Source organism: Microplitis demolitor, chromosome 8 (assembly GCF_026212275.2).
Source record: "Microplitis demolitor isolate Queensland-Clemson2020A chromosome 8, iyMicDemo2.1a, whole genome shotgun sequence".
NCBI lineage: Eukaryota > Metazoa > Arthropoda > Insecta > Hymenoptera > Braconidae > Microplitis > Microplitis demolitor.
The window spans coordinates 3,321,769-3,465,947 of record NC_068552.1 but is presented as its reverse complement, the minus strand read 5'-3'; the positions used below and the strand labels follow the sequence as shown (position 1 = coordinate 3,465,947).

The 144,179-nt window shown below is 28.4% G+C and overlaps 14 protein-coding genes across 16 annotated transcripts; 6 read left to right on the top strand and 8 right to left on the bottom strand.

The window, feature by feature from the left end:
• Positions 1-12,442: 12,442 nt before the first annotated feature.
• Positions 12,443-20,897, bottom strand: LOC103575408 (transcription factor E2F3). Of its 3 annotated transcripts, XM_008555178.3 has the most exons (10): positions 20,793-20,876; positions 19,931-20,718; positions 19,668-19,803; positions 17,947-18,041; positions 17,719-17,876; positions 17,512-17,653; positions 17,231-17,444; positions 13,295-13,568; positions 12,844-13,222; positions 12,443-12,630 (listed from the first exon to the last, which is right to left on the bottom strand). In XM_008555178.3, exons 4-10 carry the CDS (start codon positions 18,023-18,025, stop codon positions 12,506-12,508), a joined length of 1,371 nt encoding a protein of 456 aa, XP_008553400.1. In that variant the 5' UTR covers positions 18,026-18,041; positions 19,668-19,803; positions 19,931-20,718; positions 20,793-20,876; the 3' UTR covers positions 12,443-12,505. The 3 variants fall into 3 exon arrangements, with proteins under 3 accessions (XP_008553400.1, XP_053597226.1, XP_008553402.1); XM_053741251.1 differs by having other exon boundaries at positions 19,931-20,897; XM_008555180.3 differs by lacking the exons at positions 19,668-19,803; positions 19,931-20,718; positions 20,793-20,876 and adding an exon at positions 19,074-19,372.
• Positions 20,898-23,057: 2,160 nt separating this feature from the next.
• Positions 23,058-24,042, bottom strand: LOC103575407 (protein archease-like). Its single transcript, XM_008555176.1, has 4 exons — positions 23,929-24,042; positions 23,712-23,736; positions 23,360-23,564; positions 23,058-23,301 (listed from the first exon to the last, which is right to left on the bottom strand). Exons 1-4 carry the CDS (start codon positions 23,978-23,980, stop codon positions 23,116-23,118), a joined length of 468 nt encoding a protein of 155 aa, XP_008553398.1. The 5' UTR covers positions 23,981-24,042; the 3' UTR covers positions 23,058-23,115.
• A 4,484-nt stretch (positions 24,043-28,526) lies between these two features.
• LOC103573743 (uncharacterized) lies at positions 28,527-30,976 on the top strand. The gene is made up of 5 exons (XM_008552940.3): positions 28,527-28,688; positions 28,780-28,869; positions 28,947-29,213; positions 30,225-30,383; positions 30,477-30,976. The coding sequence occupies exons 1-5, from the start codon at positions 28,616-28,618 to the stop codon at positions 30,623-30,625; spliced, it is 738 nt and encodes a 245-aa protein (XP_008551162.1). The 5' UTR covers positions 28,527-28,615; the 3' UTR covers positions 30,626-30,976.
• A 158-nt stretch (positions 30,977-31,134) lies between these two features.
• Positions 31,135-41,779, bottom strand: LOC103573744 (uncharacterized). Its single transcript, XM_008552941.2, has 5 exons — positions 41,643-41,779; positions 39,247-39,380; positions 38,983-39,155; positions 31,468-31,676; positions 31,135-31,355 (listed from the first exon to the last, which is right to left on the bottom strand). Exons 1-5 carry the CDS (start codon positions 41,650-41,652, stop codon positions 31,204-31,206), a joined length of 678 nt encoding a protein of 225 aa, XP_008551163.1. The 5' UTR covers positions 41,653-41,779; the 3' UTR covers positions 31,135-31,203.
• Positions 41,780-42,082: 303 nt separating this feature from the next.
• On the top strand, positions 42,083-48,334 carry LOC103573745 (uncharacterized; the record flags this gene model as incomplete). The annotated part of the gene is made up of 4 exons (XM_014442356.2): positions 42,083-42,325; positions 44,374-44,636; positions 44,714-44,825; positions 48,066-48,334. Coding segments are annotated over exons 1-4 (708 nt in total), but the record flags the coding sequence as incomplete, so codon positions are not given.
• Positions 48,335-51,428: 3,094 nt separating this feature from the next.
• LOC103573746 (protein takeout) lies at positions 51,429-61,034 on the top strand. The gene is made up of 4 exons (XM_014442355.2): positions 51,429-51,728; positions 56,075-56,362; positions 59,524-59,673; positions 60,669-61,034. The coding sequence occupies exons 1-4, from the start codon at positions 51,551-51,553 to the stop codon at positions 60,818-60,820; spliced, it is 768 nt and encodes a 255-aa protein (XP_014297841.1). The 5' UTR covers positions 51,429-51,550; the 3' UTR covers positions 60,821-61,034.
• A 14,405-nt stretch (positions 61,035-75,439) lies between these two features.
• On the top strand, positions 75,440-79,622 carry LOC103573747 (circadian clock-controlled protein daywake). The gene is made up of 3 exons (XM_008552944.2): positions 75,440-75,665; positions 75,733-75,964; positions 78,048-79,622. The coding sequence occupies exons 1-3, from the start codon at positions 75,602-75,604 to the stop codon at positions 78,484-78,486; spliced, it is 735 nt and encodes a 244-aa protein (XP_008551166.1). The 5' UTR covers positions 75,440-75,601; the 3' UTR covers positions 78,487-79,622.
• A 517-nt stretch (positions 79,623-80,139) lies between these two features.
• LOC103573749 (putative beta-carotene-binding protein) lies at positions 80,140-87,738 on the bottom strand. Its single transcript, XM_008552945.3, has 3 exons — positions 87,630-87,738; positions 82,527-82,892; positions 80,140-82,428 (listed from the first exon to the last, which is right to left on the bottom strand). Exons 1-3 carry the CDS (start codon positions 87,694-87,696, stop codon positions 82,121-82,123), a joined length of 741 nt encoding a protein of 246 aa, XP_008551167.1. The 5' UTR covers positions 87,697-87,738; the 3' UTR covers positions 80,140-82,120.
• Positions 87,739-88,452: 714 nt separating this feature from the next.
• Positions 88,453-93,508, bottom strand: LOC103573750 (uncharacterized). The gene is made up of 3 exons (XM_008552950.3): positions 93,332-93,508; positions 92,872-93,237; positions 88,453-89,485 (listed from the first exon to the last, which is right to left on the bottom strand). The coding sequence occupies exons 1-3, from the start codon at positions 93,393-93,395 to the stop codon at positions 89,178-89,180; spliced, it is 738 nt and encodes a 245-aa protein (XP_008551172.1). The 5' UTR covers positions 93,396-93,508; the 3' UTR covers positions 88,453-89,177.
• A 2,768-nt stretch (positions 93,509-96,276) lies between these two features.
• Positions 96,277-101,955, top strand: LOC103573752 (uncharacterized; the record flags this gene model as incomplete). Its single annotated transcript, XM_053741103.1, has 5 exons — positions 96,277-96,355; positions 96,452-96,654; positions 98,540-98,711; positions 98,792-98,941; positions 101,801-101,955. Coding segments are annotated over 5 exons (759 nt in total), but the record flags the coding sequence as incomplete, so codon positions are not given.
• Positions 101,954-109,329, bottom strand: LOC103573751 (uncharacterized). Its single transcript, XM_008552951.3, has 4 exons — positions 109,088-109,329; positions 105,055-105,435; positions 102,385-102,534; positions 101,954-102,288 (listed from the first exon to the last, which is right to left on the bottom strand). The coding sequence occupies exons 1-4, from the start codon at positions 109,152-109,154 to the stop codon at positions 102,140-102,142; spliced, it is 747 nt and encodes a 248-aa protein (XP_008551173.1). The 5' UTR covers positions 109,155-109,329; the 3' UTR covers positions 101,954-102,139.
• Positions 109,330-110,889: 1,560 nt separating this feature from the next.
• LOC103573755 (uncharacterized) lies at positions 110,890-116,391 on the bottom strand. The gene is made up of 5 exons (XM_008552955.3): positions 115,168-116,391; positions 114,299-114,556; positions 114,100-114,226; positions 113,814-113,969; positions 110,890-111,011 (listed from the first exon to the last, which is right to left on the bottom strand). Exons 1-5 carry the CDS (start codon positions 116,389-116,391, stop codon positions 110,890-110,892), a joined length of 1,887 nt encoding a protein of 628 aa, XP_008551177.3.
• Positions 116,392-117,027: 636 nt separating this feature from the next.
• On the top strand, positions 117,028-118,662 carry LOC103573754 (protein takeout-like). Its single transcript, XM_008552954.2, has 3 exons — positions 117,028-117,189; positions 117,445-117,685; positions 117,767-118,662. The coding sequence occupies exons 1-3, from the start codon at positions 117,099-117,101 to the stop codon at positions 118,206-118,208; spliced, it is 774 nt and encodes a 257-aa protein (XP_008551176.1). The 5' UTR covers positions 117,028-117,098; the 3' UTR covers positions 118,209-118,662.
• A 3,774-nt stretch (positions 118,663-122,436) lies between these two features.
• On the bottom strand, positions 122,437-128,033 carry LOC106693670 (odorant receptor 2a). The gene is made up of 5 exons (XM_014442357.1): positions 127,675-128,033; positions 127,206-127,598; positions 126,939-127,143; positions 122,550-122,705; positions 122,437-122,478 (listed from the first exon to the last, which is right to left on the bottom strand). Exons 1-5 carry the CDS (start codon positions 128,031-128,033, stop codon positions 122,437-122,439), a joined length of 1,155 nt encoding a protein of 384 aa, XP_014297843.1.
• Between the last annotated feature and the right edge of the window lie 16,146 nt (positions 128,034-144,179).

The window sequence follows — 144,179 nt, the reverse complement described above, 5'->3', positions numbered from 1 at the left end:
CAACATGTTTTTCCTTTTTTTTTAGATATTAAAAATTGTGACAATTTCAACTATGATAAGACCAAGGTTTTGGATCGTTATCCTATTAAACTTGCAGCATCCATCAAATATCATGATTTCATAGAGCAGAGTGTATTTACTCACTTGAACGTAACCGTGATCAAACAAATATTTCAAGATGGAGAAGATTCCGATCCAGTTATTGAATCATTAATTGATGGTAAATACGATATCAGTCAGACCCAATATAATATCATTGATGTTGAAAATAAGTACTACGACGTGATTCCGGTAATTTCCGAGACCAATTTTATCATAGTAACACAAAAAAGAACTTTTATATCGGTTGTTCGTCAAACTGTTGGTATTTTTGATCTTTATTCAGGTATCGCAGTTATTATTATTTTATTGATTATTACGATAATGATAATACTGACCAATGGCTATCAGGTTCGCTTGGCGTTGCTAGACGTCCTTAAGCTATTATTGAGTATGGGGATGGATTCACCTCTCGATCGATTCACGATGAAAATTCTTTTTTTTACCGCATTCTTATTTATTTTTACATTTGGCCCAGCTCTCCAAGGGCAACTATCCGCGATCTTATCACGACCACCATCCTATAACGTAGAAACTTTAAAAGATCTATACGACCATAAATACCATTTGCATTATTATGAAGGCTTACACCGACAGATAATAAATCAAGAATTATGGACAACGGTTGAGGAAATGAGCTTTCTACATCCAGGTACAGACGTACTTCCTTTTAAGTGTCTAAAATTAGCCACCCAAGATAATACAGTTGCATGTATTTATCCCGAAAATTTGACGATTAAAAGTGCGTTGGATGAAAAAAATTTGTACATATCCAAAACCTTTTTATTTAAATCAAATTTCGTTTACTTGAGCCGTAAGGATTGGCCCCTAAAAGATCGGATTCATAAAAATTTATTGAACGCGATCGAATCTGGTTTCCAAGAAAAAGTTCTCAGATATATGATTAAGAATCTATTGGGAAAAAAGACAAAAATTGATCGAATTAACAAAATTTTTAAGTATGATGAAGTAGATGCAATAGATCTTGTATATTTATATACTTTTTTTGCATTTATTCAGCTCTTAGCAGTTCTTATATTTGGTATTGAATATTTGGTCGAACAGTATCGACGCCGAAGACGATGATCAAGTTGCCCTCTTCGTCAGTTTTCATCTGCAATTTTTATTTTTTCACTTTAATAATAATAGATTTACATTTGACATTGAGTTGAAGAAAACAGTTTATTTTTATATTTACAACAAGCGACATTTTTTTCAGTCTGTTGGTTAATAGAATTAATATTAATTTGAATAATTTACTAATGCTTGTAAATAAAATTCAAATTCTTATTATGGAAATAATTTTAATTTCAAGTTATACAATACAGTGATACAGTATATTGTTAATAATTGAATTTATAATACGGCAAGCCAATATTTATTTAAACAATGTCACTTAAATTATTTTGATCATAATTTTATAAACAAATAAGGATTGTGATTTTTTCTTTTAATTTCAACAAATATAGTTATTACTAAAAATATTATTTAATGACAAGAGAGACAAAGTTGTCCTGCATATAATTCAATATCGTTCGAATTATACTCGGAGTTTCAATGCCATGTCTACATGTAAAACATGATATTTTCTATATGAATCGACATCACAATATTTTAATTAATTATCGAGCTTCTAGTACACAGTCATATGTTGCATGCAAGAAAAAGTACCGATACATTAGTCTAATAACATGTACATGTAGAACTATTGATCGTCACTTGTGTTATTTTGCAAGCTGATATGAGATATTTTATTTAAATTCGAATCTAACTGTTGACTATTTTTGGTAAATTTATTTACTCATGAAGCATTTATCCAATACTGCAAATAAGTACGAATTTATTCAACTATACAATAAGCAAAATAATTCAAATCCAGGATCATGAAAATGATTGAATGGATAAATTGATGGTCTATTTGGCTCCAAGCTTGAAGTAAACGTCTTTCGGTGCATCAAAAGATAATTGAAATTAGAGTAAACGAAGAAAAGCCAGATGAAGCACGCGAATTGATTGGAAAATATGCAATGACGCATTTACTTACCACCAAGTCAGTACTTATTAGCCAATAGCTTCATTCCACGGCTCTTCAGAGTGCTAAGCCTCTGATGATAGTAAGAACGCATGCGTTGATCGCTTTTTAAATCTACGTCATTGCAATACACACATGCAACCTCACTTGATGAAGAAATTTGTAATTTAGAAGAGACCGAACAACATAACTTTTAGTATTGAAATGAGTCAGTTCTAATTGTGCTATCATTTTCAGTGCAGGTTTGTTTCATAAGAATACAACTTAATCATTTCGGTTAATATTAATTTCATAAAATATCGATAATAATAAAATTGTTCAACTAATCTAATTTATCATTATCTAATCGATTTAAGGTGGAAAATAACAATTAAGCTGATAGTCATGTGGAAGAAGAATATTGTTTTGCTTCTATTTTTTGGGAGCGTTTCGTGCAATAAAATTATGTATAAAAATATATCTTCCATGCAAAATGATCTCGTTGTCTTCAAACATACGGTAATAAAGTTCATGTATTATCAAATAAATCTACCAATTTCTTTCATGTAATGTAAATATCGATTTTTCGTATTTGACAGAGTCAACTACTCGATTTTTGTTTTACTAATGTTACCAATCCGATTGCTATGAGTAAAAATGTATTTGATGCATTTCGTCTAACTGCACCCGAATTACTGAAGAGACCTATCATGATTATCGATAATAATTTTGAGGCAAAAGATGTTCAATTGTATTTGCCTTCTTATCCAACGTATGTGTTGTTTGTACGAACGATTGAAGAGTTGGGGCAACTCCTTAACAAATTAATGTGGTCGCCTTCCTGGAACATTGCTTCAACATTCTTCTTAGTGTTGAAGTCAAAAAAATGTTACAAACCGGCATTTATTCTACTCTGGATGCTATGGGACTTTGATTTATTATCCTCGTTTGTAATATGTCATGAGGCTGGCAATGGAACATCACTGTACACTTTTAACCCATTCACGAAACGGGCACCAGATCCGTGGATTGAAGTTGAGTTAACTAGCAAACAAAATCCACGGTTTACTGTTTACAAGCAGCCCTTCATTAATGGTGAATAAAATGCATTCAATTTTTTACTATAATAAAGTTAAACTTTACTTCAACATGTTTTTCCTTTTTTTTTTAGATATTAAAATTTGTGACAATCTCAACTATGATAAGACCAAGTTTTTGGATCGTTATCCTATTAAACTTGCAGCATCCATCGAATATCATGACTTCATAGAGCAGAATGTATTTACTCGCTTGAACGTAACCGTGATCAAACATATATTTCAAGATGGAGAAGATTCCGATCCAGTTATTGAATCATTAATTGATGGTAAATACGATATCAGTCAGACCCAATATAATATCATTGATGTTGAAAATAAGTACTACGACGTGATTCCGGTAATTTTCGAGACCAATTTTATCATAGTAACACAAAAAAGAACTTTTATATCGCTTGTTCGTGAAACTGTTGGTATTTTTGATCTTTATTCAGGTATCGCAGTTATTATTATTCTATTGATTATTACGATAATGATAATACTGACCAATGGCTATCAGGTTCGCTTGGCGTTGCTAGACGTCCTTAAGCTATTATTGAGTATGGGGATGGATTCACCTCTCGATCGATTCGCGATGAAAATTCTTTTTTTTACCGCATTCTTATTTATTTTTACATTTGGCCCAGCTCTCCAAGGGCAACTATCCGCGATCTTATCACGACCACCGTCCTATAACGTAGAAACTTTAAAAGATCTTTACGACCATAAATACCATTTACATTATCATGAAGGCTTACACCGACAGATAATAAATCAAGAATTATGGACAACGGTTGAGGAAATGAGCTTTCTACATCCAGGTACAGACGTACATCCTTATAAGTGTCTAAAATTAGCCACCGAAGACAATAAAGTTGCGTGTATTTATCCTGACAATGTGACAATTAAAACTGCGATACCTAGAAAGAATCTGTACATATCCAAATCATTTCTGTTTAAAACAAATGTTGTTTATTTGATCCGCAGAGATTGGCCTCTAAAAAACCGAATCCATAAAACATTATTACATACGATCGAATCTGGTTTCGCGCAGAGATTTCATAGAGTTATGATTAACAATCCACTGAAAAAAAAAAGAAAAATTGATCGAATCCAAAAAATTTTAAAGTATGATGAAGTAGACGCGATAGATCTTGAATATTTCTATGTATTTTTTGCATTCATTCAGTTTTTGGCAATTCTTATTTTCGGTATTGAATTTGTGATTGCTCGATTTTGGCGTCGGAGATATTAACCCTTTCCCGGTCGACCTTGAATCCCTACTCTTAATTTAAGTCGTACGTCTTATTCTTAAAAGGAGGGAGCTATAGTCTGTTTTCTAGATAGGGGGCCGGAAAAATGGTAGAAGGGGATGTTCCTCTACACTACCACATCTAGACTTTCACTCATACAGCCTTACGACGGACTTTCATTGGCACTATTCTTACATGACTCACACTTAGACTTATCGATACTCCGAGCCGGGAAAGGGTTAAATAATAAATTTTTTACATAAATAAAGTACTGTTGTTAAACCGGTGTAGAAGCGGGGCAAACTGCATCTGCTCAGACGATCAACTTTGTGAAGCTTATAAAACGCACAAAATATCTCGTCGCACACACACACTCACACTCATACTTATGAGCGCACACACGAACATACACGTGAGCGCACACATACAAGCGTACAAATGCACATACGCACACACCAAACATTCACTCACTTTTTTTACAGTACAGAGAAAGGTGGGAAAAAGCGACCCCCCTGAAATTTTGATTAAAAAAAAATTTTAACTTTCCGCTAGGAAAGTCGATGATTTTCAAAAAATTCGGGAAGTTATTATTCTCATCCCAATTTTCGTAAATCGAGATTTTTTCTCAGATATCACGTTTTGAGGTCCTAGAAAGCTATTCTGACTATTTTCAGAATGACGTCCAAGTGTCTGTATGTATATATTTCCGCATTTTTACCCCTACCAATAACACCTAGGGTAAAATGGACCAATCGAAACTTCTAAAAAAATGATTCTTTCATAATTTTATCATTAAATTATAAAAATATTCGAGAATAATATTTTATTCTTTAATTGATGAAATGTTTTAAATGATGCAAAATAATCTATAATCAAAAAACTAAAAAAAAACGTTCGTTGGGTTCAAAATAATGACAAATGACAAATATAGAATTGTTTTTTTTTATTTGATAACATTTAGTAATTAAGCTCATTGAAGAGGAATGATTTATTATTACATCTTAAAAATTTTTTTTTGAATAATATGAAACTGAAAATAGTTGACAAGAGAAAGAAATACATTCTTAATAATGAAAACAATTAAAAAACAAAAAACTTTCATCATTTTTTGGAGAAGAGCCTCTCTGCCCTACAAAAAATTTATTTTTCAGAATTTTGGCAAAATGTCCATAAATTTAATCGAAATAGGATAGAAGTAAAGTGATCTGATGGTTAAAAGCCCCAAAAACTAATAATTGCCTATTAATTGGCTTCGGAGGGCCATTCTGCTTCACCCTTCCCTATAGTTGAATAACATAAAAAAAATGATAAATAGATTTTTTACAGTTGATCTTTGGAAGTATATTTAAGATTGGTATTACTAATGACTTAAATTGTAAACATCAATTTGAATATAATTACTCTTTTACACTTTTCGATAGCGGCATAATATAAATTGACTAAATATAATCTAATTCTTGCACTCATTTACCGATTCTTATTACTATAATTAATAATATTTTTTGATAACTATCGCATCTCTGTAAGAAATTTTTAGTGTTCCAATAAAGTTGTTGATAATGAAGAGTGTGACGATTTGTATAATTTAATGTACAACTTGTCATTATTTAATGTTATAGAGTTATTGTATTAATGTCCTCAAAAATAGTTTAATGTGATCAATAAAAAAATTTTACTAATTAATTATATGAAAATGCTAATAACAATCACAGTTTAATTGTTTATTAGAATAATTATAAATGATTAAATTTATCAATTCCATTGAAATACTGGTAGAATTGAGCTCTGATTGTTGTTAACATGAAATATTATTTAATCTCTATAATCATTTCCATTCTGTCAATGAGTTTTCAGAGATATTATCATAATAATTAATATTCAGAAAATTATTATCTGTTTACTTACACGGAGAGAAAATTACGAGGATGGTTCCCATAATTTTGTGAAATTTTTTCCTATACCAGTATAGGAATTACGACCATAAATTATACAGGAGCATACCTAAACACACCGTTTCCGTAATACAATATTTTAAATCTGTAACAATATCTTAACTTTTTCGGAAGTTATGTATTTTTTACCATGTTACTAAACAAAAAATCGAAAATAATCAATAGCCACCTCTAAATATCAATATTAAGAGCTCAAATTTTAACTTTCACCCTATTTCAAGACACCCTTTAGATTTTTCAATGTTCATCAAAAAAATAAAAATAGTTCCCGAATTTGAAACAGTCTGATGTATATATTTATATATATATATATATATATATATATATATATATATATATATATATATATATATATATATATATATATATATATAGACTTTGAAAATATAAAATATTCGTAAGGTTCACAGATTATACCTTTTACAACGAAATATAACTGACGGAAGTAGATTATAATGGAAAATACATGAGTTATTCGGAATAAAAACCATTTTTTTCAAATTTTTTTATTCTATTCCGACTTTCAAAACTATCAAATAATTGTAAGAAATAGTCGAAACATAAAGTTTAAGGTCAAAAATTGAAGCTCATTAAACAAGCTTTGAGAACAAACTGATTTTTTCGAAAAATCGTGAAAATTCCAAACACCCAGAACTTCTGAACTAATCGACCGATTTAGCTCATCTTCGAACTTGATCAAGATAATCGCTTATAGAATAACTATGCAAAATTTTATTAAGATCCGATAAGAATTGTAGAATGACAAGGCTGGTTATATATATATATACATATATAAATTTTCTAACGAATGATATTTTTGAACTCTACTCGACAAATTATGATAGGTTATGACAAAATTTCTTGAAAAATCGACCATGAGGACAAATACAATACCTAGATTTTTAAAAAAATCTACCTAAAAACCACCTAATCCTAAATTTTTAGCCCTTATTTTTCAAAAACCTTGAAGATATGAATTTTTGAAAATTGTGAAAAAATAATGATGAAGTAATATTCAGAAATTCATAATTCTTGATTAAATTATCGTAATTACATTCCGGAAATGGATATTTTCTTAACGTTTAAATGAAGTTTTCGAAAAAAAAATTCAAAAAGAAAAAATTTTTCTTTTTCACCGTTTTTCCTTACATTTTAACTCAAATTTTGACTTTTTTTGAAGACCAACATTTTTAATTTTCTTGAGGAAAATATATGTTTTACTAGACTGTAAAACAAATTTTTTAAGCCCATTTTCAATGTGGGATTTAAATATCTTCCATTTTTTAAGCAACTTTGCGCATTTTTTTAATCAAAAATTTGAGTTTTTTGAAGATTTTTTAATTTTTCACCAAAATTTGAATGTAAATATAAACAAATAATATTGTCCTTCTGTGCCAATTATATAAATTGTAAGTCTTTATTGATATGTTGCGAATTTTTTTTATTAAAAAATGAACAAATTCTTGTCGCAACATATCAATAAAGATTTTCAATTTATATAATTGGCACAGTAGGAAAATATTATTTGTTTATATTTACATTCAAATTTTGGTGAAAAATTAAAAATCTTCAAAAAACTCAAATTTTTGATTAAAAAAATGCGCAAAGTTGCTTAAAAAATGGAAGATATTTGAATCCCACATTGAAAATGGGCTTAAAAAATTTGTTTTACAGTCTAGTAAAACATATATTTTCCTCAAGAAAATTAAAAATGTTGGTCTTCAAAAAAAGTCAAAATTTGAGTTAAAATGTAAGGAAAAACGGTGAAAAAGAAAAATTTTTTCTTTTTGAATTTTTTTTTCGAAAACTTCATTTAAACGTTAAGAAAATATCCACTTCCGAAATGAAGTCACGATAATTTAATCAAAAGTTATGAACTGAAAATTACCTCATCGTTATTTTTTTCAGATTTTCAAAAATTCATTTCAAGGTTTTTGAAAATTGAGGACTCAAAATTTAGGATTAAGTGTCTTTTTATATGTACAAAAACATAAAACAATTCAGGTGATTTGGCAGGGAATGACCCATATATTCTTCATGACATCTATACATTTTTTAACTTCCCGCTAAGAAAATTGTAAATTTTCAAAAATTCGGGAAGTTATTGTTCACTGTTTAGAAAATCTCATAGAATCCAATAGATCCTCATAAATTCCTATAGAAATTTTATAAAAATCAATGAATTCTATGAGAAGTGCTATAGTTGAGTATAGGGCCTTATACATACAGCTATAAGAATCTATCGGATTTTTTAAGCAAGGTTTTCACCCCGATTTTTGAAAATCGAGTTTTCATCAGATGTCGACGTTTTGAGGTTTTAGGAAGCTATTCTGACTGTTTTTAGAATGATGTCCGTGTGTGTGTGTGTGTGTGTGTAAACTCTTTGTAACTTTTTAACTAATGAATCGATTTGGATGGTTGAGACGGCAATCGAAAGAGCTTGTTACGCATCAACTTTCCTGAAAATTTTAGATGATTTAATCCAGTAGACTCGAAAATATATGCGAATTACGAAAAAAATAAATTGTTTTTTTAGTTTTTTAGTGATTTCTCGGAAACGACTCAAACGATCGACTTCAAAATCTAATCAGCTCTAGAATTTGATAAAACGCATCGATTGCCACCTTAGCCATCTCAGTCGGTTAATTTCTTCGAGAGATATCGCGGGAGAAAGAAATGGTTAAAAAACAGTTATTTGCAAATATCTTTGAAATAACTTAACCAAACAATTCCAAAATCTGATCAATTCTAGAACTCAATAAAATACGTCGATTCCCGCCTCAACCATCAAAATCGGTTCATTTGTTCGCAAGATATCGTTGGAAAAAGAAATGGTGAAAAACGGTTTTTTCTAAATATTTTCGAAACGACTTATACGATCGACTTCAAATTTTAATCAGCTCTAGAATTCAATAAAACGCGCCGATTGCCACCTCAAACGTCAAAAACGATTAATTAGTTCGGAAGATATCGGCGTTGAAAAGTTAAAAAAATAACATTTTATGTTATTTTTTCCGGATAAATCAGAATATAACGTACTAAAATGTGCCTGATATCATACCAACTCATCTTTTTAATAGTTTCTTTCGATCATATAATGTCATCGAATTTGGTTTTTAGTTTAAATCATATCATCAACAATAAAATCGATAAAACGTAGTTTTTAATATTTTTCTCGGATATTTCATATTTTATTGTTTCTTACATGATTCAAAATTTATTTAAATCTTGATTTTTATCCCTGACATTGATTTCTGCCTCAATACACTTATTTTACTGAACATAATCAGGAACTAAATTTTAAAAACCGCTTCATTGATGATTTTCGATCCTTATATTTTCAAACTTCACCATAACAGGTAACTTGTTAGAGCTTGAAAAGATCGTAAAAAAACAATTGAATGTGATAGCATTTTCGAGCTCGAAAATATATCTACACTAATGTTTTCGAGCTCTTTGAGGTCGAAAACAGCCGGAAGTTTTGGGGCTGGCCCGCAGGCCCAACCGACGACCAGATTTTTTGTTTTAATTTTGACTATCATGAATTAGTAGCGGGAACAAAACTTGGCAACACCGTAGTTTGAAAAAAACTGACACTCACTCGCACCAGGTGTCGTGGCGACGCCTTTTCCCATTCTTATTTTAAATCGACTGTTTTTAGGCGCCAAAAAATAACTATTTGAAATTTATAAATGTTTCAAATTCTAAACTACACTAGGTTTCTAATAAACAAAAGATATATGACCTTGATAAATTGTTTCATCTATAAATAATTAATTAGAAAGGAAATATATATATTAACATATATATATTTAAACTAAACTAAAATAATTTATTTAAGGAATTTCCGAAACGTTAGAAATACTTGAGTTATATCATTAAATTAAAAATAGTTTGTCTATAATTTCGTTTTTTATAATTGCTACTTATTAAATAATTAAGTTTAATATATAACTGTGTTAACTAATATAACTATTTAAATGTAATTAATTTTTAAAATTAAAAAAAAAAATTATACACACTTTATTTGTTACACAAGGATATATTTTCCTTACTTTTATTTTCTTTCTCGATGGATTTTCGTCGATTTTATTATCAATTATTTCTACAGGAATATTTTATAGAAATTATACTTATCTGTATTTAATTATACACATTTATTTTGTTTTTTATTTATTAATTAAATAAGAATTGTATTTTTATTTTATCAAGTTTAAAATTTTTCTCCTCACTTGTTACATTGCACAATGTAATCTCAACAGTCTATCCGATATAAATATAAATTTAACTATAAAATTAATTCTATCATTGATTAATTAATATTTAATATGTATTATTATAATTATTATTATTACATTAAAAAAGATGCTATATAAAATATCGTGAGAAATAAAAATTTAGTTGACTGTTGACTTGTGGCAAATTAAAAAAAAAATTAAAAAATTATACAAGTCTATGTATACTATTCGCATGCACGAGTGAGTCCATACGTCGTAGGTGGAAACCGGTCGTGAACATGGAGAATACAGGACATAGATCGTTTTCCGCAATTATAAATATTTATACACGTGTTTCAAACAGGAATTTTTTAAATAAAAAAAAAAAAATAAAACATAAAACATGTCTTGTAATTTGTTTGTTAAAAAATAAATTTAATTTAGCATTACTCATTAAGGAAATGAATTAAACAAAATTTAATTCGTGTAAATGACAAATGTAATGCAATTTAAATGTGTTCATTGTGAACATTATTTATATATAATAATTTTAATGAAAAGATTAAAGAATCGTGAATTATTGCTAAGGATTTAAAATCTTGATAAAGGATACCATCCACGACTGCTAATAACATTTTTTTGTTCTGTACACATAAAAGATTTATGGAAATCTTTTTTTTCGCTTCCTTACTCCGCCCTTTTACGCGACATCTGATTATAAGTGCAAACATATATACATTTATATATAGAACGATATAAACTAACTTTCTCTTGATTAGAGAAACCGATAATACATAATTAAAAAAAAAATCAATGGATATTTTATGACTATAATCGAAGTCAAAATCGTCTTTTTTTTTATTTTTATTTTTATATATATTTTTAATATTTTTTTTGTGTTTTTATATTTTTTTCCTTCAAAAAATTCTTTATTCATTCTCATTGTATTTTACGTACTCTTTTATATATGTTTAATATTATTTACAAGTGCAAAAAGTGTCTTGACTGATACAGGCACTATGGCTTTGGACGTACACTAAAGTTGTAAAGATAATTAGAGTACATCCTAAAGGAGCTTGCGAAGAGGATAGATTTAAAAACTATGATTTATAATATTTGATATTCATTTTTTGGCCACTTATTAGTGATTATTTCTTCGAAAACCCCTAAACAGAATGACATTTATTTGTTTTATTTACTATCATCATTTTAAACAAAAAAATTTCTTTCATCTTCGATATTACAGAAAATAAATTCGTTTTTTTTTTTTGTCATTCTCTGGTTATGACTTGAGTTCGCTCCCACTGATACCTACTATCAAAACAATTATAAATAAATGAAACAATTGCACGAATTAATACATTTTTAACATTAAAAAAAAACTCGCTCTCGTCTTTCAAATTAAATTGTAATAATTTACTGTAATTATATCAAATCACTTTAAAGAAATAAATTAATGCTAGAAAAATAACAGTACAGTTTATATAAATCAATATATATATGACTTGCGTGAATTGTAATTTATTACATTGCATGAATAATTTTTTTTGTTTTTCTCAGTGCATTGAATTAAATATGTGATATGTTGTCTGTACATTTTAATTTAAATATTTTATAAAATAATCTAACAGTATATTGCATAATTTACTATTTAGTAATCAATTAATGATTCAATATATTTTGAAAATTGAAAGCGAGATTTGTAATTTTGTCACGGGTATCATTATTTATTGTACATTTTAATGTTTTTTTTCTGCATGCATTGATAGATTAAATAATTAGACTTAAACTAATGAGGGAAACGAACTCAGTATGATAAAATGAAAGACACATGAAAAATAATATCTTCTTAAAATGTATTAGTAGTCCAGTAAACAATTTTTTTAATTTTTTATTTTTAAAAAGGAAAGTCGAAGAGATCAGAGAGACCTTCGCCAGAAGCTAATGAAAACGAATAATCATTTTCTGAAAGCGGTGGCTCCAATGACATTAGAGATTCTCCGAAATCAAGAATACTCATATCTAAAAAAATTTTATTATTTATAAATAAATATACTGAAGTTTAAAAAAAATATATTGTAATTATTAATTAGTATTGGTGGTAAGAACAATCACCTAACTAGAACTCTGCCTGTGATGTGATTAATTAAATACAACACAAGTCACAGACAGAGCTCCAAGAGGTAGTTGATACATTGATAAATGTATATATTTATATAAATAAATAAATATTACCTGGTGACATTTGATCTTCTGTTTGTAGCTGATATTTTCCACCTCCCATTGGTTCAAAGTCATCAGTTTCACCTAAAAGAGCATCTCTCATACCCGATGCTGTTGAAATCGAAGTATCCTCAGTATCAGGTTCACGTTTTATCACACAATTATATTCTGATTTAATTATTTTTGTTTGAGACTCTGTCCGGTGTGTTTGTTGTTCTTGAGTTACTAAAAGTTCGGATGGTAAATGAGGTGAGTTTTTCGATTTAGATAAAACCGACGTTGATTGTTGTGTCTGTGGTGGTATCGTTGTGGTTTGAGTTTTAGTTGTGGAATCGTCAGGACATAAGAATACTTCTATTTCACCATGTGACGACCGCATGTGAATTTGTAGCTAAAGAAAAAAATGATGAATATAAATAAGAGGGAAAATTAAATGAGACTATTAATAAAGTGAGGTATTTACTTTAGGCTGGCCACAATTACTTGTGGGTTGTGGTACGTGTAGTGTAGCTTCTGGCGGTGCTTTTACTGCCATTATTGCTTGATCGCGATACGCTGGTACTGAACGTAAGTCATGATAAGTAACGTAAGCGTATCGTCTGTCAGCGCATAATTCTCTTAAACTTTCTTCAGCACCGAGAATTAAACGATCTAAAGCATTTTCCTTAGCTTCTAAATCAGTCACTTCTTGCCTCAATTCGAGAATATTATTTCTCTCACCCGGCAATTGCCCACCTCTAAAAAAACAATAATTCACTTTTAATTAAATTTTTATTCAAGGAAATTCTCAGTGCCCCCACTTTTTAAAAATATTCACTTAGAACTGTCATAAGAGTATTAAAATTTTATTAATTAATTTTAAAAAAATTAAAGCATTCATTGAAAGAGATATAAATTTTTTTTTAATTTACTGACAGTTATCAATTAGGAGTTAAGGTAAAAGCCCCTGTACCCGCTCAGTACCATTAGTCTCACTTTAACTGTTTAATACGTTTTTTATAATTTTTATAAAAAAAAATTACAACTAAAAATGTTATTATTGATAAATAATTATTTGTGAATCTAAATATATTAAAATTTTATCATAGATTACAAGTTTAAATTAAATGACTGTTTTCAAAATCGCGATCAGCCGGGGATTTTTTACTTTAACTTTCATTCGTTAGATTAAATTTAGGTTGCGTCAAATTTTTTAAGAAATGTTATAACTATATCTTATTAAATACATTTTTAAAATTCATGAAATTTTATATTATCAGAGAATAAAGTAGTATAATTTATAAATTATTTGTCCAAATCAATAAACTTATGATAGTTTAATTGATATTGTCTTTTAGCGACTATAGGGCCATGTGTTGATCGAGTAATGGTACATGACAACTTTTAGTGAGCGACTATGGGTACACACTCAAGGACCTTATTTAAAAAATTAATAATAATTAATTATCAAGATTATTCTTGAAACTAAAATTTGATTCTAATACTCGAAACTTTAAAAAATAACTATAAAAAAAATATGGTTTTTAATTTTATATATTAATTTATATTGAATAATTTAATCTCACTCCAATGAAAAATGAGCGGGTATAGGGACTTTTACCTTAAACGAAATTTGATAGATAAATTTTATCCTAAAAAATTTGAAAATTTGAATCATAAAATTGACATGAAAATTTTATTGAAATTTTCCAAATTTCGTTCAACTCCTGATTGATATTAACCATAAATAATTTTTTTTTAAATCTGTCTGTGAAATTTCAACAGGGTGGCCACAAAGAAATTATTTCAAAATTTCCTATTTCCCGGTTTTCCAGTGATTTTTAAAATTTTTCTCTTATTTACAAATTTTATTCGTATCATTTAGAAATTCAGTTTTTATTAGATTTTCATTTTTAATAATTAAATTTGATAATTAACTCATGCAAGAAACCATAAAAAATGACAATAAAATAAATTAATATTGCCTACTTTTGATTATTCGATGTTAAAAATGTATAAGTTAAAATATTTAATAAGAAATTTTATTATTCAAATAAATTGAAAATACACTGGTTACAAAAATTAAGGGATAGTACAAAAATTTCAAATTTTTTAGTAATTTTTAAGTTTGTAACTCGAAGGAAAATGGTCGAAAGCTTTAAGTGCCTAGTTTTCTGATCTGGTCTTTAAATTTTTTTATGATGAACGATTCCGGAGCAATAAAAAATCAATGATAATTATCGAAAAAAATTTATTGAAGCTCGAAGACCGTTTTTAAGACAAGCAAAAATTTGGTAAATTTATTTTTCAGTAGTTTTCTTAGAATTACTCTGGAACCGCACATAATAAAAAATTTGAAGACCAGATCAGAAAACTAGGCACTTAAAGCTAGTTTGCCTTTTTTGTTTTTGTCATATGACCTTTTTCTTTCAAGTTACAGCCTGGAGAAAATCACGAAAATTTGAAATTTTTTTAAATTTTGAACCGTCACAATTTAATTCCCGGATACTTTTCAAAATTCCCTGACGTTTTCATGATATTTCTTGGTTTGTGGTCACTCTGTATAACTGCATTGCTTTTTTTTCAACTAAGGTAAAAACCCCTATACCCGCTCACTTTTCATTGATGTGAGATTAAAACAATAGAATTAATAAATAAAATTAAAACCATATTTTTTTTGTAGTTATTAACTTCCCACTAAGAAAATCGATGATTTTCGAAATTTTCGGGAAGTTATATTGTTTTCACCCCGATTTGCGAAAATCGAAATTTCATCAGATGTCGACGTTTTGAGGTCCTAGGAAGCTATTCTGACTGTTTTTAGAATGATGTCCGAGTGTCTATATGTATGTGTGCGTACGTGCGTGCGCGCGTGTGTGTGTGTGTGACCGGTCTATAACTTTTTAACTAATGAACCGATTTGGATGGTTGAGGCGAAAATCGAAAGAGCTTGTTGGCCATCAACTTTTCTGAAAATTTCAGATCATTTGATCAAGTAGACTCGAAAAATATTGGCGAATTACGAAAAAAAATTTTTTTTTTTTTTAGTTTTTTATTGATTTCTAAGAAACGAGTCTAACGATCGATCCAAAATCTAATCAGCTCTCAGGCTTAATAAGACGCGTCGATTTCACCCTTAGCCATCTTAATCGGATAATTCGTTCTAGAGTTATCGTGGGAAATAGAAATGGTAAAAAATGATTTTTTGCGAATATATTTGAAACTGAACTAAACAATTTCAAAATCTGGTCAGCTTTAGAGTTTATTAAAACACGTGGATTGCCACCTCAACCATCAAAATTGGGTTATTTTTCCAAGAAGTATCGTGGAAAAAAGAAATGGTAAAAAACGGTTTTTTGCAAATATCTTTAAAATAACTAAACCAAACGATTTTAAAATCTTATCAGCTTTAAACTTTATCAAAACGGGTCAATTGCTACTTCAAACATGAAAATCAAATCATTTGTCAATGAAATATCGTAGGAGAAAGAAATATATAAGTATTATATATTTCTTTAATATTTTTCTTATACATAAATACAAAAATATTTTCGAGCTCGAAACTGTATTTCTGACAATATTTTTGAGCTCAAGGAGCTCGAAATGAGCGGGAAGTTTTGGGGCTGGCCCGCAGGGTCAACCGATAGACTGATTTTTTTTTTTTTAAGTTTCAAGTATTAGAATAAAATTTTAGTTTTAAGAATAATCTTGATAAATAATTATTATTAATTTTTTAAATAAGGTCCTCGAGTGTACCCATAGTCGCTCATTAAAAGTTGTCATGTACCATGACTCGATCAACACATGGCCCTATAGTCGCTCAAAGACAATATCAATTAAACTATCATAAGTTTATTGATTTGGATAAATAATTTATAAATTATACTACTTTATTCCTTGATAATATAAAATTGCATGAATTTTAAAAATGTATTTAATAAGATAAAGTTATAACAATTTTTAAAAAATTTGACGCAACCTAAATTTAATGTAACGAATGAAAGTTAAAGTAAAAAATTCCCGGCTGAGCGCGATTTTTAAAACAGTCATTTGATTTAAATTTATAATCTATTGTAAAATAATTTGATGCATGATATTTAAATATATTTAGATTCACAAATAATTATTTATTAGTAATAATATTTTTAGTTGTAATTTTTTTTTATAAAAATGATAAAAAAACGCGTTAAACAGTTAAAGTGAGCGACTTATGGTACTGAGCGGGTATAGGGGCTTTTACCTTAATGCTCTTACTTTTTTTTTTAATTAATCATTAAAATTTCAATACGGTTATTACAATTGAATATTTTTAAAAATTGGGGGGTACTATCTGAGAATGATCTTAAAAAAAAAAAAAAGAAAAAAAATTAACCGTATTTTTAATAAAAGAAAAAAAAAATTTACAATAAAAATAACTTACTTCCATTGAATATTGTTTTTACTTTTTTTCTCCAATATACCTATTCCTTCTAATACATTCGTAATATCATATATCCTTCGTTTTTGTACTCCTAATTTTTCGGATGCGACATTTAAATCTACTACACCATCATTACTATTCTCAACTAAATTTATAAATTTTTTAGTTAATAAACTTAACGACGTATCATATCTTGTTCTTTCCAAATTTTTACCTGTTTCAAATGTCAATCATTAAATACTATTATTAAATATGTAAATTATATATATAAAAATATGTACTTTTTGTGGGAGTATGATTTGAAAATGAATTAGATCCTGATCTCCGTCTCTTAACCCGCGGAGCTTTGAAAGCTGATTGACTGGGTGCAGTTGACGCAACTTCCAAATTTAATCTTCTTTTTACAGCTTGCACTGACATTTGCTAAAAATTAAAAAACGTTATTATTAAATTACAATAAATATTTAAAGTTTAATTTATTTTTTTACTTCAGGTCGAGGTAATGGCTGCGCAGGTCTTCTTGCAACTTGATAACAAGGAGTTTGTCCATACTGATGATCTTGTAAATGAGGACTTGGAGTTTCCTCAGCTATTTTTTGTGGTTGAAGTTCGTCAAGAGAATTGCCATCAATAAATTCGGATTTTACTGTTTCAAAAAATTTATTTTAAAAGATTTAATTTACAAGGATTTATATTCTGACCAAACAAAAGCTTACTTAATTTTGTTTGTGCCATATCAGGTGTAACCGGCCTGGAAGGATCTTCCAGGATTACTTGTCTTCTTACACGTGGCATCTTGATGATTTATAATCTAAATAACATAATTACACATTATATATATTATTATATCATATAGATTCAATCAGTAGCAAGTTCATTTATTAGCATATATAAATCATTATTTATAAAAAATATTAAAAGTTTATAATTATCATATAACTTTAGTATGATTATCGAAATAGAAGATGGAGAGAATGAATTTGGCAGATGGACACATGGAATGTCGGCGCGACGATCGCGTGGCGCCTCGATCTCGACTAAAGAACAGCCGGAAGTCGTCCCACCGATAATTATTAACAAAAATAATTGTTAAATAAACAAAATAATTAAAAACAAATAAACAAACATCAAGCCACGTTTTTACGTTCCCTTAAACAGCGCGCCCTTTCAAGCCTCATCAATTGAATTTCTTTCCATATCTTTTATGTTAAATTTTTAAATATTTATCTATTTTTTAATTAATAATTCATGACTTAGCTTTCAATAGCAAATTTTTTTTTTTAAATTTGTAATAATTGTAGCCAACGATAGTAAAATATTTGTCAGCTTGACGATTGAATGACCGGACTAAAGAACTAAGTTTGAGCATGAATATTATTTACTTAGGATTTAAAAATGAAAAAATAAAATAATTTAACATGGACAAGTCAATGTGGGGTGTCCATGCTCGACGACGCCGGGACGCCACCATGCTGGGCGTCCACATCAAGTCCTGTATAAAATATAACAATTTTTTTCCCTTTTCTTACTATTCAAATGTTTATTTTTATCTTATAATTACACATACTCAAAGAACATAAAATAATACCGAATTATAAGTATTAAAGATTAAGTGTCATATATCTTATCGTAGTCGATCAGCTGTTTTAAAATTTTAGCGACGTAAGACGATTAAATTAATTAAGAAATTTGTTTTAGATATTGGTTGATAATTTAGTAAAATAAAAGCTCACGTGTGACCCGGGTTTGCTGATAAAAAACAAGTAAAAATAAATAAATTGAGTAAATGTTTAAGTATGAAGTGGCGTAGTGAATATTTATAAATAATTATAAAAGTACTCACATGAGCTGTTGGCCATTTAAAGTTAACTCGTTAAGACCTGGCGAACATTAATAATCCACCGCGGTATTCATCGACAACGACAACGACCACGACGACGATAAGGATGTTGAATAACTTGTAACTTAAAATCAGCAACATGCGTGTACATGTTCTAATGTATGTGGATTCCCGTGGGTTAAGTAGAGTTTAGAGTAACGACAAATGTGAATACTACTACTCTATACTCGCTGGTTGGTTACGTTCGAAAAGCAAGAGGGCCTTTCGTATCGTATCGTCCCGGAGAGCGCCTCGTTCGCAATGAGAACCGATAAAACGAATAAACGCACGCGTTGGCTCTGTCTATCCTCAACCAAACACCACAAATTCCTTATTCATTTCTTTCTCTCTCTCTAACTTTCAATAATATATGTAAAAAAAATTTCGCTAGAATTTTTTTTCTTGAGAAAGAAAATAAAAGTCAAATACCGGAACAAATGAAAGCTTGAATGTCCTCGAGATTTAACAAGGTGGGGTCGCACAAAATTTCTCTAATCTATTTTTTATTTAAAATATGTATGGATGTATGTTTAACTATGAGGTATTTTATCAACTTACTTTACCGAGGACGTGCAGTATTTTCAGACGTTTAGCCCACAGTCTTCCGGGGGTATCGTCGTTGATTGGCACGACAGCAGCGTGTTAGAGTCTCGTAATGTGAGCCATACCCATCCAAATGTTTAGGTCTTTGAGACTTAACACCAATAATAAAATAATTATTTTAAAAATGTTTTTTAACATTTTATTAGAAGAAGTGTATTAATTATGTTAACAAAAGCTTGTAAAAATGATGAGTTTTTTTTAAGTAAAAATAATCTTACCCTTTTAAAAAAGAAGCTTTCTACTGCGCTCCGGTGTCCATTTTCTCTGTCGACGGAAACACACTTCGAGCACTCGTATTCTCGTTTTGTAAAACGAAACGCCGTCCGTAGCTACGATTTATACGATAACAAGCCTCACCGGCACTGTTATATCATTAAGACAACCTCTTAGCAGGTCATTGTAACCACAAATTTGTCTCCATATTTAATAATTATTAAATTAAATTTATTATTAATTTATCAAGTTAAAAATATTTGAATTTAAACCACGAGACCGGCTCGTGTAATTTATTTATTTAAAAAATAGTAAACTGGCCAACCAGCACTACTTCGAGATCACCACTTATGTTTTAGGATATAGAGATTACCTTTACAATACACACATTACACACACAAGAATTCTCTTGGTCATATAAATATGTATACATTTATACTGTAATGTCAGTCGTTATATTTGTGAATGGTATACGTGTACCGAGTATTGCCATCTGTTGGTTTTTTAAAAACTAAAAAACGCGCGCCAAAATACCAGCTTATATTTCCCGCAATGTAAGATACCAACGTAATAACCAACTTGTACACGAATCACATTTACACTTCTTTTTTATTTTATCAATAGATATTCTCTATTAATTATTTTATTTTAATTTACAATCAAATAATTATAATTAATTTTAAATATTTAAAACAGAATTTTATTTAATAAATTATTTAAATTATTTTATTGCCGACGCCATTCTGCGTTTTATAATAGGTCGCGTCACGAAGCTACACTTGTGATAATTAACCTTAAATACACAAATTTAAATAGTTAAAATGATAGCAAGTAAATTTAGTAATTAAATTACTTGGTTATAATTACCGATATTTATTTAAATAAATTTGTTTTAAAAACGGGTGGCTGACGCTACTTGCAACGGTCGCCTTTTTTTTCCCGTTTACGTCGTGAGACCACGGTTGAAACTGCCAGTAGATTATCGTTTGTTCCTTCAGGGGGGTAGGGATGTTCAAGACTCAGGACCGTATTTATTCAATGAGTTTTATTAAATATTATAATTTTATTTCATTCTTTTTAATTATTATTTTAGTCTAGACAGGAATTTAAATTGTTTTATTTTTAATAGTAATTTTATATACGAGTGTCAAAGTACCAGACAAATTTGAAATTATAAATAGAATAATTTAAAAAATAATATTAACAAATGCACTTATTAATTTTTTAAATGCCCATTTTTTTTAATTATTTGAAATTTTAAATTTGTCTCATGTCTGCTACATTTACTCATATTTTCTATTCATCGTAAGTTAAAAAATTATAAAATTCATAATTATGGTCTGAGAATCTGAGGATTGGACTCACGAAATGAAAACAGTTTAAAGAAATCGGGTTTTGAAACCAACAGCAATTCAAAAATTTTTTTATTTATTCAAATGATTTTGTATCTTTGGAATTCATGTGTTTAAATAGTAGTTTAGCTAAAATTTTGTTTGTTAACATGTAATTAGATTTTGAATTTTGATCAGCTATACATTGAGTCTGCAGTTTTTTAAATGGAATCTTTTTCTGACAATGTATTAGTTTTAATTGTATCTTATAAAAGCACTATAAATAAATGATTTTGTAAAAAATAGTATAAAATATTTGCGTATGAATAGAGAAAATATTTTATTTTAAGTTATAAAATATATATATATGTATTAGGGTGTTTCAAAAAAAAAACAATTTTTTTTTTTGTCTAAAAATTGAATAAATTGAAAGTATAATTAAAAATAAAAATTTTGGTATGAACCCGGGCTCTTAATAATGATATTAAGGTTTGCCTCAATCCATTTTTCTTTTTTCCATTTAAAAAACACAGGAAAAAAAAATTTTTTTTTTTTAGAATTTTCTAGCTCACAAACCAATCAACGGATTTTTATGCAAAATAAATTTATTTGTAGGAAATTGAACGCTCTACAAAAAAAGTCACTTATTATTTTTTGATAAATCCATTGCTCAAAAGTTATTTAAGCTCCAAGTCAAATTTATAGTAAATTTTGAGATTTTTTTCACTTTTCCGGCGAAACTATCAGTCTCATCAAAAAATGTCATAAGAACTTTTTGTAGATAATTTCATTCCTTACAAATTATTATGAATAAAGTTTTTCGAAATTCCACATTGTTCACAAGTTATTTGCATTTCAATGTCAAGCTCTTAAAATCAATCAGAAATCTATTTTTTTAAGAGCTTGACATTGAAATGAAAATAACTTGTGATCAATGCAGAATTTTGAAAAACTTTATTCGTTATAATTTGTAAGGAATAAAATTATCTACAAAAAGTTTCAATGACATTTTTCGATAAGACTGATAGTTTCGTCGGAAAAGTGAAAAAAATCTCAAAATTTACTATAAATTTGAATTGAGGCTTAAATAACGTTTGAACAGTGGGATTTATTAAAAAATGATAAGAAACTTTTTTTGTAGAGCGTTCAATTTTCTACAAAAATTTTTACTGGGCATAAAAATCCGTTGATTGGTTTGTGAGCTAGAAGATTCTAAAAAAAAATTTTTTCCCTTGTTATTTAAATGGAAACAAGAAAAATGGATTGAGGAAAACCTTAATATTACTATTAAGAGCCCGGATTGGTATCAAAATTTTTATTTTTAGTTATATTTTCAATTTTTAGACAAAAAAAAAAATTGTTTTTTTTTGAAACACCCTAATATGTATAAATTTTAAATGAATCTGTTAAGAATTAGTAAAATTAAAGACTAAGGATTAAAAATAGAGCGATAAATTAAGTTTTAGTTAAATAATATAAAATGTAAGAGGGTTCTGTTGTAACTGATGACGTGACTGTTTTGGGTCTGGTAAGATGGAGTGGGAAAAGGGGCCCGGTGTTCTTTTCGTAACGTATTTATTCGAACCCCACACAACTACAAAAGGGATCTAAGAACCAACAACTCTGAGAAGTAAACCGTCGTATTATTTTCCCTCCATTCGCCGTGAAATTCTTTTCTTTCCCCTCGGACATTTAAAGTATACCCCTCTCTTCTCAAACTTCTGGTCAAACTCATGCAGGTTAAAATACAAAAAGAATGTTATAAAGAAACTATACGATTCAAAAGCTAGTAAAATAAAACTACTTAAAAAGTATAAATGATATTATTTTTATCATACATTATATTATTATAATCATTGTTATATATCAACAATAACGAAGATCTCAGGTCGGTCCACTTTTGGTCGATCCAATATCAGCATTGATGAATATGTTATCGCTTTAATTTCAGCACCTTGGGGATGCTTGCCAATTGTAAATTCTTCACCATATGCTCTTGCTTTTATTTTGAAGTTATCGGTATCAAACTCTAGTATTTTAACTTTCTGCAATAATATTAATATGTATTTTTTATAATTCATTTTTAAAATAATTAAATTGTACCTTTGCGATAAGGTAGGGCTCAGCAGAAAACATGAATAATAATTCATCTAAAAAGTGAAATAATAAACCCTCTAAATCATCAGCTTGCGCTTCAATATCATGTGACTGTTTTATTTCAACTGTTTCAATTTCAGTCATGTAGGCAAACATGGCCATTGCGACTTGTTCGAAGGCTTCTTGCATTGTTTCACCCCATGCATGAAATCTGGAATGATTACTTTCTAATCAGCCTCAATAAATATTTACATTTCGCTAATTTATCATTAAACTTAACCTTGTACTTTCGCAATTGAAACATAACCTAAATTTAAAATAAATATATTAATTACTTGTAAAAATAAAATAAACTTACTGTATGTCAGCCGTGTGATCCAAATCTACAAATAAATAAATAACATTAATGAAAATTTTATTTTTAATATCAAATATCGAAAAAATAAATTTCCCGCCAAATTATCCACGTGGTTTTTAAATTTGTAAAAATTAATTAGTAGTGTGAGTTTTAAATGATTATTAATGATTTATTTGATAGTAAAACTAATTTAAATTTGAAATAAAATTTAACTTACACTCATATTTACATGGAGGAATATCTAAATCTTGATCTGTCAAATTTTCCATGATTATTATCAGCTGATTGCTGTTACAGTAAAAACAAGTCGATCAGCTGATTCACTGACGCACTCGCCACTCCGAAATATATATATATATATATATATATATATATATATATATATATATATATATATATATGTATATATTTATTTTCTATACATTTTAGTTTAGATATTTTGTATGAATTTGGTATAGGTGTCAGCAGTAACTGAGCATCCATTGAGTCGGTACTGCAGTTTGTTGTTTTAAAACCGCGGAATAATTTGAATATTTATAAAATTAAAATGTTTTTATTACTGCACGGAAAAAACAGAATATTGAAAATTAATAAATAATAGTAAAAAGTGAAATCTGTTATCAAAAATAAATATTATTATGTGATAAATGTAAAGTAGTTTACTAATTTTTTTAGATTCCTAAAAACTACTATCAATTATTTCAAAAAGTAACTAGATATTATTACTTTTAGGTATAATATATGTGACTCATTAATGAAAGTTTATTAATTTATGGTATAATCTATAAAAAAGTAATGACTGGTCAAATTAACAATTGGTATTTTAGATACTGATTTTTCCAGCCGAAAATTGCAAAAGTTACCAACTTTTATTTTATAAATTCTATCCCATTGACTAATAATAAATGTAAAATCTTATTTATTCGTTATTATAAGTTAATTTATTATATACATATATCGAATAAGTGGTATATAATTGAATGAAAAATTAGTATACTAGATCTTTATAAATTAATATGTACGTTTACTAATTATTCGGTTCCTTATTTTTAAAATTTTTGTATGTTTATTTGAATAGTAATAACTGTAAATAGCAATTTATCGATTGTTATTCATATTCATTTTAATATACGAAATTGCAAATTTTGCTCTTCAGTGTATCAAATTTTAATATAAAAAATAGCCATTTTGTAATATATACAATGATCCTGGTTTGATATTAGTATCGAATATACTAATTTTAAGTCGAAAATAAACTACAAACTATTAAAATTTTGAGCATCATTTTTTTCCGTGTAGATAATAATTATTATAGACAATAATTAATTGTATGGTAAGAGTTAACATAAATATTAAATGTCATTAAGTGAATTAATTGAATCGCCCATTTACTATTGCAATGCAATTCAATGAGTAAGTAATGATGAAATCACTTGATTAGTATAGAGTATTGATAATGTGTAAAAGAGTGGGATGTAGAGATCATATAAAATAAATTAAAATGTTTTTTGACAATCAGTTAAATTAATTTCTTTCTTTTTTTTTTTTGTATTTGTTTTTTATTTTATTGAAGGTTGTGAGTTTAATTTATTAAACAAACAACTCAAGTATTTAATAGTATTAGTCTTGTATCGCTATTATTGTCAGTAAACTTCATAGTGACATTCACAAAAGAAACTCGTTTTTTCTCCTGTACAGGACGTCCAAGGGCATCCACTTGGAAGCAGTGTGCTCGTTACATAAAACAAGAAGAAGTATGATTATGCTTGATAAAAATGATGCTGATGTTGATCTTCAATAAAGACAAGGGTGCGACAATTTTTTTTTTAATTCTTAATGTTTACGCAATATTAATTATCATATTCCAATACATTCCATTTTATTTGTCATTTTTATTTATTTATATATTTAAACATAACGTCTTATTTTTAAACATGATTTGGTTTTATTTATATTTAAAATTTAGAATAACAACAACAAAATAGTTGATAAATATTTTTATATTTTTAAATTTGTAAATTATTATGAAGAAAAAAATGCGGTATTTGAAGCAACTTGACTGATAATAATTTGTAGAGAATAAAATTGTCAACAAAAAAGACCTAATAACATTTTGTGATAAGTCTGATAGTTTTGCCGTAAAAGTAAAAAGATCTCCAACTTTACTTCGAGCCCTAATAACTTTTGAACAGATGGATTTATCAAAAAATGATAAGAGAGCTCTTTTGTAGAGCGTTCAATTTCCTACAAAAATATGTATTAGTCTATTTGATCTATTTATTTGTTAACGAGTTAAAAATACTTAAAGCTAAAAAAAAATTTTCCTGTGTTATTTAAACGGGAAATCGAATTTTTCAATGAGCTAGGCCTGTAATCGATATAAAATTTTCTTTCTCGCGCGCAAATTTTTTTTTTGTGTTGAACTATGATTTTTTCCACATGCATTTAAAAAAAAATGTTGCTCCGAAATGTAGCACTCTAATCTATATATTAGTCGATTCAAATTGTTTTAAGGTAGTTCACTCGCGACATTCGTAACCAAAAGTATAGCGTAATCGTAACTACAAAAAGTTAGAGAAACTCAATGCGAGAATATTTTACTTTTGTGAGAGACTGTATCCAATACATTTTAGTTTTAAATATACAGATATACACTAATACAATCACACTCATGAGTATAATAAATGTGGCAACGCTGCAAAGATTTATATTGAATAGTCTATAGATTAAACGCATAGGTAGCAATCTTTATATAGTGTGAGTTTAATATACATGTAGTTTGTTATTGTTGACAATCACAAATTTTGGATGGAATTAATTTTTGTGCATATTTTCATAATTTTTTTTTAAACTTACAAGAAAATCGCAATTGAAAAGAAAAAAATTGTTCGACGTGTGCTACTTTCAATATCATAATTTTTAAAAATTCTAAAACTATTAGAAAAGCTCGGCTGACCAATTTCAAAACACAATAACTGACAAAAATAAAATTTTTGAAATATGTATAGAATCATGTTCACAAAAATCCATTGGAACTAAAAATACTAAAAAATCGATTTTGAAAAATTTGTCACTTACTGTGTTTTGGAATTGGGCAGCCGAGCTATCACTAATATAAGTTAATATCAAAAAATAATTTTTTTGTCTGTTTAAAATCATTGAATAAATGTTTAACATTCATAAAAATTATTTCAAAAAATTTTCCAAAAATTTTTTGACCTCCAATACTTTCATGCTCAAAAATTATCCTAGCTAAGTGACATTTGAATTTCCGCGGGTTAAGTATGACGACTGCAACGTTGCCGAGTTATGATTGCTGCTCCCCACTACACGTCAAGTATTTTAAAATTATTTATATTTTAAAAATCAATATTTTTTAAACAAATCGGTCAAGAAATTCAGAGTTTTTTTCAAAAAATTTATAACTTTTTCATTTAACAGTGGATAAGTTTTTTAAAAAAATGGTACGATCCGTTTCCACGATATTCAGGAAACTACATGTTTTTCTTATACTTGGTAGATCTCCAGCATGTTAATTATGCACTTTTTGATTGTTAATATCTCGTCTTACAATCGGTGAAAAAATTTCGTTTTTTTTTTATTAAATATTAGAAATTTTTGTTAGTCTCATGTTTTAATTTAATCGCATTCCTAAGAAAAGTCGTTTTGCGAGTGAACTACCTTAAATCATTTCAAATTGTTTTGAATTATTTCACATCATTTTTTTAAATCAGTGAACTGAATACAATAATTAAACTGTACAAATATTCATGTTTATTCTTTTATCGTTAATTTTTTTTTTGATCCTTGGTATACTTTTTAAAATTTTATTTTATCGTTCTTTTTTTTTTATTATTCGCACTGTGATAAATTGAATGATTACTGAAAACTTTTTCAAATTGCAGAAAGCATTAATGAATAAATAAATATTCGCAATATCATTGAAATAGAAAAAATTTATCACCAAGTTTCCGTATTTGTACGGAGCAAAAACTTATGCAAGACAATAATTATAAAATTTGTTAATCTATTTTTTTTTCTTTCAATTTAATCGTTCTTATTATTATAATAACATAAATTTTAAAATGTTTTTCTGAAAATATTTTTTCTCGAAAAAAACTAGTGTACATCTCTTATATAATTATATTTTTTTTTTTTATTTTAAATTATTTTTACATAAATATTTATAGAAAAATACAATTTTTTATTATTTTTATCACTTATTTCGAATAAACAAAGAAATTATTGATTTTTTTTATGTCTAATAATAGAAAAAAAACCGTATCAATTATTGTTTTTTTTTTAAGGACTGTAATCATGGGTACAATAATGTGAGTGCCTTGTTGTTATAGCAATTAATAAATTTTCTACATGACGTACAATCAAAAGTAAAATCAAAGCATGGTTGCATAATTACCCAAAGAAAAATAAAAAAATTTTTTGTAATTATGAGAAATTTTCTAAACTCATTTATTCAAATTATAGGTACGTTGTTTCTTACAAAGTAAAAAAAAAAAATAATCTTGACATAAAGAAAAGAAAAAAAAAATTAATTTTGAAGGGCACGATGCATTAATTTTATATGTAGTGAATAAATTATTCTGTGGCTGTTATGATGACGCAGATCAATAAATGATGTGTTGTAGTGATGTTTAAAAGATAGTCTTGTAGGACAATAACTATTTAGACCACCTTGGATTTTTTCTCACCTCTCTCGCTGTTCTGTACGGTCCGTATTTGACTTCTTAGACTCCCCCCTAAGATCAGTCTCTTGCGCGTATTCCTAACTAATGACATGCAATTTTGCAACTCCGACGTCGTAAAGTCCTTGACTTGAAAAACTATATAAAGTGAAACCGTCAACTCGCAGGACTTGATATTCATTCATTTTTATAAAATCCAAGATGCAGACGCAAACATTAGCTCTTTTCTTAGCAATATGCGTCTCTTGTATTGCTGCTCAGCCAGCTGATTTCTGTAAGTTATTTTCACTATCAATTTCATTAATTAATTATTCATATTTTTAAAAACTCTGGATTTATTTATTAATTTACCGAATTAATTACAGCTCAGATGAAAACATGTAAACGAGAGTCAAGTGATTATTCATCATGCATGAGATTAGCGTTTCAAGAAAATTGGCCAACTATTGTACGAGGTAATTACTTTAGATAAAATAAATCCCCGTAAATAGTAAATGAATAGTAATAACTTTTTTAAATTTATTCATAATAGGAATTCCAGTGATTGATTTACCGCAATTAGATCCGTTTAATCTTGATGTCATGTCCACTGATTACGAATTCGGTGAAGTAACTGGTAAAATAGTTGTGCGTAATGTTAAAGCCTATGGCTTAGCTAAAACTCGTTTCTTAGCAATAAGATCAAACTATGAAGATAATCGTTACCATCTTGAAATCGATTTGGAAATCCCGAAAACATTTGTAGAAGGAGATTTCAAATCAGATGGTACTATTGGGTCTTTTAATGTTCTGGGAAAAGGTAAAAAACTGTTGATATATAAATAAGGGTGGCCCAAAAAATCGACTATTTTTTTTTTCGAGTCTCTTATGAAAATTTGTTGGTTTACGATGTTTTAAGAAGGCTCTCCAAAAATCAGCTCGATAAAAAATTTTCAAGAGGTCGCTCACGAATTTTGAAAATATCAAAAATGATCGAAATTTCAATTTTTATTTCAAATTTTTTTCTTTCCCGTGGCAGCAATAGTTTATGTTTGTGAAATCATGCATACGCTGAAAATTTAAGCCGAAAATTAAAATTTTTAAACCTCGCTCAAGAATTTTGAATGTTTCCGAGTGCTGTCTTTTGAACTTTTCGAGCGACTCTTGAATATTGATATTAAAGCTTCTCGATTTTTTCACCATCAATTTGCATCGCAATGAATGAAAATATAACCCGAGAAATAGAAATAATAAGTTATTTACATACTTTTTTATTTTTTAATTCAATTTTCAAGTTTTTTCGCTTATTTAAAACTTACCAAATTTTATTGTTTAAGACTGTCCTGTATATTTTTGGTTATGCAAAAGTTATATTTTAGCGAAATGACAATAATTGAGTTATAAAAAAATACAAAAACTAATTCAAACTATTAGTCACATATTATCAGTTAATATTCAAAATTCTTGAGCGCCGTTTGAATATTTAAATTTTGGGCTTAAATTTCCAGCATAGACATGATTTTAAAAATATAAACTATTGCTGCCACGAGAAAAAAAAAATTTCGAAGTAAAAACTCCGAATTTCAATCATTTTTGATATTTCCAAATTCGTGAGCGACCTCTTGAAAATTTTTTATCGAGCTGATTTTTGGAGAGGCTTCTTAGAACATCGTAAAAAAGGGATTTCTTGGCTCAAAAATTTTTTACTTACCCATGAAAATTTATGTTTTCAATTCCTGATGCAAAAAATTATTCCTAGAAATTGTTTTTTTTTTTTATTTTTTTGTATTTGATCATGTTAGTATATTTAAAATTACAAATTTTCTTAAAGGTGAATTTAATGTAAGTATGGAAGATGTCTCAGGAACAATGACTTTAGAAGGAGAAATTATTAATGACAGATGGGTACTTGATAAATTCAATTTTATGCCTGAAGTTGGAAATATGAAAGTTTGGGCAAGTGATTTGTTTAACGGTAACAAAGAACTCAGTAAGTTGATCATAATTTATTGTCAATTATTTTTGCAAGATTAAATTTAAAATTTAAACTTTTGTTTCTAATATTTTGACATCTTATTTACAGCCAAAGCAGCACTTAGTTTTGCAAATCAATACTGGCAAATTCTTTACCGTGGAATGCTACCTCATGCTGCTAAATCTTGGAATGCTTACATGATAAATTTGTGCAACCGTATTTTATCAAACCTTTCATTTTCAAAATTATTCCCTTGAATTATTTTTTATTAAATTTTTTTAAAATTGGGAGAAAAAAAATTAATAGTAATTTCTTAAACACTTAAAAATTTCACAATTATAATTTTTTTTTAAATGCATTATATTTAGTGGTTGTTTGTTGCGCTGGCGGAAGAAATGAAAAAATAATGTCAAGGATAAATTTTAAGAAGAACGAACTTTTTTTGTTGTTACAATGTTGTTAACGCTGTTCTAAGATTTAGAAAGTGTCCATTATTAAGTTTTAGTTTTTATTACAATGATTTAATATTGTGAATGGAAAGTTCCACTCACTTTGCTAATCATTTATTACTATTGCTAAAATAGCTGTGTATATATTCAAACAAATAAACTACTGGTTGTTTATGTTAAACCACTTTTTTTGTGGATAAAAAAAAATTTGAATAATTTAATTTAATACCATCTTATTGATAAAAATAGTTTATTATTATTATTTTTTTTTGTGAAATACTAAAGTGCATTCTTTACATAAAATATAAATCTTATAAACATAATAATAATTACAACAACAAATAACAAGTAATTATTAACAATGAAGAATTCATTAAACCATTAAATTATGATACAAGAAAAGTTTCAATTGGTACATGACGCAGTAATTGATTAACAATTTCTGAGAACAATACCGACAATTTTCTTTTAAGTTGCGGGTCCATTGCCTTCAGTACTTCCTGTCCATTATCACGAAGAAATATATTTGTAGCTTCACCTAATTTTATCAAAAACATCAAATAATTATATTTAAATGATAAAAAAAAATTATATTAAATTATTTATATTTTGAAATTGATTAAAAAATTATGATTAAAATAATGACTTACTAATTATGCGGCTAAGGCTAGTATTTTTTTGAACTCTCATAAAAACATTTTTTACAACTAATTGAACATCCAGTGAATCAACGTGAAGATAATTTTTATCATTTTTTGTAGAGGTCGACACAGTACCTTTTACAAAGACTTTGACTTGATCGAATTTTGCTGAATAAGTTCCATTACTACTTGCCGGAAGTATAAACAGTACACCTGAACTATAAATTTAATATTGATTGTTTAAATCCTAAATAGCAACAATAATAATAATAATAATAATAATAATAATAATAATAATAATAATAATAATAATAATAATAATAATATCTTATAAATATATACATTAGGGTACTTTAAAAAACTCGACTTTTTAAATTCCCGTTAAAAAAATTGAAAATTTAAAAAAATTCAAGAAGTTATTGGGTTCGGTCCGATTTTCGACAATGTATATGTGTATTAGGGTGTCCGTTATTTACCAAATTGATTTTTTTTAGCAGCACCCCCTAAATTTTTCGTTTATGATCTAAAAAAAATTATCAAATCCATATAAGCCCTTAATATTCATATTAAACCGTGCCGCAAAGACAATAGGGTAGAGTGGGGTCAATTGAACCAAGGGGCAATTGAACCAGTAAACTTCAAAAATCGAAAAAAATATAAAAATGAGTCGTCCTCTTGGAATTATATTTTAATACACTAAACTTTAGTCTGACTAAAATTTCGAACCAATATAATGATTTAATTTTAAAAAATTCAAGTTTTTGTGATTTTAGGCATCTCAACTGTTTTTTCAGCTCTTGACAAATTGTTTAATAATTTTTTAATTTTCAAATGTAATCTTAAAATTTTTTTTGTAATACCTTCTTACATATATTAGTCATAAATTTCTAACTTTACTTCTAGTAAGATAGTTCTTGAATATTTTTCTTAAAACTAATTATTTCAATAAAATCATATGGGGTCAATTGAACCAGTACTCTCGGGGACGGTTGAACCACACGAATCACACTGAGCATCAGACATGCGCGCGCATCTTGACTAAATGTCGAAAAAAAATAAACTAACCAAGAAAAAAAATAATTATATTGGCAGGTTTTAAAAGTAATTGTTTTAACATATAATGTTATATAAAGTAATCAATATTATTAGAAGTGTTGTAATTTTAGTTTTAAGCTGTAATGAATAGTAAATTATTCATTAAAGTCATTCGTTTGTGGTTCTAATACTCTTGGTTTAATTGTCCCCGACTAGTGGTTCAATTGCCCCCGCAAAAGGGACGATTGAACCATTTGATGCAGTTGTACAATTTCGTATTTATTAAAAATTTCCATCATTTGTTAAGTTATGTGCTTATGAGAATATAGATAGTTTATATAATAAGTTATAATTTCGTAAAAAAAAAGTTATCATTTTGCTTTTATTCATATAAAAAAAAAAAAAAATGTTAAAGTATTTTTGGTTCAATCGACCCCACTCTCCCCTACATTTCTCATTTGAATAACATGGGGTTTTGGCGTGTTTGATATTAAATTTTTTTTTTTTTTCCTAAGTCAGTACACATTTTTGTAAGAAATTAAACGCACTAAAAAAAAGGTCTTATGATTTTTTGATAAATTTACTGATTTAGAAGTTATTAAAGGTTGAAGTTGCACCTGACTGAGTGGTGTGCGCACATCACTTAGTCAGGTTCCGCACAGTAATCAGTGTGGTGTTGCACCACAATCGAGCATTTTCGTCCAGCACCGTACTGAGTCGGGTGCAGAACAGTAACCAGTCGGTTTCTAATTTTCCCGTGTAAGTTTAACTTCAACCTTTAATAACCCCATGTTGTTCATATTGAGGGACTTATAAATTTTTTATAGGTCATAAACGAAAAATTTAGAGGGCGCTGCTAAAAAAAAATCAAGTTGGTAAACAACGGATACCCTAGTGTGTATGTACGCACGTACGTACGTTTGTAAATATCTGCAACTTTTGAACGGATGACCTGATTATGATCGTCGAGGTGTCATTCGAAGCGGCTTGTTAAATACTATAAGCACTGAAAATTTGAGCTTAATCGGTAGGGTACGTTCGGAGATATTCCAAAAATAAAATTTTTCCAAGAATGTTTTTTTTTGATAACTTGTAATGTGCTGGATGGATTGATTCCAAAATTTAATCAGCTCTAAAATTTCACAAGCCGCGTCGAATGCCAGCTCAACCATCAAAATCGGTTCATTCGTTAAAGAAAAACCGTTAACGAAAGAATTAAAAAATAGTATATTACACACCTAAGGAAATAAAGTAAGAAATGTCTCAGACTACATGTCATTGTTGGCCGAGGCGAAGCTGTTAAAAATTTTGGGGGGACCATTTTACCTCAGTTGCCTATTTTGCCCCTCCCCTTTGCCCAAATACTTTTCATGTTAAAAATTTTGGGGGCCCATTTTTCCCCCACATATTTCGAGGCATCCAAAATTTTAGGGAACCCATGTTGCTCCCCTCCTGACCCTACAGATCTTATGATCGGACGATGTATGAGTTTTTGAGTTTTGAGCTAATAACACCGAACGATGTGGAAGATGACACACTGAATTAAAACTACACCGTGTTAGCTATTATCGAAAAAATCGCTATCTGCTAGCAAAAAAATCGCTAGCAGCTAGCGATATTTTTTTCAGTGCAGAGAGTCAGACCTAATTGAATATGAGAATAGAAAGTACTTTAATTCCCCAAGACCGAAATAAGAACTACACGGAAAAAAAAATGTTAAAATTCACCCGAATTATTAATACTTTTTATTGTTTCAAATAGTAATGAGGCGCCCGGGTGCGATTTTGTTGTTTATTAAAAGTATAAGGTTAAAATATATGTGTGATCTGTTAAAATATACTTATGCTCAAAGAAAAAAAGTGTAGAGAAAGATATAGTTTTTAAAATTTCAAATAGTAAAAATTATTATTTTGAATTGTATAGTTTCAATGGCAAGATGATATTTTTTAGACTGACAGTAGCAAAAATTAAAACTTAAACAATAAATTTTAAAATTTCAAACAATAAAAATCTCTAACTCGATGTATATAATTTCATAGTCGATCGTTACTTTTTCTTATGCTACCGTAGTAATAATTTTTGTTCTAAACCCTCATTTTTATTGTTTAGAATAATAAAAAATTATTTTTTTTTTTGTTCTGTTTTATATTTTTTTATTTTGAATTATTTATTTCCGGTTTTTACCATTTGCTCTCGTAGTACAAAGTACTATTCGGGTTTCTGATTTCACCTCCTCCTTCTACCTTTTTCCATTGTCTGTTTTCTCATCATTGTGCATCTAATTAATTGCATCCTTGTCTGTATTATGAATAACTATAATTCGGTCGGGTACAGTATGTAATTGTTCGAATTTTTATATGAATAAATTATCGGAAAAATTTCAGCCGACTCTCGGGTTCGAATCGCCGACCTTTCGCGAACAGAGTCCAGTCCCTGGCACTTAGAGCGCTCGGCCACAGCATGCGTATGAGAATTGAAAGTTATTTTCGTACTTAAATGAATGAAGGTAGCGCATGAGATTTTACTGCATCAAACAATAAAATTTGCTGAGGCTGACACATACTTTTTACAAATTGACAAAGTATAATGTACATTTTCATATAGTCAATCTTCACTGATTTCAGTAGGAATATTTAATATTTGCTTCAATGATAAATATCCGTGAAAATTTATTTATTCCCGCTTATATCATTAAATTTGACTGTTGACTAATATTAAAATTTAAAAACAACTCCTGGTAAAGTTTCTTAGTTAGAGGACTTTACAAAATAACGTTTTAACTGAATTTATTATTTTGTATCCTTTATATTTTTATTGTTTGAAACTTTAATTTCTTATTTTACAAACGATAGATATTTAAGTTTTGGCTGTTAAACTTTAAAGTTCAATTTTTTTAGTGTTTACTTTGTCTTTTTTATAGTTTTAAATGATAATTTTATCTAAATGAACTGTATATTTTAGCATTCGATTTGTAAATATTATTTATTAAATATTGAAATCACAATATTACTATTTGAATTTATATTAATCGCTAAAAATATTATAATTATTAGACATCAAACTTTATTTATTACAGTTCCTTTTTTTCCGTATACCTTAGGAGGCTCAACGTCGGCTTTAAATTTCGACTCGGGATTCTTTAAAGTACTCTAATAAACACTATCAAAAATTTGTGGTGAACGCGGATTAAAACTGTATTAAAGTAGGAATGAATGAGAAGCAGATGAGTGTGTATTTATTTAAGCCCCTTAGACTAGACTTTACTCCAAACGGGTTTATTTTAATATTAAAAGTCCGAATCAGAGTGAATTCGGATTTAAACAAAATCCGTAATCACTCCGAATTCACTTTCGATTTCTTGCAGTGTAAAAAAACAAAATAAATTATTTTAATTTTTTTGCTCGTGATGAAATTAACAGAAATGAGTGACTATATTATGACGTCAATTCAGGTTTTTTTTTAATTCCATCGAAACGTTTTATTTCTTTATATTAATTATAAAAGAATATTAATTATATGTTTTATAAATCATATAAAATATAAAGTATTTTTATATTCACCGGTCGACGCAAATCTGTATAATAAAAAAGTACACGAATTTTGGGACTTTAAAATTGTATATTGAATAAATAAAATAAAATTTTTTATTTGAATAGTGAGAATTTCGTCTATGAAAATTATTTCTTGAAATAATAATTCTTCATTTTTATAATTGTAGATTATTACTTTTCAAGGTTCATCATGTTAGGAAAATTATGAAGAAGTATACGATCTTACTCATTATTGGTTAAAATAAAAAAAAGCTTATTTTTTTATTACTTTAAATTGTTTATGCAACAGTAAAATAACAATTCAAATAATTGTTTATAAAAATTATGATTATAAAATTTTTTGCGTCCATTATAATATTCAGAAAAAATCAAGGCGTTCATATAAAAATGTTTTAAATGTCTAAAAATAATGTATTATTCTTAAGATATCTATGCACTGATAAAACTAATTTAAATATTTATCTTTGATGATCGCGAGATTCACGGAACAAAAAAACATTAAAAGTTTATAGTAACGCGAAAAAAGTAAAGATTATTATCGATAACTAGTATTATTATACACTCATGCAAAAAAATTAAAAGGACCGAAAAATTTTGGAAACTTTTTTGTGATTTTTGAAAAATTGTAACGTTGTGAAAAATATCGAAACCGTAAAAAAAAAAAATTTTTACGGTTATTGCGCAATCATGTGAAATAGCGGGAGACAAAAATTTTTCATATAATTTTATTTTTTTTTTTTCATAAGGTCTACGAGCCGGGGAAAATTTTTTTCAGCGAAACCAATGCATATGTAGTTAGCAAATTTATTCAGTTTAACTTAATTTTTTTTAAGTTTTGTACGACAATTTGTCCTTGAGATGTTAGCCTTCTACACGGAAAGAAAATTCAAGCAAAATTTACGATAATAATATCGTAATTTGTCCTATTGATTATTGTAGTGGTGGACTAGACTTTCAAAATCGTATTTTTTACGATGTAGCGTTGGAAATTTCATTTAAGAAATAATACTTCAGACAAATAATACCAAGTCTTAAGCTCTCTAGTATAAATTACGATGTGAATATCGTAAAATTTCAAGAGAAACTTTAAATAAAAGAATAAAATAAACGTGCGGACGTTGGAATCGAATCCAAGTCCTTTCGAGTGCTAAGTGTCGGACGCCTTGGATCACTCGGCGACTGAGGGCTTACACTTTAACTTATTTTTAAGGTCCATATAAACGGTTTGAATATACATTCATAAGTCATGAGAGCGCCTCTTGCGGAGGACGAAGTTAATATTTAAAAATTACGATAAATTATCGTATTTTTTCGAGCTTACATCGTATTGTAACAGAGGCAGCACTGTAATATTTATTTTATTCAAAAGTACATAGAAAGATAAATATAGGAATAAATATAGTTTTTGAATTGTAATTTTTATTTCTTTTTTTTTACGATATTAAATTGTAATTTTTGAAGTAATTTTTAATCCTAAAAGTCTTTGTTAAAATTACGATGTTAAATAGTAAAAAATATAACCCATATAGTAAATTTTGAAATAAGAAATTTTAAAATTGACGCTAATTAAAGTCTAGTCCACGATTACGATATTAACATCGTAAATTTCGCTAGAATTTTCTTTCCGTGCAATGAAAAAAGATTTTTTTGGCTTTGATCATCCATGTCTCAGCGAACCAATGATCGCACAGGAAATTGGAGGGAAGCTTTTAGAAGCTTTAATAATTTCTCTACATGGTTCTTTTATCAGTTTTTATCTCTTTACTCTTTAAACGTGAATTAGTAAAATTCACTGCTAATCAGTGGATAGTCACTATTTCTACAGCTATAAGTATACCACTAATTCGATCAGAGGTATACTGATAGCTGGTTCCCAGCGCATAATCACTAATTCGCAGTGAATTTCACTAATTCATTTTTAGAGAATAAATCAATTGCTACTTCTTAAATATCGATGAAAAGACTAATATTGCCAGGTTTTTTTAAGCTTAATGTACCTCAAATAAACCTGTCATTTTAAAATTGATCCATCGAAATGTTTTTTCCGGGTTGATTGATTAAAGTTTTACAAAAAAAATAAACGAATATGTTTTGTTCTGTAATTGTATATTGATCATCAAAATGAAAAATGGATTTTTTTTTTTACTTTTTTTACATTTTTGCGTCAATTACTCATTAAATGTATGGGAAAGAAAAAAAAAACTTTTTTTTTTTTAATTTTTGGGCTAATAAAAAGCAAATTGAAACTAAAAGTATTATAAAATTTGTTTGAAATAGATAAAAAATTTGTATTTGATGCTTAAAATTAAAAGTAATAAAAAATACTATATAGATAGAAAGGATATTTTGGCTTAAGAATTATTTTTTTGGCCCAAAAATATTTTTTACAACTCAGAAGGAAAGCAAAAATTTTGTTGGTTCAAAAAAAACTTTTTTTTTCTCAAGAAAATTTTGACTTTCTTTCTGAATTGCTAAACATTTCCTGGGACCAAAGTATTCTTTTTTCTATCGATTCACATCTTGAGTATAAGTTTTTCCCGTGATTTTTTTCATAAATCTGTCAAAAGGATGCTAAAATTAAACATTTACAGTTTTTCTACAACCAGTAATGAGTAAGAGACCTTGTTTTTGCATAATAACCTAAAGTATAGCACTTTCGATAAAAATGAAAAGTTTATTAATTAACTTAAATTAAGAAAAATGTAATTTTTCAAAATTCGAACATTTAAATTAATCTTATCCGACTCTTAATTATGGTTCTATAATTAAAATTACATATATGCTTTCTACTACTTAAGAATCTAGATATTATGAATTTTTTTTAGGGACACTTAAATAATCAGTGACAAACTTTCACATTATTACGAAAGACGGTTAATTTTTGGCGGTGAAAATTTGCATCTCAGTGTCATATTAAAATAAAATATACATGGATTACCTGGAATATTGAGCAGCTAATGATAATACAGGCATTTTTATCGTCGCGTAAAAAGGAGATCCAAGTTTAATATCTTCAACCGTAAAGTTACTTGCTCCCCTAACAAATAAATCCGTTAGTCGAACCCTATATCCGTTAGAACCACCTGTTAAAGATAGCGTCAGTTCGTCCATCTGTTGACAAAATTATATAACACATGTTTTATTAGAAGTTTATTAAGCTCGATAAATATCTCTGTTAAATCATCAATTATATTTCACTCACCAAAAAGGGTTCAACTGAAGGTAATTCAATTTCGGGTATACCGGTCTTTAGATATGGCCGAAGATGATGTAGAGCATCAATGAGACATTTTTTTAACTGAGGATCACTTTTAGAACATTGTTTAACGTATTCAGCTGCAATAAAAATCATAATATTTACAATATTAATATTTATTTGTTACAGTAAGGTAAAAGCCCCTATACTCGCTCACTTTTCATTGGAGTGAGATTAAATCACTGAATATAAATTAATAAATAAAATTAAAAACCATATTTTTTTTATAGTTATTTTTTAAAGTTTCGAGTATTAGAATCAAATTTTAGTTTCAAGAATAATCTTGATAATTAATTATTGTTAATTTTTTAAATAAGGTCCTTGAGTGCACCGTTAGGGTGCGTCATTTCGGAGTAACATTTTTTTTTTAAGTGCATGTGGAAAAAAACATAGTTCAACACAACAAAAAAATTTTTCGCGCAAGAAAAAAATTTTATGTCGATTACGGACCTAGCTCATTAAAAAATTCGATTTTCCCATTTAAATAACACGGGAAAAATTTTTATTTTAGCTTTGAGTATTTTTAACTCGTTAACAAATAAATAGATCAAATAGACTAATACATAATTTTGTAGGAAATTGAACGCTATACAAAAGAGCTCTCTTATCATTTTTTGATAAATCCATCTGTTCAAAAGTTATTAGGGCTTGATGTAAAGTTGATCTTTTTACTTTTACGGCAAAACTACCAGACTTATCACAAAATGTTATAAGGTCTTTTTTGTTGACAATTTTATTCTCTACAAATTATTATTAGTCAAGTTGCTTTAAATTCCACATTTTTTTTAGTTATTCCCATTTTAATGTCGAGCTCTCGAAATCGATCAGAATTACTTTTTTAAGAGCTTGAAATTAAAATGAAAATAACTAGAAAACAATGCGGAATTTGAAAAAAATTGAGTGATATTAACTTGTAGAAAATAAAATTGTCAACAAAAAACACTTATAACATTTTGTGTTAAGTCTGATAGTTTCGCCTTAATAGTAAAAAGATCTCCAACTTTACTTCGAGCTCTAATAACTTTTGAACAGATGGATTTATCAAAAAATGATAAAAGACTTTTTTTTGTACAGCGTTTAATTTCCTACAAAATTATGTATTACTCTATTTGATCTATTTATTTGTTAACGAGTTAAAAATACTTAGAGTTAAAAAAAAAATTTCCCTGTGTTATTTAAATGAGAAATCGAATTTTTCAATGAGCCAGGTCTGAATCGATATAAAATTTTTTTTCTTGCGCGAAAATTTTTTTTTTTTTGTGTTGAACTATGATTTTTTCCACATACATTTAAAAAAAAATGTTGCTCCGAAATGACTCACTCTAGTACCCATAGTCGCTCACTAAAAGTTGTCATGTACCATTACTCGATCAACACATGGTCCTATAGTCGCTCAAAGACAATATCAATTAAACTATCATAAGTTTATTGATTCGGACAAATAATTTATAAATTATACTACTTTATTCTTTCTTAATATAAAATTTCATGAATTTTAAAAATGTATTTAATAAGATATAGTTATAACATTTCTTAAAAAATTTGACGCAACCTAAATTTAATCTAACGAATGAAAGTTAAAGTAAAAAATCCCCGGCTGAGCTCGATTTTGAAAACAGTCATTTAATTTAAATTTGTAATCTATTATAAAATAATTTGATACATGATATTTTAATATATTTAGATGCACAAATAATTATTTATCAATAATAACATTTTTAGTTGTAATTTTTTTTTATAAAAATTATAAAAAACGCCTTAAACAGTTAGAGTCAGCGACTAATAATACTGAGCGGTATAGGGACTTTTACCTTATATAAATTCATTTTTGTTTCTTACTCACGAGGTGATTCTGATAAAACAATAACTAAAAAATTAATTAAACAAAATAAAATAAAATACATAATAAATATTTTAATATATTTATCTGATTATTTAACAAAAATTTATAACAATTTTAATATGTGTCTAGTAACAAATGTAAGTTTAAACTGAAGCCGAGAAATTGCAGATGCAAGAAATAAGAGAGGATACTTTCACTTTCAATCTAAGTAAAATATAATTACAATATTTATATTGCTATTATTATTATATAAAAAAAAAATCATCATAATAAAAATACTTATTTTTTTTTATAACTACGCCTCATTATTTAAATAATTTTCATTTTATTTAATATCTTCTTCTGCTTCTTTGTACTCTCGGACTTATGACTGCATATATATTTATATATTACGTTAACTTATTTGAAATTGCGTGTCGATTACATCGTCGTTATTTCATTGATAATAGATAATACTATTACGAATAATACTTACATGTCTAGTGTTGTGTTACATTACCTATCTGCATGTAGATCAGTTTCAACGAATGATTGCTTGTAGACGGGAATGTATTGATTGTGATTAGAAAAGCTGTAATAATTAAATTTAATATTGCAAAATTAATGAATTAAAAAAAAAACTATAAATAGTTGAGATAAATGTCAAAGTTTATTCGATAAATAAAAATGAAAATAAAAATAATGGATTTTAAGTGTCGATGACAATAATAAATGGATGAGTCTAATGTCCATTTAAAAAAGGCACTTTATTGTGAAAAACCCAATAGAGATTTAAGAGTGAAACAGGATGCTGGGAGATAACTAAAAATATAATATTTAAATTATTAGAGTGAGGATTTTATTTATTTAAACAAGAGGGGGAATTCTGATAATTATGTAAGTAATGTGGACTCGAAAATTCAAAGGATAAAGAACGTATCAGAGCGGGTTTCAGATGCATTGCTGAGAGTGAAAGCGTAAGCATCAGGACTCATGTGTATTTGTTGTGTCTACTAAAGCTGCTGAATCTTTCGTAGTTGTATAGTTTCAGCGTGTTGACCGCAAGGCCAATAAAGTGTAACACAACATTACTCTAGTACATTTAATAAATTTCCACTGGACCGAATTATTTTTAAAATATGTTTAAGTTCATTATTTTTAGTTTTTTTTTTATGATTACTTTATGTCATACTGCTGAATTTGGTGAGTAATTAAATTCATTTTTATTAGTTTAGTAATTTACATATTTTATAAATGCACGGTATTAAAATTATTTAATCGACTTATATATAAAATAAAAAAGTTAAATATCTGTAATGATCATAATTATTCTTTAGTGTAATTACTATAACGTGTTATCTATAATCAAAGTTTATTATTTTAAGTATAAAAAAAATGCGAAAAATTGTACCGTAATTTAGTTTGATTGGTAAAAGTGAAATCAACTAAAATGTTTGCGCAATTTTTATGAAATCATAAATTTTCCATTGACTTTGTATCATTAGTATCTTTACATTAGTGAGTACAATGTACACGGAAAAAAATGATGCTCAAAATTTTAATAGTTTGTAGTTTATTTTCGACATAAAAATTAGTATATTCGATACTAATATCAAACTAGGATCATTATATATATTACAAAATGGCTATTATTTATGTCAAAATGTGATACACAGAAAAGCTAGATTTGTAATTTCGTATATTAAAAGTAATATGAAAAAGAATCGATAAATTGCTATCTACTAGTTATTACTATTCAAATAAACATACAAAAATTTTTGAAATGAGGAACCGAAAAATCAGTAAACGTACATATTAATATATAAAGATCTAGTATACTAATTTTTCATTTTATTATTTACCACTTATTCAATTTATGTATATTGTAAATTAATTTATAATGATGAATAAATGATATTTTAAGCTAATAATTGATCAGTGATATCGAATTTATAAAATAAAAGCTACACGGAAAGAAAATTATGGGAATCATTCCCATAATATATAGGAACGATTCCTATAAATTATAGGAACCATTCTTATAATATTATAGCAATGGTTCCCACAGTAGTATCGGAACGATTCCTATACTATTATAGGAACCATCCCCATAAGATTATAGGAGTGGTTTCCATAATAGTATAGGAACCATTCCTATAATATTATGGGAATGGTTCCCATAATTGTATAGGAATTGTACTCAAACTATTATAGGAATGGTTCCTACATATTATAAGAACTACCCCTATAACATTATGGTAACTATTCCCATAATATTATAGGAAAAGTTCCTATACCAATATAAGAACCACTCCTATAATATTATGGGAATGGTTCCCACATCATTATGGGAATGGTTCCTATAATGCTATGGGAATGGTTCCTATAATGATATGGAAACCATTCCCATAATATTATATGATCGGATTCCATACTATTATAGGAATGGTTCCCATTATGGTATAGGGGTGGTTCCTATAATATATAGGAACGATTCCTATAATAGTATGGGTACAATTCCTATAATAGTATGGGTACAATTCCTATACCATTATTGTAACTATTCCCATAATATTATAGGAACAGTTCCTGTACCAATATAAGAACTACTCCTATAATATTATGGGAATGGTTCCTATAATGATATGGGAACCATTCCCATAATATTATATGATCGGATTCCATACTATATAGGAATGGTTCCCATTATGGTATAGGGGTGGTTCCTATAATATATAGGAACGATTCCTATAATAGTATGGGTACAATTCCTATACCATTATAGTAACTATTCCCATAATACATAGAAATACTTCCTATAATTTTATTTCCGTGTAGTAACTTGCAATTTTTGGCTGAAAACATCAGTATCTAAGATAGCAATTGTTAATTTGACCAATCATTACTTTTTAGTAGATTATTCCATAAATTAATTAACTTCCACTAATGAGTCACGTATCATACCTAAAAGTAATAATATTTAGTTACTTTTTGAAATAATTGATAGTAGTTTTTAGGAATCTAGAAAAATTAGTAAACTACTTTGCATTAAGCACATAATAGTACTAATTATTGACAACAGATTCCGCTTTTTCCTATTATTCATTAATTTCTAATATTCTGTTTTTTTCCGTGTATACCTAGGAAGTTGTTTTAAATCACTTTATTTATTATTATTATTATTTTAGTATGAGATGGAGTTGTTATATTCCATTAATTAAACAAGTTTTTTTTTCTCAACGTGTTCATAGAAGATGCATTTAAACATTGCTATCCAAACGTCAGTGGATTTGATTCATGTATTAGAGAGGGATTGAATTCTATAAGGCCATATTTTAAAACAGGCTTGTCAAAATATAATGTCAAGCCATTCGATCCGTTTTTTGCTGAGGAAGTAACAGTGACAAGAGGTTTACCTAGACTTGGTTTTATTCTGACATTGAGAAATGTTACAGAAAGTGGTTGGACAGCAAGTAAAGTTACCAAATTTGTCAGTGACTTATCGAATTACAAAGTAAAATTTTTTTTTCATATTCTATCATTTTAAATTAATAATTTTGTTATTATAATAATTTTATTTTTGTTCTTTAGGTTGTTTATACTCAAAGTTTTCCAGCAAAATTTTTGAATGGTGATTATGAATTCACTGGTAATTTATTAGGTCCCAAATTGACAAATAAAGGAAAATTTACTCTTGATTTGTGTAAGTAATAAATTTTAATAGTTTAAATTTTATTTTTCAAAATTATTATTAAGTTATTTTTCCCGCGGCATTCTGATGCAAAAATAAATTTTACTGTAAGTGGAAAATTACCCGAACATCAGTACTCGGAAAAAAAATTCTTGGCTAAAAGTAAATACTCTGGATTCAAGAAAATTTTTTTGAGAACCTGAATTTTCTTGGATAAAGAAACTCTGACCTAGTTCCTGAAATTGTCTTCCACAATATTATTTTGACTAAAGATAGTTTTTTTTTCTGTGTTGTAAAGTGTTTAATTCCTTTTGTTTAAGAGTATACTTTAACACTACATATTTACATATACACACAATTACATATTTATTTATTAAGACTACAGGCATGGGTCCCAAGTCAAAAAAAAAATTCGGATTTAAGTCTTAAAATTCTCAATAAAGTTTTTGAGGATCAATTTAGAATTTGAAAATTGACAACAGTTTAGAAAGTTATCCTAGTTTAGTCCTCAAAGTAGTAGTTACGACCCATTTTACCACTGAGAACTAAACTGGAATAACATAATCTGTATTAGAGCCTTAAAATACTCAAAACATACACGGAGAAAAAAGTATAGTAAAAATTACAATACTATAGTAAAATTTACTAACAGATATGAAAAAATACATTCTGTATTGTAATTATTACTGAACGTTTAGTAAAATTTACTGGCTAGTAATAATTACTTAATAAGATATTCAAAATTATTATGCGTAATGTATTTTTTGCTAAGACGATTATATTTTTTACTATTTGTATAGTAAATTTTACTATAAGTACTATTAATAAATACAAATTTAAGAAAGTAAATTTTCTAATACAATATAGGATTTGTTACTATACAAAATATTAAAAATTACTATACAAAATATTAAAAATTACTATACGCAATGTATTTTTTGCTAACACGATTATATTTTTTTACTATCTGTATAGTAAATTCTACTATGTATAGATAAAATTAAAAGTTGGTGGGATAGCATATACAAATATGTATTACAAGTTCTAGAACTTTTGTCTAAAGGAGACATCGGGCCGTTAGACATAGGAAAGGACTCACGCGCGGGAGATCAGGGTTCGAATCTCGGTTGAGACAAGTGATTTTTTAAAAAACAAAAATCGACACCAACACCATTACGGATGACATAAATAATACTAAAAAGTTAAAAGCTAATGAAAATTTAATTTTATTTATTTCCATTCTAATACAGTAAAATTTACTAAACGGGATAGTAAAATTTAGTAAATATAACTAAAAATGAATATGCAATATGAGAGATTTTCCATAGCCAGTATATGAGAAATTACTAAACGACTTGTAAAATATGCTTATCTGTTTATTACTTTTTCATATAAATCATAAGCGTTTAAAGATTAATATCCAAATTTAGTAATCATTCTTATATTTTTTAGTAAAATTTACTACATTTTTTTCTCCGTGATAACTTTTCATTCGCTGAGGATTTTGAGGTCTTAGTTATAATTCAAAATCGAGAAATCATCCGCATTTAGATCTATTAGTTGTCATGGAGGATTTTGAATACTTAAATAGTTACTTTTTGGGCGGCAAATAAAACATCAAAGGAATTGAGATTTTTGAGGACTAACCTGGGTCGAAAAATTTGATATGACTTTGGTCTAACTGAACAGTATTCAGGATACTTGGTCTGTTATTGAACTTCTATAAAAATTTCAATCTGGTTTTGATCTTCTCGGACCGAAAAATTTTATCTGATTTTAGTTTAATTGGACTATTTGATCTGTTTTTTTATCTTTTACAAAAATTTAAACTGTTTTCGACCTGTTCTTTTAAAAAACAATTGCATTATGGGCAGACCAAACTAGATTAATTCTTGAAGTTTAAAAAATTTTAGTTCTGAAAATTTGCAAGGACAAAAGTAGATTAAATCATGGACTTGTGATATTTTTATTTATGGGCAATATTTATAAAAAAAGTATTAAGTTACAGAATTGATTATGTTTTGCTTACTACTTGTTTAGTATCTTTTGTTTAAAAATGTCGGCAGTTAATGAAAGTTTGACAGCTTAATTTTTAGTTGTCTTGACTGAATATTTATAGCATCGAATAAAAGTGATAAAATAACTCTTAAAATGTCTAAAAAATTTTTCTTATTTACCGGATAAAATCGACAATATTTTGGCATTCGAAAACATCAAAATTCTTGTGACATTTTATTACGGAAGCGCATTAGCGTTTCAAATATTAAGAAAATTAAAATAAATTTATAAGTCTAGATTATTATGATTATTATTTATATTTTTAAAAAGTCTTGTTTTAGATCTAAAAGCGATTAAAAACAGAATAAATATCATACGAAAATAAGTCTGATATAGGCCTGGATAAGGAATAGTACGGGCAAAAACAGATTAAATTCCTATATAAAATAAATACGATTTATAAACTTGAATTAAAGAAAAAATATTTAAATTTATCATTTATTTTAAAACAGATATAATTTTTTGACCCGGGAAACTAGAATATTTTTTTGACTCGGGGTATTATACGTTTCGTTTCATCCAAAATATTTGTATAATAAATCAATTCATAAATGAGTTGATTTTCAAAAAAAAGGTTGAGAGCGTACAGCTTTTGGTTAAATAGTACATGCAAAGCAAGTAAAAAGTGTGAATTTTAAATGTTAATATCTGCTCTATTTAATAAGTAGAAATTTGTTATTAAAGGGTTTGGAGTGAGAATGTTGAAATTTATAGAAAAGTGAGTTTGCAAAGTTACTATTTCAATTTGAAAAAAAAAAAAAAAAAAAAAAAAAAACAATGGAAATTATTTAACAAGACTCTAAAATGAGATTTTAAAATCAGCCAAGTAACGATTAGGTTAATGACAAAATAATTTGTTTGTAATTTTTATTAAATCAATCGCCAGTATTAAATCCAGTAAGATTAAAGAATCAATTGCAGAAAAAAATTTTAAAAGCCGGTTAAATTAATTTATAACATCGTTTAAAATCAATAAAAAAAAATGATTGTTTTTTAGCGAATCCTGTTTTTTGTAATTTTTAATTTTGATAATTTATAAAATATTTGATATCTAAAAGATCCTAAAAATGTTAATTTAACAAAGAGAATTCAAAAGTTCAAAGAACTCATAGACAGAATAAAATTAAAAAGCTAGCTCTCAGGGTCAGTTAATTGTAATATTTTATTTGTCTGATGATCTTTTTTATTTTTTAGATGATTTGATTCAAACAACAACTATAACAAAACAACCAGGAGAAAAATTAAAAGCGCGCATTGAAGTAGAGACAATAAGAGATTTAAAATTACATATATCAAATCTTTTGCAAGGACGTCTTGTTTTAGAAAATTTCATGGATACAATAATAAATGGTGCGTGGCAACCAGGTTTTGTTGTAACAAAAGGTATTATTAATGACCTCGTGTCAAATGCTTTTACCAAAATATTTGGTGAGGCTTTTCAAAATTTTCCATTTGATAAAATAATTAAAAAGAAATAAAAATTTTTATTTAAAAAATAAAATAAATAAATTTTGAAAATATCATTTGTGATATATATTTTTGAATATATATATAATTCAAATATAGTATTTTAAAAATAAATAAATTTTTTATAATTATTTATTTATTTATAAAATTTTGTGTCGATCATTGAGAAATTTTTACAAATAAGTACCAAATGTAACCTACATATACGTAATTAAAAAAACTTGTTAAGCGAATTGCCTAAGTCATGTACATACATTTTTCGCATTTACTTGTGTTACTGTACGCTGAAAGATTTTCAAATAATTTAAAATAAAAAATTTTTTAATTATTTGCTTTTTTTTTTTTTTTTTTTTCAAAGATAAGTGCCTGTAATTATTGTTTGAAAGAAGAAATAATCATATATTTTTTTTTTTAATTGGTAGTTGCTTACCTTGAAGTCCCGATAGACTCAAAGGTCTTTGACCCGTTTATGACTAGATTAAATCTCAAAGTCTAATTTATATTAAAATTGTTGTTCACTACTATTAATATTAATAAGAAAAATATTTTTTTTCTTTATAAATTATATTTAATTCTCATTATCATAAATGTTTCTATGTTAATGGTTCAAAAGTTATTTCTTTATACAGACTATGTATTAATTTTCATTTTAAAATTATAAATTTACGGAGAAAAAAATATAGTAAATTTTACGTTTATGATTTATTTGAAAAATTAATAAACAGATAAGCATATTTTACAAGTCGTTTAGTGATTTATCATATACTGGCTATGGAAAATCTCCTATATTTCATATTCATTTTCAGTTATATTTAGTAATTTGACTATATTAGAATGGAAAAAAATAAAATAAAATTTTTATTAGCTTTTAACTTTTTATTATTATTGCTATCATTTTGATTATTATTATTATTTAAGTCATCTGTATTAGTGTTGGTGTCGATTTTTGTTTTTTAAAAAATCACTTGTCTCAACCGAGATTCGAACCCTGACCTCCCGCGCGTGAGTCCTTTCCTATGTCTGACGACCCGATGTCTCCTTTCGACAAAAGTTTTAGAACTTGTAATACATATTTGTATATGCTTTCCCCACTAACTTTTAATTTTATCTATGCATAGTAGAATTTACTATACAGATAGTAAAAAAATATAATCGTGTTAGCAAAACATACACTGCGTATAGTAATTTTTAATATTTCGTATAGTAACAAATCCTATATTGTATTAGAAAATTGACTTTCTTAAATTTGTATTTATTAATAGTACTTATAGTAAAATTTACTATACAAATAGTAAAAAATACAATCGTGTTACCAAAAAATACATTACGCATAATAATTTTAAATATCTTAGTATGTAATTATTACTAACTACACGGAAAGAAAATTCTAGTAAAATTTACGATAATAATATCGTAATTTGTCCTATTGATTATTGTAGTGGTGGAGTAGACTTTCAAAATCGTAATTTTTACGATGTAGCGTTGGAAATTTCATTTCAAAAATAATACTTCAATCTACTATAACAATAATAATACAATTTTACTAGACGTTTAGTAATAATTCCAATACAGAATATATTTTTTCATGTCTGTTAGTAAATTTTACTATAATATTGTAGTTTTTACTATACTTTTTTCTCCTTGTAAGTTTATTAAAATTTGTTATTGCAAAAAAAAAAAAAAATTTAATTAATCGTTATCAATATCCATGTTTTTAGTAGATTTTATAAAAATCTAACTGTTGTATTTGCTCTTATGACGCAACTTTACAAAAATTTTAACATTCTCTATCTCTTTTAGTCAAGTAGGTTCCAAAAATTCTATTGGTGAAAAAGTTTATGTATATATATATATATATATATATATATATAAGATGCAACGAGTGGTTCTCCCACGGTAACGCCTACAATTCTATACCGATCTCGATGAAATTTTTTTCACACATTCTTTAGCTAAAGAGCTCGGTTCAGTTCAAAGATGAGCTAAATCGGCCAAAAAGTTTAAAAGTTACAGTCGTCTAAAGATTTTTTGATTTTTCAAAAAATTCAACTTTTCTTGATTTATCGTTAAATAACTTTTGATCCTAAAGAGACAATCTATTTTTGGTGATTGAATCTTTATGTTCATTCGATTTGCTTTAATCAAAACTATTTTGCTTACTCTTTTGATAATTTTTTCTAATACTTTGATGAATTTCGAAAATTTCAAAAAAATAAAAAAAAAACATTTTTTTTTACTTTCTCATTTAATACCTTTCTAGTAATACATAATAGTTGAATCTTGTCAATATTTTTATGTTGTTTATCTAATGAGCTTCATATTTCAGTGCTATTTTTTTATATTCAACGGAAATGATCTATTTATCTATTGAAATTTAGCTGTTGCATTCGTTCTTCCACTTTTTAATAAATTCATGTAACTGTTCTAATTCCGATTACTGCCGTGTAACATTTTTAAAATCTCAACATTAAAGTATATATAAAGTATTTTTTCAAAATTGACAAGTATAAATATAATTGATCTTATAAGCTTTAGATGAACTTTTAAACGCCACCGTCTATCTTACGGATTCGAATAATTAAATAAATAATGAAAAATCTACTTCCATTTCGGCTGTCGAATGGCCTTTTTTTATTGTGTATTTTCGATAAAGCATTGTTCGATTTCTCTGTACAAAGTTTATACATTTCATTTGAAAAATATTTAATTGTAAAATTATCCTTAAAAATAAGTATAATAATATCAAATTGGTTGTATATAATATATATATTAACTTTTACTTTTATATTAAAGAATGAAGAAAGTATTTAAATAAACAGGACAACTTTACGGTTATTGAACCTCTGCGAAAGTTTAAATAAATAGCTGAGAGAGAAAGATAAATATATAGAAAGAGAAAAAAATAAATAAATAAATAAAATACCAGCGATGTTTCTGTTTCAATTACTGTGCTTGGTTATTATATGGTCGGAAGAAGAAAGTTAAGAGGAATTGACGATTGTAAACCCCACTCTTTCTCTTTTATGGTATAGAACTTAATACCATAGCGGGGGGCAATGTCAAGGTGCTATAAGTCTCATCGCATCAACCACTGGCTGGTCATTTAAGACGAACGAGTTTTATCTCTTCAACGTAAATTTATTTATGCTTAGCTCTTTAAATATATATATTTTTTTGAAATATTATTTTTTTTTTTTTTAATAAGTTAAATTATGAAGATAATAAAAAAAATTTTGTGTAATGTCATCTTAATTTTTTTTTTATCCGGAATAAAAGTTGACGGAAAGTATCGCGGATTAGAATTTTTGGAACCTTGTTCAAGAAGTGATCCCCAATTAGAAGCATGTCTTGCAAGATCGGCTAATGTATTGAGCGAGCGCTTCCGATATGGTAAGAAAATATTATTTTTAAAAATTTATGTATTTTACTAACGCTTACTCGGTCCCAATTGATTCACTCACGTAAAAAACATATCTTCATGCGTTTAAATATGTACGGAAAAAATGATGCTCAAAATTTTAATAATTTGTAGTTTATTTTCGACTTAAAATTAGTATATTCAATACTAATATCAAACCAGCATCATTATATATTTTACAAAATGGCTATTATTTATATTAAAATTTGATACACTGAAGAGCAAAATTTTTAACTTCGTATATTAAAATTAATATGAAAAAGAATCGATAAATTGATATCTACAGTTGTTACTATTCAAATAAACAGAAAAATTTTATAAATGAGGGACCGAAAAATTAGTAAACGTACATATTAATATATAAAGATCTAGTATACGAATTTTTCATTTTATTATTTACCACTTATTCGATATATGTATATAATAAATTAATTTATAATAACGAATAAATAACATTTTATATTAATTATCAGTCAATGGGATAGAATTTATAAAATAAGAGTTAAAAATTTTCGGTATTTTTATGAGCAACAAAATCAGTATCTAGTATACTAATTTTTCATTTTATTATTTACCACTTATTCGATTTATGTATATTGTAAATTAATTTATAATGATGAATAAATGATATTTTAAGCTAATAATTAATCAGTGACATCGAATTTATAAAATAAAAGTTTGTAACTTTTGCGATTTCCGGCCGGAAAAATCAGTATCTAAGATAGCAATTGTTAATTTGACCAGTCATTACTTTTTTATAGATTATACCATAAATTAATAAACTTTCACTAATGAGTCACATATATTATACCTAAAAGTAATAATATTTAGTTACTTTATAAATTAATTGATAGGAGTTTTTAGGAATCTAGAAAAATTAGTAAACTACTTTACATTTAGCACATAATAGTACTAATTTTTGATAACAGATTCCACTTTTTACTATTACTTATTAATTTTTAATATTCTGTTTTTTCCGTGTGCTTAGTTGGAACAAAATTTGTATCATTTGAAAGATAATTTATTAAGAATGATGGGAACATAATTTTAAGTTTATTCTTTAAAAATAATGATTGAAAAATACAAAAATGTGAAAAAAATTTGTGATGTCCGTCAATATGTACGAATGTTAATAAACACAATAACTCAAAAAATATACAACCGATTCATCTATTTTTTTTTTTTACTTTTGAATTCTTAAATAGCACCCCCTGAAAAAACCACGATCCAAATCTTTTTTTTTAATTGTAATTTATAAAAAATGAAAATAATACAATAAATAATTATATGAAGTGAATTGTTTTTTTTTTAAATGCCGGTAATATTTATTTATTTATAGTTTTCATCAAATTTTTGAAATATAAATTTTTTAATTATAATTATAAATAAAAGTTGAAAAAAAAAAAAATTTTAATTATAATTTGAGTTATTGTTTCAAAATAAATAAGTTGGGTTGAAGTTTTGACAAAAAAAAGTTTTGAAATTTTTAATTCTGATGAAAAAGAGTAAAATAGGAAACATGTATTTTTACTTTTATTTTTTTATTACGATAATTCTTACATAGTATATATAATTATTTAAAAAATGTAAATATGTTGATGTATGGTGAAATGAACAACCAGGTTATAACGGTTTAAATCGTCAACTCGGTGTCCCACATTCCGTTTATGATAGCTTCAAAGCAGCGTTACTAGTAAAATAAGTAACCGTCAAATAAAGAAGAAATAAATATCAAGAAATCTATGTTGAGGTATTTCAAATAAATAATTATCTGAAATTATAATCCTTTGAAGAAATACAAATTCATGATAATTATGGATTTCATAGGTATTCTTACATACATGTAAACATGCAGCCCATTAGACGATTATGAACTTGATATTAAATTTCAATGATCATTTTGTAAGAGTAATTGTAATACAGCGAAGAAATTATTAAAAATCTCGATTAATCGATTTTTAAAGTTTAAAAATTACTCTTATAAAATGTTGGACAAAAATTCATATTGAAGATAATAATTTTTGTGAGAGTTTAATTTTCACGTGTAAGAATCCTTACACAGAAAAAAAGAATTTCTTGACGTGAAAAATTTTTACTCGACCCCAGAAATTTTTTGCATTATGAATTGAAAACAAAAATTTTGTTAGGGTACGGAAAAATTTTTTGTAGGCAAGAAAATATATTTCGGGGTGAAAAAAAAATTTATTGTGCCAAGAAATTATTGTTTACATGGAAAAAACAGAATATTAAAAATTAATAAGTAATAGTAAAAAGCGGAATCTGTTATCAAAAATTAGTACTATTATGTGCTTAATGCAAAGTAGTTTACTAATTTCTGTAGATTCCTAAAAACTGCTATCAATTATTTCAAACAATAAGTAAATATTATTACTTTTAGGTGTAATACGCGACTTCCCGGATTAAAAAATTAGATCTGTTTTAAAATAAATGATAAATTCAAATATTTTTTCTTTAATTCAAATTTATGAATCGTATTTATTTTATATAGGAATTTAATCTGTTTTTGCCCCTACTATTCCTTATCCAGGCCTATATCAGGCTTATTTTCATATGATATGCAGTCTGTTTTAAATCGGGTTTAGACTAAAAACGAACTTTATTATAATTATTGGTCTGTGTTCAATTGTTTTTAAGGCCAAAAACAGACTTTATTTACTATAATTTTTAGTCTGTTTTTAAACACTTTTAGATCTAAAACAGGACTTTTCAAAAATATAAATAATAATAATAATAATATAGATTATACAGTTATTTTAATTTTCTTGATATTTGAAACGCTAATGCGCTTCCGTAATAAGATGTCACAAAAATTTTAATGTTTTCTAATGCCAAAATATTTTGGATTTTATCCGGCAAATAAGAAAAATTTTTTTGACATTTTAATAGTTATTTTATCACTTTTATTCAATGCTATAAACATTCAGTCAAGACAACTAAAAATTAAGCTGTCAAACTTTCATTAACTTCCGACATTTTTAAACAAAAGACACTAAATAAATAGTAAACAAAACATAATCAATTCTGCAACTTAATTTTTTTTTTATAAATATTGCCCATAAATAAAATTTTATAAGTCCATGATTTAATTTACTTTTGTCCTTGCAAATTTTCAGAACTAAAATTCTTTAAAGTTCAAGAATTAATTTAATTTGGTCTACCCCCATAACGCAATTGTTTTTTAAAAGAACAGGTCGAAAACAGCTTAAAATTTTGTAAAAGATCAAAAATAGATCAAATAGTCCAATTAGACTAAAATCAGATCAAATATTTCAGTCCGGGTAGACCAAAAAAAGATCGAAATTTTGATAGAAGTTCAATAACAGACCAAGTAGTCTAAATACAGCCCAGTTAGACTACAATCAGATAAAATTTTTTGAACCCGGTTATTAGTGAAAGCTTATTAATTTATGGCGTAATCTATTAAAAAGTATGATTGGTCAAATTAACAATTAGAATCTTAGATACTGATTTTTCCGGCCGGAAATTGCAAAAGTTACAAACTTTTATTTTATAGATTCGATATCACTAATCAATTATCAGCTTAAAATATCATTTATTCATCATTATAAATTAATTTAAAATATACATAAATCGAATAAGTGGTAAATAATAAAATGAAAAATTAGTATACTAGATACTGACTTTTTGCTCGTAAAAATACCAAAAATTTTTAACTTTTATTTTATAAATTCTATCCCATTGACTAATAATTGATATAAAATGTTATTTATTCGTTATTATAAATTAATTTATTATATACATATATCGAATAAGTGGTGAATAATAAAATGAAAAATTTGTATACTAGATCTTTATATATTAATATGTACATTTACTAATTTTTCGGTTCCTCATTTTTAAAATTTTTCTGTTCATTTGAATAGTATTAACTGTAGATAGCAATTTATCGATTGTTTTTTATATTACTTCTAATATACGAAATTACAAATTTTGCTCTTCTATGTGTATCAAATTTTAATATAAATAACAGCCATTTTGTAATATATATATATATAATGATGCTGGTTTGATATTAGTATCGAATATACTAATTCTAAGTCGAAAATAAACTATAAACTATTAAAGTGTTGAGCATCATTTTTTTCCGTTCAGTCTAGAGAAAATTTTTAGCGCTAAGATATTCTTTTTTTTCTGTGTAAGAAATTTATCATTAACTTTTTTTTTTACACGGACACACTAATAAAATTTATTATAATAGTTATGTAATTATGAATTAATAAGAAGTGTTGATTAATGTGGATTCTGAATTCAATAAAGCATTTATTTATTTTTTTAGGCCTACCGCAGTTAGGATATCCAGAAGTTGAGCCAATAGTATTAGATGAAGTTCAAATATCTTTAGGTGGTGGTCCAGACGGTTACAAAGCACAATTTCGTGATGTTGCAGCAAGGGGGGTTTCAGCATTAAGAATAACTGGTTTAAGAACACGAATAACTGATGATGAAGTGCAATTGCAATTAGCGCTTCATATACCAAGAATTAGAGCTGCTGCCAAATACCGATCAAGTGGGAAACTTATTGTTGTTCAGGCTAGCGGTGCTGGTGATTATTGGGGTGAATATGGTAAGTTTTATTTCAACCAGTTTTTATTAATTAAATTTAAAATTAGAGAAAGAAAAAGCATGTATTTATTTCTGTCTAATATTAGCTTGTTTAAACTGGCAAAACAGAGATTAAAACTCTTAGCTTATACAAAAAATGATTTACTCAAAGTAAGATTTAAGGAGGTTCGACCGGATCTAATGTAAAAAGGATTTTCCAACTTTAAGATTTGAAACTTAGTATACATGTAAAGAAGTACTTTATCTATGTATTCTTTAAATTTGAATATGATCCACCGTCTAGTTTCTTAGAAAAAAAGATTTAAAAAAGACATTTTCAAAGTTTTTATACACAGGCTCTTATGGCAGAGACAAGCTCCCGTCATGACTTGTTCAATTATTTTCATTATTAATCTCCCAAGTTTAAGAAATAAAAAATCACATGCCATAAACTTGAATATTTGTAGAATATGATAAGATTTTAACAATATAGTGTTACCGTTGTAATTATTTAAATAATTCAAGTTAAACTTTATTAATTAATCTCATTCATCGACAGAGATACATATTATTGAGGGTTTGACAACGCCGCGGAAGCAACTGAGAGAAAAAACAAAAAAGGAAATACATTAATAAGAGAGACAAGATTAGAAATAAATTTTTCCCGCTTTAATTTGAATATCGATGTGTAAGAAGTTAGAACGCGCTGTTGCCAAATCTTTTTATTAAATCATATGAGTCAAAAATAACCAAGTCATTTCATTACTTTCTTTAATTAAATAAGTAATAAATATTAATTTATGAATTCGTTATGTTATTATAAATTATAATAATGAATTTTCATAATTATTAGGAGAATTTAGCAAACAAAAAAATTCAAACACTACTTTGACTCACTAGTGTCAGTCGAACTTCCTTAATTTAAGATTATATAAACTCGTTTATTTCAAGATTTTTCGAATCTGCTAGGAAAACTAATTTTAGACTAATGCCATTGACAACTATTGGCGCATACGTAAACCATGAATGGTTACATGACTAAATATCACATTTATAGTATCACACGATAAAATATCACCGGCCTATACATTGAGATAGTATAACGTCAAAATATCACATGGGGCATTTTCAGGAACACACTCTGGAAGAGAAAATATTCAAATTCTGCGTTCAGAAATATCCTCTAGTCGTACCCGAGGTGCGATTTAACATTACAAAGGTACTAATTACACCTGGATAGGTAATTCTTCACCTCCAGAGTATAATTCTGAACACGCCCATGATATTATATCGTATGATATTATGACTGATATTTAGTCGTGACACCGAATGCTTCTAGTCAATGGGAAGAAACGAACATTTTTCTTCCCTAAAGTAAGTCATCAGATTTAATAAAACATATTTCAGTCCAGTTATTAATCGCATAATTATGCCATTTTCTTGTTGGTTACCTCAGTGTATTCATAGTGTCTGAATAAAAGATTGTTTTAATCATTAAATTAAATTTATTAGTTTACAGATAAAAATAATAGAAGAAATTTTTCATTTCATTTTTCTTTTGCGCTAATGCTGATTGCAAACTGCAATTAGCTTTTAATTCGTTTCTTTCAACTGATCGTTTACGCTAAAACTTAAATTTTTAATCCATATGTACATAATTGCGAAAATTATAAGAGAGTGTAATAGGATAAAACACCCTTTTATCCGTATAATGTTAGTCTTCGTCTCAAATAATTTTATTTTATCCCTTGACACAGAATATACTGTTTCATATTATTGAATATAAATGTTTGTGTAGAATGTCCCCTAAAATTAATGTTTTAATAATAAATTATAAAAAAAATCGGCTCTCTCAATCTGAATCAGTGAATATTCACTGATTATCAATGAATATTCACTGATGTAAATAGTCCCAAGTATATCATTGCAAATCAGTAAAATGTTACTGATTCAATCAGTGGAAATCGCTTCACTATTCTAATTATTAAAATTGTTACTGAATAAAATAGTGATCGTAACAGATGTAATTAGTCATAACTATTGATTCAGTTTTTGATGCGGAGAAAAATCAATATTTATTGATTAGTGCACATTAAAAACACAAAAATTCATATCATGATCATATATTAAGCCGTTGATGAAAATAGAATCAACATATACAAGTTTTTCGATCAAATACGTTCTCCATTCTGTAACCAAGTGATATTTCTTCAGGCTCTACATATTCACTGCATTCTTTTGATACATCAATTTGTTGATTTAAATTCTTCAATCCATCAAATGGGTTGTGAAAGTCAAATTTATTTAATAAGTCTTCCATTTCAATATCATCAAGTTATTGTCTGTTAAATTATAGTAATTTTCCATTGAACATGATTATAAACATTTATCTGAAAACAATAATGATATTTATTTATAAACATGAAATAATTAATAAGACAATTTCAGGTTATGCATTACCTAAGATGTAAATCAACTGCATACACAAAAACATTTCAGAATTATTCTACTCATATTCAATTGAGAAAAATGAATAAGTTTCATTATAGTATACAAATTATAAATTAACTTTTGTTTGTTAAAATATTTTAAACTCACCGTAATAATAGAGTAATATAAATAATAATCTTTGATTGTAACTTGCAAACAACCTCTGTTTAACGAACAAGTTTCCAAGTATAGATGGCACTCTTTACTGCCGTGAAGCTAAATTCACTGATTAGTTAGTAAATTGATCTTTCAGTAAATTTTGTAATTACTGGAAAAATTAGTAAGATTTTTACTGATTCAATTTAAGAGAGGGGGTAAGTCCAAGTGGTGTAAGTCTGAAAATTTTCGGTGTTAAAATAATACTCCAACCGGCGCAAATATTCTTTACTAGTCATAAAATATATTTCGGTCTTAAAAGTATAGTACTGTGTCAAATAGTTTAATATTTTATTTTCTTACTTTATATTTGTTAATAAATAATATGTTATATTAATTTTCATAGAAAACAGAAATTTTTTGTGTTTTATAAGCTTTTCAAGATTAATACTTTGAATAGACACAGTTTATCCCGCTTTGATACCAATATTACTCCGCCTTTACACCGATTGAACACCTGTGTTAAATTGAGTCCATTTTCAACACTGCTCTTTTCATAGTGTAATAATATTAATAGAATTTTTTTCGCACTTTCAGATGGAGTTAAAGCCAAAGTATTTATCAGAGCTAAGCCATTCTCAGTCGAAGACCATAAATATTTGCGACTGCTACAATTGAAAATGGATTTCAGTGTTGAAAATATTAAAATGGGAGTCGAAAATGTTCATGGAGGCAATACAATATTACGTAAGTAAAATATAGATTGATTTCTGCATACCTAATATTAGGGTGGCCCAAAAAAACCGAATATTTTTTTTTTTCAAGTCTTTTATGAAAATTTGTTGGCTTGTGATGTTTTAAGAAGCTTCTCCAAAAATCAGCTCGATAAAAAATTTTCAAGAGGTAGCTCACGAATTTTTAAAATATCAAAAATCATCGAAATTTCAATTTTTATTTCCGTGGCAGCAATAGTTTATGTTTGTGAAATCATGCCTACGCTAAAAATTTAAGCCCAAAATTAAAATTTTTAAACCTCGCTCAAGAATTTTGAATGTTTCCGAGTGCTGTCTTTTGAACTTTTCGAGCGACTCTTGAATATTGATATTAAAGCTTCTCGATTTTTTCACCATCAATTTGCATCGCAATGAATGAAAATATAACCCGAGAAATAGAAATAATAAGTTATTTACATATTTTTTTATTTTTTAATTCAATTTTCAAGTTTTTTCGCTTATTTGAAACTTACCAAATTTTATTGCTTAAGACTGTCCTGTATATTTTTGTGGTCATGCAAAAGTTATATTTTAGTGAAATGACAATAATTGAGTTATAAAAAAATACAAAAACTAATTCAAAGTATTAGTCACATATTATCAGTTAATATTCAAAATTCTTGAGCGCCGTTTGAATATTTAAATTTTGGGCTTAAATTTCCAGCATAGACATGATTTTAAAAATATAAACTATTGCTGCCACGAGAAAAAAAAATTTCGAAGTAAAAACTCCGAATTTCAATCATTTTTGATATTTCCAAATTCGTGAGCGACCTCTTGAAAATTTTTTATCGAGCTGATTTTTGGAGAGGCTTCTTAGAACATCGTAAGCCAACAAATTTTCATAAGAGACTCGGAAAAAAAAATAGTCGGTTTTTTTGGGCCACCCTAATACCTATAATGGAATTTTTAAAAATTATTTATAATCATTACATTAAAAAATTATGAAATATATTTTATTTTTTATAGAAACGGCATTGAATTACTTCATAAATAGTAACAGTCAAGATCTCTTGAAAGAAATGAAACCTGATTTAAGACGTAAATTAGTTCAAGTTATGACAGCTTTTGTAGAAAAATTATTTGCTCAAGTGCCTTATGATGCTTGGATCACAGATTAAATTTCATAAAATTTTTTTATTATTTTTTGTTTTTTATAATTATATAACTAAATCATAGAAAAGCTTTAATTTTAATTATTTATTTGATTACTATTTTTACCAGTGAAAGTAAAAGTACTGTTTTTTTAATAGTCTGATATTATTATTGTAATTAATAATATTATATTAATGTAAGTTAGTAGACAACTATCTTTAAGTATTAGTATTTGATAAGAATATTATTCACGTTTTACATGACATATATTCAATTGTCATCAATAATTCAATTGTTATCAATAATTCAATTGTTATCAATAATATTCAATTGTTATAAATTTTATTATTTAATTTGTGTTACTATACATTTGTATATGTATTTAATATATATATCAAACAATATATAGACTTTTTAAAAATAAATATTATTAGATTAAAATTTATCTAAAAAATTATTTTAATTATAATTTAATAACTTTTAATAATGATACGTGTTTTTTGAATTTTTAATGTCTTGCCATGAAAATTGAAAATTTTTGAAAAAAGTGAAGTTACTGGTTTTGGCTCAATTGTCTAAAATCGAGTTTTCATCAGATTTCGATGTTTTGAGGTTCTACACTGAGAAAAGAATTTATTAAATATTAATACATAGTTTATTAAATATTAATAAACTTCGACAAAATATTTATGAACGACCTATCAAATGTTAATATCAATTTATTAATATTTAGTCGATGGAAAGATTGATATTTGAAATGTGTAGAATAGAATTTAATAAATACAGTCGAATATTAGATGTATATAGTCGCCCGATGAAAGCTTGGGATTTTTTCCCATTACGGTTTTTTCCCTCACCATCTTAATGTTGTGATAAGCGCATGCATCATTAAAAGCAAATATCCTTACGTCAGCGCGAGTTTCAAAAATAATAAACATAAGAATATGCATGCAACGCACTCTGATATCTAATGCTTAATTAAACACCATTAAAAAAATTAGTAATATTTATACAATAATTCTTAATAATTTATAGTATTAATTCAATCATAGATATTATTTTGAATTTGATGCTAGCCCATAGCAGCGGGAGTAGTTCGGTGCTCTCCACTAGATCGCGTCCATGGCTTGTACTGCCCCTGGTAAGAAACTTATTTCAGAGTTATTATAATCCCAACGAGAAATTTTTTCTGAGTGTATGAAACCTGAATTATGGGATTTATGTTTGAAAGTTCTGACACATTCGTATAAGCATTTAATTATATCAAATAGATAATGGTCATTACTGAAACTATTTGTGTATATGTCTGTAGCAACAAATTCAACACTACGTCCATCAATGTTCAAATTCGTAATCAAATCTTCAACGCTTAAATAGTTGTATGAACGTGTACTTCTTTTTAAACACTAAATAATATCGATGACCTTCAATTAAAATTTTATCCAGTTTTTGCAAGTCGATGATTTGTAATTCCCAGGGTAAAGTTAAAACTGCGTATACGGAAACAACGGTGCATTGAGGATTAGCATTAATATGATTGAAAATCAATCTATTGCCTTGATGAAGATTTGCAGATTGATGAAGATATCGCGTCCCTAATGCCAAAAAGGCATATAATTTTTTTTTAATTCACCTATCACTTTAGAGTGACAAAATTGATCAAAAAACAAAAATTAAAATATCTATTTATTTTTTTAACGTCAATCGGCAATATAAAATAACAATTTACATGTAATATGAAAAGAGAATAACAGGCGAAATAACGCTTTAAGCAATGGATTATAATATAGCAATAATAAGATAACTAAGACAAAAAGATTGCACATGGGGGGGGGGGGTTCGTGGTTAGTCGTTGTATTTCAGTACCAGCTTTTTGACAGTCCGGAAAGATGGGTAGGGACAACAAAAGAAGTTTGAGAACACATCCGAGCTGATAGCATTAACCGAGTTAGATATTCTGTTTATAGGCCCAAAACGGACAAAGTTTTTGGAGGATTTTGTTGTATTTAGCAGCCGGCTATGTCGTAGGCCTGTTTTGGGGCAGATAAATTCAAAAAGTTCAAGTATTTCTGGGGAGTTAATGTACCCGTTGAAATTTTTTTAAACATGTGGGAAAAAATATTTATTTTGTGTTTGATTGGGAATTTTTTTGTGTGTGACAATATTAATAAAAGTGATGCAGCATCTACTGATTTGGGAATTTTTCACAATAATACGGTAATTTGTATTTTATGTGTAGGGGAGGGTGGGGCACGACTGCCTTCTTAAGCCGGTAATTATTTTTCATAACTTTTAATCTTCAGGTAAACTTTATTTGGTCCTATCTTGAGCAAATCTATCAAGATTTTACCAGAACTCGAAAAAAAAAAATTTTTTTTTCTGGGGCACGACGCCCCCCCCCCCAAAATCTTAAAAAAAAATAATTTTTTTGTTTTTTGAAAAAAAAAAAGTTTATGCATAAATATACTATTTCCGTACTTTTGTAATTTCATAGACTTGGAATTTATTAAAAAAAAATGTTATTCGCTGATATTTATTAATTGCCAAAAATTTGTATCTGATCTAAAATTTTAGGTTATTGTTTAAAAGAATTATGGTTAATTTTATTAAATATTATTGTTAAATTGTTTTAAATAAATAATAACTGTTTTAATTTCAAAAACTGTGCTTTCAATTTTTTATTTCATTATTCGTTAAATTTTTGGCTTTCATGGAATAATTTTCATAAATCAAGTTTTTTAGTTGGTCCATTGTGCCCCAGATATTGCAGATTAGCTTAAAACATCAGCGGTATCATAATTTGGCAGAAAATAAAAAAAAAATTTTCGACCAAATTTTTAAGGGGGCCGTCGTGCCCCAGGGGAGCCGTCGTGCCCCACCCTCCCCTATACAATAAATTGATTTGTATGATTTTATAATTATTGTCCGATTTTTAAACAGAAACAACTACTTGAGCTGTGCTTTTCTGATAAATTGAACCCTGCGGTAATAACTGTTGACTTGATTGACATCATGTTCGAAATTTCAATAAACGAAGTGGTCAACGCGTCCATTGTAATAATCGATGATGATTTTAAGTCAACTGTGATGAAGTGGTACTATCCAAATTATCCCTCGTATATTGTATCAGCAGAGTCTGATAGAAAACTAAAAGCTCTTCTTCACGAAATAAAATCGTCGATTATTTGGAACGTCGAGTCATTGGTTTTCATGCTTGGTGAAAACTGGGGAGAGGCAATGAAAATACTGAGGATGGTGTGGGATATTGAAGCCCTTGGATCATTTTACGTTTGTCGAGATCAAGTCAACAAAAGTACGATGGTGTATACATTTAACCCCTACACTGATAGAGCACCGGAACCCTGGACTAGAGTGAAGAAGATAACGAAAGATAATCGATGGACATTGTATAGACAGACATTTAAAAACGGTAGAGTATAAAGTGAAATTCGTCATTATTTGTGTATAAATATTGAATTTTCGTTACAGATTCGGAATCGTGTCAAAGTTATTATTTTGACAAAACTCGAATTTTGGACGGTTATCCAGTAAAAGGTTTTGAACGAAATTCAATAATTAGTGACATTTCATCAAACGAATTTACACCGATACCCCCAATTGGCAAAGCGGTAACCCATATTTCGTTTTTGAAAACATATTTTCAATGTTAAATGTCACACCGGTGATGCACTACTATATAGTCGGTGATGTTCTACACTCTGAGAGAACAAAAAAATTATTTAATAATAAAACTTACGATGTATGGATGAATTTAAAACCACTCGGTTTACTTTATTACGAATATCTGGATATTATTCCTCTATACTCGGAAGAAGGCTTCATGATAGTAACAAACTCGCGTTCTATTCCAATCATTGACCAAATTGTTGACAATATGTTTAGTTATCAAACCATGATACTATCGATTATTATTCTAACTAGTATTTTTATACTTATTCTAGTCAATAATAAGTACAATTTTGTCGAAACCTTGTTTGATATCTTGTCGTTAGTATTAAATATGGGAATGACAACACCCAGAGAACGTTTATTCATGCGTATTACCTTTCTAGCCACATCTTTATTCATGTTGTTGTTTAATCCAGCATTAGAGGGTCAAGTCATGGCACTACTTGCAAAACCGAATTACCGTAGGGTTGAAAATTTAGATGAATTACATTTGAATAAATATAAAGTCATTTTCGACTATAAAATTCGCGATTATATAGCTGACACACAATTATGGTCAAGTGATTCTGATAAGGAGTACTTGTATGAGCAAAATATATATGATGATATTAAATGCTACGATCACATTATGAGAGAATATTCAAGTCCGCAATATCATCAAATGGTGATAATTGGTGACCTCCCGGAAAATAATACAGCTCCGATAAATGATTCACTTGGATTTTCGAAATATAACTCAATTACGAAAGATTCTTTAGCTGCTTGTATATTTGCGTATAGTTTCCGTGAGTCCGCATTAGACGATGAATTACACATATCAAAGGACTCATTATTCAAATCGTACAATGTGTTTATGACCCGTAAACGTTGGAGTTTAAAAAACAGAGTCGATAAAGCAGCAATGAATATTTTTGAAACCGGTCACATTCATTACGCCGAACAATTTGAACGTTATAAAGAATTAAAAAGAAAAAAAAAACTAGCTGCTAGAGCCGAATTATATAAAAGTGGATTCGATCAATTAGAGTATGAAGATTTTCGAATAGTTTATCTTTTCGGCACATTGAGCTTAATGTGGACAGTCACTGTTTTTATTTTTGAAATATTTTTCAAAAAAATGACGCAGGTATCTGTCAGACAGACGTTTACAAAAAGTAGAAATGAAACGAATTAAACTACGGCGAAAATTAGCATTGATTAATAAACAAACTTCTGTTGCTGAAACGCGGGTTTAATTATTCGTATTATTTTAATATTACGTGACTTTTATGACTACGTTCATTCATTGATTTTACTCAGTGTCATTTAAGTAATTGAAGGATATTTAAAATAATTATCAACGACGCGTTATAAAGGACAAAGTTCCTCACATAAATGAGCCGAAGTTTTGAGTTTTAATCTGACTTTTGAAATTAAATTTTTGTAAAGAATTAATGAACCGAATTTCTGAGGATTCTATTTGGAGAACATCCAATATTATCAAATTATAAACCGTAAAAATTTTGCTTTCGTACAAAATTATTTAGTGTTTGATCATAAAATTAAATAACAAACAATATTTGAATTTTATTTTATGAAGTTATAGATTGATATATTCCGTTCTGCCCTTGTTGCCCTTGAACTGAGTAACTAAATATTGCATGTTATGTTGTTCGACTGACATATTTATTGATTGATATTGTGTGTCGTTAAAATGATTGAAATTTTAATAAAATATGTAAAGATTGAAAATTTCTGATCACCCATTGGCATAAAATTAAAAAATTATTACCTAGTTTGAGTTAAAATCTTTAATTCAAGAGAGATCATCTAAGAATTTTTAAAATTTAAAAAACATTTTAACAATCTAGTGTTTCATTTTCTTCAATTTTTGATTCGCACTAACAAAAGTTACTATATAGAAAATGTCATCTAACAATTTTACCTAAAAACATCAATTTTGTGGAAACCCGTAAAAAATTCGAAATTTTTTTAGGTTCAAACTTGGAATTTTTTTTTTTTCATCATACCTTAATAAATTTTTGAAGAGTGAGAGTAAAAGCTCAAATATCTAGACTTTTACAAGCTACCGTAATATATACATTAATTTTTTGAAGAAATTTATTATCTATCCACTAGTGATCAGCACATTGTATAATTTATTAAAAAATATATCTATTGTTGAATTATGAAAATGTATTAAATTTAATACTTGTTGCCTGATAAATAAAAAAAAAAGAATAAACCAAAATTTTTATCAACTCTGTGATTAATAATTCCTTTAATTCAAGTCAAGTGAAATATTTTTTGTCGAATAAAGATTTCAGAATCCTCGGGGACCTGTTGGAATTCATGGTTATTTACTATTTTTCGTATATGGCATATAATGTTGCGCACATATATTTGTTTACAATTTGACTGATTGATATGTAAAAATTTTCGGGATCAATACCTAAGATATTATTTTTATTTAATCCCTTCGGAGTAAAATTGATTCCGTCGTTAAAAAAAAGGGCGGGGATATTAATATCATATTTGAAAAAAACGCGAAGTGAAATAAAAAAAAACAGAAATTTTTGAATGGAATGATTGAATATCGTGTAACACATTATAACTCTGATTAAAAGAAACGATTCTAAACGATTTGCAATGTTAAATTTCCATAAGAATGGCGGTTCAAAAGTATTCAACTTATTCAAAAGCATTAAAGAGTATTTAAAATTTTTTTTTCGAATCGTTTCTTTTAATAAGGGAAATTAAGAAAAACATATTTATTAATGACTTCGATGAAATAAAGACACGTTTTTATTAAATATAAATCTAATTCAACATTAAAATTACGGATCAAAGCGGATATGATTCAACATAAAATCTACATTGATTTTAAAAAATTGGAGTAAAAAAAAAATTTTTCCAATGTAATTTTTTTGGATAGATTTTATTTAAAGAGAAAAAGAAAAGTTTTGATTATTTCATTCAAATACGAATATGTTGCATAAATATTCCAAAACCTATTTGCTCAATTCTAATTACTGTAATACTTGAATTTTCCGAGTTGAATTAAAAATAACGAAAAATTATTATTTATTTTATGCATAAGTTTAAAATGGGCACTATATAAGTATATATATATATATATTTTTTTTTTTTTTCTGAAAATCGATTAGCTCCAATCGCAACATAATGCGCAGTTTTTAAAAATAGTGATACTATGAACGCGAAATAACATTAATAGTTTGGAAAAATATTCTAATCATGATGATGTTCTTAAAGTTTATTTTTTTATATTATTTTATCGACTGCGATGACATCGAGGAGTATCTAGAATCAACGAGTTTGTCAGTTTTTCACAATGATACGGTAATTAATCAATTATTAATTATAATTTAATGTTAATTATAATTAAGGGGAAGGTCGGGCTGAGTGAAACATCATTTTCACGTAGAAAAAAAAATTTTTTCAACTTCCCGTTAAGAAAATTGAAAATTTTTAAAAAAATCGGGAAGTTACTGGTTTCGGTCCGATTTTCGAAAACTAAATTTCTCTCAGATCTTGACGTTTCGAGGTTCTTGGAAGCTATATAATTTGGTAAAAATAATTGATCATTATTTTGAAACTTTTTTGGGAAACTATTTCAAATGTCGATAGTCAGTTGAACAATGTTGACTTTTGTTTTATGATAAAAACTACTAAGAATTTTTTGTTTTTTTTCGCATCCAATAATTATGTAAAATGTAATTTTTATTTATGCAAATTACTTGAAAAACAATTTTATTTAATCAAACTTATTTAATATTCAGAAATTTTCTTTTTTCACCCTTTTTAGGGAGTTTCCATTTTGTCCGCAAAAAGCTAAATTTTTTTTATTTTCTTTAAATATCATAAGAAAATAAAAATATTCACGTTCTAAGTATTCGAAAACAATATTTCCTTAAGTACCCCGTTTTGCCCCCCCTCCCTCACGTCTTAGGCCTAAGCGTTTTTTGAGCTCGAAGAGCTCAAAAGCTTACCAATAATAACGTTTTTGAGCTCTTCAAACTCTTCAAACTTGAAAATGGCGGGAAATTTTAGGGTTGGCCCATAGAGTCAACTATTTTTCAGATTTTGTAATTTTATATCAACTACGAAACTTTCAACTTATTAAGCAATAAATTTGAGAAAGATTGTTTACACCGGTGATGACAAAGTGAATTAATAACATAAAATTATTGCTTATAACATGTTAGAAATGTTGACGCCCATCATACTTTATGTTTGGATCCGGCAACTTGATGAAATGACTATTTGATGCACGATAATGTTATATAAAATATTATGTCATAAAAAATAGCTACTCTGAATAATACTTTACAATACGGTATTTTTAATTTATTTAGTATTTCACCTATTAATTAATTAATACAGGATGTAGCTATTTTTTGATTAATTTACTCTGTATTGATACATAAAATCATTGTAGATTCAACTAATGCTTTCTTTATACCATCATAGATTGAATGTCATCAGATCCACTTATTTTAAAAAATGTTAAATTTTTATTTTTGTAATTACGTAAAATCTCAAGCAAATTTTGTCACGTGAACTCAACTGTTATTCTAACATAAAAACACTCATTCTTCACGTGCAACAGTAATTATTATTTCACATAACTTTACGTTCATGAGTATTTCCATTATATTGTCTTTCTTTTTATTTTTTAAATTTATTAAAAATTTTGGTTTATTTAGGTTATTACTTACAAATACATTGATATATCTTGCTCATATTTTAACTTAATTAATATTTTTAGTTATAGATAGTATCTAAAGAATTTTATTTAAATCCCATTAAGAATTATGAGAGTTTAAATTTAAAAAATCATAAATTGTGAGATGAAGAATATTGATTATCGGGTAAAAATAGTTTACCCGGGTCAAAAAATTTCATCTGATTTTAGTCTAATTGGATTGTATTTGGACTTCTTGGTTTGTTATTGAACTTCTATCAAAATTTCGATCTGTTTTTGGTCTACTCGGACCGAAAAATTTGATCTGATTTTAGTCTAATTGGACTATTTGATCTGTTTTTGATCTTTTACAAAATTTTAAGCTGTTTTCGACCTGTTATTTTATGAAACTATTGCGTTATGGGCAGACTAAACTAAATTAATTCTTGAACTTTGAAAAATTTTAGTTCTGAAAATTTTCAAGGACAAAAGTAAATTAAATCATGGACTTATAAAATTTTTATTTATGGGCAATACTTATAAAAAAAATATTAAGTTACAAAATTGATTATGTTTTGTTTACTATTTATTCAGTATCTTTTGTTTAAAAATGTCGGCAGTTAATGAAAGTTTGACAGCTTAATTTTTAGTTGCCTTTACTGAATATTTATAGCATTGAATAAAAGTGATAAAATAACTATTAAAATGTCAAAAAAATTTTTCTTATTTGCCGGATAAAATCGAAAATATTTTGGCATTAGAAAACATCAAAATTCTCGTGACATCTTATTTCGGAAGCGCATTAGCGTTTCAAATATCAAGAAAGTTAAAATAATTTTATAATCTAGATTACTATTATTATTATTTATATTTTTAAAAAGTCCTGTTTTAGATCTAAAAGCGATTAAAAATTATAATAAATAAAGTATGTTTTTGTCCTTGAAAACAATTGAACACAGACCAATAATTATAATAAAGTTCGTTTTTAGTCTAAACCCGATTTAAAACAGACTGCATATCATATGAAAATAAGTCTGATATAGGCCTGGATAAGGAATATTACGGGCAAAAACAAATTAAATTCCTATATAAAATAAATACGATTTATAAATTTGAATTAAAGAAAAAATATTTGAATTTATCATTTATTTTAAAACAGATATAATTTTTTGACCCGAGTAGATCAATATGCAGATTCAAACAATATTATTTGGGATTAATAATTTTATTATTAAAAATTATAATTACAACTATTTGACAAAAGTATCGATTATCCCTTAACGGCCGCACCTCACCTAGGCCACATAACGGCCACATGGGGTAACTCCCTTTTTTTGAAAGTTTTTTGACCAATACATTTGAAAGGCACAAGACCTCTAATTCCACTTATTTTAAGCCTGGGGTGACTAGTCACCCCATGTGGCCATTATGGGTTAATCCAAGTAAATATTGAATTCAATAATTAAAGCTTAAAATAATAATATACAGTCAATAGAGTAATTATGGTTCATTCGATCTATTTTAAACTTCCCTTAAAAAGTATTTTCAGGATTTCTTTTTATTATCAAATAGGTAATATATAGATTCTAAACTGTCTACTGGTTACACGAATGGAGAAATAGATAAATTTTTTTTGAAGGAAAACAATGTTACTTCAAGAAACCAAAGTTATACCCAGATTAACTGTTTTTTCACTTTGTTCAAAACAATAAAATTTCAAAATGGTAGACGCTGTTATCCAAGTAATGAATTTTTGGTTGTTTTCAAAATTTAAAAATTGAAATGAATAAACGGTTGCCTAAATACAGAGTTTGAGCAATAGTCATGTCAGAGATTCATGAAATGCCTAAAATAAGGATGCGGACCGTCATTTTGACGATCCCCTGTGAGGAAACTCTGTATAGCTGAATTGGCTATACGGCGTATCGTTAAGTAAGTTGAGTATACATCGTATAGCCAGAATAGCGATATGCATAAGGTACAGGCGGGTAATAAGGCCTAGCTAAGGGAGATTTTGAATAAAATCGAAAATATTGCATTTAATTATCACCATGTGTTCTTAATTTTTATTTTAATACATTAGTCATAAAATACAACAAGGTAATGGTAATTTTTACCATAAACAGATGCAAAATTAACACTGTTTAATACTGGAATAGTTTAACTATTCTTAATAAAATTAGTATAAGAGATTAATCATAACTTAAATTTAACAATAATACTATTTACGAGTCAGAAGACTGGATTGCTTTGCTCAACAGTACTTAGAACTAGCTTTTAACCAGTCTTTGCCAGCAAGCCTAGAATTCTTATTGAAATTTGGTTTGATGTTGTTCAGCTCGCAAAATTTAAAAACTAAGTGACGAAGTATTCATGGTGTCACAGGCAGTCCTATTTCAGCGAATCTATTTATTCTTTGTACAAGATCAGCTTCCTGATCAATACTCAGGAGGGCTTTTCGACCAAGGGATTTTTTCAAATTACCACTCTGGAGGTGGTTTCTGATGGTTCTTCGTTGAACTTTGTACTTTTCTGCAGCTTAATAAGAACTTAAAGTTCCTTTTTCTACCGCTTTGACAGCTGATATGAAGTCTTTTTCTGACCACACCGCTCGTTTAGGAGGCATCAGGATCAAGTCACTAAAAACCAGTAATCAATCGATAATTTACTCATTTAAAATAATGATAATAATAATAATAAGGTGGAACTTAATTATTTACATTCGTAATCTATTAAAGTAATGTAATAAACATTATAAAATAAAAAATTTGAACATAGATAGTAGGAGGGTAATAAGGCCTACGGTTAAATTCGATAAGCCTTATTAACTTCCAACCGTGTCTATCAAATATTACAAAATAACAGATACTAGGATCATGATACGTAATTTATACTTCTGAAATCTTTGAAGTAGATATTTATAAACATGAAAACGATGATTTTAAATTATTAAGTCTAAAGTTATAAAAAATACTCACCATCTACTCAAATCGTTTTTTATAATTTCTTCTACGCTGCGACAGCATATGACGGATGATAAAATATAGAAGACAGGGAACGTGGTATCGGGACTCTATAAATTTGTCGTAACATCTCTATGCAAGACCCTTCTTCTAGAGTAGCCTTTAGCAGAGGCAGTTATTTTAAATATCATTTCTGTCAGGCCTTATTACCCGACAGGCCTTTTTACCCGCGGCTACTTTACTTATTCTGACGATATTTTTCTCTCCGTGTATATGGTAAAATACTGTATGCTTCCCGTGCATTGCCACAGTTTTGATGTAAAATACCGTATTTTACCGTAAAACACTATTTTGCCTAAAATTACGGTATTTCACTATAAATTACCGGATATTACCACAAAATACCGTAATTAACTTGAAATGCCGTAATTCTTCCGAATACCGTTAATTACAGCAAATTAGGGGAGGGTGGGGCAAAGTGGGACCCTAAGCGTTTGGAGACCCATTTTACCCCCAAATTATTCGGGGAACTCAAAATTTTAGGGACTCACTTTGCCCCACCTTACCCTACGGTAATTTACCGTAAATCAATCCGCCAGAGATATAAAACTTATATTTTCAGCTTTTCGATTTTTAATTTTAATTTTTTGAAATATACAACAAAAGTTGGGAAATCTATTATTTTTTTTTTCTTTATTTTCGGGTGACGATATTTTCAAAACTTATCAGCCAATCACAATGGCTCTTGTAGAAATTGATAAGGATTATTGAAATATGATCTTTACCCTAATAAACAACTGAATTCGATCAAATTAAACAGAATTAAATTTTTAATTCTATTTAATTCAGATAAATTCGTTGATTCGGTACTTAACTTAGAAACGAATTCTGCTTAACTCGGCAGGAAAACTAGAATTGGTCCAAATTAAAACGAATTTAAATAATTCTATTCGGTTTAATTCTTATTAATTCGAAAATAATTCTCCAATTTCTGATTCTGATTCCAAATTAAACTGAATTAAAACGAATTTGAAATTTATAAATCGATTTTGTTCTGTTTAATTTAAATTCAAATTTACAATTCAGTTGAATTCTGTTTTGCAGAATTCAACAGAATATAACAGAATTAAAATTTGGAATTTAGTTGTTTAATCAGGCTACTTTGAAGTTTGCATTTAGTGGATATGCTACGATTACGCCCGAAAAACTTAACGTATCAGGACCATTCCTTTTTCATTAGTTTCAGAATTACACAGGATTATTCCCTATTTGAAATAATATTTTAGTTGGGTGTCGTTTAATTAAAATTGATAAAAAATATTCAAAAATACTGGTCAATGTAGGTATATTTATATGGTTATGCGATATTCAGCCTTTGGTCGCCAGGCTGATAAATATGTAAACGCATGCGCTGTATGTTTCTCATCGGGCGCCAATACCACGAAGGATTGAACCCTAAAATTCAAGTAACTAAACAGGGATACCTTTTAAAACTCCTTTTGATGACAAAAATCAATTCAAAATTACTCAAAAAAAAAGTAAACAACAGCAAAAAATAGTTTTAATAATGAATAAGACCGAAAAAAAAATTTTTTAAAAACCGAAAATAAATAGTAATTCTCCGAATCCCACTATCGGCCGGGGGTTAAACTTTTTAGAATTGATAGAAGTTTAACGTAAAAAAATTTTGAAAAAATTAAAGGAGACGAACAGTTTAAAAGTCACGATTAAAATTTTAAATTTCAAAGATCATGCAAAAAAATACTTGGCATCATTTTTTTGTATTTTTTTTTTTTTTTCAAAAAGTTCATAAAAAACAAAAATTTTCAAAAAAAAATCGGCCTATCGGTTGACCCTGCGGGCCAGCCCCAAAACTTCCCGCTCATTTCGAGTTCCTTGAGCTTGAAAATATTGTCAGAAACACAGTTTCGAGCTCGAAAATACTTTTGTATGCCGTTGGTTTCGAAAAAAACGGTTTTTTACCATTTCTTTCTCCCACGATATTTCATTGACAAATGATTTGATTTTCATGTTTGAAGTAGCAATCGACCCATTTTAATAAAGTTTGAAGCTTATCAGATTTTGGAATCGTTTGGTTTAGTTATTTTAAAGATATTTGCAAAAAACCGTTTTTTACCATTTCTTTTTTCCACGATACTTCTTAGAAAAATAACCCGATTTTGATGGTTGAAGTGGCAATCGACACCTTTTACTAAATTCTGAAGCTGATCAGATTTTGGAATTGTTTTCTTCAGGTGTTTCAAAGATATTCGCAAAAAACTGTTTTTTATCGTTTCTTTCTCCCGCGATAATTCTTAGACAAATGACCCGATTTCGATGGTTGAGGTGGCAATTGACACGCTATAATAAACTCTAAAGCTGATCAAATTTTGAACTTATTTTTAAGGTCCATATTAACGATTTGAAGATACATTTATAAGTCATAAGAGCGCCTCTTGCGGAGGACGCAGTTAATATTTAAAAATTACGATAAATTATCGTAATTTTTCGAGCTTACATCGTATTGTAACAGAGGCAGCACTGTAATATTTCTTTTATTCAAAAGTACATAGAAAGATAAATATAGGAATAAATATAGTTTTTGAATTGTAATTTTTATTTATATTTTTTTACGATATTAAATTGTAATTTTGAAGTAATTTTTAATCCTAAAAATCTTTGTTAAAATTACGATGTTAAATAGTAAAAAATATAACCCATATAGTAAATTTTGAAATAAGAAATTTTAAAATTGACGCTAATTAAAGTCTAGTCCACGATTACGATATTGACATCGTAAATTTTGCTAGAATTTTCTTTCCGTGTATAAAACAAAGTTTATTTAGCTTTAACTATACATACCAATATATATAGTCAAAGGAAGTCGATATAAAATGCAGATGGCATGTTCAGCATACTAAATAAAAATAAAATATCTCACTAAAACTTTTGTTCACTTTTGTTTTTTTATCATTATATTTTGTTGACAAATAAACAATGTGATAAATAACATAATCACTTGATAGTAAACTAAAAAAAAAAATTGAAAATTTAATCGAGGTAATTTCATGACATATAAAAACAACGAATTGTTATTTGTGATACGTCACGTGTAATAACAAAATCACAGATAAACATGTAAGAAAAAAAAAACTCCAAATAATAACACAATTAAAAAAAAAAAAAAAAAAAAAAAAAGTGAGAAGTAGGAGGTAAAGAGTTGGGGGAACAATAAAATATCATTTGACAATGTTAATATTTTTTTACATGAATAAATTACCAAAGAAGGAGATTTTAGTAGTGGGAGTACTTCCTTGTCGAGATATTAGAGGTCAGCAATTTTCATTAACTGAAAATCCCACCCGCAGTTTTCTGGATCTAGTGTATTGAAGCTCTCGCCTTATATATAAAGTTGTAGAACGACCTGAGCGTACATCACAATAACGCTCATTTCATAAATATTAAGTACAATGTCCGGGTTTAAAATTATTTTTCTTGCTGTTTTAATATCATGCGCGTCAGCAATAGATTTACGTAAGTATTTATAATGTTAACTTGTAATTTTTTATGATATTTAAAAAAATATATATATTTCTTACAGCGGAATTTCTTCGGGTTTGTAACAGAAATGATCCAAATATGAACGCTTGTATCAAAGACAGTGCTGAACATCTAAAACCATATTTAATTACCGGCGTACCTGAGTATAAAATACCATCGCTTGAGCCTTTATTGCTAAATGATCTTGTGGCGGCTGAAGGACATGGTATCAGAATTACAGGAAAAGATGTAAAAGCTTACGGTGCTGGTAACTATTTTGTCAAAGAAATTAAGTAAGTAATAATTATTTTTTTAATTTTATAATTATTATTTTCAAATATTAACACAAGAGAATGTGGATGTGTTTTTAATTTTTCAAATTTGGGCTTTGAATATGTCAAAGACTGTAAAGAAATCAGGAGTTGATATGAATTTCATTTCAATCCACATTCATCTGATTTGGAGTTATAATGTTAAAATTAACTCCCTTCTGAAGTGAACTTCATTCAGAGGAGATTCAATGAATAAAAAGTTGTCTGGTTTTAGTCGGCAAATTTTTTACAGTCTATAATCATATCATTGAAAAATTTTTATTGTAAATTATATAACACTATAATTCGTAATATACCAATTATTTAAAAAAAAAAAAAAAACCTTCAAATCGTTGAATGTTACCCGGAGAAAAGAATATAGTAAATTTTACTAATAAATATGAGAATAATTACTAAATTTGGATTGTAATCTTGAAACGCTTATGATTTATATGAAAAATTAAGATTAAAAATTTCACTATCCCTGTTTAGTAAATTTTACTATCCCGTTTAATAAATTTGACTATATTAGAATGGAAAAAAATAAAATAAAATTTTTATTAGCTTTTAACTTTATATTATTATTGCTATCATTTTGATTATTATTATTATTTATGTCATCTGTATTGGTGTTGGTGTCGATTTTTGTTTTTTATTAAATCACTTGTTTCCACCGAGATTCGAACCCTGATCTCCCGCGCGCGATTCCTTTCCTATGTCTGACGGCCCGATGTCTCCATTGGACAAAAGTTCCAGAACTTGTAATACATATTTGTATATGCTATCCCCACTAACTTTTAATTTTATCTATGCATAGTAGAATTTACTATACAGATAGTAAAAAAATATAATCGTGTTAGCAAAAAATACATTGCGTATAGTAATTTTTAATATTTTTTATAGTAACAAATCCTATATTATATTAGAAAATTTACTTTCTTAAATTTGTATTTATTAATAGTACTCATAGTAAAATTTACTATACAAACAGTAAAAAAATATAATCGTCTTAGCAAAAAATACATTACCCATAATAATTTTGAATATCTTAGTATGTAATTATTACTAAGTAGTAAATTTTACTAAACGTTTTGTAATAATTACAATACAGAATGTATTTTTTCATATCTGTTAGTAAATCTCATTATAGTATTGTAATTTTTACTATACTTTTTTCTCCGTGTACAATTCACCGGCTGCCTAATTAACCCAGTAACTGACAAAAACTAAATTCATCAGAAAATTAATAAAACATTAAAGTTTAGCCGCACTCAATATATTTACTAGGCTTTAACAAAATTAATCTCTCTATGAAAAAAAAAAAAAGTTTATAAAATATGTACTGAGTTATGGGTAAAGAAAACCATCAAAGTTGAAAATGACAAAAAATAAATTTGCAAAATTTTTTAACTTTCTGGATTTTGAAATTTAGCAGCCAATTTAAAGAGCATCTACTTGACACGGAAATAATTTTGATAAGAATATTAACATGTCGTTTATTCTAAAAATTACTCTAAATTGAGTAATCGGGTCATTATTTTTTTTCTTTTGACTTACGAAAATTTACTTTTCTGGGATTTAAACAGAGTGTAAAATCCCATAATTATACTTCTTTATCTGCTGTTTAAAACTACTCAGTGAAGTATGATATAGTTTAGCAACGTTAATATTTCAAAAAAATACTATTTTTTCAAAAAATTTGAAATGGCCCGGAATTACTCAAAATTACAGAATAATTTTCATGAAAAAAAAAAAAAAAATTGTATAAGTTGTTTGTTGATGAGTTTAAAAGAATGCCAAGCCTATAAATATAAAAATTGCAATCATTACATTTATTTAAACTGAATATAATTTATATTCAAGTAATTTTGCTTGTAGATAATAGTCATGTACATTTTAAATATTCTATAAACGTATTAGATGACCGTGACATGAGAAACATATCGAAATACTTAAAAGGATTGTTATAGTATGATTAATAAAAAAAACTCTACAAGAAAAATTAAAAAAAAAAAAAAAAATAATAAGAATTGTTATTATTTAAAATTTTTATTTCTGTTTCAAGTGTGGACATGGCTACGTTAGAATTCAATGTAGACATCTTGCTACCTCATTTGTACGTCGAAGGCATTTACGAAATTGATGGTAAAGTTTTGTTATTACCAATAACCGGATCTGGTCGAATGATCGGCAACTTTACAGATTGTATTGGATCGGTTAAATTTTTTGCATCCGCTAAGCCAGACGCACAAGGAGTTAAGCAGTTTAACATCGATGAGTTTAATTTGAAAGTAACAGTCGGTAATGGTAATTTGCAACTTGATAATCTTTTTGGTGGTGACAAAACCATCGGAGATGTCGTTAATCAAGCGATAAATGCTAACTTTGCTATTTTTTTGCGTGAAATTCTTCCGTTAGTTGAAAAATCATTAGCTATAGCTTTTAGAGATATTGGTAATGGTATTGTTAACTCATTCACCTTCGATCAACTTTTCCCAATGTAATAAACTTCTAAAACTTATAAAAATAAATAATTTTTTTTTCTTGTAAATATTTTATTAATCGAAATAATTTCTGATTGGTACAAAATTCATTTTATACTTTAGATACAATTTTGATATACTCAATTATATAAGGTAAAAGCGCCTAAATCCGCTCACTTTTCATTGGAGTGATATTAAATCACTCAATATAAATTAATAAATAAAATTAAAAACCATATTTTTTTCATAGTTATTTTTTCAAGCTTCGAGTATTGAAATCAAATTTTAGTTTCAAGAATAATCTTGATAATTAATTATTATTAATTTTTTAAATAAGGTCCTTGAGTGTACCCATAGTTGCTTACTAAAAGTTGTCATGTACCATTACTCGATCAACACATGGTCCTATAGTCGCTCAAAGACAATATCAATTAAACTATCATAAGTTTATTGATTTGGACAGATAATTTATAAATTATACTACTTTATTCTTTGATAGTATAAAATTTCATGAATTTTAAAAATGTATTTAATAAGATATAGTTATAACATTTCTTAAAAAATTTGACGCAACCTAAATTTAATCTAACGGATGAAAGTTAAAGTAAAAAATCCCAGACTGAGCTCGATTTTGAAAACAGTCATTTAATTTAAATTTGTAATCTATTATAAAATAATTTGATACATGATATTTTAATATATTTAGATGCACAAATAATTATTTATCAGTAATAATATTTTTAGTTGTAATTTTGTTTTATAAAAATGATAAAAAAACACGTTAAACAGTTTAAGTGAGCGACTAATGGTACTGAGCGGGTATAGGGGCTTTTACCTTACTTCCTCAATATATTATTATTATTGTGTCTTTTTTTTTTTTAAATAATTTTAATTATAAAAAGAACAGCTAAACTCTGTAATTCCGACTGATTATGCTGGCTAAAATCGGCAATTCGTAATTTAGAAAATTTATTATTTTTTTTTAAGATCAAGGTGAGAAATAGCAGTTAGTTATTGGATATCTAAACGATCACTAAGATTTGTGATTTACGCAATTTAAAAAAAAAAACGATAAATAACTACTGTCAGTAGATTTTAAAAATTTTATTGTATTTATTAATTATTTTTCTTTCAATAAAATAAAATGTTTCAATGTTGTTTGTGTGCATTTTGTTTATTGTTTTTACTTCCCATTTATTAGCAATATTAAAATTTATACTTTTTTTTTTCAAAGTATTATCAGAAGTTTTTCTAATTTATTTCAAATGAATAAAAAATGTAAGTATATGTAATATATAATCAAATGATGAATTTAATTCAAAATGTTCTGCCAAGAGGAATTTTCAAGATCACGTAATACTTAAACTATAATCATTTATCTAATTGGTTAGCTAATCATAAAATATTATCTAACAATTTTTTCATAGCTCTTTGTAATTGATTACACAAAAAGACCAGTAGTATTTGACAACGTTATTTATTGTATTTATAAATTTTATTTATTAACGTGTTGTAAGTATATAAAAATAAAGAAAAAAAATTTATTACAATTTATAATAAATAGATTTAGATACACGTATTACTCAGGAAATAAAAAACAATAATTTAAATTAGAAAAAAAAATATGAATCACGCTAGGGTAACGGGCAATTTGTGAAGGTCAAACAATATATGTAAATTACAATTTTTTTTATTTTCTTGTTTATTTTATAATCACATTTTACAAGATACATAGAAATTAATTTATGATGTATTGAGGCATAAAAAAGTTGTCTACAGATTTTTCTTTTGTAAACTATTATTACTTATCCAACTTGACGAGCAAGTATTTTTTTGTTGATTGCAGGAGCCACGTGCGCTCTTTCTCACGTGTATTACAGGGTCAATATCAAGTACCATTACAACAAAAATAATTTAGCGCAGTAATTTATAAAAGTAAATATTATGTAGGGGAGAGTGGGGTCAATTGAACCAGGGGGCAATCGAAGTAGTAAGCTTAAAAAATCGAAAAAAATATAAAAATGAGTCGTCCTCTTGGAATTATATTTTAATACACTAAACCTTAGTCTGACTAAAATTTTGAACCAATATGATGATTTAATTTTAAAAAATTCAAATTTTTGTGTTTTTAGGCATCTCAACTTTTTTTTCAGCTCTTGACAAATTGTTTAATAATTTTTTAATTTTCAAATGTAGTTTTAAAATTTTTTTTGTAATACCTTCATACATATATTGGTCATAAATTTCTAACTTTGCTTCTAGTAAGATAGTTCTTGAATATTTTTTTTTAAACTAATTATTTCAATAAAATCATATGGGACCAATTGAACCAGTACTCTTGGGGACGGTTGAACCACACAAATCATATTGTGAGCATCAGATATGCGCGCGCATCTCGACAGAATGTGAAAACAAGCTAAACTAACCAAGAAAAAAATAATTATACTAGCAGAGGTTTTAAAAGTGATTGTTTTAACATATAATGTTATGTAAAGTAATCAATATTATTAGAAGTGTTGTAATTTTAGTTTTACGCTGTAACTAATAGTAAATTATTCATGAAATTCATTCGTTTGTGGTTCTAATACTCTTGGTTCAATTGTCCCCGACTACTGGTTCAATTGCCCCCGCAAAAGGGAAGATTGAATCATTTGATGCAGTTATACAATTTCGTATTTATTGAAAATTTTCATCATTTGTTAAGTTATTTGCTTAGGAGAAATGATAGTCTATATAATAAATTATAATTTTGTAAAAAGAAGTATTTTTGGTTCAATTGACTCTCCTCTACGTGCATTTAATTTCACCATACCTAGTACAAGTTTAGTAGAAAAGTTTGAATTCCTGTCCTGTTTGGCAGGAGGAAAGTCTTACTTTCTTCTTATCAAACAGAGGCAAAAATTTAAATGGTCAAGTGCAAATCTGGTAACAAATAGTATACACACCTCGGGGGAAGGTAGGACATCCGAATCCGTGTGTTTGTCACCCTCGTCTTCAGTTCGGATAGACAATTACATGCGGGTTGGAATGTTCTACTTTCTTTCCTCGGTGTGTAACATACTATTTCATATTACCCGCATTGAAATTGCGAGTTCCAATGCCTGTTTTGCCAGACGTAACAAGCCAATTTCAGACCAATGCGATTTAGCGCGCGGAAACTAATCAATTTCTTCTCTCGGTAAGAAACTCATTAGTTTCTGTTGTTAAATTAGTTTTCGACTTCATTTCGTCCATGTCAGAAGCGCATTTGTTTATTGTAAACCGCTGAATATTTATGACAATCTAATAACTGAACGAACTATAGTTTGTATTTCAAAAATTTAAAAAAATAATATGAGTTCCAATAACAACAATTGTTGAATTAATAAAAAGCCACTATATTTTTTATTGAAATACTTAAATTTGCATATTTAAAGCATATCACTATTTTTTTACTATACTATCGGTCAGAAATTAGCCTGGTTCGTCTGGCTCCAGACATTAAAACTCCCAGTGTCAATGCAGGTAATACGAAAAATATAGTGCATGACATGGGATAAAACACGACTTCAGACTTCGGGTGATGTCGACTAACCGGGTCGGACAGTCAACTTCATCCTCATCTGAAAGCGTCTTTTCATCCCTTGCCACTCAATATACTATTTAAAAAAGAAAGTTACTCTCGATCAGGGAATAATTCATCGTATGTAAAGTTTTTACATATTTGATTAGACAATTCAAGTAATTTAGCGGCTATTGCTTTTTCCAGACTAGGTGTAAGAGATTCAATGATTTCCATACGATTTGTATTAATCACAGTATTTATAGCATCAGCAAATGTAGCATCTGGTCCAGTTTTGGCAACAAAGTTAGATTTGTAATCTTTTATTCTCAGCTTACACTTCATACTGGTGAAGAAAAGCTGTTGACCCTTTTTTGTGTTGATTATTTTAAAAATCATTGTTGAATTTGATTCGATGTCCTCTGTTTAGTTTAATCAACAATACAAATGTTATATATTTAAATTTCATAAAATATTAATGAGGGTAAATAAAATTATATAATTAAAAACTATACTATACCTGCATTAATTTCAATAGGTCCTGATCCTTCTACCGGAACAACTATTTTTGCTTTAACGTTGTAATCTCCTTGCAATTTCATTTTTTTGAAAAAAATATTAATGTCTATTTTCTTGTTCTCGAGATCAACGTTGAGTCTTTTAACTTCAAAATTGAGAGCATCGAAGATTTTTACATTTTTAGCTCCAGCTTTAAAATCTGGTGAATCAGCTAGAGGAAGTCCTTCTTCCATAAAAAGGGGATTAGTTGAAGGTACATCAAGCTCAGGTATGCCATCACGTAGTTTTGGACGTAAAACATCCACACTATTTTTTACGCATTCATTCAAATTTGGATTTCTTCGACCACATATTGGTATATATGATGCTGAAATATTTAAAAATAATTTGTACTATAATAATTTTATTTTTTTGATAAAAATTTATTCAATAATCAGTCATAGAAATTATCATTTTGGCAGACAATAGTTTACTATACATCAAGGGAGAAAAGTAGAAATTCCAACCCGCGTGTATAATTGCTTACTTGAGCTGAATGCAAAGGTGGTAAGCATGCGGATTGGGACGTTCTACCTTCCTCCGTGGCGTGAATACGATTTTTCACCAGATCGATACCTGAAAGCTTGAGTTTTGGCCTCTGTTTATGAGAAGAATGGTGCATACGCATTTTTATCATTTGTTTTTGCATTAAAGAAAAGAACGGCTATCTTCCCTCTAAACAGGGTAGGAATTTAAACTTTCGGTGCAGGTATGGTGAAAAATAATACATACTGTTTATAGTAAGGTACCCGCGGGTAATAAAGCCTAAGTGACAGAAATGATGTTTAAAATAACCGCCTCCGCTAAAGGCTACTCTTGAAGAAGGGTCTTGCATAGAGATGTTACGACAAATTTATAGAGTCTCGATACCACGTTCCCTGTCTTCTATATTTCATCATTCATCCCCGAGTCGAAATTTAAAGCCTACATTTATCCCTGTAGCCCGAAATAGAACCGATTTAGAGCACTGTAAGCCGACTTAGCTCCGACATTGGACCTCAGAATCCTACCATTTACTATCACGTACTATTTTAAACCGCTAAGTCCAACATTAAAAATTATGACCGACTATTGTCCCCTTGAACCTCGTAATATATTTATACGTAGATAAATATTTGAATAACTAGAAAACAAATGCCTTCTTCTCTTGTTTTATAGATGCGCGACTAAAGTCAGTCATATAACAACAGTATGACAGCATACATCTTGTATTCCAAAAACTATATCTTTGATTGCCTTTCTTTTACTGCTGTCAATTGTGGTGTTGTTATTTCTAGTTCAAGTGTGTTATCATTGTAGTATAAGTGATATTAATTAATAAGTTACCAGTTACTACAATTTGGTGTCAGAAGTGCGTGCAACCTTCGTGTGTGCAGTGTGAATTTACAAATATGAAATAAAAAAAAAAATAAATTCGTCAAAATATTGCGACGCGACGGGCGAGGCAAAGATTAAAAAAAAAAAAGATCGCGTGAATTTTTTTAATATTATAAAAGACACAAATGATAATAAATTAAAATACAAAAAAAAATAATTTAGTGATTAATTAAACGTGTTTCGTGAAATCATGTTTCTTCCCTGATTAAACAAAACGATTTGTGACGATTAAAACTGTTTTAATCGTCATAAATCGTCAATTGATGATTAAAAACGATTGAATTTTTCGAATGAAGATTAAAGACGATTTTAAATTTTAATCGTCATTAATCGTTTTTAATCGTAAAATGATAAATCGTCTTTTGATGATTTGGGATGCCCAGACAGGAAAGTAAGACGGGCCCAGGCTTGGCTCAGGCTTGGTTCAACTATGTTAATATCAAAAACTAATTTTTTTGTTTGTTTAAAATCATTGAATAAATGTTTAACATTCATGAAAATTATTTCGAAAAATTTTCCAAAAATTTTTTGACCTCCAATACTTTCATGCTCAAAAATTAACCTAGCTAAGTGACATTTGAATTTCCGCGGGTTAAGTATGACGACTGCAACGTTGCCGAGTTGTGATTGCTGCACCCCACTACACGTCAAGTATTTTAAAATTATTTATATTTTAAAATTCAATATTTTTTAAACAAATCGGTCAATAAATTCAGAGTTTTTTTCAAAAAAATTATAATTTTTTCATTTAACAGTGGATAAGTTTTTTAAAAAAATGGTACAATCCGTTTCCACAATATTCAGGAAACTGCATGTTGTTTTTATACTTGGTAGATCTCCAGCATGTTAATTATGCACTTTCTGATTGTTAATATCTCGTCTTACAATCGGTGAAAAAATTTCGTTTTTTTTTTTTTATTAAATATTAGACATTTTTGTTAATCTCATGTTTTAATTTCATCGCATTCCTAAGAAAAGTCGTTTTGCGAGTGAACTACCTTAAAAGCTAAATTAAAATATATTTTATGCAATGGTTTGAATAATTAAAATTAATACGAATATTCTTTAAAAGATACAAAATATTATTTATTTAAAAAAAAGATGTCGTTATTAACCTTAAATATGAAGCTATCGGAAATCTTGAAGATAACGATGTAATAATAACAATTAAATAAACTTTAGTGATAGTAATAATATGATTTATGTTATTTCATATTTATTGCATCATTTAATGGTTGAAAGTTATTTGAAAAGACATTTTTAAAATAGTACATGAAAAAATTATTTTTATTTGACTTTAAAATAATTAGCTGAACAAGCCAAAACTAAAATATCTCAGTAAATGTCGGTAATATAGTGATCGATTTGTTTTATAGTTTTTATTTGAAAATAAATCATAAATGAAAATTTTCGTGACAAACGCCTATATAGATGCAACTGACCAAATTCATGGCGGTTTTTAATGTAACCGTAAATTTTGCATCAATTCTCCAAAAATTTTTTATTAAAAAATTCTGTCAAAAACGTCTATATAGATGCAAATGACGAAATTTGTGACCGTTTGAAACGTGACGGTCATTCCAGCATTACAAAATTTTTTTAAATTTGTGTAACAGTCTCAAGCGGTCTTATGACCGTTCCCAGATCGAAAATAAAAATGACGGTCATTCCGCATCTCTAATTATATTACAAATCACCATTTACGTTTACTCTTATAGTCGATCTCACTATTGGTCTTAAATTAACTTGTTTCTGATTGGCTGCTAATACTGAAATTTTGGGTTCCAATGCAGGTACCCGTGCAAGAGCTGCCCGAGTTGAACAGAGGGGCTGTCCTTGGCTCAGCACTGGGGAACCTAGCTTTGGCACGTCTATATCGGCCCATGCTTGGATCAAGAAAGGTTACTTAATCCTGGTCATTCCAATCATTACCCGAGTCTGGGCCAAGACTGGGTTCCCCTATTTTGGCCATTCAGTGGTAACCCAGGCTTGGACCAGGACTGGATAACCTAGCCTTGGCCATTACAATAATTACCCGGACTTGGGCCAAGACTGGGTTCTCTTGTCTTGGCCACCCAATGGACTCCCACACTTTAGCCAGGACTGGGTAACCTAGCCTTAGCCGACCTAATGATGACCCGAGTTTAAGCCAAGACTAGGTTCCTCTGCCTTGTTTATTCAATGGCAACCCAGACTTGGGCCAAGGTAGGATTATCCAAGTTCGAGTATATATATAGTTTCCCATCCTTGGGCCCAAATTGGCTAATCTAGGTTTTTTATTAATTATTCAATCATTTTATTATTATGGTTTTTTAAATTAATAATTATTTACTTTTGAATTTAAATAAGTTTTAATAAATAAATATTTTAACATTCTGATTAAAATTATTTACAATTAATAATTAATACATTTTTTAGTTCGTTATTATTCGCAATCAACAACCGTAATCTTATAATTTTACTTATAAAAATTAATTTAATTAAGAAATAACTCATGAATTTCTATAATAAACGTTATTTTTAATAATGGTGGTAGAGTAAGATAATTAAGCTGGGTTTTTGATAAATAATCAATTAAATTTAATAATTATATAATTATAATATAAATAATACGAAATTATTATTTATTTTTTTCTTAATCGAAAATATTAATTAAATTACTCTTTATATTTCATAAGACCGAGGGGTTGTAGTAAAATAAATAAGTAGAACATATAAAAGTTTCAATACAATATTAGTAGGTTCGTCCAATACCCATCGTTCAGACCCAGCAATCAGAAGGACGACAGTTCGCGCCTAGAGCCCAGTAGAATTTTCGACGAGTTTTTTTCACGTCATTTACCTCACTTAAATAGTTTAAACGTTAATAATCACAAACTCTAGTACTTAAATAATAATAAAATTTTTTTAAAATTAAATTTATTGATTTTTTCTATGCATGGGTCAAGGCTGGCAACCAGGCTTGGCACGATGTTATCATTCCAGACTTCTACCAAGTCTGGAACAAGGCTGGCTTACAAACTTGGCCCAGAGTTCAACATAGTTGATCCAAGCCTGGGCCAAACCTGGGCTCGTCGTACTTTCCTGTCTGGGTAATAGATCTAACTCAATTAGAGTTGGCCATACAAAAAAAAAATTTGTTTTACCATATACAATAAAAATATAAATTTTAATATATGCTAAATAAAAACGGTCTCGTATCTGATACATATTATACTATTTAATATAAAAAAAAAACAAGTTATTCGAGTCAAATTTGTTTATTGTTTCAATCGTTTCTGTTTAGTGATCAAGGTCAAAATAGATAAAAAAAGACATATTATTGTATTCTTTTCTAATATAAAAATAAAAAAAATAATTTTATTATACCAGTTCACGTAACTGACATTTGTCAACATTATTCAATTATAATATTGTTCTTCTGACCACAACTCAGGAATAGCGTATCTATCAACGTATATAACCACACTATTAATTTGAAAGTGACGCGTTTTAGATATGGTTTTACTCTGTCATTAAATCTCGGAGTTCTAATTCAAATGATTTGAAAAAATATGTCTTGCTTTCAAATAATTGCTATGAATAAAGTGACATAATTTCAAATAAAAAAAAAATATATATATGTTGAATAAACTTCAGTATTATATTTCTAAATTAATTATTAATTACAATATATGTTATTACTTACGAACTTCAGCTGAAACAAAAGATGTTAAAAAAATAATATTCAGAAAAAATATTGTTGAATTAAACATTTTTAAATAATAGCACAATGTTCTGTTAGTTAATCAGAAATATTACTGCGATAAATCGATCAGCAAAGATTAATTTATACCTTAGTAAAGTAACCAATCAATAGTTATACTATTGTAGCTGAATCATACGATAATTAATTCAAAGTTACTACCTATCCAGATTATTCCTGATCCCACTCTTACTTATCTTCATCTTAATGCAAAGAATCTTTTCTCACTTGATTATCTTGATAATTAATATTTAATACGTGGAAGTATCTGGAAATATCATCTTTTTTTTTGCTTTTCCCAGTAGTTTAACTTCTTTTAATCATTGAAATAATAGTAATTAATTAAATTTTAATTTTTTCTCAATAACATTACGATACATTACCTACACTTATTTATCAGCATGAAGGTGCTTAATGTGGCATTGAAATATACATGGAAAATTTAACCTTCAGTGTTGTTTAAGAGTCCGCATCTTACTTACAGTGTAACGTTTTAATAGATATTACTAAGAATATAAAAAAAGAAGTAATAAATTTATCAAATTTTATTAATTAAATTTTTTTTATTCAACTTAATATTTTTATTAAATTAGAATACAAATAATTAGATATACGAAGAAAAAAATATAGTAAATTTTACTAAAAAATACGAGAATAATTACTAAATTTGGATAGTAATTTTAAAGCGCTTATGATTTATATGAAAAATTGATAAACAGATAAGCATATTATACAAGTCATTTAGTAATTTCTCATATAACGACTATGGAAAATCTCCTATATTGCATATTCATTTTAAGTTATATTTATTAAATTTTACAATCCCGTTTAGTAAATTTTACTATATTACAATGGAAAAAAATTAAATTAATTTTTTATTAGCTTTTAACTTTTTATTATTATTGCTATCATTTTTATTATTATTGTTATTTATGTCATCTGTATTGGTGTAGGCGTCGATTTTTATTTTTTAAAAAATAGCTTGTTTCAACCGAGATTCGAACCCTGATCTCCCGCGGGCGAGTCCTTTCCTATGTCTAACGGCCCGATGTCTCCTTTAGACAAAAGTTCTAGAACTTGTAATACATATTTGCATATGCTATCCCACCAACTTTTAATTTTATCGTTTAGTAATAATTAAAATACAGAATTTACTTTTTCATATCTGTTAGTAAATTTTACTATAGTATTGTAATTTTTACTATACTTTTTTCTCCATATACTAGTGAGAGAAAACAAAATAAAATAAAAATATTTTTAAATAATTTCTAGTAAAATTAATTTTTATTAATATTTTTTAAGTATAAATTTATATTTAAATACAATGGATTTTTTTTTTAATTTTCAAAATTTAAGTATTTTGGTTTCTTAAAGTAGCACATTGCTCTAATCTATTACTAGCAAAATATTTAATAATTATATTGTTATACTTAAAAATGTTATATGATTTTATTTTATCACTTTAATTAAAAAATAATAATTTTATCATTATTATTCTCGATCAGGAAATAGTTCTTCGTAAGTGAAATTTTTAGTTATTTTATTAGAAAGTTCAAGAACTTTTTTAGAAATAGATCTTTCAAGACTGGGAATTATTCCTTCTAAAATTTCTTGTTGGCTATTATTTATAACGGAATTAATAGCCTCCGAAAATGTTGCATCTGGACCTTCACGGGCGACGAATTTAGAATGATAGCTTCCAATTTTCAGTTTACAAGTCATTGATGTAAAGTGCATACGTTGTCCTTTTTTGGTACTTACTAAACGATAGTTCAGTATCACTTTAGCACTGACGTTTTCTAAAATAAAATAAACAAAAAAAATTATAACATTAATATGTTTATATGAATTAAATAAATTACTACACGAAGAAAAAAATTTAGTAAATTTTACTAAAAAATATGAGAATAATTACTAAATTTGGATAGTAATTTTGAAACGCTTATGAATTATATAAAAAATTAATAAACAGATAATCATATTTTACAAGATGTTTAGTACTTTCTCATATACTGGTTATGGAAAATTTCCTATATTGCATATTCATTTTAAGTTATAATTAGTAAATTTTTCTATCCCCATTTAGTAAATTTTACTCTTCCGTTTAGTACATTTTATTATATTAGAGTAGAAAAAAATAAAATTAAATTTTTATTAGCTTATAACTTTTTATTATTATTGCTATCATTTTGACTATTATTGTTATTTATGTCATTTGTAATGGTGTTGGTGTCGATTTTTGTTTTTTAAAGAATCACTTGTTTCAACCGAGATTCGAACCCTGATCTCCCGCGCGCGAGTCCTTTTCTATGTCTGACGGCCCGATGTCTCCTTTGGGCACAAGTCCTAGAACTTGTAATACATATTTATATATGCTATCCCCACCAACTTTTAATTTTATCTATGTATAGTAGAATTTACTATACAGATAGTAAAAAAATATAATCGTGTTAGCAAAAAATACATTGCGTATAGTAATTTTTAATATTTCGTATAGTAACAAATCCTAAATTGTATTAGAAAATTGACTTTCTTAAATTAGTATTTATTAATAGTACTTATAGTAAAATTTACGATACAAACAGTAAAAAATATAATCGTCTTAGCAAAAAATACATTACGCATAGTAATTTTGAATATCTTGTTATGTAATTATTACTGACTAGTAAATTTTACTAAACGTTTAGTAATAATTACAATACAGAATGTATTTTTTCATGTCTGTTGGTAAATTTTACTATAATATTGTAGTTTTTACTATACTTTGTTCTCGTTGTAAGCAATAAAAAAAATTCTTATTGTTTAAAAAGAAGTTCATTTGAACAATATTTCAAAAAAGTTCATCACAGTAAATTTTCAAACTTCAAGGAACTCTGAACTTTAAGTTGATCATTTTTGGAATTTTAAAAAAGTTGAACACCATAAAAAATTTTCAAATTCATGAATATGTTCGTGAATAGTTCTAATAAGAGTAAACAAACCGTTGATGGTTTAAAAATTTTTTTATGGAATGTTCTTAAATCAGAAAGTTCTGAAGTTTTTTTATGGAATTATGAAAATTCCATTTAAAATATAAATTATTCTTTTATGTAACTAATAATGTCACAGTAAAATTTAATAATAAACGTATTTTAATTTTTAATTAAAATATAATTTTATTTAAAGGAATACTAATTTTTAACCGGTTATGTATGTTGTAATAAATTGGTAGAGTATACATATTTCGAATACAACTGACTATTTATCACAATATAAAAATTAATAGTATCCTTCAGATTTTACATGTTCACTTGAAAATCACTTTTTGAAATTCTATAAATAAGAACTTGAAAAAAAAATTTTTCTCGCGGCCTTGACAAATTAAAATTTTATATTTAGTCAAAATTTTGACAATTACAAATAATCTAGACATTATACACTGTAAAAAGAAAGGTGTTAAAAATGGACTCGATTAAACACTGCGCGGTGTTAAAAAAAGTTCCATGTACAGAAATTAGAAAAAAAAATGTATTATTTAACACCGAAAAATGTTTTAGCACCGGGAAATTTTTTTAACATCGGTAAAGAATATTTACACCGGTAGCGGTGTTATTTTAACATCGCTTTCGGTGTAGAAATTTAACACCTACATGGCCTGGACTTACGCCGGGTTCTTTTTACAGTGTATTTTTCAAAAACTTCAACAAAATTAAAATGATTAGCATAATTGTTCTATCGCATTTTTAAATTTAATAAAAATGAACACTTGACCTTTTAATTTGTCGTATTACTTTGAACAAAAATTAGTATAGATTAGGGTGGCGGAAAAACTGACGATTTTTTTTCGAGTCTTTTATGAAAATTTGTTGGCTTATGATGTTTTAAGAAGCTTCTCCAAAAATCAGCTCGATAAAAAATTTTCAAGAGGTAGCTCACGAATTTTTAAAATATCAAAAATCATCGAAATTTCAATTTTTATTTCAAATTTTTTTTTTTTCCGCGGCAGCAATAATTAATATTTGTGAAATCATGACTACGTTGAAAATCTAAGCCCAAAATTTAAATATTTAAACCGCGCTCACGAATTTTGAATGTTTCCGAGTGCTGTCTTTTGAACGTTTTCGAGTGACCCTTGAATATTTATAATAAAGCTTCTTGATTTTTTCACCATCAATTTGCATTGCAATGAATGAACATATGACTCGAGAAATAGAAATAATAAGTTATTTACATACTTTTTTATTTTTTAATTCAATTTTCAAGTTTTTTCGCTTATTCAAAACTTACCACATTTTATTGTTTAAGACTGTCCTGTATATTTTTGGTTATGAAAAAGTTATATTTCAGTGAAATGACAATAATTGAGTTATAAAAAAATACAAAAACTAATTCAAAGTATTAGTCACATATTATCAGTTAATATTCAAAATTCTTGTACGCCGTTCAAATATTAAAATTTTGAGCTTAAATTTTCAGCATAGTCATGATTTTACAAATATAAACTATTGCTGCGACGAGAACAAAAAAATTTAGAAATAAAAAATCCAAATTTCAATCTTTTTTGATATTTTCAAAATTCGTGAGCGACCTCTTGAAAATTTTTTATCGAGCTGATTTTTGGAGAGGCTTCTTAAAACATCGTAAACCAACAAATTTTCATAAGAGACTCGAAAAAAAAAAAGGTCGGCTTTTTTGGGCCACCTTAATAGATATGTAAGTAATTGAATTGAAATATAGCAAATACACAAATATAGTATATTACACACCTAGGGCAGTAAAGTTAGAAATGTCTCAGATCACATGTAATTGTTGCAGAGGCGAAGCCAAGGTCAACAAACATCTGATCTGAGGCTTTTCTTATTTGTCCTCGATAGAGACGGAAAGCGTCAACTTTTATCCCGCTGTGCAAAACGAAGTGGCCGTTTTTCGCCTCCGTCGACGAGAAAAATAGTATACACTCCTCGGGAAGTAAATCAGAAAGCCTCAGATCACATGTTTACTCGGCTTCGCCTCGGCCAACAATTACATGTGATCTGAGACATTTCTTACTTTACTTCCCTAGGTGTGTAATATACTATTACTAATTAGAGGCGTACAAGCATCGTAAAAATTCTATTAATAAAAAATGAATTCTATGTTAAAAAATGAAACAAATGAAAGCAGATGACGATTATTAATGTAAAATAAATATATATAATTTGATTACCAGCATCTATTTTTATAGGCCCTTTTCCAGTTACTGGGACAATTATTTTAGCAGTGACGTCATAATCTCCTTCCAATTGAACATTTTTGAAATACACATCTAAATCAATTGTTTTAGTTTCTAGATTCATTTTAAGACTATTTATTTGAAAATCAGGTAATCCATAAAGTTTGACTTGTTTCGCAGATGCCTTTATTTCATTTGAATTAGCTAATGGTAATCCTTCTTCGATGTTCAAATATTCTAATGGCGGTACAGCAAATTCAGGTATTCCCGTACGAAGTTTATGACGAAGTGACTCAACGCTGCTTTTTATACACTGATTTAATTGAGGATCTTTACGTCCACAAATTTTAATATACGATGCTACATCACAAAATTCATAACAAACAAACAAACAAAATTTCAAATTAAAAATAAATAACATTTTAAATAAATTAATGTTCGGAAAAATACTCACGGACTTGACATAATGTCACCAAAAATAGTGCGGAAAAAGTTAAAAAAAAAATGTATGTTTTCATCGTGTACTTAAATTATTTTAAAAAAATATATACTCAAACAAAAAATACATATATGTATATATGTATTTAATAGTACGATGTTTGTTCACAATAAGTCTTTCTCAAAACTGAGAGAAATTTGACGATGGGCCAAATATATATACCTGCGGTTGACTTGACGATCATCATAACAACATAAATTCTCAGTTGAATTATTTATTGGAATAAGTTTATTTCAGGGTCATGGTTGGGTAGTCCTGTAGTGTGTCAGAATTCAAAGTCTTCCATTCACTTTGCAATCATTTCTTCCTTTTTTTTCATCCTTTCTTTATTCTCTACTCATACGTAGCTAAATATAATATATATAAGTAAGTAAATACCAAATTTTTTTTTGAATATTTTTTTCATTTATCACTAAACCCAAAAAAAAAATTTTATTGTTTTACAATAGTCTTATTTTTTCCGGGTAATTATATTTGAAATTTTCATAAAAATAACGATTGATAATTAAAATTTTTTTTCATGAACAAATTAAATCGTAAATATTTAAATGTATTATTATTATTTTTAAAAAATTATGTGCGCAATTCGAATTAGTTGTTAAAATATACAAGTTAAATGGATAATTTGATGACGAAATACATCCCAATTATCGGCGTCAGAGTAAAGAGAAATGTTTTTTTTTTTCTTATGTACATACCAAACACGGTAATGACTCGTGATAACTGTGTAACTATCGCATACTTTGTTACGGGTTTTATTTTTCGTAATTATATTATTACTTTCAAACACGGAGAAAAAAATATAGTAAATTTTACTAAAAATATGAGAATAATTACTAAATTTGGATAGTAATTTTGAAACGCTTATGATTTATATGAAAAATTAATAAACAGATAAGCATATTTTACAAGTTGTTTAATAATTTCTCATATACTGGCTATGGAAAATTTCCTATATTGCATATTCATTTTTAGTTATAACTTGTAAATTTTACTATGCCCGTTTAGTAAATTTTATTATCTCGTTTAGTAAGTTTTACTATATTAGAATGGAAAAAAATAAAATCAAATTTTTATTAGCTGTTAACTTTTTATTATTATTGCTATCATTTTGATTAGTATCGTTATTTATGTCATCTGTATTGGTGTTGGTGTCGATTTTTGTTTTTTAAAAAATCACTTGTTTCAACCGAGATTCGAACCCTGATCTCCCGCGCGCGAGTCCTTTCCTATGTCTGACGGTCCGATGTCTCCTTTTGGACAAAAGTTTTAGAACTTGTAATACATATTTGTATATGCTATCCCCACCAAATTTCAATTTTATCTATGTATAGTAGAATTTACTATACAGATAGTAAAAAAATATAATCGTGTTAGCAAAAAATACATTGCGTATAGTAATTTTTAATATTTTGTATAGTAACAAATCCTATATTGCATTAGAAAATTTTCTTTCTTAAATTAGTATTTATTAATAGTACTTATAGTAAAATTTACTAAACAAGTAGTAAAAAATATGATCGTCTTAGCAAAAAATACATCACACATAGTAATTTTGAATATCTTATTATGTAATTATTACTAAGTAGTAAATTTTACTAAACGTTCAGTAATAATTACAATACAGAATGTATTTTTTTATATCTGTTAGTAAATTTTACTATAGTATTGTAGTTTTTACTAAACTTTTTTCTCCATGTATATATATGAATAGTCCAATGAAATTTAAAAAATAATATTAATTATTATTTATATTTAATTCTCAAATGTTTCTATTACAAATTTAAAAAAATACGGTAACTATTAATTAATAAATAAATAAATTATAAAATAAAAAATAAAAATACTTGAGATAAATAAATAAATAATGAAATATAGTTTTATAAGTTTTTGACGAAGTAAACTGGAGTCGGGCGAAAGCAAGAGTCTTTAAGAGTAATGGCAACTAATATAAATAAAATTTCTAACCGCCGGGCGGGTTGTTCTGACAGTAAACCACACTTACAGTACATTACATTACTACATTCACTATGTTGCGTTTTAGTGCCTGTATTACCCCATTGGTATGGTCGGGGGCTAAGCTACAACCAATGGTTGTCAAGTAGCACGAGGTAATCAACCTAACCGAATGCAATAGTGCAATAAATTTCAGGCTTGAACCGGGTAACTTTTGCGAATTCCATCTCATCACTTTTACTAGCATTAACACTTGTATGTAACACAACATTTCACTTCAATCGTGTTTGTCTAATCGCAACGAAAACATCATGATCGCTCTTATTATTCGCGTGTGGTATGACATAATATCACTTTTTTTTAATTTTTTTTTCATCACATTGTTTTTTAATATTTATTATTATTTATTAATATTTAAATTAAGAAATATCACTAATGTTAATTTAAATTGGTAATTAAATGACTCGTCATAAACGACCTTAAAATAATTTGGATAGTCATCACTGGTTACTACTACTATTGGTTCATAATTAATATTCTTGAAGTGACGGAATAGTTTGTGGAGAGAATAAATTCTAAATTTTCGTGATCATAATTGAAAGATTTTATTAATGAGATAGGCAATGTTTTATCTGTTATTAATTTTATTTAAAAAATTTTTAAAATTAATCATTTCAAAATAGCAAAAAAATTGTAGGATCAAAGGATGAAAATATTTATTTATTATTATAGATAACTATATATAATGTATATAATAATTTAATAAATTATAATTAGCAGATAAATTATTATCGATACTGGATTTAATTTTATGAATTACAGTATTTTGCAATAGTTAGTTAGTTTATAGTGTATAATTAATTACGGCATTTCCTCAATTTCTATGACGTAAACTATACTTGATAATATATACACAATTAAGTATTTCATAATTTATCATCATCTTTGTTGTTTTTGTCCATTTCCATTTATTTTATTTCAGCTTCATAACAACGATAATAAATCCAGTATTGGCAGAGCTGCGTAAGTAAATTTAAATAAATTTAATATTTTGATTTAAACTTTTTTTTTGCAAAGATAAAAATTAAAAAACATGGATATTTTATAAATTATTTTTAGCTTCATACATTAAAGCGTGTAAAAAGTCGGACCCGGATATTAATAAATGTATAACGAATACTATTGAAAATTTGAGAATTAAATTATCTGATGGGATACCTGAACTTGATGCGCCAGCTATTGAACCTTTAGTTTTAAAACATGTACGCCTGGTTCGAGGACCTGAAGGTGCTAGACTTGATGTCAATCTCACAGACATTCAGGTAAATTATTTTTTTTTAGATAAATCTTTTTAATTTTTTGTAAGTTATAAAATTACCGCTTTTTTAGTGTTTTATTTCATACAGGGAGAAAAAAGTATAGTAAAAACTACAATATTATAGTAAAATTTACTAACAGACATGAAAAAATATATTCTGTATTGTAATTATTACTAAACGTTTAGTAAAATTTACTAGTTAGTAATAATTACATAATAAGATATTCAAAATTACTATGCGTAATGTATGTTTTGCTAAGACGATTATAATTTTTACTATTTGTATAGTAAATTTTACTATAAGTACTACTAATAAATACAAATTTAAGAAAGTATATTTTATACTACAATATAGGATTTGTTACTACACAAAATATTAAAAATTACTATTCGCAATGTATTTTTTGCTAACACGATTATATTTTTTCACTATCTGTATAGTAAATTCTACTATGCATAGATAAAATTAAAAGTTAGTGGGGATAGCATATACAAATATGTATTACAAGTTCTGGAACTTTTGTCCAATGGAGACATCGGGCCGTCAGACATAGGAAAGGACTCGCGCGCGGGAGATCAGGGTTCGAATCTCGGTGGAAACAAGTGATTTTTTAAAAAACAAAATTCGACACTAACATCAATACAGATGACATAAATATCAATAATAATAAAAATGATAGCAATAACAATAAAAAGTTAAAAGCTAATAGAAATTTAATTTTATTTTTTCCATTCTAATATAGTAAAATTTACTAAACGGGATGGTACAATTTACAAAATATAACTAAAAATGAATATACAATATAGGAGATTTTCCATAGCCAGTATATAAGAAATTACTAAACGACTTGTAAAATATGCTTATGTTTATTAATTTTTCATATAAATATAAGCATTTCGAAATTACTATCCAAATGTAGTAATTCTTCTCATATTTTTCAGTAAAATTTACTATATTTCTTTCTCCATGTACAAAATTATAAAAATAATTCTAATATTTAAAAAAAAATGAAGAAATTTCTTTTATATTTTTTTTATGGTACAAAGTAAGGTCGTGGTTCTGTAATTATATCAAATTTTTAAAATAAATAAATAATATATTTATTTGAGGAAACAGGAAGGAGCGAATGGGCCACAAAATAGTTTGTTAATTAAAATTATAATGAGTGAAGTGGCCAGCAATTTTCTTCAATTGTAGATAAGGGCAGCACAGATCTTATGGGACAATTTTGCCCGCCCAAAATTATTTTAAATTTTAATGAGTAAAAATAAAATTTATTACGATAAGATTGATTAGTATCGATTTTTCATTATCGAATTCAATGGCAAGATCATTTTTATCATTGGGGAAAAAAAAAAAAAAACAAAATTAATCTTAATAAGAGATTTTCAAAGTTTTATTTTTTTGAACGAGATGCATTTTGTGTGATGATTAGAGTAAATTAAAAATATTTGAAAATTACGAATTTTTTAATTTTTTACGGGGGTTCAATTTGCCTTACATTTGAATTTTTCTGACGTAACTTTGATATCGGATACTTATTCAGGGATAAAAAAAAATATAAGTTGAAAATAAAACTTATGCTAATTTGATTCTTAGGAGGCCCATTATGGTCCTCCCAAAAATTGTATTTTTTGTGATAAAATATAATTTAGATGCATCACATGTCAGGATTAAAAATTTTGTGGGAGTTTGAGGTATAAAATATAAAAAAAAAATTAAATAGCATATATTATTATTCGTTCTGAATACTGAATTGTAGTTCAAATGTCAGCAAGTCTATAAGATTTAAATCTTGATGCAGACTTGTTGACATTGGTTAGTATGCAATGATTATATTTTTAAAAATTAAAACTAACCAAATAATTATATTGATGATGTCTTTAAGGTGAAAGGTCCATCCACATTTAAAATACGAGACTTTAAAGCTGATGTTGACGATGTTACTTTTACATTCAAAGTCAGCTTTGGAGTATTGAGTTTCCAAGGAAAGTATCAGATAAATGCACGACTATTATTGTTGAGACTTGCTGGAAGTGGTGATATAACGGGAAATTTCAGTAAATATTCAATGCTTCATTTCTATCCATTTATTTAAGTAGAAAGCACTTTGTTATTAATATACGTTATTTATTTATAGCTGGTTATGATTCTGATGTGACGCTTCATGCTGAAAAAGTTGTTAAAAATAATGAAGTATATCTCAACTTTGAAAAAATGAAACTTGTCATAAGAATTGGAAAGGCTGATATATATCTTTCAAATCTATTTGGTGGTGATCCTATTCTTGGTAAGAGCCTTGATAAATATTAATTTTTTACCATACATGCGCTAAAAGTTTGAATTCCTGTCCTGCTTGGCGGGAGGAAAGTCTTACTATCTTCTTATCAAACAGAGGCAAAAATTTAAACGGTCAAGTGCAAATCTGGTAACAAATAGTATACACACCTCGGAGGAAGGTAGGACATCCGAATCCGTGTGTTTGTCACCCTCGTCTTCAGTTCGGATAGACAATTACATGCGGGTTGGAATGTTCTACTTTCTTCTCTTGGTGTGTAACATACTATTTCACATTACCCGCATTGAAATTGCGAGTTCCAATGCCTGTTCTGCCAGACGTAACCAGCCAATTTCAAACCAATGCGATTTAGCGCGTGGAAACTAATAAATTTCTTCTCTCGGTAAAAAATTCATTAGCTTCTGTCCGTTAAATTAGTTTTCGACTTCATTTCGTCCATGTCAGAAGCGCATTTGTTTATTGTAAACCTCTGAATATTTACAATCTAAAAACTGAACAAACTATAGGTTGTATTTTAAAAATTTAAAAAAATAATATGAGTTCCAATAACAACAATTGTTGAATTAATAAAAAGCCATTATATTTCTTGTTGAAATACTTAAATTTGCATATTTAAAGCATATCACTATTTTTTTACTATACTATCGGTCAGAAATTAGCCTGGTTCGACTGGCTCCAGACATTAAAACTCCCAGTGTCAATGCAGGTAATACGAAAAATATAGTGCATGACATGGGATAAAACACGACTTCAGACTTCGGGTGATGTCGACCAACTTCGGGTCGGACAGTCAACTTCATCCTCATCTGAAAGCGTCTTTTCATCCCTTGCCACTCAATATACTATTTAAAAAAGAAAGTTACTCTCGATCAGGGAATAATTCATCGTATGTAAAGTTTTTACATATTTGATTAGACAATTCAAGTAATTTAGCGGCTATTGCTTTTTCCAGACTAGGTGTAAGAAATTCAATGATTTCCATACGATTTGTATTAATCACAGTATTTATAGCGTCTTTTCATCCCTGCTACGGAATATACTATTAAATTGTCAAAATTATAATCCTTTTATTTAAAAAACTAACAATTCATCGTCTGCTCAAAGAAAATTGATTGAAATTTTTTAATTTCTTTAAAATATCAAAGTTACAACAACGACAACTATTAATTAACATAATACATAAATATTATTTTTATTATAATGAAAATTTATTGGAAGACATATTAGTTGTACATTATAATAGTAAACCGTCGATACATGATTCTTAACTAAGACATAGAATCAATGAAATCAAGTTAATAATTATTACGATAGAACACATTGAGATCTAGCATATTTCTTTTTTTTTTACTTTCAAACTTTTAATCATAATCTCTTAGTAATGATTGTTTTGCTTATATATATATATATATATATATGTGCATAAAAAAAACCAATGATTATTTTAATGCTAACATATGTAGGTCATAGCAATTTTTTCACGTAGTCAAGTGCGCCAATTAGACAATTATAAATAATTTTTTCTTTAATAATACTAACTGATGGTATCTTACATAATTATAAGTTTATTATATATTTATCATCAATTTCTGCTCATTATAATTATTCATTTTTTTTTTTTAATTCACGCAATTTCTTTAGTTTGATAATTTTCATGCATATAATTTTTCAATTGTCTTTTTTTACGACATATCTACACTCAATAATTATGAATAGTAGAAATGAATTTTAAAAAATATCTTAACATTAATATTAAAAAATATATGTATAATAGAGTGTTTAAAAAAAAAAAAAAAAAAAAAAATTTTTTATGGTATCCAAAAATTGAAAGTAAAACTAGAAATAAAAATTTTGGTACCAATCCGGGCTCTTAATAGTGATGTTAAGGTTTGCGCCAACCCATTTTTCTTTTTTTCATTTAAAAAACACAGGAAATTTTTTTTTTTTTTTTTTTTTTTTTTTTTTTTCAGATTTTTCTAGCTCACAAACTAATTAACGGATTTTTATGCACAATAAATGTTTTTGTAAGAAAATTGAACGCTCTAAAAAAAAAGTCTCATATCATTTTTTGATAAATTTCATTGTTCAAAAGTTATTTGAGCTTCAAGTCAAATTTATAGTAAATTTTGAGATTTTTTTACTTTACCGGCGAAATTATCAGTCTTATCGAAAAATGTTATTGAAACTTTTTGTAGATAATTTTATTTTTTACAAATTATTACGAATAAAGTTTTTCGAAACTCCGCATGGTTCACAAGTTATTTTCATTTCAATGTCAAGATTTAAAAAAAATAGATTTTTGATTGATTTTAAAATCTTGACATTGAAATGAAAATAACTTGTGAACCATGCGGAGTTTTGAAAAACTTTGTTCGTATTAATTTGTAAGGAATAAAATTATCAACAAAATAGTTTCTACGATATTTTTTGATAAGACTGATACATTCGCCGGAAAAGTAAAAAAATATCAAAATTTAATATAAATTTGACTTGAAGCTTAAATAACTTTTGAACAATGGGATTTATCCAAAAATGATAAGAGACTTTTTTTGTAGAGCGTTCAATTTCCTACAAAAACATTTATTTTGCATAAAAATCCGTTGATTGGTTTGTGAGCTAGAAAATTCTAAAAAAAAAAAAAATTTTTTCCCGTGTTTTTTAAACGAAAAAAAAAAAAAATGAATTGAGGCAAACCTTAATATCACTATTAAGAGCCCGGATTGGTACTAAAATTTTTATTTCTAGTTATACTTTCAATTTTTGGATGCTATCAAAAAAAAATTGTTTCTTTTTTAAACACCCTAATGTATAATAATACTAATAGTAATAATATAACATTAATTTTCGCAGGTCCAGCCAGCAATCAAATACTCAATGCAAATAGCAATTTGTTATTAGACGAAATAAGACCTGTTTTAGAAACAGCTCTTTCCGATTTATTCACAGACGTTGCTAATAAAGTTACAAATTCTTTCACATATAATGAGTTATTTCCAGACGACTAAAAAAATATTTATGTTATTATTTACATTGTTTAGTCAAAGAAATAAAAACAAAATACAAATTTTGGAAAAGTGTAAGCTTGAAGACCAACTTTCAAGATATTTTATAATGGTCGTTACCATCACGATATTTTATGTGATGAAATGAGTCGAATATTAAGAAAACAAAAATAAAATAAAAAAAAAATTACGGCAAAATTTCATCTTTAGACAAAGCACCAAGTGCTCTTGCAGCTAATGCTTTACCAATAGATGCCGATGTTTCTTCGATTATTGGATTAATTATATCCAATACAAGTCTTGGATTTGAATTAAAGAACGAAGTTGCTGCATCCGCTGTTAATTAATCACATAAAAATATATTGTATATAATAAAATTAATGATTAATTTTTTTTTTAATATTTTCATACTTAATTATTTTATTTTTATACCTGTAAGAACTTGCGTCGGAGGTGCTTTCAGTTTTATATTTCCATCACCAATGCGTAATTTAGTCACTAATTTGCTGAGCTCGATTCTTTTAACTTCATTTTTGTCAACGATTTCTTTACCTTGAGCACTTACACGAACTTGGGTGTTTGCTAAAAAATAATAAAAATTTTTAAATATTTGATACTTATAGAATTGAAAAAGTTTTATTTTTTATTTTTAATCATCATAATTTTAAAACTCAACACTTTTCAATATGATACTTTCACTATTCGATGCAGCATGGATCGAAAAAAAGTTTTCGGCTATTTATAATAATTCATTTATGCATGTTTCGTTGTTTCTTTTATGCATTTATTTTTATAAATATTTATCTTACGCTTTTGGAATCAAAAGATTATTGTTGTGTATTCAAAAAAAAATACTGCATATTATTTATTATTTATTTTTTTTATTTACCAAATATTTATAGTTGGATTAGAAAGAGAATGCGGTTTGGGTATTTTCGGTTCTGTAGCAATTTTTTTTTTCAGATTCAATGTTATTTGATGTTAAGCAGAGTTGCAATTTTTTATGACTAAAAAATAATTAATTAAACGATAACACGATGAAAAAGCTAAAATATGAATCCCTGGTCCGTGTGAAAAAAATTTGACATATAAAACTTCAGAATTGGAAACAGGTTAGAATATATCAAGTTGTGCTGTTTTCGAACTTTTAGGATGTTGATACCCGGGAAAAAATCGCCATGCTTGATCATGCCAAGTCATGTTCAATCATGCATGATCGTGTATGACGAGGCAAAAATAGTCATGCATGATTCATGCAACGTCATACATGCCCATGTTCAATCATGCATGATTATGCGTGACGATGAAGGAATATTCGCGCAAGATTCATGCAATGTTTTGCATGACCAAGCTCAGTCATTAATGATCATTTATGACACTATACGAATTATGTAACGTCGTAAATGCCCATGTAAAATCATGTTCAATCATGCATGATTATGTATGATGGAGAAGGAATATTTGCACAAGATTCATGCAATGTCATGCATGATCAAGCTTAATCATGAATGATTATTCATGACGCTGCACTAATTATGCAACGTCATACATACCATATAAAATCGGGTTTTATCATGTATGATCATGAATGAGAATATATGATACGGAGAGAATGGTTATGCACAATTGAGAGTAATTTGGCATGAGTATACATGACCATGTATAACTCATGTGAAGTCATGCTTTGTCATGGATCACTAAACTAATCAAAAAATCTATGGGAAATTGTATGAAAATCCCATAGAAATCATATAAAAAAGTATGGATTTATATAAGAATCTTTTGGAACTAATATAGAAGAGTATGGTTTTATATAAGAAATATATCGGAAATCCACATAGGAAACTGTGGGTACTTAGATATCTATTTTGATATGGTGCACATTTTCATGGAAAATTGACGCGAAAATCCATATGAGATTCCATACGGTTTTCATAAGGTTTTGGCATGGTGTGGATTTCCATAGAAGCCCATGTGGGAGTTTATATCGGTATCTATGTTAGATTACCATATAGGAAACCATATGGGAATCCATCTGAAAACGCCTTGTGGAAACTCACATAGAAATCTAGGCTGGATTCTCATATGGATTTTTTGATAGCCCGGGACAAAATCAGCATGCATGACCATGCTTGATTCAGGCAAGATCTAGACTAGAATGGATCATGACGGTAGCTTTACAGATCGCTCTTTTCACAATACGCACATCTTTATCAAATCACTATTCATTAGATCGTTCCAATTACAATATTTTTTTCTTCGTGTGTACTAATGGTTATATCAGTATACTTGGGTTGATAAAGTTACGGGCCTATATTTATTAGTTATTTGAACCCGAAAATTCTGTTAAATTTAAACAAAAAAAATTCAAAATAACAGATTCTATGCCCGGGTCAAAATTAAAACTTGATTCAGATTTGGTTTACCAAGTCGAAATTTAGAGCCTTTTTCCACAATGCTTTTTTCGGAGGTATGAAATACATTGAGTTTTCGCGTTGATTCAGATTTAGCTGGATTACTTAGTCACGATTTAAGACGAAAAAGTCAAAATCAAGTCGACATTAACTTGATTTAGATTTATTCGACAAATTATAAGGCGAAAAAGTCAAAACTAAGGTGAAACGCGAAAAACACATTTATACTAAAAAAGACTGCTAAATATTGACTTGGTTGAGTAAGTCTAAAGTAAGGCGAATAAATGATTTTTTGTCGACTTGGTTCAGTAAGTCGAAAGTACACTGAATGGCAGTCATGCTCAAAGTAAAGACGAATAAGTTGAAACTAAGATGAAAATTTCTGAAAGTTTAGAAAAATTTAAGTCGAAAAAGCTGAGATCTTATCGGAAAATCGTTAGCAAATCGATAACTTCAAAAGAAAATAAGGTGAAGCAAGCCTGAATCAAGTTTTATTTTTGACCCGGGATGTGTTCAATTATTTACATAAAATTTATGTTCAAAAATCGACACACACACAATGTGTTGAATTAACACAAAGATTTATGTAGACCATTGAGAACAAACAGTTTGTGTTAAATTTAACACAAAATTTCCGACTGTGTGGTTAAATTATTTTTTTATAAATCTTGCATATTTAAATACTTACTAAAATTGCCTCTAAAAGCTCCATTGCCATTGAGGGTTAATAATAAAAGGTTACCCTTGACGTCATAATTTCCTTTAACGTGTATGTAAGGAATTCGTACTCTTAAAAATACAGCCAAATCATTAGGCTTTGCTCTGAGTTCATCGATCTCATAATTACTAGCACCATAAACTCGTACATTCGTTAGATTAGCTTTAACTCTAATAGCATCGAGATTGCGGTCAACGACTAATGATGGTAAAGATAGTGGATCCAGAGGTGGTAACTTTAATGAAGGAATTCCTTTGATAAGTTGTGGCGTAAGTATCATTAATTGTTGAAGGACACATTTGTCATACTCATCCGGTGGTTCCGATCGAGAACATGGTGTTATTCCAGGTGCTTAACAAAGAAAAATATTTTAATTAAAGTTTGCGTAATTTTATTTATCTACTTAATTTATTTAATTGTTTGAAGAAATTTTTTTTTTTTTAATAATAAAAATATGAATTTTTTGTCACGCAACTACAGATAGGTAATTTTTTTCAATAAAGTTCTTATACATCACAGAAAAAAGTATCCGAATTTTAGATCACTTGCTTTGATAAATTTTATAAGGAAGAAATTTTTTTCTTTTTACCTTGCCTCAATCCATTTTTCAATTTTCATTTAAATAACACGGGAAAAATTTTTTTTTTTTAGAATTTTCTAGCTCACAAACCAATCAACGGATTTTTATGCAAAATAAATGTTTTTGTAGGAAATTGAACGCTCTACAAAAAAAGTCTCTTATCATTTTTTGATAAATCCCACTGTTCAAAAGTTATTTAAGCTTCAAGTCAAATTTATATTAAATTTTGATATTTTTATACTTTTCCGGCGAATGTATCAGTCTTATCAAAAAATATCGTAGAAACTATTTTGTAGATAATTTCATCCTCACAAATTATTACAAACAAAGTTTTTCGAAATTCTGTATTGATCACAAGTTATTTTCATTTAAATGTCAAGCTCTCAAAAAAATAGATTTCTGATTGATTTTAAAATCTTGACATTGAAATGAAAATAACTTGTGAACCATGCGGAGTTTCGAAAAACTTTATTCGTAATAATTTGTAAAGAATAAAATTATCTACAAAAAGTTTCAATGACATTTTTCGATAAGACTGATAATTTCACCGGTAAAGTAAAAAAAATCTCAAAATTTACTATAAATTTGACTTGAAGCTCAAATAACTTTTGAACAATGGAATTTATCAGAAAATGATAACAGACTTTTTTTGTAGAGCGTTTAATTTCCTACAAAAACATTCTTTGTGCATAAAAATCCATTAATTAGTTTGTGCCCGGGTCAAAAAATTTCATCTGATTTTAGTCTAACTGGACTGTATTTGGACTACTTGGTCTGCTATTGAACTTCTATCAAAATTTCGATCTACGATTAAAACAAACTAAAAATTATAATAAATAAAGTCTTTTTTTTTTCCTTGAAAACAATTGAACACAGACCAATAATTATAATAAAAAAGTCTGTTTTTAGTCTACACCCGATTTAAAACAGACTAAATATCATATGAAAATAAGTCTGATATAGGCCTGAATAAGGAATAGTACGGGCAAAAATAGATTAAATTCCTATATAAAATAAATGCGATTTATAAATTTGAATTAAAGAAAAAATATTTAAATTTATCATTTATTTTAAAACAGATCTAATTTTTTGACTCGGGTGAGCAAGAAAATTCTAAAAAAAAAAATTTTTTTTCCCGCGTTTTTTAAATGGAAAGTAGAAAAATGGATTGAGGCAAACCTTAATATCATTATTAAGAACCCGGATTGCTTCCAAAATTTTTATTTCTAATTATACTTTCAATTTTTGGATACCATAAAAAAAAAATTGTTGTTTTTTTTGAAACACCCTAATGTTGCCCAAGTATAACATTCTGGTCAAGATGTTAATTCTACTCTGTTACGGAAATTATAATATTTTTATTATATGTTTCATAAAGTTTCATTTTTACAATTTTTTATAGGTAGTCAGCTTTGGCAGCACCTCCCTTATTTGATGTACGTAAATAAAACTAAAAATTTAACTAATTTTTTAACTTTAAAAGAAATAATAGTTTAATCATAGTATACAGAGTGAATGGAATGATAGTGATTTAATAAGTAAGTTTTTATCATTACGTATTCTACTTGACTGCTGTATTACCAGTATTACCAGTATGAAAATTTGTATCATTATTTTGATGTGACATTTTTTTTTATTTTATATAATTTTTTATTGTCGTTCAGCTAACGACAATAAATCTGAAGTTGAAAGTGTACTTTGGTTAGAAAGTGAAACTTCATATATATTAACGTAACTAAGCCGTTGAGCTTTTTATATATAGAGATTTGTAAAAGTGAAAGATCAGTTTACGCGCATAAATAATTGATCTATAAGTTATTAAAACCTTTCATAACCTGATTTTGAGTTAGAAAAAAATTGATTATAAAATATAATATCTATATTGACTAATTAGATAACTTAAAGCTGTATAAATTACAAAAACAATAATTTTCGAATTTTTTCAATTAAAAATTCAAATAGGCTAACGCAAAATATACACAAAAAAGGATATCACAGCCCGAGAGTATTTTTTGAAATGTAAAAGGAAAGCCAAAATTGTTTTTATCAAGGAAAAAACAGATTATTGAAAATTAATAAATAATAGTAAAAAGTGAAATCTGTTATCAATAATTAGTACTATTATGTGCTTAATGCAAAGTAGTTTACTAATTTCTGTAGATTCCTAAAAACTGCTATCAATTATTTTAAAAAGTCAGTAAAGATTATTACTTTTAGATATAATACGTGACTTATTAGTGAAAGTTTATTAATTTATGGCATAATCTATTAAAAAGTAATGATCAGTAAAATTAAGAATTGGTATCTTAGATACTGATTTTTCCGGCCGGAAATCGCAAAAGTTACAAACTTTTATTTTATACATTCGATGTCACTGATCAATTATTAGCTTAAAATATCATTTATTCATCATTATAAATTAATTAACAATATATATAAATCGAATAAGTGGTAAATAATAAAATGAAAAATTAGTATACTAGATACTGATTTTGTTGCTCATAAAAATACCGAAAATTTTTAACTTTTATTTTATAAATTCTATCCCATTGACTAGTAATTAATTTAAAATGTTATCTATTCGTTATTGTAAATTAGTTTATTATATACATATATCGAATAACTAGTAAATAATAAAATTAAAAATTCGTATACTAGATCTTTATATATTAATATGTACGTTTACTAATTTTTCGGTTCTTCATTTATAAAATTTTTCAATGTTTATTTGAATAGTAATAACTGTCAATAATAATTTATCGATTATTTTTCATATTAATTTTAATATACGAAATTACAAATTTTGCTCTTCAGTATATCAAATTTTAATATAAATAATAGCCATTTTGTAATATATACAATGATCCTGGTTTGATATTAGAATCGAATATACTAATTTTAAGTCGAAAATAAACTACAAACTACTAAAATTTCGAGCATCATTTTTCCGTATAGTTCAAAAAAAATTTTTTTTTTAAATTAGAAATTTTTTCTTCAAATAGGAAAAGTTTTACTTTCCTTGTAGATTAAAAAAAAATTCCTGGAGAAAGAGAATATTTTTTTTGTATATTTAATAATTATTACACAACTATAACTTATGACATTCTATAATGCTAAATTTGTTTAGAGTTGATTTCTTTTATTTTAAGCCAAATTAGATCAGTCAGCTGTGAAAATATTTTTTATTATTATTAATTATTAATTTTTTTTTCCCCTTAAAAAGTAGTCGAGTAAAAATTAAGAATTTTGAGAATTCAAATATATAACAGTGCCTTAATTCTAAAAAAAGAAATAAAAGTACTCTCTATTTTTTTAAGTTTGTCTCACATATATTTTTCAAATTCAAAATTGTTTTTGCCCTTAATTGTTATCAATATCAGTAAATAAGAAAAAAAAAACTATAATCATAATAAGTCAACTTACGTAATTCCGAAAGCACTTCACCGGCCAAAATGACAAATAAAAACAAAAAAATGCTTTTGAATGACATTTTAATACCTAAATATATTTAATAAGTCGATATAATAAACGATACAGTAATTTATTAAACTAAAAAAAAAAAATGACAACAAACGTCCTAAGAAAAAAAAAATTAAAAACACTTTCGTTGAGCCGGTATAATTGTAATTTACGAGGACGTTATTGAAAATGCACACGATGTACACTACGTGCGATTATATATAAAGTAAGTGAACTTTCTCCAGTAATACCCCTCCTTTTTTTCTAAATTGCAAATTTATCACGGTAGAATGCATGCTTTTAAATCAGTCAGGGCCGTATAAATACTGACCCTTACTTAAATGACATTTTTTCCGCTAACAATTTAGATATATATGAGATTACAATACGGCCCGCGCTTTTCCTTTCATCGCTACATCTATTTATTGTCATATGTTAGCTTCTCTCTATATCTTTTGCTGTATTGCAAATTTTTTTATGTCATTTTCTTGTCTATTAACAATTTTTATTTAATATCCCGTGGGCCAACAAACAATTATTATAATCGTCAACCGAATCAATAGTTTTCAAGTACTCATAAATAATATGTTGAGTAACAATAGTCATTAATGTACACGAAGAAAAAAGTATAGTAAAAATTACAAGACTATAGTAAAATTTACACACAGATATGAAAAAATACATTCTGTATTGTAATTATTACTTAACGTTTAGTAAAATTTACTACTTAGTAATAATTACATAATAAGATATTCAAAATTACTATGCGTAATGTATTTTTTGCTAAGACGATTATATTTTTTACTATTAGTATAGTAAATTTTACTATAAGTACTATTAATAAATACTAATTTGAGAAAGTCAATTTTCTAATACAATATAGGATTTGTTACTATACAAAATATTAAAAATTACTATACGCAATGTATTTTTTGCTAACACGATTATATTTATTTGCTATCTGTACAGTAAATTCTACTATGCACAGATAAAATTAAAAGTTGGTGGGGATAGCATATACAAATATGTATTACAAGTTCTGAATCTTTTCTCTAATGGAGACATCGGGCTGTCAGACATAGGAAAGGACTCGCGTCCGGGAGATTAGGGTTCGAATCTCGGTTGAGACAAGTGATTTTTTAAAAAACAAAAGTCGACACCAACATTAACACTGTGAAAAATTTCCAACAAATTTTACTATGGGTGCATTATAACCCCGGACCATAAGAAAACTGATACAAAATTTACAAGTGTCCCATAGTAAACGTATGCGCATAGGTCCCAATTTTGTCGTCTGCGCATACCATTTACTATGGGATACTTATAAATTTTGTACCAGTTTTCTTATGGTCCGGTGTTACAATACACCCATAGTAAAATTTGTTGGAAATTTTTCACAGTGCAGTATATGAGAAATTACTAAACGATTTGTAAAATATGCTTATCTGTTTATTAATTTTTCATATAAATCATAAGCGTTTCAAAATTACTATTTAAATTTAATAATTATCCGTATATATTTTTTAGTAAAACACTATATTTTTTTCTCCGTGTAATAAAGAAAAATTATATTTTTAATAATAAACAGATTTGGTATTTTTACAAAAAAAAAAAAAAAAAAAATATAGAAAACAATTCTTTTAAATGTCAATATAAATATCTTTATTGAGTTTTCATAAATAACTGTTTTTACGATTTACAAATAAATAATAAAATTACATTGTCAATAAATAAATAAAAATTTTAAATAAATTTATAAATACTTATTAGTTATTAGGCAATTCTTTATACATTTTATAAATTATAGCATCAGTGACAGTATCATTAAGTATTTTTGTTGCCAGATCATCAGCTAACATCGCAGCAACCGCTTCCGCAGCCAATAAACCTGTAATTGGAAACAACTAATGAAATTTCTTACCTATTAATTTATGCTATATTATATATTTTGTTTCAGATGTCATTGTTTAATTGTTTAGCATAAAAAATTTTATTGTTTAGAAAAAGAAGAAAAGAAATTTATTATGAATTTTTTTTTTAGTGATTGTTGGACATCGGAATTACCACGTATTGTGTGCTAAATCTTTTTTTACGGTCTTTCGTATCATCAACAAGTGCATATATATATATATTTATATATATTTATATATATATAGCATATTATTGTAATATCATTTAAATATTTTATCAATTTGATATTTAATGTAAAAAATGATATTTTCTACTTTGCTCACGGAGAGAAATTCACGATATCAATTAGAATATATCATGGGAATGGTTTCCATATTGTACAGTAAGAGGTTCTTTTGAATAGTTGATTATAGGAATGGTATACTCATACACTGTGAAAAATTCCCTATAAATTTTACTAGATGTGCATAGTAACACCGGACTATAAGAAACTATAGACTATAGTCTGGTGTTACTATGCACCCATAGTAAGATTTATTGGGAATTTTTCACAGTGTATAAATTGTAGTAATAGTTCCTATCTGTATGGGTTCCATTCTTATATGACATCGGAATAGTGTCTATGTTATTATGATAATCACTTCTATACTACTATAGCAAACATTGCCATACCATCATAGTAATCATTACCACAATATGCGATGACGTTTACTATAGTTCTATGGATACGACTACTATAATATTATGGGAATATCTGATATATATAACGGAAAAAATTGTGGCTCAACTAACCCCAATATTGTAATAAAACATTGTAGCAGCTATTGCACGCCTCATAACGTGAAGCGTTGAGGTTGTGCATTACTCTCAACATGTCCAACTCAAGCAATTTTGCAGACTTCAATTGCCTTTGGTGCATTTATTTTGTATTTGTAAGATAATACAAGTACACTATTATCAAGAGAAATGCTTTGACTATCATATTCGATGCCCGATGAAAAAAGTTTTTGTCTAATTATATATAATTATATATGTTCATATATATAATTATATATGATTATATATAATCATATATGAAGTTATATATAATCATGCATGATTATATATAATTATATATGACCCCATACATAATTAGATCTGATCATACCTGGCTGTTATTAGCCCATATATAAGTCTATATATGATCAGATCTAATTATATATGATTCTATATATAATTAGACATGATAATACTTGGCTGTCAACTCCATTTACTACCATATATAAGTCTATATATGATCAGATCTAAGTATATATAAGTCTATACATAATTAGATCTGAACAGACATGGCATAATTATAGAAATGGGTCCAATAATAGTATGGGAACTATTCCCATAATGCTATTGGAATAGTTATGATACCATAACGAGAATTAGTCTCATAATATGATGGGAATGGTTTCCATATTGGTATAGGAACTATTCCCATATCATTATGGGAATGCTACCCATTCCATTATGGGGATGATTTTCATAATGGTCTGGAAACTATTCCCGTACTATTATGGGAACTATTCTCATGTATAATGGGAACTATCCCTATAATAGTATGAGTACAATTCCTATACCATTATGGGAACCATTCCCATAATGCATATCAAAAGTTCCCATAATTTTCTTTCCGTGCACTTTGATCCCACACAGAACCCAACGAAAAAAAATGATAATAATTTTGCTATTTTCACTTTGATCTCACACAGAACCCAATGGGAAAAAATGGCTATTATTTTTCATTTTCACGGTGGGTTCTCCCACTGATCCCCCACAAGCCCCGGTAGAATAAAACACAATAATTTACTTTCTTTTGGACTAGGATTTGCTAGTTGGATTTTTATTGGGTCTTCATATGGATTTCCATATTGGACATGCCTTATTGAAACTCAGTGACGTCCACATATATACTCCAGGCGATCCCACAGTATTTTCTAGTCAGGATAATACTACCGTTTTTTTTTTCAAAGCCTTAATTAATTTTTGATAACTGTGAGTTTAATATATAAGTCTTACTATGAAATTTCTCATATTAAAAAACTAATTACACGTGAAAAAAAAATGAATTTTAAATAACGATCAGCTTTTAAATTAATATTATTTAAAATCCATTGAACTCCGAATAATAAAAAACAATTATTGAAGTTAAATAAAAAAAAAATACATTGTGATTTTATTTTTTATGACTTGAAAATTTAAAGTAATGTCAAAATAAAGAATTTGCTCTATATTTCAAGGAAAATTTTCATCAACATAAGTAATTACTATTACATGACATTATTAATTTGATGGATCGGTTGTTATTTACAATTATCTCAATTTAGTTATTACTATGCATACAATTACATAATAATAAAGATTTTCATGGGTGTGCGTGTTGAAGTAACGCATTGAGAGTAACGCCCGTAATTAAATTGATAATATAATTTTATGAAAGTTAATTTATTTTTATTATATATTAAATAAAGTTTTATCGGTTGGTCGTTAACCGTAACTCAATGAAAGTAGTAGCTTCACCAATAAAACAATTAATTGCTGTTTGATAATATTCCCAAGATGTCAATATCGTAACACTATAAAACTAAATCGTCCGGGTACTTTCATCGAAGGAATTTCACCGATCACGGTGCAATGCTCGCGATGCCGTGACGAATGAAAGATCGACTTTTAAATCAACACACTTATATACATATATATATATATATATATATATATATATATATATATATATATATATATATATATATACCTTGAGTTAAAATTTCTTCTACTGGCCCATTCTCGTCCATACCCTGAAGAGTGACATTCTTGTTATTAGCTTCAAGTTTTGCCCTCGCTGCACGTACAATCATCGTTGTATTTCCAGTCTTCTTTAGTTCAACAGTGAACTCTCCGGTTACATCCGCTAATTATTCAAAAATTATAATAAATGTAATTTCAAGTTAATAAATTAATTTACAAAATTAGTAGACTTGATAAACGTAAGAAGAAAAATGTCAATTAAAAAATTCGATTAAATTTATATTTTTTCTTACTAAATTGTCCATCAAGTACTCCATTGCCTCGTAAAACCTGATTTCCAACTTTTCCCATAAGGACATAATCTGATTTTATTTTTAGTAGAGGAGCATGAATTTTCATGATCACATGGATAATGTCGTCCTTAAATACAAAAAAAAATAATAAAATAAACAAATTGTTTATTATTTAAAACATATAAGTAATAATATTTACTTCGTTTTCATCTTCACTATGAGCGCGCTTCATTCTCTTTCCATCAAATACTTTAGGCTCAGATTCATTTCCATAGTGATATGTTATTTCCATTCCTTCTTCAAAGTAACCTTGTTTTTCTTGAAAATCTTTAGCATACCTAATTAAATCTTTTATTCTTCTAGTCTCTTCAGCAGTTCTTACTGCATTATTTCTCTTGAGTAATAATTCACTATCTGTGAAATTATGAATTATAAATCTGCGATGATTATCCAAATCCTATTAAAATAAACAATATTAATAATAAGATAATTTAAGAGTATTCTGAGGCGGTACCCCCGTAATGACCACATTAAAAGTTTCATAATTAACTTAAAAAAAAAAAAAAATTGAAGCTCTAGGTGAAAAAAGGGCAATGTGATTGTAATTTTTCCCGAATTTAGGATTTAAAATAAAATACTCACAGTTCTTCTAAATCACATTTTTAACGAAATTTCAGTTAAATCTTAATTTTAAGATTATAATTAGAAATTTCAAATTTTTCAGCTGAAAATTTGTTTCAGAAATTTTGTTAAATAGTACTTTAAATCAATTGCAATTAATTCTTTTTCTAATTTATCATAAAGAAACTATCTAGCTAAGTCCACAAAAGGATGATCTTTTCTCTCACTACTTGGCTATGATGAAGTCTGTGAATTTGGACTAACGCGCATGCGCAATAATGACTTAATCGTAGGAAAATGGTGAGAAAAAGATCATTCTTTTACGGACAACTATAACTACGTTATTTTTTTTCAACAAATTAATCAAATTTTAATAAGGTTATGATAGTTTAACATTTAAAATGTGTGGGGTACTGTCTAAGATTGTCATAGTGAATGTTCAATAACCTTCATTATGTCTTCAAGACGATAAACCGTTTTGTCTTTCGTTGATTCAATTCTCAAATTACCAAAGTGACGCATTTTATTACTGTTCTGGTCAGCATAAACAATATCAACGTATCCAGGTTGATTTTCTAATCTTAATGATGATCCCGTTTTTGTTGACTTAACATCAACACTTTCTACATCTTTTTCTTCATGAACACATGGTGGTTTAGATCCTAAGTTTAGAGAAAATCGCACTGGATTTCCTTTATTTGTAAATGTTTTTTGAGTTTCAATATTAGTTTCCGTTGCAATACTATCTTGAGGAGTAGCTTGATAACTATGAACTCTAGGTCTTTGGTTATCTTGTAGTTTTCTTTGATGTTCATAATTTGACTGACGATCTTGAGGAGTAGCTTGATAACTATGAACTCTAGGTCTTTGGTTATCTTGTAGTTTCCTTTGATTTTCATAATTTGACTGACTTTGAGCATAAACTAAATACAGATCTTGATCTTGAGACTCTTTGTATCTATTAACTGGAACTGATTTTGAGGTTGTCGAGTAATCAACCATTGGCTGAGGATGACGTTGATAATGAAATTGATAATGTCTACGATCACCGTTATTTCTTTGTTCATTGTTTTTATTATCAAACTCTTGTTGCATTGGATAATTTTGATCCCGTCGTTGTTGGTATTGCTGACTGATATACCGTTGGTTATTGTTATTATATATCTGCTGACTTTGTTGATTATTATAAGTTTTTTGAGACGGATCGTTTGTGTATTGATCCTGTCTCTCAGAGGCTTTAAATGTTTCTATTGATTGAACTTTAAATTGTTCATTATCGTGAGTTTTTGGCTCTTTTACGACCGTATGAAATCGATATCTGATTGAATCAATAACATTTCGATCAGAATAACTGACATAACCAGCTTCATGTTCACTTAAATTAGACTTAACTCTTCCTTTTCCAATATGAATACTTTCTAATGTTGATTGATTAAGACCCACGATTTCAATATTACTTAAAATAATTCGATAATTTGTTTTATTTTGTGATTGGTCAACTTTGACAACAGGAATACGTAATGGGTCCAAAGGACCAATATTTGTTAATCCCCCATTTAGGAGTTTTGACCAAAGTGTTTGAGACATTTCTAATAAATTTATATTACCCAAACTAGTCTTGCTGACTGATGCAATCAGCAAATATAAGATAATTAATTTCATTTTAATCATTATAATCAATTAGATTGATTATATTCAATGTCTTTAGTTTTCCAAATAAATACTGGTTGATAAATAATTAAAAAAATAATAGCAATTATAATAACAATCGTTAGAACACCCGAGATCACAATACACATTAAATTATTTAAGCCCAATAAATAATAATTTTTTTTTAAATATAAAATCACGGAGATTGTGATTACTTCAAAGATCGGGATAAAGACTGTAGCTGATAATTAATCACATGTGGTTTTTATAGAGAATCGGTTGATAAAAAAGGGTAAAAATCTGGGCCATGGACTACTATTATAAAGTATATTATGTTCGTTTTGATCTTAAACTATTTAGTCCCTCGTTATTTTTTATATTTAACTGCTAAAGTAATAGAGGGCAAGGTCTTTTTTTGACCTTACATCTACAACTATATCATATCAATAATGACAATCATGTAATTTACATTACATCAACGGCTTGTGAATTTTTGATGATTTAGCTATAAAAGTTGAAACAAAGCTTAACTTCTTTGTCATTTAATGCATTATTTAAATTATTACAAAAATGTTGGCCAATAAAAGATAGTCACGATTTTTATTTGTGTCTCTGTACGTTGAGAAATGAAAATAAATGCCTCAGCAAATTTATTTGAGTGATTATTGAATCATACACTTGGCACGTAGTAATCATTCAGTATAAATTTTTTTTACGTACGAAATTTAATGATAAATTTAGTCGTAATTAAAATGTCTCAGTGGAAGTTACTTGTTCTATTATCCCTTTTAACTATAAGTCAGTGTAATTCCGAAATTCGTAAGTTTTTTTTTTTTTATTTGTTTTAGATAATCATTATCTATATTTAATTTAAGAATTAAACAAAACTTGGACTTGTATCCTTCAATAAGTATTTTAACACAAAATAGACTCGTGAGTCAGAGTCCTCGATGAGGAATCTAGGCGACGCGAGTCTATTTTCAACTAAATTATATTATGCCTGCCGGTGTAATGTTCACTTTTTTTTTTTTTACTTACATGCATAATTTTTTCTTTTTTTTTTTAAATAAATAGCATCATTTCTCAAGATATGTCATCGCAGTGATTTGCATTTGAATGAATGCGTAAAACATAGTGTAGAAGCTATCAAACCACATTTACGAGTTGGAATTAAAGAGCTAAATATTCCATCATGTGAACCATTAAAGATTTCAAAAATAAATATAAGTCAATCATCACCGACTATTGCTGTTAAATTTGTTTCTACAAATATTTTAATCAAAGGAGGAACTCATTTTGTGCTTAAAAAAGTCAAGTAATTATTTTTTTTTAATGATTTATTTTTTAATTATTATTATTTTTATTATAATTCTATAATTTTTTTAACAATATCTAGCATTGATTTCGATAAAAATCAAATTGAATTAAAAATTTTTTTTCCTCGATTGTCGATGACTTCGGACTATGACATAAATGGAAGAATTATGATGATACCAATTAGAGGACAAGGTCAATCTCAAGGAAATTTTAGTGAAATAAATGCTGATATAATGATTCAGGGTGAACGTTATGAAAATAATATAGATAAAAAAATATACTTTAGAATAAAAGATGTATTGACTTATTTTGATGTAGGACATGCTAATATGAGTTTAGATAATTCGTTTAATCGTGATAAAACATTGGCCTTAGGTATGAATACGTTTTTAAGAGACAATTGGAAAACTGTTGCTGTAGATATGAAACCAGCAATTGGAAATAGCATTGCTGATTTAGTTAAAAAATATACAGAAGAAATATTTTCTAAATATCCATTAGATTTACTTTTGCCACTATAAGATTAAATAAATTATATCTTTGATTATAAAATATTATTTAGTAACATTAAATGCCCATGAGTTTAAAAATATTTTTCACTGTGAAAAATTCCCATTAAATTTTACTATGGGTGCATTGTAACCCCGGACCATAAGAAAACTGGCACAAAATTTACAAGTGTCCCATAGTAAACGGTATGCGCAGACGACACGATTGGGACCTATGCGCATACCGTTTACTATGGAACACTTGTAAATTTTGTGCCAGTTTTCTTATGGTCCGGGGTTACAATTCACCCATAGTAAAATTTTTTGGAAATTTTTCACAGTGTAAAAATTGAATTTTATTAAAAATTTGACACTGCAATCCTTTTAAATTATATTTTTTAATATATGGATCTTTTATGAATGTTATACAATCACTAAGAATAAAATATGTATTTTCAAAAAACATTACTTAATTCAAGTATTTTACTTACTTGAACAGCTCCAAGCAATTATTTTGTTCCATAAAGTAAAATAATGACTTGATTCAAGTCTTCTGATTACTTGTTTTAGACTTAGAAAAAGATTTGATTAAAAAAAAAAAATATTAGGCATACCTTTTTTAGCTACTGTTGTTGAATAGAATATTCTTGTACCTTAACAATTATTTTTTTTTATGAATAAATAATTTTGCCCTACCTGAGATTCGAACCTAGACTGATCACTCGAGATTTGTGACCTATAGTAACCTACACAATTTTAGCACCTCATTTTAAGAATTTCGCAACGAAAATGACCTTAATCAATAGGTCTCTGTTAGGTCCATTAAGGTCCACCAATTTTTTCGTTAGGTCCCCTTTGGTTTTTTTCAAATAATTTTTTTAATTTCTCATAAAAAAAAAATCGGTCTGTCGGTTGACCCTGTGGGCCAGCCCCAAAACTTCTCGCTCGTTTCAAGCTCCTTGAGCTCGAAAATACTTTTGTATGCCTTTGTTTTCGAAAAATAACGTTTTTTAACATTTTTTCTACAATGATATCTCTCGAACGAATAAACCGATTAAGACGTTTAAGGTGGCAATCGACGCGTTTTGTTGAATTCAACAACTGATCAAATTTTAAAATTGATTTATCGAGTCGTTTTTGAGAAATTTCCAAAATACTAAAAAAAATTTTTTTTTCAATTCTTTCGTTAACGGTTTTTCTTGAACAAATGAACCGATTTTGATTGTTGAGGCAGCATTCGACGCGGCTTACAAAGTTTCAAAGCTGGTTAGATTTTGGAATCAATCCATCGAGCGAATTAAAAGTTATTAAAAAAAAACATTTTTGAAAAAATTTTATTTTTGAAATATCTCCGAACGTACCCTACCGATTAAGCTCAAATTTTTAGTGTTTATAGTAAATAACAAGCCGCGTCGAATGACACCTAAAAAACAAAACCGGTTCATCCGTTCAAAAGTTACAGAATATTTACATACATACATACATACACTCGGACATCATCTTTAATTTAGTCAGAATAGCTTCCTAGAACCTCAAAACATCGACATCTGCTGGAATTTCGATTTTCACAAATCGGGGTGAAACCAATAACTTCCCGAATTTTCGAAAAGTTGCAATTTTCTTAGCGGGAAGTTAAAAAACCGAAAGTTGCTGATTGTCTGTAAACTTCAGAATCATTTTACTTTAAGATCCCGAAATTAACAGAAAGTTAACATTTTTCGGATTTTTTGTGTTGTGGTTTGGTGCAGTCTGGTGGTGTCCAAAACGGAGGGTAGAGAAACCTCTACTCTCTATACACTATAATTTTAATTAATAGTGATTAATTAATAATTTTAATGATAATCCGATGACAAAAGTTTTTGTCTAATCATATATAATTATGCATAATCATCTATATATGATTGGATTCAAAAATTGGCCGGGTTTAATTATATATAATCAGATCTATTTATACATGATCATATATAATCATCTATGTATAATTGGATCAAAAAATTGGCCAGATCTGATTATACATGCATGATCAAATATAGTTATTTTTAAAATCTCATTTAGAATATCTTTTGGGCTTTACTACAATATCCCACGTCAATGCTGCTTAACTTTGGTAATCACTAGTTTGTAGTCTGATCTTCTAGTCTGTTATACACTTACAATAAAAAAAAGTTTATGGCACTACTTAACTCAAATAATCAAATTGATACATCCTACGTAAATAATGCACCTAATAATGAATTTGGTTTTGTACATAAATTACAATAGAATTCATTAGATATACATATAATCAAATTTATTTATCTATAAACTTATAAATATTTGTTGCGGCTATTAGTCTGACGCCAGTTTTTCGCCAACTTGGCTATCAGGGACCTTAGTTGCGGAGAAACTGTGATTATTTAGGATCTATTAGAATTGGGGTCGATCTTATAGAGTCCGATCCTATAAATTCAACCTTACACAAATCCCGTTCATACAGGAAATATAAGTTGTCATGAATAGAATGCCGTAATGAAGTCAATAAAATAAATTTTAACTATATCAATCATTGGACACTTAGATTTTATAATTATCGAACTAATTGTAGCTAATCAACCCTCATAGACAGAAAGTTGATATACATTAGCTGCGACCAATTTGATGACAAGTTAACGGTAACTTTCAGCTTTTGTAATTGTTGACTACAAGTGGTCACCAACTTTCGGGGAAAGTTGGCGCCAATCAACTGCCGCAACCTATCGACAACGTTTTGAGAATACCAAAGGCAACTTTTCGTCAGCTAATGTAATACCAGATTCTGCCAGCAACTTCTTCAGAAAGTTGCCATCAACTTATGGAAATATCAATTTTTGCGACTAACTTGGCGACAGCTTGTGGCAGTAGATTGTCGCTACCTTGCTGCCAACTTGGTTAGCAGGGAAAAAAAACAAGCATTGCTAAAAGTATCATAGGGTAAATAAATATATAATTATAATTATTGATGGCTTAACAGATCTTGACGTTTTGCGGTTATAGGAAGCTATTCTGCCTAATTTCAATATGATGTCCGAGTCTATGTATGTATGTATATACGTACGTATGTATGTAAATATCTATAACTTTTGAACGGATGAACCGATTTTGATCGTCAAGGTAGCATTCTACGCGGCTTCTCAATATCTAAAAGCTGTGGAAGATCGAGCTTGATCGGTAGAGCTCGTTCAGAGATATTCCGAAAATAAACTTTTTTCAAAAATGTTTTTTTTCAATGACTTGTAATATGCTCTATGGATTGATTCCAAAATCAACTGGGCCCTGAATCTTCATAAGCCGCGTCGAATGCTACCTCAACCGTCGAAATCGGTTCATTCATTTGAAAGAAACCGTTATAGAAAGAATTAAAAAAACAAAAATTTTTTTTTGTATTTTCGAAATAACTGGGTGTCTTCCCAGGAAGGCAGGGGAAGAAAACACGTCCCCTCTTGACCAACTTTGGTAGGTCGACCAATACATGAAATTGGTGCTATGGGAGGCCCATTCCAAGCCCCACTTCGACCAAGTCTCTTTATTTCCTGAGACGGAAGGAGTGCATGGGCCTATTTGAGGTCGGACTCATTGTGGCTGTTGGTTCGGCACCCACATGCAAAAGATCTCTGATCCTAAGGGTTATAACATCCGCCAATATTGAGCTTGTTCAATGTTTCGCTTTTATAATATTATGGTGGAAAATAGGGAATTTGCGCAGCGCGAAAATGCCCAAAAGGGCGAGGCCTCGGCCTCCGGTCGGCGGAGGTGGACTTAGGTTCCGTTACATTAATTAATTGTATGTTCGAAATTTCTCGAAAACGACTTGATATCGTTGAAGAAAAAATGGTAAAAAACGTTTTTTTTTTTTTTTTTTCGAAAACAGGTATACAATAGTACTTTCGAACTTAAGAAGCTCGAAAACAGCGGGAAGTTCAGGAGCTGGCCCGCTGGATCAACTGGCAGACCGATTTTTTACTTGGGTAACTAATTATATTATATAGATATGGCTGGAACAAAATTTTCCTTGTTCTCTTAATAATATAGATAATTATTCATTTTAATTTTGCCTGTAACTTGACAGATCATGATTCTAATCCAGTTGACGTTATTTGGAAAAATTTATAAAGAATTGAAGCAGCATAAAATTGAAAATATCTATTTCAAAATACATAATTTATAAATTTTTTGATTTATATTATCAGAAATATAATTATTTCTACGCGGGGTCCCAGCAGTACACAAAAATTCATTAAATAATTTATTGTAGAACATTGAAAATAGTGTACGCAAGTTTTATAACCTGGTAAAAAATTTATTTGTCATTCTAATTATGCATAATAGTAATTTTAATAAAATAAATAATAAGCTCACCTTAGTGAAGGATTCAAGGGATAAAACTATAAAAAAACTGCTCGTTATCATAACAGGTCGATAAGATTGTCGGATAATAATCACTACTGATTTGCGGGCATTGTTGCTTAAGTGATACCAATTTGTGTCATATATTGTTGTAGATATATCTAAAAACTTATTAATTTGTTAACTCAATTACTACAATTTTATTTTAAATTTACAGTACAAATCTAGTTTGCGGCATATACAGTCGAGTCTCGTTATGAACCCGCATAAAGGGGTGTAGGGGAATATAATTCTAAGAATTTGTGTACCCCCACTCTGTCAGCGCAGGCGACAGTCGTGAGTTGAACTTCCCCTACTTTTTAAGCGTGTGAGTGTGTACGTGATTGTTTTCAGTATCTCGTTATGAGTCCGTTTGACTTGAGTGTTATGTTTCTTATATGTAAATAGGACTAATATGATAAATAAACTCTTAATTTCTTTTCATGAATATACGGTCTCATATCGAAACTCTGAAATTAATTTTTTTTTTCACGTTGTGGAGGGGGAAGGTCTTCCGTGGAAATCCTGGTTCACGGACTCATAACGAGCGGACTCATAACGAGACTCAACTGTATATGGGACATTCCACACAAAATGAACACCACTCTGCATTTGCATGTTCGATTTTTTTGATAAATTTTTATGTTATAGTACCTATTAAGAAAGGCCTCCATGATTTTTAAAAATTTTTTTTGTCCAGCTGTTTTTGAGATATTAATTTTGGAAAAAAATCGTTCTTTTTGTTTTTTAAACGCCCGTAACTTTGCGAAAATTGGGCCAAGTAGGAGAAATTTTTCTTTTTCAGTATACTTTTGGATTATAAAATCAAAAAACGTTCAAAACCGTAGGAGAGAGTGGGGTCAATTGAACCAAAAATACTTTGACATTTTTTTTTTAGGTGAATAAAAGCAAAATAATAACTTTTTTTTTTTACGAAATTATAATTTATTATATAGACTATCATTTCTCCTGAGCAAATAACTTAACAAATGATGAAAATTTTCAATAAATACGAAATTATATAACTGCATCAAATGGTTCAATCGTCCCCTTTACGGGGGCAATTGAACCACTAGTCGGGGACAATTGAACCAAGAGTATTAGAACCACAAACGAATGACTTTAATGAATAATTTACTATTCATTACAGCTTAAAACTAAAATTACAACACTTCTAATAATATTTATCATTTTTTATAACATTATATGTTATTACAATCACTTTTAAAACTTCTGCTAGCATAATTATTTTTTTTCTTTGTTAGTTTTGCTTGTTTTCACATTCTGTCGAGATGCGCGCGCATATCTAATGCTCACAATATGATTTGTGTGGTTCAACCGTCCCCAAGAGTACTGGTTCAATTGGTCCCATTGATTTTATTGAAATAATTAGTTTAAAAAAAAATATTCAAGAACTATCTTACTAGAAGCAAAGTTAGAAATTTATAACCAATCTATGTATGAAGGTATTACAAAAAAAATTTTAAGATTACATTTAAAAAATAAAAAATTATTAAACAATTTGTTAAGAGCTGAAAAAAAAGTTGAGATGCCTAAAATCACAATAACTTTAATTTTTTAAAATCAAATCATTATATTGGTTCGAAATTTTGGTCAGACTAAAGTTTAGTGTATTAAAATATAATTCCAAAAGGACGACTCATTTTTATATTTTTTTCAATTTTTTAAGCTTACTGGTTCGATTGCCCCATGGTTCATTGATCCCACTCTCCCCCATTTCTATTAAATTTTCAAATTTTGATTATAAAATGTTGATTTCCAAAAAACACGCAGTGATCGATTTTCTAGAAGATTTTTTCTAAAAAACTTTTATTTATCGATACATAGCTAGGTAATTTTTTTTTATAACTCATATTTTATGAAACTCTCCATCGGAGTGAAATTCACTTCAAAGAAATTAAATAATTAGAAAATCATCCACTCGGGAGGAAAGTGGATATATACAAACTAATCCACATTCACTCTGTTTTCACGGCACAAATTTTTTATAGTGTAAAAGTACGTTTAAAAACAAAAATAAAAAAAAAATCATCTCTCTCACTGAAACATTAAATTTTTTAAATTCAAAAGAAAATAGATCTCACAATTTGCCTATTGAGGGACTAGAATTTTAATTTACGCGGTAACTAACAGAATTTTTGGAAAAAATTTTCGAGTAAATCGATAGCTACACGGACAGAAAAATATAGCAACTTTTACTTAAAAATATGAGTTACAGTTACTAAATTCATATTGTAATCGTACACGGAAAGAAAATTATGGGAATGGTTCCCATGATTTTGAGAAATTTCATCCTATACTAGTATAGGAATTACGACCATAAATTATGGGAGCAGTTCCTATAATAATAGGAACCATTCCCATAACAATATAGGAACCATTCCTATAAATTATAGGAACTACTCACATACCATTACAGGAATGGTTCCTATAATAGTGTGGGAATCATTCCAATGATATTATAAAAATGGTTCCTATACCTGTATAGAAACCATTCTTATAATGTTACGGAAATCGTTCCTATAATTTATAGGAATCGTCCCTATATATTATGGAAATGATTCCCATAATATTATAGGAAGTATTCCCATTAATTATAGGAACCATTCCTATAATTATATGAAGCATTCCCATAATGGTATGGGTATCATTTCCATAATTATAGGAACTATTCCTCTAATTATGGGTAAAATTCCTATAATTATAGGAACTGCTCCCATAATTTATGGTCGTAATTCGTATACTGGTATAGGATGAAATTTCACAAAATTATGGGAACCATTCCCATAATTTTCTTTCCGTGTGGTATAACATGAAAAATTATCGAAAAAAAAAAAATTATTATTAACTAATTATCAAAAAAGAAAAATTATTATTAACTACTTAATTATTCTTATTATTAATTAAAATTATTTAAAATTACTTAAAATTATTATTTATTAATAAATTAATTTTTCTGTGGAAGAAAATTTGCAAATTTTGATGATAGTTGTGTGTCAGATAATCATTAATAGTAAAACCTGAGCATGACATTTTTTTTAGACATTTTTCAAAAAAAAAAAAAAACTGGAATGTGAAATTTAAAAAATCGAAAAAAAATAGATCCCACGTTATCCCATTATGAGCATAGCTGGAAAAGTTGTAGAATAGGTGACAGTTTGGTGTGAAAAATTATGAGGAAAATCGATCAGTACGCGTTTTTTGTAAATCGATAATTTATACTTAAAAGTTGAAATTTCAATAGAAGCGTGGTTCAAAAAATTTTTTTGATATTTTTAACTAAGAAGATGTCTAAATATGTACATTTTCTGTCTCTTTGAAAATTTTATTTAAACTAGTTTTCGCGAAGTTACAGGCGTTTAAAAAAAAATTTCTACATTTTTCAAAATTCGATACTTCGAAAACGGTAGTAGCAAAAAATTTGAAAAACATCATGAAGGCCTCTTTCAACCTATACAAAAAGATGGAAAAGTTACAAAAAAATCCGAAGTGCAAGAGCTAAATGGTTTCCGATTTGGCGTGGAACGACCCATATGTAGCAAGGAGGTTCTTAGTTTAAAAGGCTAAGCCCATTTTTTGTTTATGTATAGAAAACTAGATAAATACCCGGGTCGAAAAATTAGATCTGTTTTAAAATAAATGATAAATTCAAATATTTTTTCTTTAATTCAAATTTATAAATCGTATTCATTTTATATAAGAATTTAATCTGCTTTTGCCTGTACTATTCCTTTCCCAGGCCTATATCAGACTTATTTTCATATGATATTTAGTCTGTTTAAATCGGGTGTAGACTAAAAACAGACTTTTTTATTATAATTATTGGTCTTTGTTCAATTATTTTTAAGGGCAAAAACAGACTTTATTCACTATAATTTTTAGTCTGTTTTAAATCGCTTTTAGATCTAAAATAGGACTTTTTAAAAATATAAATAATAATAATAGTAATCTAGATTATAAAGTTATTTTAATTTTCTTGATATTTGAAACGTCCATGCGCTTCCGTAATAAGATGTCACAAGAATTTTGATATTTCTAATGCCAAAATGTTTTTGGATTCTATCCAGTAAATAAGAAAAATTATTTTGATATTTTAAGAGTTATTTTATCACTTTTATTCGATGCTATAAACATTCAGCCAAGACAACTAAAAATTAAGCTGTCAAACATTCATTAACTGCCGACATATTCAAACAAAAGATACTAAATAAATAGTAAACAAAACATAATTAGAAAATTTTTTTTTCATTAATAAAAAATATTGATAGTTGATTAACAATATATTGTAATGAGGTAATTTTTAATTCGATGACTGAAATCTCTTTTACTTTAAATACTTACTTCATAACTCAATTTATCAGCGCAATAACATGGCAGCAATATTTGAAAGAACATCGTTGCAAAAAAAGCTAAATTTCCAGCAAATTTCACCGTCCCAGGCTGAGCGTGAGACAGTAAGAATGCGATGGTGCAGAGGAGAAGTGAGCTCACAGTATACTGTACAAATATCACTCTCTCAAATAGATTATTGATAAATTTAACTAAACTAAAAAAATTTTTCTATTTTTTTTGTTCTGGAAAAAATTTTTTTTTTTTTTAAATACAAACTTTAAAATATCACGGTGATTTTCGACCCACTCAGCTATCATTTTACGCTCAACGGTAGTTATTTCCTCTTGAGGTTTATCGTTTTCCGACATTATTTGTAATTTTTCTGTTATAACTTGAAATCTGTGTCTTAGAATGTGAATGTGTCCGCACAAGTAACACATTATACATGGCAGCAACAAGTCTAGTATTAAATTAATAGTCCCCGAGGTGAGTATTGCGTACACTTGATAGACAGCCGTCCCCCAGTATATTTGAGTTGAGCGAGTGTAATTGTAAGGAAACCAGCCTGGATACGGGAGAGAATAGGGTGGATCCATGGCAGATATGTGGCCTAAAGAATCCGTCAGTAGTGAGCTTATAAATAATAACGGGTAATAAGTGAATATAGTTCTGTAAAACGAAAGAAAAAACAAAAAAAAAATTAAAAATAAGTAGATGGGATTTGAACCGCGAACTTAGAGCTCACCTTGCAAATTTCTCAAATCGCTGGAAAATGAGTTCCTCTCGATAGTCTCGCAGTTTAAAGGAATTTTTTGCTAGTGAGTCCATTATGCGAATAATGCCACAGCGATTTTCGATCACACAGAAGACTTTTTGCCGGGCGATGAACCATGCGAAGGTCAACGATACATTGTCGACGAACGTATCGAGTTGGACGTTTTTCAATCTTATGTCTAAGATGCAGGACACTAAGAGATTGAGAATATTAATAACTACGAAAGATCGATAAATGTAATAAAAAATAGCTTTAATGCCACGCCACCCTCGCGGTTTCCAGATCCCCATGATACTGAGAAGGCGGAAATTTAATTTCAATACTTCCATTACGCTAAAAACGAACCCAAAAGTCTAGAGTCACCAACTAATCGTTTGCGGGCGCCAGATTGTCTAGCGCATTGTCTAGGACTTTGAGTTTTCGTTGAAACAAAGTTAGTAAATTCGTCATTATATCAATTGTCGCTGACAATAATTATGTAAATTGCGTAATTGCGTAATAGCGGCCAATTTTCCGGATATTGTGGAAAGCGAGTAAATAATAAGTGAAATTATTTATGAGCTGCGCAGACAAAGTGCGTCGACTTGGAGCCCTCAGTCTTTGGTGGTTTTGAAACTTTTACGAAGACTACAATGGAGTTTATCGATCTTCGAGCTTATCACGGAGTCACTTGGATGTCTTATACGTTCTTACATATATTGTTAAAAATAATTTGAAAATTACAGTAAAAAAGGAACTGAATTTCCACCACTAGATATTTGAATTTTATTTTCAATAAAAAAAGCTCGAAATTTAATGTACGTAATTTAATAATCAAGCTGATATTTAAAATTAAGATAAAAAAAAAATACGAATTTTAATAAACGTACTTAAAATTTATACTTGCATTTAAAATTTTCAAAGCAAATATTCAAGTTCAAAGACATATTGAATTTTAATTTTTCTATTTTAATTTTCATTATATTTATTTCAAAATTCAAATACTTGTACGTAGAATTCTGCGCGTGACGTGCTCAGTAATCAAGGATTGTTTGTGTCAAATATATAATATATATGAATAATGTAAGCGGTGGATAACTTTTTTTATATTTATTAGTAATTTAAAAAAATTATATTCATTAAAATGTGGACTTAAGTGTTAAAATGGTGAATGTGATATTCAATGTGATGTAAAAAAAACCTGTTAATTTAATTAATAATTTCATTGAGATGTAAAACGTTCACATGCTGAATGTGATTTAATATAATGATAGTAAAATATAATTCGATTTATAATAGAAAAACAATATTAAATGTTTAGGTAGGGGAGGGTGGGGCAGAGTGGGCCCCTTAAGGAAAATAATTATAATATCGTTAATTTTTTCATCGCGTTCACTTATGTTTAGACCCTTGATACTTATTTTCACTTCATTATGCTGCGTCGATTAAAATTGAAAAATCGAAAATTAGGGGCAGAGTGGGCCCCCCTCAAAAATTAGGTAAAAAATTTATTTTTTTTACTTTCCGTCAAGTTATGACCTCTGTAATGTTTTTATCATATTCTAGGCAAACATGTGACATGTGGGGCAAAATGGACCACTCGGAAAAAAATTGTAACGAAAAAATTTTTTTTTCTCCATTTTCTGTCAAGTTATGACCTCTATAATGTTTTTGTTATATTCTAGGCAAATATTTGATATGTGGGGCAAAATGGGCCACTTGAAAAAAAAATTGTAACGAAAAAATTTTTTATTTGTTTATTTTCCGTTTTCAATTTTTTTTCGAGTGGTCCATTTCACCCCAAATACTACATATTGATCTTAAATATGATAAAAATATTATAGAAGTCATAACTTGACGGAAAATAAAAAAAAATTTGTTTTATAATTTTTGGGGAGGGGGCCGTCGCGCCCCAGAAAAATTTTTTTTTTCGATTTTTTGGAAAATTTTCACTGATTCTTTCGAAATAGACGGAAAATAAACGAATTTGATAGTTGAAAGCCACAAAAAAAAACAAACTGGCTTAAGGGGGCCGTCGTGTCCCTGGCTCCCCTAACTTTAACTTTCTTGATAAATTATATTTAATGAACAGTTTTGGTGATCTATTTTATCCCTCATTATATAAGAAATTTCAATAAGCTTATAAACGGTCCGAATTTGTTGACGTATAGAGAATTTTGAGGGGCCCCCATATTTTTTAAAGTTTTTAAGATTTTAGGGGGCCCACTTTTCCCCACCTTCTCCTATTAAATGTGATATAATAGCATAATATTAATAATAGTATATTACTGACCAAGGGTCAAATGTTTGATAAAAATAGAAATAAATTTAATTTAAGACTTAAGATTTAGCTTTATTGGTTTAACTTCCCGCTATAAGAAAATTGTAAATTTTCAAAAATTCGGAAAGTTATTGGTTTCGGTTCGATTTTCGAAAATTAAATTTCTACGAGATCTTGACGTTTTGAGGTTTTAGGAAGCTATTCTAACTAATTTCAAGATGATGTCCAAGTGTATGTACGTACGTATGTAAATATTTGTAACTTTTGAACGGATGAACCGATTTTGATCGTCAAGGTGGCATTCGAAGCGACTTGTCAATATCTAAAAGCTGTGAAAAATTAAGCTTTATTTCGGTAAGGGTGAACGATTATTTTAGTAGCCGTTATCGATTGAAATCGATATCAGCTATCGAAAAAAATCGGTAACTGCTACTCAAATTATCGAAAATTAATTATACAATAATATTTTATGAAGAAGAAAAAATTATTTTTTTTCGCTACGACGAGTTCAGCTATAAATTAAGGAAATAATTTTCAGGTCGTTGTTATTAATCTCTATGGACATTTTTGTACTCGTAATTATTATCTATGCTTTTTCGTGTTTTTTGTTTAATGCAAACTTAGCTATAAATATTAATTTATGTAATCCATACAGATAACCTAATAAGCACGAAAAAAAAAATATATGAACTGCCATGACATTGATAAAATAAAATCAGCTTTCAAGTACATCATACATATGTTGTGAAATGTCTTAGAGACAAAACACACTGCATTCACCACACAATCATCTTTCGTTAATGATCACTTTCAGCAATGAAATTATTAATTTTATTTTGTTTTATACACTGCGTTTTGTCTTCGGAAGAAAAATCTCCACGGACTATAACTGTTGGTTCAGGCACATCAGGTAGATATTGCAGCTGCTTCAAGACTTCTTCAGAATGGATTTAATAACATTACCATTCTTAAAGCTGAAAACCGAACGGGAGGAAGAGTTTATTCGGTTGAAATCGGTAAAATTTTATAGATTTTCTGAATTTCTATATGATTTAATTATTTTTCATTTTAATTTTTATTTATATTTTAGGTGAATATTTTATTATTGATATTATCATCTACGTCTGCAATATTAACGAGATAGTCTGCTATTGGGGTTGCTACACTTTCAGATATTACTTCTCCTGATGATCCAAATATTTTTAACGTTGGATTCCATTCTTTATTATTAGATCTTTGTAAAAGTCTTAATGGCCTAGCTAATTTAAATACACCATTTCCAAATAATCAATTCATTCTTCCTGTTAGACTAAATGAATATTTCCACAATTATCCAGAAATAATTGCTGATCAACGGCAACCACTACTTCACTTTTTGAATATGCTTACAATAGTAAATGCTGCTGCAAGTTGGAATGATGTTTCAGCAAAAGGTACGAAAGAGTATGCTACTTGTGAAGGAGACCAAGCCATCAATTGGGGAAGACGTATCTATTCTACCATCTTAGATATACTTATGGTATGTTATCAATCCATAGAGCATATTTAGTATAACTCATAATACAAGTTATTGATCTTAATATCGAATAAAAATGTCTGAAATTATGAAAAGGTATGAATTCAAGCCAATATTTTTCTAATGGTACCAACGTGACTCAGTTAAATTAGTTTTATTATAGGGGCAGGGCTTGGAAAAAATTTTTCACATTTTCTTAATAGTATAAATTATAATCTAAAACATAAGCTAATGAATTTATGTGAGAATTGTATTTTTGTTATAGAAAAAATATCCAAATCCCGAAGATGAGCTTCCGGTGAAAAATATCACTCAACTTAATACCAAAGTATTTAATATACATTACGATGAAACTCCTGTAAAAGTGACGACCACTGATGGAAGAGAACATTTGGCTGATCACGTAATATTTACCCCGTCATTGGGCGTGCTTCAAAAACATTATAATCGATTATTTAGTCCATCGCTACCTACCAAAAAACTTAATTCAATTAGGGTAATTATTATTTTTATAAATACAGTGGTTAAATTATTTTTTATATAATTATAACTGTAATCATTTTCAGAATCTTTCTATGGGGCATGTGGCTAAAATAATTGTTTATTACACTAACCCTTGGTGGTTAAATGACCTGATTCTCGCAAGAGATGTTTACTGGACTTAAGAAGATAGAAAAGAAATTGAAAATGACGTCCTTGATTAAAAATACTCATTAAAAAAGATTGAAAATTATTTCAATTTTTTTCAATCCATACGGAGGTTTTGGGAAGTATTGAATAGAATTTAAATTTTGATCATTTGAATACTTTGTAATTCTTAAAATGGAATTCAAAAGTATTGAAAGGAATTCAATCTTTCATCATTTCAATGCCTTGCAGTATGGAATTATTTTGGTATTGAGAAGGATTCAGAAAGATTAACAAATTTCAATTCATTTGAATTCTTTTCAATCCTATACTCGATCCAAAAATCGAACTATTTAGGTATTGAGAAGGATTGAAAAAGATCAAATCAATTGGAATCATTCGGAAGTTTCCTATTGAATCCGATTGAAACTGATTAAAAGTCAATCGAAAATTTCTGATTGATTTTCAATCAGTTTCAATCGGATTTAATCAGTTATTTTCGGAAGGTTTCGATTGTAAATTAATCAAAAATTACCGATTCCCGGGAAAAAATAATTTTATATATAAATAAATGGTAAAAAATTAAGAAATCAAATATATTAAAATCTACGTTGAATCTATATTAACAATTAAATTTCATGTCATGAAGTAATATAGGATATACTATATTAACACCAAAAATTTCACTTGTTACTCTGTCAAAGAACAGAGGAGTGCTCGTGTCAAAATTGCTTCCAAGTTTGGAATATAATCGTCTGAACTACGTTTCTTTCCATGGACACTTTACAAGTGGTAGGCGCTATCTAGTGGCGGGCACCGAACTACTCCCCCTGCTATTGCCTAGGACTGGTGAATTTTCTCTCCTCTACATATGTCATTTCTCCTAAAAAATTTTTCTCTTGGTTTAAGCAACTTTTTTTACTATTAGTTAAAGCATACGAAAATCCTTGCGTTAAACACCCCCATGAAAAAAATTTATTTAAAAAATATAAGTTAAAATACAAAAAATATATTTTAGAATTTATAAAAAATCAATCAGAAAAATATTTTTTTTAAGCTTGACATTGAAATGAAAATAACTAGATAAGAAAGCGAGATTTTGAAAAACTTTATCTATAATAATTTTCGAGAAATGAAATTACCTACAAAAAAGTTTCTATAAAATTTTCTGATAAATCTGATAGTTTCACCGGAAAAGAAAGAAGATCTCAAAATTTTCTATAAATTTGACTTTAAGCTCAAATAACTTTTGAACAGTTAGATTTATCAAAAATGATGAGACTTTTGTTGGAGAGCATTCAATATCCTACAAAAATATCTATCGTGCATAATAATTCAATGATTGGCTTGTAAGTTAGAAAATTCTAAAAAATAAAAACGTTTTTTTCCCGTGTTATCTAAATAAAAAATAGAAAAATTGATTGACGCAAACCGTAGTACAGTCGAGTCTCGTTATAAGTCCACTCGTTATGAGTCCGTGAACCAGGATTTCCACGGAAGACCTTCCCCCTCCACAACGTGAAAAAAAATTAATTTCAGAGTCTCGATATGAGACCGTATATTCATGAAAAGAAATTAAGAGTTTATTCATCATATTAGTCCTATTATTTGTTTATAAGCAAGACACTGTATAGCTGTATTACTATAAAAAACATAACACTCAAGTCAAACGGACTCATAACGAGATACTGGAAATAATCACGTACACACTCACACGCTTAAAAAGTAGGGGAAGTTCAACTCACGACTGTCGCCTGCGCTGACAGAGTGGGGGTACACAAATTCTTAGAATTATATTCCCCTACACCCCTTTACGCGGGTTCATAACGAGACTCGACTGTATTTAATTAATATGTGAATTTTAATCTAGTTTTGCCCTTACTATTCCTTATTTAGACTATTTTCAGACTTATTTTCAATCATTTTTAGTCTGTTTTTATTCTTATTTACTTCAAAATCCGACTTTTACTGTCAACTATTTTTAGTCTGATTTTGATCAATATTCGATCAAAAAAAGATTAAAATTTTTATTTTATAATTATAATGATAAATAATAAAAACAAAAAATTAATGAAAGTTTGATATTTTTTTACATTTTGATATAAAATAATATTTATTTAATAAATAAATTAGCCTCAATTAACATATAGACATTACTTAAAAAAAATTTAACTTCATCCTCCTTCTTTTCTTCTGATAGTGCATCCTAGTAACTGAGACTTTTTTGAACATACATTCTGAGAAAAATCAACTATTTTCCTCTGGCTTCTACCTTCAATTCATTCAGTTCCTTATCATCATCTGTTAGATATTTTTATAAATACAGAAATTTATTATTATAAGTTTATATTCAAAATGAAAGAGAATCTTAATTTAAAGAATAATTGGTGAAAGACTTTGCCATTAATGAATAAATTATTCTAAGAAACTCAAAGATTGTGCGACACTGAGTAATCTTAATTTAAAAAAAAAAATTACGTGACAAATTTTGTTTCAATTCTTTGCTTCATTAAAAGTGTTATATAAAAGCAATAAATTTGAATTTAAAAACTAATAAAAAAAGAAATTAATATTTCCATTTATGGACAAAACTAATTACTACATGATTTATTAAAAATAACAAGAATGAATAAAGTTCAATTAAACTTACTGCTCATGGAAAGTGATTCAGGAGCATCTAGATATAGAGGATTATTTAAATTTTCTAGATATTTTAAACGTGCTGTCGCTATTTCGTATTACAATATCACATAGGAATATTTTGATACGGTTTTGAATGTCTAAATATTCTTCGACTTTATTCAGTGAATTGAAGAAATTTTTGTTGAGATTTTAACGGCAATTTGACTACTTTCGTCAAATATTATTAATATTCTATCAAGACAACTAAAAAATATAGCTCTCAAATAATCATTGACTGTCGACATTTTTAAACAAAAAACACTAAGTAAATAGTAAACAAAAAAAAAATTCATTCTAGATCTTAGAAAACTTTTTTTATTTGAAACCTTAATCTTTCAGTTAAAAAATAAGATATAAAATAGATTTTAGAAAATATGAAGAAAAAAATGTTAACTATAGCAATAGTCTCGGATTCATGACTTTTTCACGTCTCTTAATGGTTTTGCGAAGAAATCAGTCAATGGTCTTAAGCTTATAGAAAATGCATAGAATTACTTTTCAATAATTTTTTTTTTTGTATATTCATCTTGAATGACATAAAATTTAAGAAAACATATTAAAAATATGAAAAAAATAGTATTATTATATTAATTTTACTGTTCGTCTATTGGTACACCAAAATGAACCCGTGCCCAGTACCGGAACAGCCAATCATATTAATGTTATCGATAGACATTAACGGTGAGTTTAATCGACTGGCTAAATCAAGTACAATATTAATTATTACTGGAGCCCTAATATTTAATGCAGTATGTATAATTGTTATAAAAAATAGATTAAGTATAGATAAACTCTAATTTAAATCATAAAGAATAAATTTTTGTTCTTAGTTTTTTTTTTTAATTATTTTTCTAGTATAACCTCAAATGATTTATTTTGTTTCTATTCTTTAGTTCAAAATATTTATTTTTATTTAATATTCAATCATTTTAAAATTTTAAATACATTTTACATTATTGTTTTTTATCAAAAAATCCCATCCGTCAAATTTTGAAAAAGTTATAGCTATTTAAAATACAAAAAAACAATTTTTACTGAAAATTTATAGTTTTTTTATTTGTTAAGTAAAAAAGTTTCAAGAAATTATGAAAAACGTTTTTGATGAAGTAGAAAAAGAGTAAAAATTTTGAGCTAAATCTAAAGTGGCCGGGTTCACAAGTGATTAATTTGGCGTGAAGTGCCCCATATGTTAAACATACCAAAAAAAAGTTGTATTGATAAATATATAATTAATACATTGCAGCAATATATATTTTTTTTCTATATATTATCATACATTAATGCGGCAAAACTATAAATACTATTTTATATATTGTTCAACATATCACATTATAACATCCATATATTTTAAATCATATTTTTTTGCATAAAGTTTTTTGATGCGGGCCTACATATGTGTACGCATCGGAATAAATAGTAGGGAAGACCGGAGCAAGATGGCTCGTCCACGGCACGAAAGACCACTTTCAAAATTTAACAGAAAAAATTGTTTTTTTTCATGGTTAAGTCTAAGATCAAGTCTCAATTTATGGATTTGATGTAATTTACAAATTTTCTCTCTATTAAAAAACATGAATATATTCAAAATGTATCTTAGGATACATAAAAAAAAATATTCCTGATTAAGAAAAAATGATATGAAATGATTTAAAAAAAGTTGAATGGGGACTTACATATTGATATACACCTAGCGTGGATAAAATTATTTTTTTTTTCAATCAGGAGGATAAAAATGTAAAAATATATATATTATTTTTTTTTTTTTCATCATATACTAATATCTTTGTTATAATTTTATACATACATGTAAAATGAGCAAATAAACTAATTGGATCCGGTTGAGGCGAGGAATGTTAAACAATTAAAAATTACACAGATTTTGTCACAAAATAAATTATAGATTTATTTACACTTATTTACACTTAAAATTATGAGAATTATATACAAGAGCGAATGCGACTAGATAAATTATACGCGATAGCGAATGCAACTCAGTCTTCTTATTCACGTATAAAATTGACACGTGGTCAGTAGCGGTTAATTCAATGATAATTAATTAACAATTAATTATTTTCACAAGAATAATTTATTTATTCTCAATAAATAGCAGCCTTGATGTATTGTCTAAATATTGAGGATAATGTAGCGTAGCGATTTTATTTAATATTACAAAAGGATAATAAGCGAAGCGGTTCAAGCACGAGGTTGCACGTAGCACAGACACGTTGTAGAATAGTATTGGTAGCGTCGTTGAATCGTCGAGAAGCTTGGTGTCGACGTGGCAGCCTTGCTGCATAAAACGAATTTTTCTATTGCCTTAAAAGCGCGCCAACAGGTATCGGTTGATAGCAAGCTCTCTCATAGGCTGACCAATATAAGACGAATTTTGTGATTGGCCAGCTTGTAGCGGGTTCTCAGGACGTCTTGACACGATCCTGAGCTAGAAATTGTATGTGCCGAGCCCAAATAGCGAGTGACCCGGCACTATTCTGACCTTCAGTCAGTAGCGAGCTCGGCAACTCCCGAACCGAGCGGAAATGCACGAAGCTTGATTCAAATTAATCAAGCTTGTGACTGAACATTCTCTCCAGCGCTGGCGACGGTGTCGACTGGATTGTCCTTTGGAGAGTGAATTGGGAGTACACAAAGCTTAGCGATTGGTCGTACAAGTTCCGTGGTAGCGGTCTTCAGCGTGACTACTCGAGTCAGGCCATCTCTGCCTGGATGTAATGCGAGTACTCGAGCAAGCGGCCATTTCGATGGTGGGAATCTTTCATCAGTCAACAAGACTAATGAACCCACTTTTATGTTGTTTTGCGGATTATGCCACTTTGAAATAGAGTGATGACATTGCAGGTACTTTGATGACCATCTACTCTAAAATCTGTGGAACATTTGTTGTAGTTGTTGCCAGCGTGACAACGTAGCTGAATTATTTTCCAGTAGCGAGGGCCCAGGTACAGCGATTAGCGGTTCACCGATGAGAAAATGTCCAGGAGTTAGAGCGGTTGAATCTGCAGGATCTTCAGATAGCGGAGCGATCGGTCTTGAGTTTAACACAGCCTCAATCTGTGTTAAGACTGTAGCGAGTTGGTCGTAAGTCAATAGCGATTCATCAATAGTTCGTATGAGGTGGAACTTTATTGACTTTACGGCTGCTTCCCACTTGCCACCAAAGTGAGGAGCGCTTGGTGGGTTGAACTTCCAGTCTGTGCCATCTGTAGCGAGTAAATACTGAAGTTCTTTTAGCTGCCTCGATCCTGCTGCGAATTCTTTCTTTAGCGTGGCGTCTGCTCCTACAAAATTTGTACCACAGTCCGAGTAAAGGATACTACAGGCGCCTCTTCGACTAGTGAATCTTCTAAATGCTGCGACGAAAGCGTCAGTAGAGTAATCAGTGACAATTTCAATGTGTATAGCGGACGTAGCGAGACATACAAACACAGCGAACCATCCTTTATAGGTTTTGGCACCTCGACCTTGGAAAGTCTTCGGCGTTACTGGCCCAGCGTAGTCTATTCCAGTGTGTAAGAATGCTTTAGATGGTCTTACACGAGCGGATGGCAATTGTCCCATTAATTGTTGTGCACGAACACCTCTATGTCTCGTGCACACGACGCAGCGAAGAATGTGTGATCTGACTGGAACTTGACCACCTTCTATCCAGACAGATCTCCGTAGATCAGCGAGAGTCAATTGAGTTCCCCCATGGAATGTTCTTCGATGCGAATGATCTATCAATAGCGTACTTAAGCGTGATGACCTTGGTAAAGTGGCTGGATTTTTCTGTTCATCATCCAGCAGCGAATTCTTCAAGCGACCGCCGACTCTCAGTACTCCGTTGTAGTCGACGTAGGGAATCAATTTAGCGAGATGATGATTTCGATGTAGAGAATCACCATCTTTCAATAGCTTCAGTTCTTGCGAATAGTACTGACTTTGAGTGTACTTGATCAGCAAAGTCTTAGCGAGTTCCAGGTCAACTGTAGAGAGTGGTGTGTCCAGTGAGGACTGTGGCACTTTTTTAAATTTAGCGATGGCACGAAGGCAGATTCCAAGCGTGCGAAGTAAAGGTGACAACTTAGAGAATTTTTTTAGTAGCGTGTATAGCGGGTGTGAATCTGCCTTGAAGATGGTAAAAACCAGACCTGGACGTTCTTCAAGATGTGATACCGTCTGCGTAGGGATATCAAAAGATGGCCAGTTATCTTTTGATTGACTGAGCCACTTTGGTCCCGTCCACCATAGCGAATGCTGTTCTAGTTTGGCTGCTGTTAAACCTCTTGAAGCGCAGTCAGCTGGGTTAAGTTTCCCAGGAACAAAATCCCAGTTGATACTTGGTAGCGATTCTTGAATCTTGGTGACTCTATTGCGAATGTAGACTTTTCATCTAGCTGGGTTGTTTCGTATCCACGTTAAGGATACAGCGGAGTCTGTCCACATGAAAACTGGAACGTTTTCAAGTTTTAAAACCTTCTTGACGTAGAGTACCAGTTGAGCGAGTAAGACAGCGGCATTGAGCTCCATTCTTGGTATAGTTATAGGCTTCAGTGGTGCAACTTGTGTTTTGGCACACACTAGCGAAATATTGGAACTTTCAGTAGCGTCAGTAACTTTTAGATAAACTACAGCAGCCATAGCGAGTTGTGAAGCGTCAGAGAATCCATGTAATTCGATTGATACACCATTTTTTACATGATTCCAGCGAGGTATCTAAATCTTCGAGATCTGATGTAGTTCATCTCGAAACAAATTCCATTCTTGAAGAAGCGACGGTGATAGCGTAGCATCCCAGTCAAAGTTCTGCAGCCAGAGCTACTGCATGAACATCTTGGCTCTCACGATGATCGGTGCCAAAAACCCCAGTGGGTCAAACAAGCGAGCAATTTCAGATAAAATTGTGCGTTTAGTTGTTGGTGATGCTTCTGGAAGCGAATAGCCGAACTGGAATTTATCCTGTGTTGAATTCCAGGTTAGCCCGAGCACTTTTACTGTAGTATCCTCAAGCTCTCTTGGTGTATCTTCTTGGGTTTCACTTGGAGCGACTTGAGAGAGTAATTCAGTTGAATTACTTGCCCACTTGGCAAGCGGAAAACATCCTGTGGCACACATATTTTTTGTGTCGAGAGCAACTTGAATTGCCTCAGCGACTTCATCTGCACCTCCATAGATGTCATCAACGTAGCGTGTATTAGTTAGCGGTTCGACAGCCTTCGGAAATTTATTTCCTTCGTCTTCAGCGAGTTGTAAAAGTGCTCTTCCAGCGAGATATGGAGCCGATGTTGTTCCATAAGTAACAGTAGCGAGTGCAAATACTATTGGGATGTCATCTTCGTCAAACCAGAGTATGCACTGTAGATGATGATCTTCCTTGTCAACTGCAATCTGGCGAAACATTTTTGTAACGTCAGTAGCGAATAAATAGCGATGGCAGCGGATGCGAATAAGTACATCACTGATGTCAACTTGAATCTTTGGGCCCACTTGAAGTATGTCGTTGAGAGATACGCCAGGTGTTGTTTTCCAGGACCCATTGAAAACCACCCTGAGCTTGGTGGTAGTGCTCTGCTCTTTCAAAACCCCATGATGAGGCAACAGGTAGCTGTTCGTTGGTAGATCCTTTAATTTCAGACGTTTCATGTGTCCCAAGTCTTCATACTCCTTCAGGAAGTCGAAGTACAACTTCTTGTAGACTGGATCAGCTTCCAATTGTTTGCGAAGACGTAGTAAAGCGTATTGTGCAGCTCTGAGCGAATCACCCAGTTGACTTGGCGAAGATTTAAGCGGCAAGCGAACGACATATCGACCATCAGACTGTCTGTAGTGTGTATTGACAAAGTGTTGTTCACACTCTTCTTCTTCTTCAGTATAGCGTGTAGCGAATTCTGTCTGTGGCTCTTCTTGATACCAAAACTTGCTTAACAAGTCTTGTAGTTGATCATCAACAGCGACATGATGACCATAAGCGGTCAATTTTGATGTAGCGGTGTCCACAGATCCATATATGATCCAGCCAAGCGATGTTGACTGAGCAATTGGGTCATTGTCACTCCCTTTTCGTATTTTAGCGTTGATTATATGTGCAGCTGGGGCTGCACCCAGAATGATGTCAATAGGTCATGTTGTCAAGAAGTCTGGATCAGCGAGTTGTAGCCCAGTTATATGCGGCCATTTCTTCTTCTTAGTTAGCTTGAATGACGGTAAGTTTACCGTCAATAGAGCAAGCACATGGGCTTGGATAGTAATAGAAGCGTTGTTTTGTAGCGAATGCAGCGTCATCTTGCATGACCCAAGCGAATGCCCAGCTGACACATTACCAATCCCACGTAATGGTACAGCTGCTTTACTGAGATGAATATCCAGCTTCTTGATTAGCGAATGCGTCACGAAGGATAACTCCGATCCTTGATCAATAAGTACACGGGCAGTACATGTACTTACTGTTAGCGAATTCAACTTAACAATAGCGGTAGCGAGTAAAACATTGAGCGAATGAGCTGAAAGCAGACTAAGTTAGCGAATTCAAAACAAAAGTTACCAAAATTGGAACTATTTGTTACCTGGGTCAGCTACAGGAGCGTCCTGTGCTGGTTTAGCGGCAGCACCATCGTCAAGGTGCGTCGACGTGTGATGTGGCTGATCACAATAGCGGCACTTCTGCTTAGTCCTGCAATCAGCATAGCGGTGGCGTCCCAAACAGTTGAAACATAAGCGGTAATGCTGAACAATGGTCCTTCTGTTCAGTGGCGACGCCTTCTGGTAGCTGGGGCAAAAGAGAACGAAATGCTTTTCCTTGCAGATTGGGCACATGTCCGGTCCACTCGTACGATCCTTATGAGTGAAAGCGACGTAACTAGCGGAACCAGTAGATGTAGATGGCATTGATCTGGCAGGAGTACGGATTTATTGCTCACAAACTTAACTGGCTTGTTGGTAGCGGCTGACTTAGCGTAAGACTTTGGTGATAGTGGTCTCTCACTAGCACTTTGAGCTTGCGTTGAGGTTATTTTCGCACCAATCTCTGAGTTTTCCCACGCACGAACCTTGGCCTTGAGCATATCGTGCAGCTGTTGGTAAGTGGGAAACTCGTTGGATAACCTAAACGAAGCCATCCATTCCACTCTCAAATCTGAAGGCAAGCAGCGAACAGTCAAGCGAATTGAAAAGGGGTCCAACTCACCAATTGGAATTCCCAATGCAGCGATAGCGTCCAGCGATTTTTTGTTAGCGAGTAGCAGCGCATCTAGATCAGCAGTGGAGTGTGAAGTCACAGGTTGACGATCCAGCAAATCATCGATATGCATATCGAGTAATCTGCGTGGATTTGTGTAGCGAATATTTAACAATTCCCAAGCGGGTTGGAAAGCGTCATCTGTAACCTGTAAATTAGCGAGTAGTGCAGCGGCCTCACCTTTTACCTGCGTCTTTAAGTAATGCATCTTTTGCGACCCGGTCAGCGAATCTTCATTGATGACTAGTGACGTGAACAAGTCCTTGAAAGAGTCCCACTCGTCATACGACCCTTGGAAAGTTGGCAGTTTGATTTGAGGCAAGTTAGATTTATGCACTCCACCAAAGTAAGCGGTCTGATCGTGATTAGCGGGCTGGGCTTCATGAGAAGGTTCTGGAGCGGGCCTAGCAGCACTGAGTCTCACTCTAAGAGAGGTATAAGCGACGTTGGCGATTTTATAAGCGTTACCTGTATGATATTCATTGGCAATGATCTCCGGTACATCTTCATACAGCCTCTCGTGAGTTGTATTGAAGCGGTTCCACAATTCTGTCAAGATAGCGAGTTCAGCGTCAATGGCGGCGGCACCGTGGGTAGCGAGTACAGCGTCAGTCAAGCGGTTGGACATATTACGCATCGTGTCAATGCGTTGCATTTGAAGAGCGATATGAGCTGCGGCGGCCATCTTGTAGATACGTGGCACAAAATGGACGCGATACGTGAAACCGACGCTAAGTTTTCGATCTTTTTTTTCTCTAAAAAGTCTTTTTACACCGGTGTGTAAAATAGATCACCCTGGGCAGCACTCTAGCAGTGCTCAGCAATGCCCACGGCACTTAGCGATTTTCACGACTCAAAACTGACACTACACTTTTTTTGTCTCACAATTTTTTTTCGATTTTTAATTTTAAATAATTTTTAATTGTTTAAATTTTGCCAGATCCGGCTCGAAGGACCAAAATGTAAAATGAGCGAATAAACTAATTGGATCTGGTTGAGGCGAGGAATGTTAAACAATTAAAAATTACACAGATTTTGTCACAAAATAAATTATAGATTTATTTACGCTTATTTACACTTAAAATTATGAGAATTATATACAAGAGCGAATGCGACTAGATAAATTATACGCGATAGCGAATGCAACTCAGTCATCTTATTCACGTATAAAATTGACACGTGGTCAGTAGCGGTTAATTCAATGATAATTAATTAACAATTAATTATTTTCACAAGAACAATTTATTTATTCTCAATAAATAGCAGCCTTGATGTATTGTCTAAATATTGAGGATAATGTAGCGTAGCGATTTTATTTAATATTACAAAAGGATAATAAGCGAAGCGGTTCAAGCACGAGGTTGCACGTAGCAAAGACACGTTGTAGAATAGTATTGGTAGCGTCGTTGAATCGTCGAGAAGCTTGGTGTCGACGTGGCAGCCTTGCTGCATAAAACGAATTTTTCTATTGCCTTAAAAGCGCGCCAACAGGTATCGGTTGATAGCAAGCTCTCTCATAGGCTGACCAATATAAGACGAATTTTGTGATTGGCCAGCTTGTAGCGGGTTCTCAGGACGTCTTGACACGATCCTGAGCTAGAAATTGTATGTGCCGGGCCCAAATAGCGAGTGACCCGGCACTATTATGACCTTCAGTCAGTAGCGAGCTCGGCAACTCCCGAACCGAGTGGAAATGCACGAAGCTTGATTCAAATTAATCAAGCTCGTGACTAAACAATACATTATTAAATATATTTTTTTTATATTTTCATACATATAAGTTAAATATATTCTAAGATAGATTGTGAATATATTCAAAACATATAAGTACAAAAATCGGCCGAAAGTCTGCTATTAGAAACATATGTTTTTTCATACGTAAAATATAGACTTTTTATATTTTGACATATTTTTTTTGAAATTTTTCATAGGGGCGACTTCACGTGACGTGAGTGGTCAGCGCAATGAGTAGCAACATTTAGATGAAGCATTAAATGCATCATCCCTTATAACACATACGATAAGTACTCAGAATATTCGATCGACTTTTTTTTTTAATGTAACAATTTTTTTCAACAATAAATACCGTCTCTAAAATTTTTTGAAATTCAACAAATACTTATTGAATTTTATCAGATTATTCGTTTGTACAAAGTATT

Bases quoted from the DNA above. Each gene is read 5' to 3' on its own strand.
- LOC103575408 (XM_053741251.1), bottom strand. From the start codon at position 18,025: ATGCCACGTGTAAGAAGACAAGTAATCCTGGAAGATCCTTCCAGGCCG. The intron at 17,877-17,946 runs GTAAGCTTTTGT...TTTTTGAAACAG, and splicing joins TATGGCACAAACAAAATTAA to TAAAATCCGAATTTATTGAT. The intron at 17,654-17,718 runs GTAAAAAAATAA...TTTAATTTTTAG, and splicing joins AGCCATTACCTCGACCTGAA to CAAATGTCAGTGCAAGCTGT.
- LOC103575407 (XM_008555176.1), bottom strand. From the start codon at position 23,980: ATGGAAAATTTGACAGATCAAGATTTAGATATTCCTCCATGTAAATAT. The intron at 23,565-23,711 runs GTAAGTTTATTT...TAATCATTCCAG, and splicing joins GATCACACGGCTGACATACA to ATTTCATGCATGGGGTGAAA. The intron at 23,302-23,359 runs GTACAATTTAAT...ATATTATTGCAG, and splicing joins AGCCCTACCTTATCGCAAAG to AAAGTTAAAATACTAGAGTT.
- LOC103573743 (XM_008552940.3), top strand. From the start codon at position 28,616: ATGCAGACGCAAACATTAGCTCTTTTCTTAGCAATATGCGTCTCTTGT. The intron at 28,870-28,946 runs GTAATTACTTTA...TATTCATAATAG, and splicing joins TTGGCCAACTATTGTACGAG to GAATTCCAGTGATTGATTTA. The intron at 29,214-30,224 runs GTAAAAAACTGT...ATTTTCTTAAAG, and splicing joins TTTTAATGTTCTGGGAAAAG to GTGAATTTAATGTAAGTATG.
- LOC103573744 (XM_008552941.2), bottom strand. The intron at 31,677-38,982 runs GTAATCCATGTA...TTAAATTTATAG, and splicing joins TTAGCTGCTCAATATTCCAG to TTCAGGTGTACTGTTTATAC. The intron at 31,356-31,467 runs GTAAGTCATTAT...TGATAAAATTAG, and splicing joins TAGCCTTAGCCGCATAATTA to GTGAAGCTACAAATATATTT.
- LOC103573746 (XM_014442355.2), top strand. From the start codon at position 51,551: ATGAAGATAATAAAAAAAATTTTGTGTAATGTCATCTTAATTTTTTTT. The intron at 56,363-59,523 runs GTAAGTTTTATT...TCGCACTTTCAG, and splicing joins TGATTATTGGGGTGAATATG to ATGGAGTTAAAGCCAAAGTA. The intron at 59,674-60,668 runs GTAAGTAAAATA...TATTTTTTATAG, and splicing joins TGGAGGCAATACAATATTAC to AAACGGCATTGAATTACTTC.
- LOC103573747 (XM_008552944.2), top strand. From the start codon at position 75,602: ATGTCCGGGTTTAAAATTATTTTTCTTGCTGTTTTAATATCATGCGCG. The intron at 75,666-75,732 runs GTAAGTATTTAT...TATTTCTTACAG, and splicing joins CGCGTCAGCAATAGATTTAC to CGGAATTTCTTCGGGTTTGT. The intron at 75,965-78,047 runs GTAAGTAATAAT...TTCTGTTTCAAG, and splicing joins TATTTTGTCAAAGAAATTAA to TGTGGACATGGCTACGTTAG.
- LOC103573749 (XM_008552945.3), bottom strand. From the start codon at position 87,696: ATGTTTAATTCAACAATATTTTTTCTGAATATTATTTTTTTAACATCT. The intron at 82,893-87,629 runs GTAAGTAATAAC...TAAATATTTCAG, and splicing joins TTTTGTTTCAGCTGAAGTTC to CATCATATATACCAATATGT. The intron at 82,429-82,526 runs GTATAGTATAGT...TAAACTAAACAG, and splicing joins ACCTATTGAAATTAATGCAG to AGGACATCGAATCAAATTCA.
- LOC103573750 (XM_008552950.3), bottom strand. From the start codon at position 93,395: ATGAAAACATACATTTTTTTTTTAACTTTTTCCGCACTATTTTTGGTG. The intron at 93,238-93,331 runs GTGAGTATTTTT...TTTGTGATGTAG, and splicing joins GGTGACATTATGTCAAGTCC to CATCGTATATTAAAATTTGT. The intron at 89,486-92,871 runs GTAATCAAATTA...ATTTTATTTTAG, and splicing joins GCCTATAAAAATAGATGCTG to AAAACGTCAGTGCTAAAGTG.
- LOC103573751 (XM_008552951.3), bottom strand. From the start codon at position 109,154: ATGTCATTCAAAAGCATTTTTTTGTTTTTATTTGTCATTTTGGCCGGT. The intron at 102,535-105,054 runs GTAAGTATTTAA...ATTATTTTTTAG, and splicing joins AGCTTTTAGAGGCAATTTTA to CAAACACCCAAGTTCGTGTA. The intron at 102,289-102,384 runs GTATAAAAATAA...ATTAATTAACAG, and splicing joins TCCGACGCAAGTTCTTACAG to CGGATGCAGCAACTTCGTTC.
- LOC103573755 (XM_008552955.3), bottom strand. From the start codon at position 116,391: ATGATTAAAATGAAATTAATTATCTTATATTTGCTGATTGCATCAGTC. The intron at 114,227-114,298 runs GTAAATATTATT...TTTGTATTTAAG, and splicing joins ATAGTGAAGATGAAAACGAA to GACGACATTATCCATGTGAT. The intron at 111,012-113,813 runs GTATATATATAT...TTCCAATTACAG, and splicing joins AGAAGAAATTTTAACTCAAG to GTTTATTGGCTGCGGAAGCG.
- LOC103573754 (XM_008552954.2), top strand. From the start codon at position 117,099: ATGATAAATTTAGTCGTAATTAAAATGTCTCAGTGGAAGTTACTTGTT. The intron at 117,190-117,444 runs GTAAGTTTTTTT...TTAAATAAATAG, and splicing joins TCAGTGTAATTCCGAAATTC to CATCATTTCTCAAGATATGT. The intron at 117,686-117,766 runs GTAATTATTTTT...AACAATATCTAG, and splicing joins TTTGTGCTTAAAAAAGTCAA to CATTGATTTCGATAAAAATC.
- LOC106693670 (XM_014442357.1), bottom strand. From the start codon at position 128,033: ATGGAAGTATTGAAATTAAATTTCCGCCTTCTCAGTATCATGGGGATC. The intron at 122,706-126,938 runs GTAAGTATTTAA...CAAATTAATAAG, and splicing joins CTGATAAATTGAGTTATGAA to TTTTTAGATATATCTACAAC. The intron at 122,479-122,549 runs GTGAGCTTATTA...ATTTTTTACCAG, and splicing joins CCCTTGAATCCTTCACTAAG to GTTATAAAACTTGCGTACAC.